This window comes from Ranitomeya variabilis, chromosome 6 (assembly GCF_051348905.1).
Source record: "Ranitomeya variabilis isolate aRanVar5 chromosome 6, aRanVar5.hap1, whole genome shotgun sequence".
In the NCBI taxonomy this organism is placed as follows: domain Eukaryota; kingdom Metazoa; phylum Chordata; class Amphibia; order Anura; family Dendrobatidae; genus Ranitomeya; species Ranitomeya variabilis.
Window position 1 is genome coordinate 320,964,578 of NC_135237.1, and position 128,984 is coordinate 321,093,561.

The 128,984-nt window shown below is 43.2% G+C and overlaps 1 protein-coding gene across 1 annotated transcript; it reads left to right on the top strand.

The window, feature by feature from the left end:
• The first annotated feature begins 40,291 nt into the window (after nt 1-40,291).
• LOC143782379 (ovalbumin-related protein Y-like) lies at nt 40,292-105,961 on the top strand. The gene is made up of 6 exons (XM_077269764.1): nt 40,292-40,461; nt 76,198-76,332; nt 83,765-83,882; nt 97,706-97,845; nt 98,303-98,461; nt 104,389-105,961. The coding sequence occupies exons 1-6, from the start codon at nt 40,294-40,296 to the stop codon at nt 104,791-104,793; spliced, it is 1,125 nt and encodes a 374-aa protein (XP_077125879.1). The 5' UTR covers nt 40,292-40,293; the 3' UTR covers nt 104,794-105,961.
• Nucleotides 105,962-128,984: the final 23,023 nt, after the last annotated feature.

Consider the following 128,984-nt stretch of genomic DNA (forward strand, 5'->3'; position numbering starts at 1 on the left):
AGTTTTGAGGAACTTGAGATCGGCAGTGTTGCATGCGGCTGTGGTGTCGGAAAAGTTGAACAAGGAAGTGGCGATGGGTAGGAGGTCCGGTCCTTTCCCTATTCCACCCCTTGATGATTTGGTTATTTCCCCATTGGGTGTGGTTCCGTAGAAGGAGCCTAATAAGTTTAGGCTAATCCAACATTTGTCTTACCCTAGGGGGCGGTCGGTGAATGACGGAATAGATCCGGAGCGGCAGGGGCGCATTGTTGGCTAAGACCGACATCGAGTCGGCTTTTCGGTTACTTCCCGTTCTCCCGGATAGCGTTAGACTGTTGGGTTGTTATTGGGACCAGGGGTTTTATGTTGACAGATGTTTGCAGATGGGCTGTTCGTTGTCTTGCGCTTACTTTGAGGCTTTCAGTTCTTTTCTGGAGTGGGTCGTTCGGGATGTGTCTGGTTTGGACTCAATCATCTATTATTTGGATGATTTTTTGTGCATCGGGCCTGCTCAGTCCAGTTGTTGTGAAATAGCCTTACAGACAGTAATTTGGGTGGCTGAGCGGTTTGGCGTTCTGTTGGCGCCTGGAAAAACCGAAGGGCCCAGTACGTGTATTTCATTTCTGGGCATTGTCATTGATTCTGTTGCATGGGAATTTCGGTTACCTGAGGAGAAGGTGGTTGGTTTGAGAATCGAGGTGGCTCGAGCGCGTCGCTTGAAGAAGTTGCCCTTGCGGGACGTTCAGTCAGTTCTTGGCAAATTGAACTTTGCATGCAGAATTATCCCAATAGGGAAGGGTGTTTTCTCGGAGGCTGGCGGGTGCTGCAGCAGGGGTCAAGGCCCCCCATCATTTCGTGCACTTGTCTGGCGAGCACAAAGCTGATCTGGAAGTGTGGGATAGTTTCTTGGCACAGTACAATGGCCGATCGCTGCTGATTGAGGAGGTGGTGGGCAACTCTGACTTGGATTTATTCACGGATGCGTCGGGTGGGGTTGGTTTAGGTGCCTTTTTTGTCGGGCGGTGGTGTGCCTCCAGGTGGCCAGATGACTGGTTCGGTGCCGGCTTGGTTAAAAACGTGACTTTATTGGAAATTTTTCCTATTTAGGTTGCCGTTTATTTGTGGAAGGAAGATTTGCGCAATCGCAGGGTGCGGTTTAATTGTGATAACATGGCGGTCGTCTGTGTTATTAAAAGTTTGACGGCATCTTCCCCCCCAGTTGTTCGGGTTTTGCGGCAGTTGGTGTTGTTCTGCATGTCTATTGATGCGTATATTTCGGCGACTCATGTGCCCGGTGTTGAGAACTCTATTGCTGACTCTTTGTCTCGGTTCCAGTGGGAGCGTTTCCGTGCTTTGGCTCCGGAGGCGGAGGAGAAGGGTCGGGACTGCCCGCAGGAACTCTGGAGCGTGGTATCCGGGCTGCAGGACCTTTGATTCATGCGTCTTTGGCATCCAGCACATGGGCAGCGTACCAGTCGGTATGGAGTGATTGGGAGTCTTGGTTGATGTCTTGTGGGGCTGGTAATGTAGGTGACGATCATGTGGGGGCCCTGTTGTTGTGGTTGAGACGGGGTGCTGACGACGGGTGGTCGGCGTCAAAGGTGGAAAGAGTTCGGTCGGCTTTGGCTTTCAGTTTTCAGCTGAGAGGATTGCGGGATTTGACGAAGTTTTTTTTAGTAAGGCAGGCGGTGAAGGGTTTTAGAAGGAAGGCGGGAAGGGGGGATCAGAGGCGCCTGATTTCCTTTAGCTTGCTTGAAAGAGTTGGTATGAAGCTCAGTGAGATTTGTACATCGGGCTTTGAGGGGGCACTTTTCCGTTTAGCATTTTCCCTGGCATTCTTTGGTGCATTGCGGGTCGGTGAGATCGTGTCTCCTAACACGTACAGGAAAGGGGGGCTCTTGGCTAGGGACGTGGTACTTACTGAAAGTGGTTTGCAATTTTGGCTGCGTAGGTCAAAGACGGACCAGGATTTTAGAGGTAAACGTGTGGTTTTGGGCGCTGTTGTGGGATCGCTCATGTGTCCCGTCAGTTGCTGGCAGGTTTTTAATGGTTTTCAGACGCCTAGGGATGGACCTTTATTGTGTCACGACGATGGGTCCTTTTTGTCTAAGTTTCAGTTTGTGGTGGTACTTGGGAAGGCGCTGGGGGAGATGGGTCTGGATGCTTCTCGTTTTGCATCTCACTCCTTCTGTATTGGGGCTGTGACTGAGGCGGCTTTGGGAGGTTTAGCACCGGAGGTTGTGCGACGGATTGGGAGATGGGAGTCGGGGCGTTACAGGAGCTATGTTAGACCCTAAAGCTTGGGTGGGGTTTTTTACGTTGTTTTGTTTTGTGGTACAGTTGTGGAATTTAAGTTGTTTGTATTTTCAGGTTCCAATCCCCTGTTGGTCTGGATCGTTGGCCACTCGTACGTGTATTGGGGCGCGAGACGTGCGGACGTTCGGCGTGACGGTCGTCAGCTTGGGTTTTCCAAAGAGGTGGCCGTGGTCAGGTGGTTGGGTTTTCGGGGATTGGGCTGGAACGGGGTTATGCGGGAAGTGCATAACGGTGCTCGTTTGGAGAGACCTCCAGATATTTTGGTCCTACATGTTGGAGGAAATGATTTAGGGGTCCGCCCTTGTCGGGAGCTGATCCGGGATATCAAGCACGATCTTCTTAGGTTATGGGTGTCCTTTAGGGACTTGCTGGTAGTATGGTCGGATATTGTCCCGAGGAGGTGTTGGAGGCACGCCAGATCGGTGTATAAGGTTAATAAAGTTAGGATTAAGGTTAATCGGGTGGTTTCTAAGTTTGTGGTCAGGAATGGAGGTTTGTTTGTCCGTCACCTTGAACTTGAACAGGGTGGGGATGATTTTCTCTTGGGTGATGGTGTTCACCTGAACGCTGTGGGCATCAATTTGTGGGCCCTGGGTTTGCAAAACGGTATTGAAAGGGCCATATTGGTGAAGTGTGGGGGGGTCTCGGGTATTTGAGGTGTGCAAATACCCTCATTGTGGCGGTGGGAGGGATCCTTGGAGTTGGTGATAAATTGGCCTGGGGGATCCGTCGGGGTACGGATCCTTCAGTTGGTGTAAACTTTGGTTTCAGGTCTGGTGGTTCGGGGGGGGGATCTTGGCAACGGTGGGCCGGATCCCCAAGTTTGAAGTGGACACGGTTAACCCTTCGGGGTATTTGGTGCTCCCGAGCCTGGGTGGTTACGGCTGGGAGTAAATTTATGGAGTAATTTTATGGTATGTTTCTGTCAACTCTCTTTATGGTTGACCACCAGTTTGGAGCTTCAAGGACTCCTCCCTACGGTATTTTATTGTTGTTGTACGTTTATAATAAAGGCCACTGTGGCCATTTATAATCCAAGTTCTGAGTCTGTCGTTATTTGGTGAGGGGTCATCCGGCAACAAATGCCGGAATTCAAAGTATAAAGGCGGCGTAATTCCTTCTAGGGATCGACCAATAGCAATGTCAAGAGCAGGCTGGAGCGAGCCGTCCCCTCCCCCCCCACAGACGGCGTACGTGCAGGCCGTCATGACAGGGGTTTGGGATGGGAGAAATGGAAGGGGTGGGGGGTTTATGGTGGGAGGGGGGTGTTATGCATGAGGCAGGGGTTTATAAGGAAAGGGGGGGTGGGGCTTTCCAGTTCCCGCTCTGAAGCCTCAGAAAGATACCGCCCTCCCACCCTGTTTTTTGTGTTTTTGTACTGTGGCATTTTTGGGTGATTGTTTTTTGGGTCATGGTGGCTCGAGGCGGAGGGAGGGGTCCTTGGAGTTGGTGATAAATTGGCCTGGGGGATCCGTCAGGGTACGGATCCTTCAGTTGGTTTAAACTTTGGTTTCAGGTCTGGTGGTTTGGGGGGGGGATCTTGGCAACGGTGGGCCGGATCCCCAGGTTTGAAGACACGGTTAACCCTTCGGGGTATTTGGTGCTCCCGAGCCTGGGTGGTTACGGCTGGGAGTAAATTTATGGAGTAATTTTATGGTATGTTTCTGTCCACTCTCTTTATGGTTGACCACCAGTTTGGAGCTTCAAGGACTCCCTACGGTATTTTATTGTTGTTGTACGTTTATAATAAAGGCCACTGTGGCCATTTATAATCCAAGTTCTGAGTCTGTCGTTATTTGGTGAGGGGTCGTCCGGCAACAAATGCCGGAATTCAAAGTATAAAGGCGGCGTAATTCCTTCTAGGGATCGACCAATAGCAATGTCATACAGCAATGTAGCAGTTGCATAGAGTAATCTTTGACCACATGACCTATGTTGTTACCAAAATCACGGTGTAGCTTCAGCCAAAAAGTTATCCCAAATGTGTCATACACACATTAGACAACACAAGCTTACAAAAATCAGCACTCTACCATCCTAACTGGTTTATTAGAAAAGTATTAACTAACTAGATGGTGACCCGATTCTAACGCATCGGGTATTCTAGAATATGCATGTCTATGTAGTATATTTCACAGCCCACGTAGTATATTGCCCAGCCACATAGTATATTGCCCAGCAACATAGTATATTGCCCAGCCACGTAGTATATTGCCCAGCCACATAGTATATTGCCCAGTCAGGTAGTATATTGCCCAGCCACGTAGTATATTGCCCAGCCACGTAGTATATTGCCCAGTCACGTAGTATATTGCCCAGCCACTAGTGTTGAGCGATACCGTCCGATACTTGAAAGTATCGGTATCGGAAAGTATCGGCCGATACCGTCACAGTATCGGAATCCAATCCGATACCGATACCCGATACCAATACAAGTCAATGGGACTCATGTATCGGACGGTATCCCTGATGGTTCCCAGGGTCTGAAGGAGAGGAAACTCTCCTTCAGGCCCTGGGAACCATATAAATGTGTAAAAGAAAGAATTAAAATAAAAAATATCGCTATACTCACCTGTCCGACGCAGCCGGGACTTCAGCGAGGGAACCGGCAGCGTTGTTTGTTTAAAAATCGCGCTATTACTTGGTTACGTGAATTCCCGGCTTGTGATTGGTCAGGTCGGCCATGTTGCCGGGACGCGGACCAATCACAGCAAGCCGTGACGAAATTACGTCACGGCTTGCTGTGATTGGTCCGCGTCCCGGCAATATGGCCGCCCTGACCAATCACAAGCCGGGACGTCACGGGAGGCTGGACACGCGCTCATTTTAAAATGGGCGCGTGTCCAGCCTCCCGTGACGTCACGGCTTGTGATTGGTTGCGCCGCGATCAACCAATCACAAGCCGGGAGGCTGGACGCGCTCATTTTGAAATGGGCGCGTGTCCAGCCTCCCGTGACGTCACGGCTTGTGATTGGTTGCGCCGCGATCAACCAATCACAAGCCGGGAGGCTGGACGCGCTCATTTTGAAATGGGCGCGTGTCCAGCCTCCCGGCTTGTGATTGGTTGACCGCGACGCAACCAATCACAAGCCGTGACGTCACGGGAGGCTGGACACGCGCCCTTTTTAAAATGAGCGCGTTTCCAGCCTCCCGTGACGTCACGGCTTGTGATTGGTTAATGGCGGCCATGTTGCCGGGACGCGGACCAATCACAGCAAGCCGTGACGTATTTTCGTCACGGCTTGCTGTGATTGGTCCGCGGCCCGGCAACATGGCCGCCCTGACCAATCACAAGCCGGGACTTCGCGTAACCATGTAAAAGCGGGAATTTTAAACAAACAACGCTGCCGGTTCCTGCGCTGAGGTCCCGGCTGCGTCGGACAGGTGAGTATAGCGATATTTTTTATTTTAATTCTCTATTTTACACATTTTAACATTAATGTTGTTCCGATACCCGATACCCGATACCACAAGAGTATCGGAATCCCGGTATCGGAATTCCGATACAGCAAGTATCGGCCGATACCCGATACTTGCAGCATCGGAATGCTCAACACTACCAGCCACGTAATATATTCAGTAAAAAGAAATTATTGCGGCTAATAAATTAGACTGCAGCCAGCTCACCGATACAAACATATCCTTGCATAATTGCGAATGCTGCAGTGAGAGTGACGCGTTTCGATCTTATCAGATCTTAATCCAAGCATGGATATGTTTGTATCAAGATTTTAATGGAAAAATAAAGTATCGACATTTTAAGGAGCTGGAACACCCTTTTTTTTTCTTTCTTCACGTAGTATATTGCCCAGCCACGTAGTATATTGCCCAGCCACGTAGTATATTGCCCAGTGACATAGTATATTGCCCAGCCATGTAGTATATTGCCCAGCCACGTAGTATATTGCCCAGCCACGTAGTATATTGCCCAGTCACGTAGTATATTTCCCAGCCACGTAGTATATTGCCCAGCTACGTAGTATATTGCCCAGTGACATAGTATATTGCCCAGCCATGTAGTATATTGCCCAGCCACGTAGTATATTGCCCAGTCACGTAGTATATTGCACAGCTCACATAGTATATTGCCCAGTCACATAGTATATTGCACAGCCCACGTAGTATATTGCGTATATTGCCCAGTGACGTATTATATTGCCCAGCCATGTAGTATATTGCTCAGTGACGTAGTATATTGCCCAGCCACGTAGTATATTGCCCAGCGACATATTATATTGCCCAGTGACATAGTATATTGCTTAGCCACGTAGTATATTGCCCAGTGACGTAGTATATTGCCCAGCCACGTAGTATATTGCCCAGCCACGTAGTATATTGCCCAGCCACGTAGTATGTAGTATATTGGTCAGCCACGTAGTATATTGCCCAGTAACATAGTATATTGCCCAGTGACGTAAAATAAAAAATAAACATATACTCACCTTCCGAAGTGCCGTTGAAGTCCTGGCGCCTGTGTACGGTGCACGCGGCAGCTTCCGGTCCCAGGGTTGGTATGAGCGCAGGACCTGTGATGAGGTCGCGGTCACATGTCCGTGACGTCATGGCAGGTCCTTCTCGAGCAGGCGCGCAGGACCTGTGATGACGTCGCGGTCACATGATTGTGACATCATGGCAGGTCCTACTCGCATAGTATCCTTGGCACTGGAACCTGCGGCTTGCACTGCCTAGGACACCGCGCCACGTCGGAGGGTGAGAATAACCTTTTTCTTGTATTATTACTATTTGTAACAGATCTTTTTACTATTGATGCTGCATAGAGTGGACGGTCTGACAACTGTGAGTCATACTGACCGGGGTCAGTGAGAGATGTCTGTGGGATACTTCTAAGGATAAGAGACATCCGGGAACCTGTGTGGTCGACACCAACAGGTAACGGACAGGGATCCATGTTATACTGACCTGGGTCAGAGAGAGGGAGACTGTGTTTACTCTATGCTTATGGGATACCTCTGAGGATAAGAGGCATCCGGGAACCTGTGTGACGGATGCCAACAGGTAACGGACTGTAATCATTGTTATGCTGACTGGGGTCAGTGAGGGACTGTGGTTCCACTATAGAGCTGAATGTGTACGGACAGTGTTCAGGCTGTTGCATACTACCAAGTTCCTGAGGTTGCAGTTTATGTTGGTGTGTAAATAAACCAAATAGACTGTTTTTGTAAGAAAATTGTGCCTGCGTGCATTTATCCCATTGCTATGCGAGTGTCCCCCAAGACACGCAGTAAGCGCTATGTTACTATATATATATATATATATATATATATATATATACACAGTGCCTTGCGAAAGTATTCGGCTCCTTGGAACTTTTGAACCTTTTCCCGCATATCATTCTTCAAACATAAAGATACCAAATGTAAATTTTTGGTGAAGAGTCAACAACAAGTGGAACACAATTGTGAAGTTGAACGAAATGTATTGGTTATTTTACATTTTTATGGAAAATCAAAAACTGAAAAGTGGGGCCTGCAATATTATTCGGCCCCTTTACTTTCAGTGCAGCAAACGCACTCCAGAAGTTCATTGTGGATCTCTGAATGATCCAATGTTGTCCTAAATGCCTAATGAAGATAAATATAATCCACCTGTGTGTAATCAAGTCTTCGTATAAATGCACCTGCTCTGTGATAGTCTCAGGGTTCTGTTTGAAGCACAGAGAGCATCAAGAAGACCAAAGAACACAAAAAATGATTTCCAAAACTTAAAACATCCCAAGGAGCACTGTGCTAACAATCATATTGAAATGGAAGGGGTATCATACCACTGCAAATCTACCAAGATGCGGCTGTCCCTCTAAACTTTCATCTCAAACAAGGAGAAGACTGATCAGAGATGCAGCCAAGAGGCCCATGATCACTCTGGATGAACTGTAGAGATCTACAGTTGAGGTGGGACAGTCTGTTTATAGGACACAAATCAGTCGTACACTGCACAAATCTGGCCTTTATGGAAGAGTGGCAAGAAGAAAGCCATTTCTCAAAGATATCCATAAAAAGTGTTGTTTAAAGTTTGCAACAAGCCACCTGGGAGCAGGGGTGGATTAAGGGTAGCCAGGGCCCCGGGCTGTTCAGACACTGTGGGCCCCCTGGTCATGTGATGGGGACATGTGATGGAGTCATGTGACGGGGTCATGTGTTGGGGTCATGTGATGGGGTCATGACGGGGTCATGCGACGGGGTCATCATATACCTAAACCAGATTATTCCAGAAAAATAGTTGCTGTGTGAAACTATAACCTGTCAAACATCCATTGATCTAGTCATTTTACCCTTCAGTTCAGTATATAGTATACAGTGTATAGTGTCACTGTATAGGTAACACTGACTCACCAGTGACGTCTCTAGGTGAAGTCCTTCATCTTTCATCCAGCACAGACTGCCATCACTTCATCCAGCGAGGACACGTCTCTGCAGGAAATAACACAGTTATCTCGAGCTCCGCTTGTAGAACACATCACTTAATTTTTCCCAACTTCTACATTACACCACATGAAGAAAAAGAGGCGACATAGTGTCACTCTACACAGTAACAGGACGTTCCCCCATTTTAAACAGTGTCCTCAAAAAATAAAATAAATACATCACTGCAGTAATAATATCCCTTAATTAGCCCCTATGGTAATAATAATATCCCCCATCCTGGCCCCTTGTATCTCATTCCTGGCTCCAGCCATATGTTCTCCCATCCTGCCCTCATGAGTATCCATCCAGCCCCATATGATCTCCCCATCCTGCCCCATCAGTCTCCATCGTATCCATCCTGCCCCTTGATCCTGCACAGTCTGTCTCCAATCCTGCCCCATGTCTTTCATTCTGCCCCATATCTCCAATCATGCCCCGTATCTACATTCTGCCCATGTCTCCAGTCCTGCCCCAAGTGTGTCCAGCATCTGTGCCCGGAGTGTGTCCAGCATCTCTGCCCCCAGTGTCCAGCATCTCTGCACCCAGTGTGTCCAGCATCCTGCCCCCAGTGTGTCCAGCATCCTGCCCCCAGTGTGTCCAGCAATCTGCCCCAGTGTGTCCAGCATGTTGCCCCCAGTGTCTCAAGCTTATTGCCCCCAGTGTGTCCAGCATATTGCCCCCAGTGTGTCCAGCAATCTGCCCCAGTGGGTCCAGCATATTGCCCCCAGTGTGTCCAGCATTCTGCCCCAGTGTCTCCAATATTGCCCCCAGTGTGTCCAGCAATCTGCCTCAGTGTGTCCAGCATATTACCCCCAGTGTGTCCAGCAATCTGCCCCAGTATGTCCAGCATATTGCCCCTGTGTGTCCAGCAAACTGCCCCAGTGTCTGACTCCAGCATATTGCCCCCAGTGTGTCCAGCAATCTGCCCCAGTGTCTGACTCCAGCATATTGCCCCCAGTATGTCCAGCAATCTGCCCCAGTGTCTCCAGCATTGCCCCCAGTGTGTCCAGCAATCTGCCCCAGTGTCTCCAATATTGCCCCCAGTGTGTCCAGCAATCTGCCCCAGTGTGTCCAGCATATTGCCCCCAGTGTGTCCAGCAATCTGCCCCAGTGTCTCCAGCATTGCCCCCAGTGTGTCCAGCAATCAGCCCCAGTGTGTCCAGCATTACCCCCAGTGTGTCCAGCAATCTGCCCCAGTGTCTCCAGCATATTGCCCCCTGACAATGTCCAGCATTCTGGCCCGGGCCCCCCGGACTGCCGTTCGCAAAAAAAACAAAAAAAAAACGAGTTCTCCTCACCTGACCTGCGCTCCGGCGGCGAAGCTCCCTCCAGCAGCACGCACTCGCAGGCGACTGACAATGACGTCAGATGCCGGCGACGTGTGCACTGCACCTGCGGCCGACTTCAGCTGCCAGCCTCCAATTTGCTGGCGGCTGTTGTTAACTATTGACGTGCGGACGCGCGCCCGCACGTCAATAGGTGAAACTACCGCAGAGCCGGTAGGGGCCCAGTGAGCAGATGAGACGGGGCCCGATGCGGGCCCCCTCTCTGTCCACCGGGCCCATACGCCGGTCAGGGCAGTAATGCCCTGATGGCGGCAGGCAATCTGAGCGGTAGCCCAGGGCCCCCCACACCACTGGGCCCTGGGCTACCGCCCAGATTGACCCTATTATAATCCGCCCCTGCCTGGGAGACACACCAAACATGTGGAAGAAGGTGCTCTGGTCAGATGAAAGCAAAATCGAACTTTTTGGCAACAATGCCAAACGATATGTTTGGCGTAAAGGCAACACAGCTCATCACCCTGAACACACCATCCCCACTGTCAAACATGGTGGTGGCAACATCATGGTTTGGACCTGCTTTTCTTCAGCAGGGACAAGGAAGATGGTTAAAATTGATGGGAAGATGGATGGAGCCAAATACAGGACCATTCTTGAAGAAAACCTGTTGGAGTCTGCAAAAGACCTGAGACTGGGACGGAGATTTGTCTTCCAACAAGACAATGATCCCAAACATAAAGCAAAATCTACAAAGGAATGGTTCACAAATAAACGTATTGAGGTGTTAGAATGGCCAAGTCAAAGTCCAGACGTCAATCCAATCGATAATCTGTGGAAAGAGCTGAAAACTGCTGTTCACAAACGATCTTCATCAAACCTCACTGAGCTTGAGCTGTTTGCCAAGGAAGAATGGGCAAGAATTTCAGTCTCTCGATGTACAAAACTGATAGAGACATACCCCAAGCGACTTGCAGCTGTAATCGCAGCAAAAGGTGGCGCAACAAAGTATTAAGTAAAAGGGGCCAAATAATATTGCACGCCCCACTTTTCAGTTTTTGATTTTCCACAAAAAATTAAAATTAAAATAACCAATAAATTTCGTTCAACTTCACAATTGTGTGCCACTTGTTGTTGATTCTTAACATTTGGTATCTTTGAAGCATGATATGTGGGAAAAGGTTGAAAAGTTCCAGGGAACCGCATACTTTCACAAGGCACTGTATATGTATATACAGTATATATATGTATATACACAGTGGGTATGGAGAGTATTCAGACACCTTTAAATTTTTCACTCTTTGCTTCAGTGCAGCCATTTGGTAAATTCAAAAAAGTTCATTTCTTTGAGAATCATAAGGTCAAAGGAACTTGCCACGGAGCTCAGAGACAGAATTGTGGCAAGGCACAGATCTGGCCGAAGTTACAACAGAATTTCTGCAGTACTCTAGGTTCCTAAGAGCACAGTGGCCTCCATAATTCTTAAATGGAAGAAGTTTGGGACCATCAGAAGTCTTTCTAGACCTGGCCGTCCAGCCAAACTGAGCAATCGTAGAAGATCCTTGGCGAGAGAGGTAAAGAAGAACCCCAAGATCACTGTGGCTGAGCTCCAGAGATGCAGTAGGAAGATGGGAGAAAGTTCCACAAAGTCAACTATCACTGCAGCCCTCCACCATTCGGGCTTTTATGGCAGGGAAGCCTCTCCTCAGTGCAAGACATATGAAAACCCGCATAGAGTTTTCTAACAAACACATGAAGGACTCCCAGACTATGAGAAATAAGATTCCCTCGTCTGATGAGGCGAAGATGTACCATTTTGGTGATAATTCTAAGCGGTATGTGTGGAGAAAATCAGGCACTGCTCATCACCTGCCCAATACAATCCCAACAGTGAAACATGGTGATGGCAACATCATGCTATGGGGTGTTTTTCAGCTGCAGGGTCAGGATGTCTGGTTGTCATTGAAGGAAACATGAATGCGACCAAGTACAGAGATATCCTGAATGAAAACCTCTTCCAGAGTGCTCTGGACCTCAGACTGGGCCGAAGGTTGACATTCCAACAAGACAATGACCCTAAGCACACAGCTAAAATAACAAAGGAGTGGTTTCAGAACAACTATGTGACCATTCTTGACTGGCCCAGCCAGAGCCCTGACCTAAATCCATTTGAGTGTAACAAGGTGGCATGGGGGTAGTCATGGGTGAGTTCTCTAGGTGACAAGAATACACTATGTAAGAGACAGCACTGTACATAACAGTAGAGGAAGCTATATAATATATGCTATACATAATAAGTGATTGCCCTATATACTATGAGACTGTGCTATACATAATAAAAGCTACATTCCTATATCTGTGTGCAGTGTCGGTGTGCTGCTTTCTTTTACAGATGTATTGAGCATTTCCTATTCTGATCCTCAAAATCAGATCAGAATATTATCTGACCCTCACAAATTTCATTCTCAGATCCATGATTTTCATGTATGTGTGAATGGACCCAGTGGCGTAACTGCAAAGTTAAGGGCCTCGGTGCGAACTTTCAAATGGGCCCCCCATGCCAAAATATTTTCCACCCAAATTCACATTTTCCCTATTCATTTCGCACACTATAGCTTTGTTGCAATGTTGCATAGTCTGTAGTGATGGGCGAGCACTAAAATGCTTGGGTGCTCGTTGCTCGGGTCGAGCAAATTGGAATACTCAGGTACTCGACTCGAGCAACGAGCCAATGTAAGTCTATGGGAAACCAGAGTATTTTTACTGCGATCCCCACAGGGGTCCTTTTAAGGTCTAAAAACATCTGAAAATGGTGGAAACATTGCTCAAATTACACAGGAAAATCATGGGGATCGCCCCTGGAAGCATTTCTGACTCCTAGGTCACAGCTGTAAGCAATGTTGTCAGAGTTTCACGCTAATTTTACAGGCGCACCAAAAAACATACAAAAACGAAACCAAAATGGATTTTACTGCGAAATATGTTAAGGTACATTCTTTCCAGGGTAATGACTTGTATATAAGGCCAAATTAACCCCAGACAAAATGTTCCTCCACCACTTGGGCTATGTTCACACGCAGCATTTTTGATGTGTTTTTCAACTTTAAAATTGCTTTCAACCAATACAAATGCATTCACTGGGAAATGACATTGTAAGATTTAACAACCCTAGCTGGCCATGTGGTGTTTGACATGCAGCGCCCCAGAGTCCTGGTTGCTGCAGTAATGTCATTCTTCCACCAGGAGGAGTGGTATTACGTCTGATGGCACTAAAGGAGTTCATCTTTCCAGGTATCACGGCATCACAACACATTTCACACTCCAAACCACCAGGGGGAGCCATGCTCCTATCTAGTAGGGCACTCCTCACAGAAGGGTAAAACTGGTGGGTTGGATAGAAAGTTAGAGAGAAGCTGACTGGGCTTTGCCCAGGCAACACCTGTCAGGCAGACAGGGGGAAAAGGAGGAACATCTGAGCTGCAGACAGAAGGTCTCTGTCAGGGTGGGATCCTGACAGAGGCCTAGCACGAGACAGAAAGACACGGACCTGTGAACGGTACTCTGGACTGTGGACACTGAAGTCTTCAGTAAAAGGTAAAGAGACTGCAACCTTTGTGTCCTCGTTATTTATTGCACCTTACATCGTCCACCATCACCACCTACACATCTGGGAAGCCCTGGGGACATACTTCACCTGTGGGAAGGTATACCATCTAGCTGCCATTCCATCACCCCAGCGGACCCCTAAGCAGCGTCGGTCATCCTGACCGAACACCACAGGTGGCATCATGAACACCGTACAAACTACACCTTTAATTGGAAGTCCCTCAAAGAGCCACGGACCGGGTCGGGCCACTGTGACATCCCCAGAATCGAGAGGGACCCGGTACGAAGTACTCCATTGCCCTTAATGTGGGGGCGCTCCAACTTTGGTGTCACGAACAGGATCTACTTAAGCCTGAAAATCGGCCTAAGAACTGTGTCGGAACTGTATTGGAACTGTGATTTATTGCAAAGAATGTGTGTTGCCATTTGCTGGCAAAATTCCCACCAAAACTGCCGCCATCATAGCGCCACGAGGAGCCCAGGAGAAGAAGAAGGACGTGGAGTTGTGGGAGTGAACAGACTGAGAAGCGCGAAAAATAATGGCGGCCCAGTCTAAATATTTCTGTACCTTGAGGACGTGTCCGTCAGCAGCCGAAATCCGCCTCCTGATCCTCAATGGCAGGCAGAGACAACGAAAACGAAACCGCCCACGAAGGAGAGAGCGGGAAAAGGACAAAGAAGAAGTCAGCCACGTGGAGGACGCCATGGCCAGCCACCCGGAGCTGGAGCGTGGGGTCGGAGCAGAGGACTCCCCCAGCTACTCGAAAGGACACCGCAGCCAAGCCTTCACAACTGACACCGACTAACTACAGATTGGGATGGAGGAATTGATCGATCAACTCCTGAAGCTGCAGGTGAAGACCAAGGCCCCGTACCAGGTGGCGCCTGCAGAAGACCTACTGTCGCTGACACCACTCCCGACACCATCGCGGACGCCGCCGCCAGCAGAGCCAGTCGGTATCCAGGACACTGTGGTGGCAGGTAAGCCCGCTGACCCTGCCCCAGTGACTGAGGAACTATTGATAGGCCCCGTCGCAGCAGCACCTCCCCGCGGTACCCGCCACTTGCAGCTTTTAGCACCATGGGATCAGGCCACAGGCATGGAGCAATTCCTGAAGGCCCCGATTTCGCCCACCATCCTGCCGGGTGAGGTCTACGCGGAGTGGACTGTGTACCGCTGGGTGAACCCCGGGCCGGACTTCATTGGGTTCTCCAGGGCAGGACCGCATAAAGGGGAGATGGTGGAAGCTGTAAGTTGGGAAGACTATCAGGCCCAGCTTGCTCGACAGTGGGAGGAGAAAGAGGAAAAATACCAGGCCCAATGTGAGGCCCATGACCAACGTGACCTAGCGGTAAAAGCCAAGGCCCATAAGGACCACACCACCCACCAGGCCCCACGTAAGCAGGGCACGGTTGTATCCTTCAAGCTCTGGGGAGGATGGGGCTTCATCAAAGAGCAAGGACTGTACGCTGAGGATCTTTGTAAACCAGAGGGACGTGGAATCCCACCTTCGGGAAGGCCACCCAGACCGAGACCTTTACCCGGGAGACATAGTCACCTATACCAGGCACTTCGGGGAAAAGGGTTGGTTTGCCCTAAATGTGCATAAAAGGAAAGACACTGTAGCACATCCCACGAAAAGCCCGGTTAAATTGTCTCCTGTGGCCACAGCGCCACATTGCTTTCAGGCTACAGCTATTACCAAGACTACGACTGTTACCCCGATGTGTACCATTATCCGGACTACGATGTGTACTGTTGCCACTACTACTATGGTGGTGGCCAGAGAGCTGACTCCAGTGAAGGCTGGTGCTTCACATGCCCCTGAAAGGAAAACAGTGGGTACTCAGACCCCCAAATGGGATGAGAGACCTCCCTATGTTGTACCAGGCGGTAGCCAATACCCAAAAGGACTACCCCTGCCGGTACTACCTCCAGAGTGGTTTAAATAAACCTCGGAAACCTGAAATTGTAAATAGTTAACTGCTCATTTCTTCTTTGCTGCTTTAATACCCGTCCAGGGTTAACTCTTAAAGGGATCCCTTTGTTTACCCGGGATCCCTATTGTTTCAAGTTTGTACAAGTTTATCATTGTTTTACCAAAAGAACATTGGAATCATGGAAGGTGAATGATTCACAAACTGCTTCTGTAAATAGTTTGCACCTTCTTAAAGGTGCTCTCTACTGGTTTTACATAGGAGGCTTTTACAGAGACTGCCTCTTAACAGAAACTGCTGTTAAATTATGCTGTAAAATAACTGCTTTGCCTCACAGACCTGAAGAAAAACCCGTTGGTGCGGCAGAATTCCGGGTCAGGATTACACGTCTTGTAGCTCACCCAAGACCAACGTTTGGGGGTTCGTAACGGGTCCCTTACATCACGTCATACTGCCTTAAACAAACTTGAAAATTAGTGATGTGATTATTTGCACTACCTCTGAAAAAGACTTGGAGTTTCCTCTTAAAAGGAATGTTTAAAAGTGATAAAGTTTCTTTAAGAAGATGGATAGCAATAATGTTTTACATACTGATAGTATGTAGTTAGAAAGCTAGTGATAAGAAATGTTTGATAATGTTGAGAGTAAAATGTTTAATGATGTACTTTAAATAAAATTGAGGATAAAAGAAGTTGGAAGAAAGATACAGTCTAGCCTGTAGTGGGGGTGAAACCTGTTCTGCATTTCAATAAAGTGAACCCGTAGGGGTTAGTGAGTCCTCTAGAGAGCCATAGATAGATGGTTAATAGACTTTGCACTTAGAGAAAGAAAATGTTAATTTATTGTTGTGTAAATGTACTTAGTAGATAGGATACCTGTACGGGTAATTGTATTTCATAGATAGATAATAACTGTTTTCCCATTTGCCCTATATACCATGTAAATATGTTCTTGTTTAGCATAAGGGAAGCATTGTTATATTAATTTGTTTCATAGCATTTAAAAAATTTAGTATGTCTTTTGCTAACGTGTATTGTTGTTCTTCTTTTCCCAGTCCGGGAGTACTGGATTTAATGTGGGGGAGTGCAGCGCCCCAGAGTCCTGGTTGCTGCAGTAATGCAGTAATGTCATTCTTCCACCAGGAGGAGTGGTATTAAGTCTGATGGCACTAAAAGAGTTCATCTTTCCAGGTATCACGGCATCACAACACATTTCACACTCCAAACTACCAGGGGGAGCCATGCTCCTATCTAGTAGGGCACTCCTCACAGAAGGGTAAAACTGGTGGGTTGGATAGAAAGTTAGAGAGAAGCTGACTGGGCTTTGCCCAGGCAACACCTGTCAGGCAGACAGGGGGAAAAGGAGGAACATCTGAGCTGCAAACAGAGGGTCCCTGTCAGGGGTGGGATCCTGACAGAGGCCTAGCAATAGACAGAAAGACACGGAGCTGTGCCTGCCCCACGTGTGGCAGCATCCTAAGAAAGGACACGAAGAGAAGTGTATTGTAGAGAGTGAGAAACGAAGTCACAGCACAAGGAGATAACACCGGGAGGCGTTCTGCCCCGAGAACGGCAGCCTCCTTCTGAGGCGCGTAGCCGGTGGCCGGAACACCGAGGGAGTAATTGACACTACGCATTACTTCAGAGACCGGCAGGACAGTCAATTCCATGTTGGCTGTCCGACCTAAATACCTAAGAAGACACGGTGGCAAATTGTGGGGGTCAGGGCGTCTCTAGGGTCCCTATAAACAAGCCTCAGGCCATCCCAGTTATACGGGTTTGTCCTATCCATACCATCTGGGGGACAGAGAGAGAGAACATCAGAAACATCCACAAAAGTTGTGAGGACTATCCCGTGGTGCTCAGCAGGGAAGTACTACAACACACAGGCGCTAGTAGGAAGGCTACTGATTTCCACCTGGATAAGAGAACTCTGGATTTGCCTTTGGACCGGCCGGACTCTGCCTGGCCTGTGAACGGTACTCTGGACTGTGGAAACTGAAGTCTTCAGTAAAAGGTAAAGAGACTGCAACCTTTGTGTCCTCGTTATTTATTGCGCCTTACATCATCCACCATCACCACCTACACATCTGGGAAGCCCTGGGGACATACTTCACCTGTGGGAAGGTAAACCATCTAGCTGCCATTCCATCACCCCAGCGGACCCCTAAGCAGCGTCGGTCATCCTGACCGAACACCACAGGTGGCGTCACGAACACCGTACAAACTACACCTTTAATTGGATGTTCCTCAAAGGGCCACGGACCGGGTCGGGCCACCGTGACGTGGGGGCGCTCCAGACACATAAAGAGAAACATCTTGTTTCATTAATGAAGGAGGGACTCTTAAAGTCACAAAGCCTATTTTTAGAGGAGCATCAGGCGGCATTGATATTCTTAAAGGGCCATTATTAAACAGTGGGTCTCCTATGCTGTTATTGCCTATGCTGTGAGTGGCTGCCAAGAATTACAACGAACCCCAATACCCCTTTCATGAGAGGTACAGGAGGGCTTCCTGAAAAAAATGTTGCATTGAATGCAAGGCCTGCCCTGCTGTCAAGTCATATGCACCCCAAGAATCCTTTGAACCCAGGTACTGGATGGCCAGAAGAAAATACACTTCACATTAGTCATTTTGTAATCCCATACTGTTTTCTTATGTATTAACAGCAAGGCCTGCCTTGCTACCAAGTTATTTGCACCCCAATAAGCCTTTGAACCCAGGTACTGGAAAACTACAGGAAAATACACTTCACATTATTCATTTTGTAATCCCATACTGTTTTCTTATGTATTAACTGCAAGGCCTGCCCTGCTACCAAGTCATATGCACCCCAATAAGCCTTTGAACCCAGGTACTGGATGGCCAAAGGAAAACCCACTTTACATTCTTCAGTTGCTCCTACCATACTGTTTCCTTATGCATTGAATGCAAGGGCCGCCTTGACCCAAATTTGCACACAACACAATCCCCCCTTGGAAGAAACATGGAGGAGGGCCTCATAAAAAACCTGTCTTATTACAAAGGAATGGGTCTCCTAGACTTGGAATGCCCATACACTAAGTGCATGGGCTGACAAACATTTCCCCATGGGGGGGGGGTACATTTAAAAAAAATATTTTATGGGGATCATAGACACCCTTGCCCAAAAATTGACTGGCTGTAGCAGAAAGGAACACGTTAACCCTGGTGATCTAGTGGTGGTGGATGATGAGACAATGAGTAAGGCCTCATTAAAAACTAGGCCTAATTTAAAGGAGCGGGTCTCTTACACTTGTGATACCCATACACCAAGTGCATGGGCTGACAAACATTTCCCCATGGGGGGGTATATTTAAAAAAAATATTTTATGGGGATCATAGACAGCCTTGCCCAAAAATTGACTGGCTGTAGCAGAAAGGAACACTTTAACCCTGGTGACCCAGTGGCGGAGAATGATGAGATGTTGATGAAGACCTCATTAATAACTATGCCCAATGTAAAGGAGGTTGTCTTCTAGACTTGTAATGCCCATACACTAAGTGCATGAGCTGACAAACATTTCCCCATGCGGGGTACATTTTTAAAAAATATTTTATGAGGATCATATACACCCTTGCCAAAAATTGGACTGGCTGTAGCAGCACGGAACACGTTAACCCTGGTGATCTAGTGGCGGTGGATGATGAGACTTTGAGGATGGCCTCATTATAAACTAGGCCCAATTTAAAGGAGCAGGTCTCCTATACTTGTAATGCCCATACACTAAGTGCATGGGCTGACAAACGTTTCCCCATGGGGGTACATTTTTAAAAAATATTTTATGGGCATCATAGACACCCTTTCCAAAAATTCACTGGCTGTAGCAGCACAGAACACGTTAATACTGGTGATCTAGCGGCGGTAAATGATGAGACATTGAGGAAGGCCTCAATAAAAACTAGGCCCAATGTAAAGGAGCTTTCTCCTACACTTGTAATGCCCATACACTAGGTCCATGGGCTGACAAACATTTCCCCATGGGGGGTACAATTTTAAAAAATACTTTATGGGGATCATAGACACCCTTGTCAAAAAAATGACTGGCTGTAGCAGAAAGGAACACGTTAACCCTGGCGATCTAGTGGTGGAGAATGATGAGACGTTGATGAAAGCCTCATTAAAAACTAGGCCCAATGTAAAGGAGCAGGTTTCCTAGACTTGTAATGCCCATACACTAAGTGCATGAGCTGACAAACATTTCCCCATGGGGGGTACATTTTAAAAAATATTTTATAGGCATTATAGACACCCTTGCCAAAAATTGGACTGGCTGTAGCAACACAGAACAGGTTAACCCTGGTGATCTAGTGGTGGTGGATGATGAGACGCTGAGGAAGGCCTCATTAAAAAGTAGGCCCAATTTAAGGGAGCAGATCTCCTACACTTGTAATGCCCATACACTAAGTGCATGGGCTGACAAACATTTCCCCCTAGGGGAGTAAAAAATTTTTTGGTTTAAAATTATTAAAGGGCATCATAAAAAGACCCTTGCACAAAAAAATGAGTGACTTTTGCATCATGGAATACGTTCACCTTGGTGTTCGTATGGCTGTGGATGATGAGGATGAGATGAAGGAGGAGGATAACACCAAAAAGACCAAATCAGGAAGGGTATACTCATGTGTGGTTGTGACGAGATGCATGTGAATACACCTCCACAAAAAAGACAATGTATTTGAGGTAGTGTTTAGCTGTTTGCATTCGGTGGTGTACAGAAGTCTTGCTCAATACAGCCCTTGTTAATTTTTATAAGAGTCAGCTTGTCAGCATTTTCAGTTGATAGGCGGATGCGCTTATCTGTTATAATTCCACCAGCGGCACTAAAAACCCGCTCTGACAGAATGTTAGCAGCAGGGCAGGCCAGGAACTCCAAGGTGTAGAGAGTCAGTTCATGCCATGTGTCCAGCTTGGATACCCAATAATTAAAAGGCACAGAGGAATTACGGAGGACGTTTGTACGATCAGCAAAGTACGCCCTCAGCATCTTCTCAAACTTTTCAATTCTTGTGACAGCACCCCTTGCCTCTTTGGCGGCACGATGGGAGGGTCTGAGAAAACTGTCCCAGAACTTTACCATTGTTCCCCCACCTGAGCTGGATTGTACTTCTGTCTCTCTCGCTTGGACTCCCTGGTTGTACAACAAACTCGATGTCTGCTGCCAGCATTCTGAGATGGGATTTTTTTTTATTAATTACGCTACAAGGGCCCTCTGGTACTGCAACATTTTAGTACACCTGTCTGCCTTTGGAAGAAGAGATTGAAAGTTCTCCTTGTAGCATGGGTCTAGAAGTGTCACCAACCAGTAATAAGTGTTACCAAAAATTTTGATAATCCGAGGGTCACGTGAAATGCAGAGCAAAATAAAGTCAACCATGCGTGCCAGACTGCTAACAGGCAAGACTTCCGTGTCCTCACCAACAGGATGACTGACCATGCTGTCCTCCTCCTCCTTATCCTCCTCCTCCTTGTCCTCAGGCCATCCCCGCTGAACAGAAGCTAATAAAGATGTGTTTGTAGTACCGTCTATAGCGCATGAAAGTAGCTCCTGTTCTTCCTCCTCCTTCTCATTGCCTATCAATCCACATTGAGAAGACATGAGGCTGGGCTGGGTGTAATCCCCCTGCATGTTTCCTTGCTCCATGTCCTCTTGCTCTGCCTGCAATGCATCCTCTTTGATTGTGAGCAGAGAGTTTTTCAGAATGCTGAGAAGCGGGATGGTGATGCTAATTATGGCATCATCACCACTCACCATCTTGGTGCAGTCCTCAAAGTTTTGGAGGATGTTACATATGTCAGACATCCATGTAAACTCCTGAGGTCTTATGTGTGGAGTCTGACCTGAAATTCGACGGCCTTCTTGATGTTGGTAGTCAACAGCGGCCCTCTTCTGCTCACAAATCCTTTCCAACATATGGAGCGTAGAGTTCCAGCTCATGGGGACATCTCATAACAGTCGGTGAGCTTGAAGACTGAAAATGCTGCTGAAGCATGGCAAGGTCGGCTGAAGCTGTAGCTGACTTTCTAAAATGGGCAGACAGACGGCGTACTTTCACTAGCAGATCCGGCAGCTCCAGGTAGCTTTTCAGAAAACGTTGAACCACGAGGTTAAGCACATGGGCCAAGCAAGGTATGTGTGTGAGCTCACCTTGCCTCAGAGCCGCCACCAGGTTACGGCCATTGTCACACACGACCATGCCTGGCTGTAGGTTCAGCGGTGTCATCCAAACATCTGACTGCTCTTTCAGTGCTATCCACAACTCTTCTGCATTGTGCAGTTTGTCACCTATGCAGATTAGCTTCAGCACAGCTTGTTGCCACTTGGCTGAGGCAGTGCTGCAGTGCTTCCAGCTTCTGACTGATGTGTTGATTTCAGAGATGGAGGATGAAGAGGAGGAGGTGCAGGAGCTGTAGACTTGGGGGGGCAACCCTGATTGACGTAGGGCCAGCAATGCTCGGCATGGGGAGGATGTGTTGCATCCCAATGTCCGATTGGGTCCCACCTTCCACTATGTTAACCCAGTGTGCAGTCAGTGAGATGTACCGTCCCTGCCCACAAGCATGTGTCCACGTGTCCGTGGTTAGGTGGACTTTCCCAGTAACAGCATTGTTGAGGGCATGGGTAATGTTGCGGGACACATGCTGGTACGGCACACCGGGAGAAATAGTGGCAACTGGGGACCGAATAACTTGAGACAGCTGCCGCCATCAGGTTGCAGAAAGCTTCCATCTCAACAAGCCTAAAAGTGAGCATTTCTAGCGCAAGCAGAAGAGAAATATTAGAATTGAGGACTGTGGCCTGTGGGGCGTTGGCTGGGTATTTCCGCTTGCATTCCAAAGACTGGGTTATAGACAACTGATTGCTGTGCTGGGACAAGGACGTGGATGCGCTTGCTGATGGTGCTGCTTGACTGTGGGCCACAACAGGTGCAGGGCTAGAGGCATCTCCACATGCCTGGTATACTGGGGATTGGCTTCTACGCAAAACAGTGGAAGAAGCAGTGGTGTGACTAGCAGGCAGTGGTCCTGGAGCCTGGGTTTTGGCCCACAAAGTCGGGTGCTTTGCTTGCATGTGCCTGATCATGCTGGTGGTGGTCAGGCTGGTTGTTTTGCTACCCCTGCTGATGTGGGCATGGCAGGTGCTGCAAATGGCCTGTTGGGGGTTATCGGCAGAGTCTTTAAAAAATAGCCAGACTCGGGAAGATCTCACAGGTGGAATGGCAACTTTACTCATGTTGGTGTTACGGAGAACGGATGCACGCCTTCTGTCTGTGGCCACCACACTGCTTCTTCCTGCCTGTTGGGGGGGATATTTCTCCTTCCCCATTTGTGCTGCTGTCCTCTCTTTGCATGTCTTCCTGCTCCTCCTCCTGACTTTCTGGCAATTGTGTCTCATCATCGTTCACCTCTTGTGACACTTTCCCACCATCGCCTTCGTGTGACCGGGGCTGGTCAAAGCTTTGGGCATCTTTACATGCGATCTTATCTTTCCCCACTTCAAGTTGACCGGCAAAGATTTCTGAATCTTGAAATGGAAAACTGAACAGCTCTTCAGAGTGTCCAAGTGTGGGATCAGTTGTCTCAGGGTATGGTGGGAGGAAGGAGGATCAGGGTGAGGAATATCCTGGCCACACTCACGGCTCCTAAGACTTGACCATGTGGAAGACAAGGTGGTGGTGGTGGCTAAGTGACTGGAAGCATTATCCTCTATCCAACCAAAAACCGTTTCACACTGCTCTGGCTTCAATAGTGGTGTGCTCCGGTAGAAACTGGGACAGGAAGGTCGAGCGAGAAGATGTGAGTCTTTGTTGTTGCCCACTTTCACCTTGCCCACAGCCTTGTCCTCTGGATGCACCATCAGCATCACGTCCACTTCCCCATCCCTTGCTCCTTACCTTAACCATTTTAAATAGACTACTGCACTATTTCCAATGCTCAACACAAATTAGTAGCAAAATAATATGTGATCAGTATGCCTGCAAATCTATGATTTTTCAAACCCAAACAGCAGGTAGGCCTCAGCCTGACCTAACAGACTGTATTCAAATTTTATTTTTTTTAAGTTAATTTATGCTAAATAGTGCTGTATAGAATTTGAGTATGACACAGCCTAAAAATACGTACACCGGCCTCCAATGCCCAAACTTGGAGCACAGAGATATATGATGGCTGTAATGGAAATACCACAGTGGCAAATCTGTGGCCTTTCAATTTTTTTGGATGTGAAATAGTGCTGTATAGAATTTGAGTATCAGACAGCCAAAAAATAAGTACACCAGCCTCCAATGGCCAAACTTGGAGCACGCAGATATATGAGGCCTTTTTCAGGGAATTTAACCCCCCCCTCCAAAGAAGGGGGCACTAGGGTAGCACACACAACAGGCCTCAGTCTGACAGAACAGACTGTATATTTTTTTTGGGGGGGGGAATTTTTTGGAAAAAAAATAGGTATAAAGACATTAAATACGCTTCAGCAGCAGCAGGCAGTTATGGAGCTTTGGGAAGGATGCAGTAGGAGCAATGGACGCACATACAGAGCCTGCAGGCCTTGCACTGATGTGGATATGCTGTGCCCTGCCTAACTAGCGCTGCAATATTGGGACCCACGAATTAGCCCTAAAAAGGACTTTTGGTTTCTGAGGAGTTGTGGATGTAGGAGTTGCAGACCTACACTAACTCTAAAAACCACGATTCTGACCCTATCTTGGCAGCAGCTCTCCCTTCTCTCGCTGAAACAGGAACAGAATGTGGCGAGCAGGGCGGCGCCAGGTCTCTTATACTCAGGATGATGCTGTACGGCCCAGCCAATCACTGCACGACCACAACAAAGATGGCTGCGGCGTTTCATGGCCTGGAAGACAATCCCTGCACCTTGATTCGGTCTCTAAAGTCTGCCAAAATTGCTGGATGGAGACTGTAGTTACTTCCGAATAATCGCCGAGTACACCGAGCATAGTGATACTCGGGCGAGTAACGAGTAGTGGCGAGCACGTTCGCTCATTACTATTTAAAATACATCTTTATTTAGGTGTCACAAACGCTTTAAAAACCGCATCAAAAACTGTCTAAAAAAAATAATCAAAAAAGCACTAGCAAGGCGACCAAAAATGCGTCAAAACTTATCAAAAACAAAGCTGCATTTTCTGTCAGCAGATGCAGATTTTGTGCAACCAAATCTGAAACGTGTGTACACAGACTAAGACTCTTTTTGTATTTATATATTTTTGTCTATTTTTGGTGCTATTTCTTCCATAGTTACTTGCTTGCCAACATTGGTTCATAAACTGTAACTGTTATACCTATAAAGATCGGCTAATTGTCAGTAATTGTCATATATACACAGTTGTATATATGGTCCTCGAGATAAGCACTGATTCACTTTCTCCATATCCATTGATTTTTTTGCAGTACCTTTTAGGTATGTGCACACATTGCAGATTTGCCTCTGGAAATTTCTCTGCGACTTCTGCATCTCTTGGCAGAAAACGCAGGTGCGGATTTGTTGCGTTTATCTTGAGCATTATGTGTGGATTTACTGCAGATTTACTGCTAATTATGTGCTTATTTCTTGCGTTTTTACACCAAATGGAATCGTTACAAAAACGCTGCAGATCCGGTGAAATAAATGACACGATCCTTCTTTTAATCCTAGCGTTTTAAGTGCGGAATTTACCGCACCATTAGCACACATTTTTTTTTTCCATTCATTCAAATGTACTGTAAATCACTTGCAGATCTGCAGCGTTTCTGCGCGTACAAAAACACTGGGGATCCACTGTTACTCCGCAACGTGTGCACATAGCCTAAGCGCGGTGAAGTTTATTAATTTTTTTTTTAAAAGGGAACCTGTGATCCCCAAAATCGAACATGAGCTAAGCCCACCGGCATGAGGGGCTTATCTACAGCATTCTATAATGCTGTAGATAAGCCCCCGATGTAACCTGAAAGATGAGAAAAAGAGTTTAGATTACACTCACCCAGGGGCGTCACGGTCCGGTCCGGGGCCTCCCATCTTCTTACGAAGACGTCTTCTTCTTGTCCTCACGATGCGGCTTCGGTGCAGGTGTACTTTGTCTGCCCTGTTGAGGGCAGAGCAAAGTACTGCAGTGCGCAGGTGCTGGGCCTCTCTGACCTTTCCCGTCACCTGTGCACTGCAGCACTCCGCTCTGCCCTCAACAGGGCAGACAAAGTACGCCTGCGCCGAAGCTGCAGCATGAAGACAAGAAGAGGACATCATCCTATGAAGATGGGAGGTGCCGGACCAGACCGCGACACCCATCTGACCAGAACAGAACTGGGACCGCCCCTGGGTGAGTATAATCTAACCTATTTTTCTCATCTTTCAGGATACATCGGGGGCTTATCTACAGCATTACAGAATGCTGTAGATAAGCCCCTGATGCTGGTGGGCTTAGCTTACCTTCGATTTTGGGGGTGACAGGTTCCCTTTAACATAAAAACGTAAAAAAAATGGCGTGGGCTCCCGCGCAATTTTCTGCGCCAGAGGGGGAAAGTCGACAGCTAATATTTGTAGCATGGTAAGGGGTTAATACCCATGGCCCCTCCGAGGCTATGATTTTCAGCCTTCAGCTGTCTGCTTAGCCTTTTCTGGCCATTAAAATAGGGGAACCCCCCCAAAAAAAAATGACGTGGGGTCCCCCCTATATTTTATAGCCAGAAAGACTACGCAGACAGCTGCAGGCTGATATTCATAATCCAAACACAACATTGAAGCATAAATTCACAAAAAAGTAGAAGTAAAAAATACCTTTTATTTTACCTTAGTAAAAAGTACACATAAGAACAGTGCCAGGTTAATAATATGACAATCAATATTATAATTAACACAACCAGAGCAGATTTAAATAAGGAGCGTGTGTTTGCACATGGATAGAAGCATGGGTAAGATGACTTGATGGGAACACTGTTTTTTGTGGGACATTGAGAGGCTCTCTTGCTGATTGAGTCCAATGGACCGTGACTATTGATACTTATATGCATTAGAGAAGCGAGTAGTTTGCAACCATTATGGTATTCTATGCACTAGCATTTTAGTACTTTATTTATTGGTTGTTACTAATCCTGTACCCTCCATCTATATGCCCATGCTGCTTCCGTGGTGCTGCACATTTTAGTGGGTGCACCCTTGCTCCTTATTTAAATCTGCTCTGGTTGTGTTAATTATAATATTGATTGTCATATTATTAACCTGGCACTGTTCTTATGTGTACTTTTTACTAAGGTAAAATAAAAGGTATTTTTTACTTCTACTTTTTTGTGAATTTATGCTTCAATGTTGTGTTTGGATTATCAGATGGAGGCATCACATTTCACCATTTAGAGTAGCTTTATGGGTTTTCCTCAAAGACTGCTATGTTATCGGTTCCTGAGATTTTGTATTTTATTAGGCTGATATTCATAGCCTAGTGAGGGGCCATGGATATTTGCCCCCCGGCTACAAATACCAGCCCGCAGCTGCCCCAGAAATGGCGCATCTGTAAGATGCACCTATTCTGGCACTTAGCCCCTCTCTTCCCACTCCCCTGTAGCGATGGGATATGGGGTAATAAAGGGTTAATGTCACCTTGCTAATGTAAGGTGACATTAAGCCCGGTTAATAATGGAGAGGCGTCAATAAGACACCTATCCATTACTAATCCTATAGTAGTGAAAATGTAAAAAATAAATAAATAAAGACACAGCCAGAAAAAAAGTATTTTATTATTCTTAATTTCACCATACTTACCATACTCAAGCACCTGCAGAAAAAAATAATAAAGAAACCGTATACTTACTTTCCGCCATAGTACAATTAATAAGGAGTGTCCCACGACGATCTCCCCTATAGAACAGTGACATCGGGTGATGTCACTGCTCTATAGACCTCCAGTGACACACTGACAGGAGACAATGGCTCCTGCTGTGTATCAGTGAGGTTACCTTAGTTCAGAGTCTCACTTTATGGCAAAGCTGCCTGGGATTTTTCCCACACAGCAGTGCCAAAAGTGAAACTAGGGACTATTTTCTCACAAGGGCTTAGGAATACATTGTGGAGATTACATTGTGGAAGGATACCTTCCATCATTGTATTCCTGGAGCCCCTGGAGAGCGGTCACATCAGCTGATGCTGCTCTCCACGGGAGATCATCGAGGGACACTCGTTTTAATTGGATTTCTGCGAATCAGGGAGTATATTGTTTGTTTATTATTTTATCATTTGTTACAGGTGACAAATTTTATTATTTGTTACAGGTGACAATGGCTTCGGCGATCAAGGTGACAAGGTGATGGTGAGTATGTACTCTATGTTTAATGTACTGTATGTCTGTATGTATGTACTGTATGTATGTTATGTATGTTGCATGTTCTGTATGTATGTGCAGTATGCTGCATGTTATATGTAGCATGTTGCATGTGGTATGTTGCATGTTGCATGTGGTATGTTGCATGTCGCATGTTACATGTGGTATGTTGCATGTCACATGGCGCATGTGGTTTGTTGCATGTCACATGTAGTATGTCGCATGTTGCATGTCGCATGTGGTATGTTGCATGTCGCATGTGGTATGTTGCATGTCGCATGTGGTATGTTGCATGTCGTGTGTTGCATGTCGCATGTAGTATGTCGCATAGCACATGTAGCATGTTGCATGTCGCATGTGATATGTTGCATGTCGCATGCGCATGTGGTATGTTGCATGCCACATGTGGTATGTTGCATGTCGCATGGCGCATGTGGTATGTTGCATGGCTCATGTGGTATGTCGCATGGCGCATGTGGTATGTTGCATGTCGCATGTGGTATGTTGCATGTCGCATGCAGCATGTCGTAGGTTGCATGGCGCATGTGGTATGTTGCATGTCGCATGTGGTATGTTGCATGTCGCATGTAGTATGTCGCATGGTGCATGTAGTATGGCGCATGTAGTATCTGTAGTATGTTGCATGGCACATGTGGTATGTTGCATGTCGCATGGTGCATGTGGTATGTTGCATGTCGCATGTGGTATGTTGCATGTCGCATGTGATATGTTGCATGTCGCATGCGCATGTGGTATGTTGCATGCCGCATGTGGTATGTTGCATGCCGCATGTGGTATGTTGCATGTCGCATGGCGCATGTGGTATGTTGCATGGCTCATGTGGTATGTCGCATGGCGCATGTGGTATGTTGCATGTCGCATGTGGTATGTTGCATGTCGCATGCAGCATGTCGTAGGTTGCATGCCGCATGTGGTATGTTGCATGTCGCATGTGGTATGTTGCATGTTGCATGTAGTATGGCGCATGTAGTATCTGTAGTATGTTGCATGGCACATGTGGTATGTTGCATGTCGCATGGCGCATGTGGTATGTTGCATGTCGCATGTGGTATGTTGCATGTCGCATGCAGCATGTCGTAGGTTGCATGGCGCATGTGGTATGTTGCATGTCGCATGTGGTATGTTGCATGTTGCATGTAGTATGTCGCATGGTGCATGTAGTATGGCGCATGTAGTATTTGTAGTATGTTGCATGGCACATGTGGTATGTTGCATGTCGCATGGTGCATGTGGTATGTTGCATGTCGCATGTGGTATGTTGCATGTCGCATGTGATATGTTGCATGTCGCATGTGCATGTGCATGTGGTATGTTGCATGTCGCATGGCGCATGTGGTATGTTGCATGGCTCATGTGGTATGTCGCATGGTGCATGTGGTATGTTGCATGTCGCATGTGGTATGTTGCATGTCGCATGCAGCATGTCGTAGGTTGCATGGCGCATGTGGCATGTTGCATGTCGCATGTGGTATGTTGCATGTCACATGCAGCATGTTGTATGTTGCACGTCGCATGTTGCATGTCACATGAGGTATGTTGCATGTCACATGTAGTATGTCGCATGGTGCATGTAGTATGGCGCATGTAGTATCTGTAGTATGTTGCATGGCACATGTGGTATGTTGCATGTCGCATGGTGCATGTGGTATGTTGCATGTGGTATGTTGCATGTCACATGTGGTATGTTTCATGTCACATGCAGCATGTCGTATGTTGCACATCGCATGTTGCATGTCACATGCGGTATGTTGCATGTCGCATGTAGTATGTCGCATGGTGCATGTAGTATGGCGCATGTAGTATCTGTAGTATGTCGCATGGCGCATGTGGTATGTTGCATGTCGCATTGTGCATGTGGAATGTTGCATGTCGCATGTGGTATGTTGCATGTCGCATGTCATATGTACTTTATAGCCGGCACATGCGCAATAATGTGTTGTACACTTTGCCCACAGTTGGGCAAAGCATACTGCACAGGCGCAAGATGACACTTTAATGCGCAGGCGCTAAATACAATGCCAACGCCGGGAAGAATATTTGTAGTGAAAAGCCGGAGGTGGGGAGAATCGTCGATTAGGCCCCGCCCATCGGACCGGATCGGGGTGATTGACAGAAGAAAACGGCGAGATTACGAAGATATTTTCTCTGCAAAGGTGGGGAATCAGGGGATAATAAAGGTACTAATGTAAAGCAGAGCTCGGGCCCTATTGAACGGTATTTTTATCTCATATCGAAAAAAACAGGGTGACAGGTTCATTTAAGAAGGCTCATTTCACACTACGGAGAATGCTGATATATGACGCTACAATTACATATGCCACAATTATAAAAGCAGACATTAACCCCATGAGGGGGTTAATAATTAAGCACCAATCTCTTCCATCAAACCAATAGGTCTCCTCCTGCAGTGAACAGTAAATGCACTGATACATATAACTCTCCCTGCAGGATATTCATCATAAAACCGCATGTACTTTACCTCTGTAGAAACAGTTACAGCAGGTTGTTTACTGTCTACTTCATGTCTTTACAGACACCTGAAGGAGCATCACGGGAGATGTAGTTTTTCACTCAATTACACACATTCGTCTGATGTCATCTTAAACTACAGCTTCCAGAAACCAGCGCAGCTGCAAAGACATCAGGTAAATTTAGTTTGAAGTCTATGCAGACTCTAGCAGATACAAGCTACAGGAAACTACACTTCCCATAAGGCTATGTGGTGAAGGACAGTATAGAGTAGATGGGCTAACTTGCTAGAACTGGCAGGCTGATGGCATTTATTAGCGCTTGTTGTTCATCTGGGCATCAATGGCGTTCAACTCAGAGCGCGCAAAGACGTTACCAGGGTCAGAATCTGACTAAGATTGTGCATGTCGTTGCTTGAGCCTGAGCTTGCACTTATCCTCATACACTAAAACCTGAGCGGAGCTGACGCCCCTTGTCTTCAGAGACTGAATGCCGCCTGAAGCGAAGTGCTCAACTTGCCACATTATAGGGGCACCCCTGATTACACCAAATGGCGCACTCACTAGATATTTACCGGAAGAAACATAGCCAGAAATAGACGACTGCATCCAAATGACACAAGATAAAGTACAGCAACAGTAAAAAGCATAGTATGCTAATAAAAACACACCTAACTGGCTAGCTAATTGGCTAGCAGAGTTGTGGGCTAATTATGGAGCTCCTTCACACCTTATGTCATTTCTAGAGATGAGTGGAACTTTTGAAATTTGAATTAGCTGACTTTGTGACTTTGCTGAATTTTCCCCAAAATGTCGTTCTATACAGTATTTTGGGGAAAAAAATACAAAAATAGAGGCCACAGATTGAACAGTGTGGTACCTCTGTCAGATCTATCTGTGGGCTACAAGTTTGGGCATTTCATTCTATGTTCACGTTTTTTTTTGCGGTGTGTTACCCTAGTTCTATACAGTATTTTTCTGTTTAAATTAAAAATATACAGGCCATATATTGACCAGTGTGGTATCTCTGTCAAACGCCTCCTCTATCTGTGGGCTAACAATTGTGGCATTTGAGGGCTCCTTTGAACTGGTTTTGCTGTGTCTTACCCAAGTTATTAACAACAGTTTTAAAACATTTTTTACCTACATTCCAGATAATTTAAACTGTGGTTTTTACGCGCACTGATCACATATAAGTTTGCTTCAAATTCAGCCATTAGTAGTGAAGGTGGAAAATATTTTAGTAGTTCATTTAAAATGGGCAAGGTGCGTGGCAAGGGATGGGGAAGTGGACGTGATGATGATGGTGCATGCAGAGGCCGAGGTCGTGGGCAAGCTGAAAGTGGGCCACAACCAACACATCTTCTCGCTCGACCTTCCTGTCCCAATTACCAGGGGACCGCAGCCCACCACTATTGAACCCAGAGCAGTGTCAAAACGTTGTTGGTTGGATAGCAGATAATGCTTCCAGTCACTTTGCCACCACCACCACCACACGGTCAAGTCTGAGTAGCCATGAATCTGGACTGCATATTACTCACCCTGATCGTCCTTCCTCCCACCATGCCGAGTGTCCGGAGACAACTGATCCCACACTTGGACACTCTGAATAGCTGTTCACTTTTCCATTGATAGATTCGGGACTCTCGGCCCATCCACTTGAAGCAAGGCAAGATGAGATCGCATGTAGCGATGCCCAAATATTTGAGCAGCCATGGTCACATGAAGGCGTCGGTGGGAAAGTGTCGCAAGAGGTGGACGATGATGAGACACAATTGCCAGAAAGTCAGGAGGAGGACCAGTGTGCGGATATGGAAGACGAGGTGGTTGATGATATAGTAACTGACCCAACCTGGCAGGAGGACATGCAGAGCGAGGACAGCAGCACAGATGGGGAAGGAGGCATAGCACCCCAACAGGTAGGAAGAAACAGTGTGGTGGCCACAGACAGAAGGCGTGCATCTGTTCCCTGTAACACCAACATGACGGAAGTTGCCATTCCAACTTTTAGGTCTTCCCGAGTCTGGTTGTTTTTAAAAGACTCTGCCGATAACACCAAACAGGCCATTTGCACCACCTGCCATGCCCTCATCAGCAGGGGTAGCAAAACTACCAGCCTGGCCACCACCAGCATGATCAGGCACATAGCAGCAAAGCATCTGACTTTGTGGGCCAAAGCTCAGGCTCCAGGAACAGTGTCTGTGGGTGACATCACTGCATCTTCCACTGTTTTGTGTACAAGTCAATCCCCTGTCAACGGTGCATGCGAAGACGCCTCTAGCCCTGCACCTGTCATTGCCCACAGTCAACTAGCACCATCATCACAGCACATCCCTGCAAGCCTTCAGTTGTCCATACCCCAGTTATTGGAATGTAAGCGGAAATACTCAGGCAATGCCCCACAGGCCACAGTACTAAATTCACACATTTCTCGTCTGCTTCCGCTCAAAATGTTGCATTTTAGGCTTGTTAAGACACCTTCCACAACCTGATGGTGGCGGCCGTCCCAAGGTACTCGGTCCCCAGCTGTCACTATTTCTCCAGGTGTGCCGTACCAGCATTGCACCAGCACGTGTCGCACAACATTACCCATGCCCTCAACAATGCTGTTACAGGGAAAGTCCACCTAACCACGGACACGTGGACAAGTGCTTGTGGGCAGGGATGGTACATCTCACTGACCGCACACTGGGTTAACATAGTGGAAGCCGGGACCCAGTCGGACCTTGGGATGGAACACGTCCTCCTGATGCCGAGGATTGTGGGCCCTATGTCAATCAGGGTTGCCCCCACAGTCTACAGCTCATGCACCTCCTCCTCTTCAGCCTCCATCTCTGAAATGAGCACATCGATCAAAAGCTGGAAGCACTGCTGCACTGCCTCAGCCAAGCAGCAACAGGCTGTGCTGAAGCTAATCTGCTTAGGTGACAAACCGCACAATGCTGAAGAGTTGTGGACAGCTCTGAAAGAGCAGTCAGATTTGTGGCTGACACCACTGAACCTACAGCCATGCATGGTCATGTGTGACAATGGCCAGAACCTGGTGGTGGCTCTGAGGAGAGGTGAGCTCACACACGTACCATGCCTGGCCCATGTGCTTAACCTCATCATTCAACAGTTTCTCAAAAGCTACTCCGAGCTGCCAGATCTGCTTGTGTGCCCAGTTTAGAAAGTCAGCTACAGCTTCAGTCGCCCTTGCATTGCTTCAGCAGTGTTTGCAGCTTCCAGCTCACCGACTGGTGTGTGATGTCCCCACGTGTTGAAACTGCATATGTTGGAAAGGATTTGTGAGCAGAAGAGGGCAGTTGTTGACTACCAGCATCAACAAGGCTGTCGTTATTCAGTTCACACTCCACACATAAGACCTCAGGAGTGGATGGACATGGATGTCAGACATATGTACCATCCTCCAAAACTTTGAGGACTCCACCAAGATGGTGAGCGGTGATGATGCCATAATTAGCATCACCATCCCACTTCTCTGCATTCTGAAAAGCTCTCTGCTGAAAGTGGATACATTGCAGGCGGAGCACAAGGACATGCAGCAAGGAACTATACAGTGTGATTACACACAGCCCAGCCTCGTGTCATCCCAACGTAGATTGGTAGGCAATGAGGAAGAGGAGGAAGAACAGGATCTACTTTCATGTGCTATAGACGGCACTACAAGCACAACTGTCATATCGTCTGATCAAAGTGGATGGCCTGAGGACAGGGAGGAGGAGGACAGCATGATCAGTCATCCTGGTGATGAGGGCAGGGAAGTCTTGCCTGATAGTAGTCTGGCAGCAATGGCTGACTTTATGTTGTGCTGCCTTTCCCGTGACCCTCATATTATCAAACTTTTTGGTGACATTCAATACCGGTTGGTGACACTTCCAGACCCATGCTACAAGGAGAACTTACAATCTCTTCGTCCTGAGGCAGACAGGTGTACTAAAATGGTGCAGTACCAGAGGGCCCTTGTTGCAGAATTACTAAAAAAAATCCCATGTGAGAATGCTGGCGGCAGATGTCATAGTTCATTGGACAACCAACAAGTACAGGCGAGAGAGACACAACTCCAATCTAGCAGAGGCAGGGGAACTGGCAAAGTTCTGCGATAGTTTTCTTAGACCCTCCCATCACCCTGGTCCAGAGGCAAGGGGTACTGTCACAAGAAGTGCAATGTTTGGGAAGATGCTGAGGGAGTACCTTGCTGACCATACCACTGTTCTCCGTGATTCCTCTGTGCCTTTTAATTATTGCGTATCCAAGCTGGACATGTGGCATGAACTGGCTCCCTATGCCTTGGAGGTCCTGGCCTGCACTGCCACTAGCATTTTGTCAGAGTGGGCTTTTAGCACCGCTGGTGGAATTATGACTGATAAGTGCATTCGCCTGTCAACTGAAAATGCTGACAGGCTGACTCTTATAAAAATGAATAACCGCTGGATTGGGCCAGACTTCTGTACACCATCGAATGATAGCAGCGAAACATAACCTCCAATACAGTGTATTTTTCTAGGAGGTGTATTCCCATGCACCTCTTCACACCCACACATGGGCACACGCTTCCTGATTTTGGCTATTTGTTGTTATCCTCCTCCATCTCCTCATCCTCATCATCCACCACCTCTAGAACACCTGGGTGAACATGTTCCATGATGCTACATCCAAATTTGTTTGCAAGGGTGTTTATGATGCCTGTAAATGATTTTAAAAAAAAAGTGTACCCCCAGGGGAAAATGTTTGTCAGCCCATACACTTAGTGTATGGGCATTCCAAATATAGGAGACCCGCTCCTTTAAATTGGGAATAGATTCATCGGAGGACATCCTCCACGTCTCTTCAGACACCACCACTAGAATACCAGGGTGAACGTATTCCGTGATGCAACAGTCACTCTATTTTTTGGCAAGGGTGTTTATGATGCCCAGAAATAATAAAACAAAATGTGTGCCCCCAGGGGGAAATGTACACTTAGTGTATGGCCATTCCAAATTTAGGAGACCCGCTCCTTTAAATTGGGAATAGATACAGATTGGCAAGGGTGTTTATGATGCTCGTGAAAAAATTCTGAAAAAACAAAAAGGGGAGCCCCCAGGGGGAAATGTTTGTCAGCCCATACACTTAGTGTTTGGGCATTACAGGTATAGGAGACCCGTTCCTTTATAATAGGAACATTTTTTTAAACACTATGGGGAACCCACTTCCCAATAATGGGAACATTGTTTTCAGGAGGCCCACCTCTACGTCTCTTCCAAGGCTTATTGGGGTGCATATAACTTTGGTGCAGGGCAGACCTTGCCTTCAGTGCATAGGCTAACAGTATGGCAGTACCAAATGAATAATGTGAACTAGGTTTTCCTGTGGCCATCCAGTAGTGGCCTCAAAGGTTTATAGGGGTGCGTGTAACTTTGGGACAGGGCAGGCCTTGCATTCAATGCCTAAGCAAACAGTATGGCAGTACCAAATGCATAATGTGAACTTGGTTTTCCTGTGGCCATCCATGACATGGTTTCAAAGGCTTATTGGGGTGAGTGTCAATTTTGGACAGGGCAGGCCTTGCATTCAATTCATAGGCAAACACTATGGGAGACCAACTTTCTTATAGTGGGAACATTTTTTCAGAAGGCCCTCCTGTACGTTTTGTGAAAGAGGTATTGGGGTGCGTCCTAATTCTTGGCAGCTCAGCCACTCACTGCCTAGGCAATAACAGTATAGGAGACCCACTGTATAATAATGGCCCTGTAATACTATTGGAGGAACTCAAGGATTCTGGTAGCGTGGGGCAATGAACAGACAGAGACGGGTTTCTTTAGTGCAAATAGTGTATTTGTACAACAGCAATAACACCCAAAACAATATACTGATAACCCGTAGTGACCTGCAATGAAGCAAGTCCTTGAAACCTATATAGCAAATCGGCAGAGTTCTTAAGACAGAGTCCTCAACAAATGTGGTCAAAAGGAGAGTGTGACACACTGGTGACGTGGCGCAGTTCAAACACTGGTGGTGCAGTAAGAGTCAAATCCAGTATGTAGTAAACACAGGGAAGTCCAGAAACAGGTTCACAGGTTAATCCCCAGGTGTGGCGTGAACACAGGTAAGTCCAAAAACTAGTTCACAAGTTGATCCCAGATGCGGCGTGAACACGGGTAAGTCCAGAAACAGGTTCACAAAGTATTATTCTGATGATGGTTCCAACAGCTCTCACCAGGAAGAGTGAATGCAGGATAAAGTAACAACACACAGTTCAGAAGCACAGTTCTTACCAGGAGGAGTGAACCAAGGGTTAACTTCCAAAGTCTAAAGACTAATGATAACACAGAGAGTGTAGCTTACATACGCAGAGAATGTCCAGAGCCACGGGTAGAAGCACATTAGGAACAAAGCAGCTGAACTGAAAGGAACCGAAAGCAGAATGCTCCAGCAAGGAAGCCGACACCTGAGCCGGGTTTTAAGCAAACGAACAGGAAGTAGGGCACACAAAAACAGCTAACTCCATCTTAACAAAGGGCAAGATCATTCACAAGGTGACTTGAAAAACCCAGAATACTGACAGGCCCTTTAAGAATATTAATGCCTCCTGATGCCACTATAAAAATAAGCTTTGTGACTTTAAGAGTCCCTCCATAAATGAAACAAGATGTGTCTGATGATGTGTCACACACCATATGGCCAGCTAAGGTTGTTAATAGTGATGAGTGAGTATACTCGTTACTCTTGTTTTCCCGAGCATGCTCGGGTGTCCTCTGTGTATTGTGGCATGCTCGGAGATTTCGTTTTCGGTGCCTCAGCTGCATGATTTGCGACTGCTAGTCAGCCTGAATACATGTGGGGGTTGCCTGTTTGTTAGGGAATTTCCACATGTATTCAACCAGTCGCAAATCATGCAGCTGAGGCGAGGAAAACTAAATCTCCAAGCACGCCAAAATACTCGGAGGACACCTGAGCATGCTCGGGAAAACCAGAGCAATGAGCATACTCGCTCATCACTAGTTGTTAAATGTTATAATGTATATAATAATAACATAGCCAAAGTGGTGAAGGTACATTTTTTGGGGGGATCTTTATTTTGCCTTAAATCAAATTATTACCCTGGAAAGGATGTTCCTTAACATATTTCCCAGGAAAATCCATTTTGGTTTTGCTGTTGTATGTTTTAGTGTGCCTCTGTAAAAGTGGCGTCACACTCTGACAACATTGGTCACAGGTGTGACCTAGAGTCAGAAATGCTTCCAGGGGTCTTCCCCTTGATGTGCCCTTGTCGTTTGAGCACTGTTCCCATCGATTTCTGATGTTTTTAGACCCTAAAAGTTTCCATCATTTTCAGACGTTTTTAGACCTTATAAGGACCCCCGGGGGGATCCCGTCAAAACTGCTCGGGTTTCCCATAGACTTACATTGGGCTCATTGTTTGGGTCAAGTACCTGAGTATTCCAATTTGCTCGACCCGAGCAATGAGCACCCGAGCATTTTAGTGCTTGCCCATCACTAATTATTACCATACAAGGAATGAGAATCCAGGCTGTAGTGCATTATAGGGAGGACCGGACAGAAATGCAAAATGATATGAGTCCACTCTATGATGTTTCAGCAGTGTGAGAAATGGTGACGGCCCAATTTTTCTCTTTTGAAAATTGAATCAAATCTCAAAATGTTTGATTTCGCATGAAAACATGACTTCTGGAAATTTGACTAAAACTCAGTACTCTGCATATTGATCGTCTTGTCTCTAGTTACTTCCATTGTATTACACATTTGTGAGTTAAAAGACAAAATGTGCAAGTTGGGTGAACCTAAAGCTACTGTACGCATTCTTAAAGTAGCAGACATCACGCAGAAATTATCCTCAAAGTGTAACTGTCACCATTAGGAGTTTCTTTAGCCAATGTAAAATATGTTACATAATTGAGGACAAGATGTACTAAATGAATGAGACATTTGATGTTTTACAATCTCTTGTGTAAATCTATCCATATATTGCCTAACCCTCTGGAGCACCATGGTGAGTAGGAGTGGCTGAAGCTTCAAATGTCACCTACTGCTCCGAATCCGAGACTCCTGCATTGAGAATCTAAGACACAAGATGTAAGTATGAGCTAAATTTATCATACTTCTATTCTTTGATTTTTATTTCTATTGTACAACAGAGATTGATTTCTTGTGGTCATGTGCAATTTTAGTTAAACGATTTACTTGGTTCTAAATTTGACCCCTATTTGGCATTTATCCTCAATTACATTTATAAGAGCTCCTCTAATTGCTATTTTGAATCTGAAATTTACATAATTTAAATAACTTCAAAATCCAATCAGAAATTAATTTAATCTAAATTCTGAAAATGTTTGCAACTTTAACGTCATATAACTATACCAAGCCTCACATTAGTATGATGTCTAAGATTCACTAAAATTATAACAGAAATATTTTTGTTTAGTGCTTATATGTAATTATTTCATTTTATGTCATAGATATAGTATATCCACATCCATTTTAGCCTGTTGTAAGATGCAATTGTATTAAATTCCATAAATAACAGTTTATAGGTTTATACTATAAAATTAATTTAAAATAAATACCATAAAGTCTAAAACATTATAGTTACCAATGTGTAATATCCATTGCAATATGCATTCACAAATAAGTACTATAGTTATTCTCTACGTCTTCCTATTTTTATCACAATAACTGCAATCTAAAGTATTAATAAGTTATACCAGATAAAGATAGATAAAATGGAAACACAAATATGTATATTTTGTTTATTAGCATACGTATAAACTAATTACTGCCATAAATGCTTGTCAAATGTTCTCATCAAATACAGGCTGCTGAATTTATATTCTTTATTTAAAGAGCTACAAGTTTTGACAGGGCGGTATGTAATTTGTTGAAATTATTTATTTAGGTACTGGCATAATTGCATTAAAATTACGCTATAACTGATAATATATTTTCAAAGTCTAGTGCAAGTTTCAAATAGAAGTGATGGCAATTATTGCATTTTTCCACATTAGATAATCCTATTTAGTAGAGAACCTAATTGACAATTAACTGATTACAATGTATGCTTCTGCTGGAACTCTCCTGTTAGGCTACGTTCACATTTGCGTTGTTGGGCGCAGCGTCGGCGACGTGACGCAACCAACAACGCATGTACACAACGCAGCGTTTTGCAACGCATGCGTTGTCATAAGATCCTACAGGTCGGGACTTTCGGCGCAGGGAAAACGCTACAAGTAGCGTCCCCTGCGCCCTGTCTTGTGCGTCTATATGACGCATGCGTCGTAAAACGCAGTACAACGCATACCAGCGCATGTCCATGCGCCCCCCCATGTTAAAGATAGGGGCGCATGATGCATGCGACAACGACGCTGCGCCCAACAACGCAAATGTGAACGTAGCCTTATTTGTGGGGAAACAAGGAAACCAATTTTTTAATTTGGAAATTAAAGTGGTTGTCCAGACTTGGGGTACAAGCGGGCGATTGTGTGACCACAAGTATGCAATTTGCATAGCACTGGCCACATTCTGACTAGATATGAACGGCCGCACATGTCTAGCCAGCACATGACCGCATGTATACAAATCGAAAACTTGCGGTAACACATCCGTCTGCTCTGGAGAATACTGACATCTCATGCAGTGCGCAATGTGAGGTTTCACAAGTCTGCAGTCATATATAGTGACTGCAGACTTGTTCCCCTTTAAGGATTTATAGGAGGGCATTGGACATCTTGGTGTGCTGCTCTACAGCTCACTCAGCACACGACTTACACACTAGACATTTTGAAAGTATGTTTTCATTCTTTCATTTCTTCATTCATATTTTTTTTTAGATTAAATCTTCTTCAGACGTTTATTTCAATGTTTTCATTTCACTGAAATCATCCTTACCATTTATTAACAAACCTTTTTCTAAACCCGATGTTTCATTTATTTTTTAGATAACATCATGTCTACTTTAGAGGATGTTGTTGCTGCAAATAACTATTTCACTGTGGAGCTAGCAGAAAGAATGAGCAGTGATGAGAATATTGTGATGTCCCCCCTTAGCATGCTAACTGCTCTAGCACTGGTTTGTCTTGCAGCCAAGGGTAAAACTGAAACTCAAATGAAGAAGGTAAACATTTTCCAAAAATGCTGCACATGTTTTAGAATCTACCAATTTCCTATTTCAGGCTTGGGTAATGATTATATTTTTTAATACAGTGTTTATCGAAAAGTTTCCGATTTCACTACTTTGGTTTTAAAGCTATGCACAATTATCTAATATAATAAATATATCTACTACATGTTATATGAATTAAAAAGCATGTGTGCAATCACATTTTTTTGAATATGCATAACTAGTGACAAGCTTTGTGCATTTTATAAACCATTTAATTACCTTATTGTGTTTAGCCTGCTAAATGAAAAGATGACACACTTTTATGAAGCAGTATATGTGAAGACAATCATTGATGCTGCTATTCGGTGCACATTCAAAGGGGCTTTGTTCAGATTGACCTTATTTTCTTAACCCATAGATGATTAATTCATCTGAGCAGAGCAGACTTTCCTACATGTGTCTTAAATTGTAAACTAAACCGGAGAGAACCAGCCTAAACATTATGCCACCTCTTCACCTACTAGAAAATGGGAAGGGTGAGCCTGACAAGTTCCAACCTAGGTGGGTCTGATGGTGTAAATGATGATGCTATGAATTTAAAAAAGATCAGGGCTGAATTACGGTACCTTTCTTTTTGTGATTTGTGATACAAATAAATTATCCTGCTCTTATTAACTACTTAGATTAATAATAAATACTAGATTAATAATACTTAGATTAATAATACTTAGATTAATAATAAAAACATTAATAATGATAATAATATTTTTTTATATGTAGTGTCAATATATTCCACAGTACTATACAATTAAGAGGGGACATGTACAGAGAATAAAGATTTTACAGAGTAACAATTCAACAGATAAAATCAACAATTAAAGTCACAGCTGCACAGTTCTTCAATCTTCATTGATCATACAATTTTAAAAGAAATCTGTCAGAGATGTGCATGCCCCTTGATGTTCTGGTCCAGCGGGTTAAAAAAAAGTTTGGGTACCAGAAGAGTACCCGGACCTGAACCCAAACTCGACACCGTCCACTCGAATGGGGGCCGGAACATCCAATGTACATGACAGCGTGGCAAACACTGCCTCTGATTGGCGGTAAAATGATTACCGCCTGTCAGACAGGCGCTGTTCCCACTCTGTCAAATGACAGGGTGAGCCCGCAGCTGTCTCACAAATTTCGGGGGGAAAAAGTGCGTCTTATAATACGAAAAATGCGGTAGTTATTAAACAAGACATATTTAGCATTAATATCATTGTTAAACATGCAAAATAAAGCTATTATATTATTTTTGGCACATTAATGCATATTGTTAAAAAAAGAGAAAACAGGATTTGTCAATGTGAAATAAAAACGTTATGGCTCTATGGGTGCCAATATAATATTTGGAGGGCTATGTGTGGGTCATTATACTATATATATAGGGTTATGAGACCCTTTATACTTTATGGACGGCTATGTGGGGATCATTATATTGTATGCAAGCAATTATACTTTGTGGAGGTATGTGTGGGGTCTATCATACTGTGTGGAGGGTTGTGGAGGGTTTATTATGCTGATTTGGAGGGTTGTGTAAGGTCCATTATACTGATTGAAGGGCTAGTGGGGGCCATAATACAGTGTGGAGAGTTGTGTTGGGGCTATAATACTGTGTGGAGAGGTGTGGGAGCCATTATACTTTATGTAGGCCCATTACTATACTGTATGGAGGGCTGTATGGGGGTCACAGTTGAGGGATCGTACTGTGTTGGGATCACCATACTTTGCCAAGGGAGTTCAGGGGGTACAGTAGGGTCATCATACTGTGTGTGTGGAGGGCAGTATGGAGGAATTCACTGTGGGGGTATCATACTGTGTTTGGGGGACATTTTTGTTGGCATCATACTTTATCGGTGCAATGAATGGAGAATCTAGGCACTTCAATAGGAGGAAAATTACTTTGCTATATGAATCGGGAAAAAAGTAAATTCCACACTAACAAGATTAAGACCCATAGAAGCTTAGAAGAATGAAAATGTTTACTATGGTGCCCATGATTTCTATGTGTACCTATTGCCTATGATTAACTCACAATATTTGCATGAAAATGTATTGTGGAACGCTAAAGTTACTTCTACTGATAGAGTCCAGGCACTCCAGTTTAATCCTGAATAAGGCAGTTTAATGCTACACTTCCATATAGGAATGATTGGTAGTTTGTGTTACTCACAATTTTGGATGCTGAAGGACCACACCAGGTTACTACTTCCAGCAGAAGATTCCATTACATTACAGCATCTTTTCATCACTAAGGACTACTTTTCAACCAGGGCTTGTTTTTGCTGGCTGGCGCTTAAAATGCAATGATGCACACTATGTAAGAGATTCATTAAAAGTCATGAAGACTTAATAAAGCTCCTACTGGAGTTCACTGACCTGATTCATTAAGTAGCATGTGCCGCTTAATGAATCAGGTGCATCTTATTGATGATTACATGAACGCCAGAAATTTCACTTATCATGAATTTGACAGGTAGGCATGACCATATCCTGTCCCCAGGGCCGGCGTCAGCACCCGGCGCACCCGGGCAAGTGCCGGGGCCCTAGCGAGATGGGGGGCCCATTTTGATAAGTGTGACCAAATTTTTACTATTGATGCTGCCTATGCAGCATCAATAGTAAAAAGATATAATGTTAAAAGTAATAAAAAATAAAAAATCGTGCTATTCTCACCTTCCGGCATCCCCTGCAGCATTCCCACTCCTCTCGATGCTCTTGGCAGCTCCCACTCCCAGTAATGCCTTTCGAAATGACCCCAGATGACGTACACGAGACCGCTACGTTATCACGGGTCATTGCCGCGAGGCATTACTGGGAACCGGAGCTGCCGGGAGCATCGCTAAGGCCAGGTCTGGATCCGGGGGCTGCCAGAAGGTGAGTATATAACTATTCTTTATTTTAATTACAGGGATGTGGTGCCCAGTCCCTGGAGGAGAGTCTCCTCTCCTCCACACCCGGGTGCTATACTATGTGGCTGTGCTATATGCTATGTGGCTGTGCTATATACTACATGGGCTGTGTTATATACTATGTGGCTGTGCTATATGCTACGTGGCTGTGCTGTATGCTACGTGGCTGTGCAATATACTACGTGACTGCTATATACTACGTGGGCTGTGCTATATACTATGTGGCTGTGCAATATACTACGTGGGCTGTGCTATATGCTATCTGGCTGTGCTATGTACTACATGGGCTGAGTTATATACTACGTGGGCTGTGCTATATACTTCGTGGGCTGTGTTATATACTACGTGGCTGTGCTATATACTACATGGCTGTGCTATATGCAACGTGGCTGTGCTATATACTACGTGGCTGTGCTATATGCTACCCATTTTGCACAAATGTTCTACGTTAATACTTTCTAATGTTTACTTTAAAAAGTTTTCCATTAAAAAATTGTATGTATTCCTATGTATGTATTCCACTTCCTTTTAGAGAGAGAGAATGTTTTTAAAACTTTCATAGTGCCAAAAGTAGTAAGTAATAAGACAAACAGTGGATATGAAAAGTCTACATGCCCATGTTAAAATGCCAGGTTTCTGACATGTAAACAAAATCATTGCAAGCTTTAAGGTCATCCACAATCTGTACAAATCCATTGAGAGCCAAACTGAAATAATTCAGAAGGTAAAGATAAATATAAGAAAACTAAAATAATGTGGTTTCTTAAGTGTGAAACCCCTGTTATAATAAGGGATGAGGTTGTATTCAGAATTAGCATTACATTTAAACTCATGTTAAAGGGAACCTGTCAGCAGGATTGTGCTCTGTGTCAGGTCGGCGCTGTTATACTGATTAAAATAATACCTTGGTTGGTAAAATCAGTCTTGTGGTTGTTGTTTAATCTTTATTTTCAGTTTTGAGTTAATGATATGCTCATGCTTCAGGGCAGCCTGTGGGGGGTCTTCATGTGGTGCTCTGCTTAGCTATTCATAATGAAGATTGCTGGTGCAGGGACCGCCAGGGCCATGGGGTACCCGGAATCAGACCGGACATTTCTATGGGGGAGGTCACGGGGCCGTGATCCATTTCTGTGGCCCTGACCTTGTCATAAAATGGAGGATAATTATGTGGTGTTTGGTCATAACGCCACCCATGGTGTTTGGCAATGGGTGGGCGACGCTGCGGTTTAGGTCCACTGGGGCTGATGGTGACACAGCACACCTGGGCCCATGGCAAATATATTTGATTATTAAGATTGTGGTGAACATTGGGGTGCAGAGAATAAGTGAAGGACACAGAGAGATGCAGTTTTCTTTACCTTCTACTTGAAAGTACAGTAGATGCAATCTGGGGTACCAATTACAGATGACGGATTGAAGTCTGGCTTGCCTGGAGGCTTCCAGGGGATCCACCCTGCCAGGTGGGGTTGGGGACTTTCTTTCTGCACTCTCTTTTAGGGTCCCTGCTGCTTGTAGCTAAGCTGCGGCCCTCTCCTGCGTGATGATTTCTAACCTGTTTGGCAGACAGCGTGGGCCTATTTCACGGGCATGGTCCTTTTCACTGTCAGCCCTGGGCTCTTGGTCTGCTGCCGTGCCTTCAGGTGTTCGGTGTGGCCAGGGAACTTGCAGTCCCCTGCCCTCCAGATTCGGCTGTCAAGGCGTACAGCACCCGCCTAGCCAAGGACTCTGGCATCCCTTTTTATCAGTGCTTTGCTCAGGGGTCAGCTACATGCAGTTTATATTCCCCTGAGCTCTTGTCTCTGCCCCTGTCCCTTCCCTCTCCACAGACCAGCTGCCAACTCTCCTCTCTCACTGTCCTGTCATGAGCTCCAGCTGGCTCCCATTTCCATGACAACTGCCCTGTTTACTCTCTCAGCTTACTTCTTTCTGACTCACTAACCTCACCTGCTGGCCAGAATTTATAAGGAAGCTCCCCTTTCTGGCCTGGAGCAGAAATTGACATGTACACTGTGTTACCTGGCATGGTGTTGGACCCCTTTTGCCTGCCCAAAGTCTAGAGGATGTTTGCTGAAGACCCATTCAAATTCTCAAGCCACCCGGTAAGCCCCATAGTTTTGGTGCGAAGGGGTGGAGTCAGTACCTACGTGTAGCTGCTGACATCAATCCTCCAGCTGCCCTTCAGAGCCATTGTCTTCCACCTGATTGGATGGAAGCAAGGGTTCTGCTGCCTCTATTGCATTGTTTCTGACAGTCAACAATTTAGCAAGGGTGGCATACCGGGGTAAATGGACCTCTCTCTCCCCACAATTCAAGATGTGTATTGGTACTCCCCCCTTGCGAACATCAACTACTCCTCTGGCTGTCAGGATAGTGGGCCTACTATCAAAGTACATGGGTTCTACCAGGGCTTGGTAGTCTTGACCCCTGAGGCCTATTGCTGCCCAACACATTTCACTCCTAGGGGGAATTGCAATGGGGAAAGGATCACTTACTCTGACACTGCTAACTTCTCCACCATACAGCTCTACCTGTTGTCTCTGCATCAGGGCTCTGATCTCCTTTTGCAGGACCTGCTGCTGACTGGAGCTGGCAGTCTCAGCTACCTGTTGTAACAAAACGATAATTTCTCCAAGACAATATTCAATTACATTAGTACCTAAAGTGATCATAGGATGTCATTCTCATTTGTCAATATCGACTATAATCAAACTTTGCAACTGCAATTCTACTCGGCCAATCTTGATGGTCACCTCTTAACCCCTTAAGCCCCGAGGGTGGTTTGCACGTAATTTTTATAATTCTGACCACTGTCTTTTATGAGGTTATAACTCTAGAACACTTCAATGGATCTTAGCAATTATGACATTGTTTTCTCATGACATATTGTACTTCATGATAGTGGTAAAATGTCTTCAATTTAACTTGCGTTTATTTGTGAAAAAAATGGAAATTTGGCGAAAATTTTGAAAATTTTGCAATTTTCCAACTTTGAATTTTTATGCCCTTAAATCACAGAGATATGTCACACAAAATACTTAATAAGTAACATTTCCCACATGTCTACTTTACATCAGCACAATTTTGGAACAACATTTTTTTTTTGTTAGGGAGTTATAAGGGTTAAAAGTTGACCAGAAATTTCTCATTTTTACAACACTATTTTTTTTAAGGACCACATCTCATTTGAAGTCATTTTGAGGGGTCTATATGATAGAAAATACCCAAGTGTGACACCATTCTAAAAACTGCACCCCTCAAGGTGCTCAAAACCACATTCAAGAAGTTTATTAACCCTTCATGTGTTTCACAGGAATTTTTGGAATGTTTAAATAAAAATTAACATTTAACTTTTTTTCACACAAAATTTATTTCAGCTCCAATTTGTTTTATTTTACCAAGGGTAACAGGAGAAAATGGACCCCAAAAGTTGTTGTACAATTTGTCCTGAGTACGATGATACCCAATATGTGTGGGTAAACCACTGTTTGGGCGCATGGCAGAGCTCGGAAGGAAAGGAGCGCCATTTGACTTTTCAATGGAAAATTATCTGGAATTGAGATGGGACACCATGTTGCATTTGGAGAGCCCCTGATGTGCCTAAACATTGAAACCCCCCACAAGTGACACCATTTTGGAAAGTAGGCCCCTTAAGGAACTTATCTAGATGTGTGGTGAGCACTTTGACATAAAAAGTGCTTCACAGAAGTTTATAATGCAGAGCCGTAAAAATAAAAAATCATATTTTTTCACAAAAATGATCTTTTTGCCCCCAATTTTTTATTTTCCCAAGGGTAAGAGAAGAAATTAGACCACAAAAGTTGTTGTGCAATTTGTCCTGAGTACGACGATACCCCATATGTGGGGGTAAACTACTGTTTGGGCGCATGGCAGAGCTCGGAAGGAAAGGAGCGCCATTTGACTTTTCAATGGAAAATTGACTGGAATTGAGATGGGACGCCATGTTGCATTTGGAGAGCCCCTGATGTGCCTAAACATTGAAACCCCCCACAAGTGACACCATTTTGGAAAGTAGACCCCTTAAGGAACTTATCTAGATGTGTGGTGAGCACTTTGACCTAACAAGTGCTTCACAGAAGTTTATAATGCAGAGCCGTAAAAAAAAAAAATCATATTTTTTCACAAAAATGATCTTTTTGCCCCCAATTTTTTATTTTCCCAAGGGTAAGAGAAGAAATTAGACCACAAAAGTTGTTGTGCAATTTGTCCTGAGTACGACGATACTCCATATGTGGGGGTAATCCACTGTTTGGGCGCATAGCAGACCTCGGAAGGTAAGGAGCGCCATTTGACTTTTCAATGCAAAATTCATTGGAATTAAGATGGGACGCCATGTTGCGTTTGGAGAGCCCCTGATGTGCCTAAACATTGAAACCCCCCATAAGTGACACCATTTTGGAAAATAGACCCCTTAAGAAATTAATCTAGATGTGTGGTGAGCACTTTGACCCAACAAGTGCTTCACAGAAGTTTATAATGCAGAGCCGTAAAAATAAAAAATCATATTTTTTCACAAAAATGATCTTTTCGCCCCAATTTTTTATTTTCCCAAGGGTAAAAGAAGAAATTGGACCACAAAAGTTGTTGTGCAATTTGTCTTGAGTACGCTGATACCCGATATGTGGGGGTAAACGACTGTTTGGGCGCATGGCAGAGCTCGGAAGGGAAGGAGCGCTGTTTGAATTTTCAATGCAAAATTCACTGGAATTGAGATGGGACACCATGTCGCGTTTGGAGAGCCACTGATGTGCCTAAACATTAACACCCCCCACAAGTGACACCGTTTTGGAAAGAAGACCCCCTAAGGAACTTATCTAGATGTGATTTGAGAGCTTTGAACCCCCAAGTGTTTCACTACAGTTTATAACGCAGAGCCGTGAAAATATATATATTTTTTTATACAAAAATGATTTTTTAGCTCCCAGTTTTGTATTTTGACAAGAGTAACAGGAGAAATTGGACCCCAATAGTTGTTGTCCAATTTGTCCTGAGTACGCTGATACCCCATATGTGGGGGGAACCACTGTTTGGGCGCATGGCAGAGCTCAGAAGGGAAGGAGCACCATTTGGAATGCAGACTTAAATGGATTGGTCTGCAGGCGTCCCGTTGCATTTGCAGAGCCCCTGATGTACCCAAACAGTACAAACCCCCCACAAGTGACCCCATATTGGAAACTAGACCTCCCATGGAACTTATCTAGATGTGTTGTGAGAACTTTGAACCCCCAAGTGTTTCACTACAGTTTACAACGCAGAGCAGTGAAAATAAAAAATCTTTTTTTTTTCCACAAAAATGATTTTTAGCCCCCCCAATTTTTTTTTCCCAAGGATAACAAGAGAACTTGGACCCCATTGTCCAATTTGTCCCGAGTACGCTGATACCCCATATGTTGGGGTAAACCCCTGTTTGGGCGCATGGGAGAGCTCAGAAAGGAAGGAGCACTGTTTTACTTTTTCAACGCAGAATTGTCTGGAATTGAGATCGGACTCCATGTCACGTTTGGAGAGCCCCTGATGTGCCTGAACAGTGGAAACTCCCCAATTCTACCTGAAACCCTAATCCAAACACACCCCTAACCCTAATCCCAAAGGTAACCCTAACCACACCCCTAACCCTGACACACCCCTAACTCTAATCCCAACCCTAATCCCAACCGTAAATGTAATCCAAACCCTAACCCTAACTTTAGCCCCAACCCTAACCCTAACTTTAGCCCTAACCCTAACCCTAACTTTAGCCCCAACCCTAACCCTAACTTTAGCCCCAACCCTAACCCTAACTTTAGCTCCAACCCTAGCCCCAACCCTAACCCTAGCCCTAACTCTAGCCCTAACCCTAGATCTAGCCCTAACCCTAACCCTAACCCTAGCCCTAACCCTAACCCTAGCCCTAACCCTAACCCTAATGGGAAAATGGAAATAAATACATGATGAAGGGTGATGAAGGGGGGTTTGATTTACTTTTATAGCGTTTTTTATAGCGGATTTTTATGATTGGCAGCTGTCACACACTAAAAGACGCTTTTTATAGCAAAAAAGTTTTTGCGTCTCCACATTTTGAGACCTATAATTTTTCCATATTTTGGTCCACAGAGTCATGTGAGGTCTTGTTTTTTGCGGGACGAGTTGACGTCTTTATTGGTAACATTTTCAGGCATGTGACATTTTTTGATTGCTTTTTATTCCGATTTTTGTGAGGTAGAATGACCAAAAACCAGCTATAAGATATTGGGGGGGGGGGCCTTTATACCGTTCCAAGTTTGGTAAAATTGATAAAGCAGTTTTATTCTTTGGGTCAGTACGATTACAGCGATATCTCTTTTTTTATGTTTTGGCGCTTTTATACAATAAAAGCTATTTTATAGAAAAAATTATTATTTTGGCATCGCTTTATTCTGAGGACTATAACTTTTTCATTTTTTTGCTGATGACGCTCTCTGGCAGCTCGTTTTTTGCAGGACAGGATAATGTTTTCAGCGCTACCATGGTTATTTATATCCGTCTTTTTGATCGCGTGTTATTCCACTTTGTGTTCGGCGGTATGATAATAAAGCGTTGTTTTTTGCCTCGTTTTTTTTTTCTTACGGTGTTCACTGAAGGGGTTAACTAGTGGAACAGTTTTATAGGTTGGGTCGTTACGGACGTGTCGATACTAAATATGTGTACGTTTATTGTTTTTTTTTTTTTTATTTAGATAAAGAAATGTATTTATTTGAATAATATATATATATTTTTTTCTTTATTTACGAATTTTTTTTTTTTTTTTTTACACATGTGGATTTTTTTTTTTTTTACTTTTTTACTTTGTCCCAGGGGGGGACATCACAGATCGCTGATCTGACAGTTTGCACAGCACTCTGTCAGATCAGCGATCTGACATGCAGGGCTGCAGGCTTACCAGCGCCTGCTCTGGACCCGGATGTAGTCCCTGCAGGACCCGGATGCAGCCCCGCGGCCATTTTGGATACGGGGCCTGCAGGGATAGGAGGTAAGAGATGCTCAGAGCAACGCGATCACATCGCGTTGCTCCGGGGGTCTCAGGGAAGCACGCAGTGAGCCCCCTCCCTGCGCGATGCTTCCCTATACCGCCGAAACACTGCGATCTTGTTTGATCGCAGTGTGCCGGGGGTTAATGTGCCGGGGGCGGTCCGTGACCGCTCCTGGCACATAGTGATGGATGTCAGCTGCGATAGTCAGCTGACACCCAGCTGCGATCGGCCGCGCTCCCCCCATGAGCACGGCCGATCGCATGGTGCACTATCCCGTCGGTGGGAATTAAGGCCCACCCCACCTCGACGGGATAGTACGTCATATGGGAATAAGGGGTTAATATCCCATCTGAGGCAACGGCTGACCATTGCTGGCTAGGATGGCAAGGTCTTTATCTGGGCTGTCTGAATCAGCCCAGTACTGCTTAAAGAGGATATATGGCATCGTTGTCCCCTGGCAGCCGGTGTCCAGTAAGACGTTCATCGTCAAGTCATCAATCACGACAGGCAGGATCGGCCATCCTCCCACGTACTTGTCTCGCCAACTTATTGGGTCTGGTCGTCTTACTCCTGAGGGTTGGCCCTTTGCCCCAGGGGTTGCTTGTTTTTTAAATAACAGAATCTTGCCATGTGTCCCGCCTTGCTGCAACGGTGACAGACGGGCTGTCCGTCTTCATCGTAATGATCGCTATCTCTCCCTCTGGTCGGTGGGATTCTCTTCTGCTGTCACCACGGGATGTCATCTGGACTGGAGGCCAGCTGGATCTTCTTCTTTGGAGCCACTTGTATGGACTGCACAGTTTTTGTGAGTGCAGCCACACTTTTGGTCAGTTCATTGACCTGGAGAAGTAGGTCTGCAGCAGAGTCATCATCTTGGGCCGACGTGTATGTCTCAATAGGGGTCTGGGGAAAGGATGCTGCCTCCTGCTGGTATGTAATTTCTGGTCGCCTAGAGGGCTGTGTGCCACCAGGATTTGGTTCATGCCGCACCCGGATGGCCCTATCCTTAAAGTGTGCAAAGTCCAATTCAGGATTGTGTAGGGCCATTATGCGCAGCTGTGTCCTTTGATTGTAGACTGGAGTCCCTCTATAAACGGCTCCATTAGTAATCTATCTTCATCTTCAACGCTGTCAGAGTCAACCTGCTTTATGGCCCATAGCGCCTACTGAAGCTTAAGAGCATAGTCCCGTATACTGTCCTGCACCCTTTGTTTGCAGCCAAAGAATCTCATTTTTATCTCTGCTACAGTGTGGGTGTCAAAAGTGTCCTTCAGTCTGGCCAAGATTTGTTTGACAGTTTCTTTATTAGTGTCTGGCCAGGACTTTACTTCCCTCTGGGCCGCACCAGTTAACTGGCCAATGAGGATACTGACTTTTTGACTTTCAGACATGGGGTACACTTTGAACAAACTACATAGTCTTTCCTTGATCCTGGTATATATGGCATTGATAGCGGTATTATGGGGACCTTGGCTGCGGCCGCCGCTGGATCTTGCTGCACTATAGGAGCTGCGGCTGCGACCGCCACTGAATCTCCACTCAAGTTGGGCATTTTCCTACCCTCAGTGAACCTCAGCCAAGCTCCGTTTACCTTTAGCGTTGTCAGCAGCTGCTGTCCGACAGGCTGGATTGAGCTCTTCCTGGTCTCCAAGTAGGGACTTCCTGCTTTTCACTTGCTCACAATCGAGCGCAGCTCCAGCTTCACTTCGCCTGCTGATGTCAGAGTGCGGGCAGGGCTTTGCTTTGTGTTCTTCTTCTGGCTCCACCCACGATGGCATGCCCCTCTCTGCTCGCGCACACTGTGTGATGCAGTTATGGCGGTGATTTGAAAGCTCACTAAAGTCTCTGGCATACAATTTAATAAAGTCTCTGGCACACAGTACCCGGCTATGCAGGGCACCGAAAATCCTGTTTGTAATGCGTAAAAGACGTGCCCGCAAGGGTTGTGGGGTACACAGAATCGGACTGATAGTTCAATGGGGGAGGTCACCGGGCCGTGATCCGTTTCCATGGCCCTGGCTGTGTCATAAAATGGAGGATAATTATGTGATGTTTGGTCGTGATGCCACCAGTGGTGTCCAGTTTAGGTCTACTGGGGCTGATGGTGATGCAGCAAAGATGGTCCAGCTCCCCACGGGTAGAGCGGGGCCCCAGGGCAAATATATTTGATTGTTCAGATGGTGGTGAATGTTGGGGTGCAGAGAATAAGTGAAGGACACAGAGAGGTGCAGTTTTCTTTACCTTTTACTTGAAAGAAGATGCAATCTGGGGTACCAGTTACAGATGACGGATTGAGTCCGGCTTGCCTGGAGGCTTTCAGGAGATCCATCCTGCCTGATGGGGTTGGGGACTTTCCCTGTGCGCTCTCTTTTAGGGTCCCTGGTGCTTGTAGCTAAGCTGTGGCCCTCTCCTGTGTGATGTCAGGGCATACAGCACCCGCCCAGCCAAGGGCTCTGGCGTCCCTTTTTATCAGCGCTCTGCTCTGGGGTCAGCTATTTTCAGTTTTTATTCCCCTGAGCTCTTGTCTCTGCTCCTGGCCCTTCCCTCTCCACAGACCAACTGCCAACTCTCCTCTCTCACATTCCTGTCACGAGCTTCAGCTGGCTCCTGTTTCTATGACAACTCCCCTGTTTACTCTCTGACTCAGATGACTTCTTTCTGACTCACTAACCTCACCTGCTGGCCAGAATTTATAAGGAAGTTCCCCTTTTTGGCCTGGAGCAGGAATTGACATGTACACTGTGTTACCTGGCATGGGGACCTTCCTTCTTTCCTCCCGGAATGACATCACCCCTTAGAGGGAGGCAATGTCACCATGGCAACCGGACTCTGGGGTGCCATATTGATAGGTCACTGATCCCTCACTGACCTGCCCCCTAAAGAAATAAAAAACCTTCTGCAGGCAGGTGCCAGCATATTTACTGCCCTAATAACTGTCCTTGATGTTATTCTGATAATACAAAGAAAGCCTATTTTAAAATGGTGCTCGCTGCGCCTGCTCATTAGCAGCTATCGGTGTCTATAGAGGTGATGCGATAGTTGCTATTGCACAGGTACCGGCGGCGCCATCTTGCTGGAGAAGAAAAAAAATGTCCTACTCCAAGATGGCGCTGCCCGTGCCTGCACAGTAGCAGCTCTCGGATATATGTCTGATAGCGCAATAACAGCTATCGGATAACCTCTATACACACCGATAGCTGCTACTGTGCAGGCGCAGTGGCACCATTTTAAAATTGTTTTTTTTTTTACTATCTGAATAACATCAAGCACAGTTATTATTTGGACAGTAAACATGCGATTATGCTGCAGAGCAGGTGCCACGGCTGGCACCTGCCTGCAGAAGAGTTTTTTTTTTCTTCAGTATGCACAGATATTCATTATGCAAATTAGGGGGCAGGTCACTGAGGGATCAGTGATCTGCCAGCAGTCTACATTGTGAATGCCTAAGAAGAGCATACATTTGTAATATGTGGAGCGCCCCCAGTGCCGCAGGGCCGAGGGGTACCCGGTACCGGGCCTCTGTGTCTCAGTCCTGGGGTTGTCACGGTGGCTAGGCCCGGTCCGTGACCCTGCTGAGGGGCGTCCAGTGAAAGTTGAGAATGTGATGATGTTATGGTGCGGTGCAGGTCGCGGTGAATAACGAGGACACCAGGTTGCAGTCTCTTTACCTCTTTACTGAAGGCTTCAGGATCCTCAGTCCGGAATACGGTCAACCGAGCTACCTGAGTCCGGCCGGTCCGATGGCACCTCCAGAGTTCCCTTTGCAGGTGGAAATCTGTGCCTACCTTCTAGCGCTTGTGTGTTGTGGTCCTTCCCTGCTGTGCTTACAGGATAGTCCCCACAACTGTTGTGTCTATTTCTGAAGTTCCCTCACAACTCGATTATGATGTTCTTCTTCGTCCTCCCAGATGATATGGCTAGGACGCACCCGTATGACGGGTAGGCTCGGAGGTCTTCCGGGACCCTAGAGTCGCCCCTCTCTAAATGTTGCCCCCTGTGTCTGCTTAGGTGATTTTGGGTGAGAGAGCCCGCCTATAACTGACTGTCCTGCCGTAGGTTTGAAGTAAGGCCTGGAGCTCAATACTTCCTCGGCGTTTCCGGCCACCGGCTGCGCGCCTCAGTAGGATGTTGCCTCGTCTTACAGCACGACTCCTACTGGTGTTTCTCCTTGTTGCGTGATCTCGTTTCTCACTCAGCACAATAAACCTCGCTTCTTGTCCTTTCTTGGGGTACCGCCGCGATGAAGTGCAGGCGCGGTCCCGTGACGTTCTTTCTGTTCGCTAGGCCTCTGTCAGGATCCCACCCCTGACAGGGACCCCCCTGAATCTTGCCCTGCAACACCCTCTGCCACAGGATGTTGCCTGGTTCCAACCCAGTCAGCTTCTGTCTAACTTCCTATCTAACCCCCAGTTTTACCAGATTGTGAGGAGTGGCCTAATACATAGCACCCTTAGCTCCCCCTGGAGGCCAGACTGTGAAGTGTATTGGAGTCTGTGATACCTGGTCAGGTGAACTCCTTCAGTGCCATCAGATGTACCATAGCCCCCCTTAGCGGTGGAGCATCAGTACTGCAACGACCAGGACTCTGGGGCGTTGCATATGCATCTAGATCCAGCAGTAGAGGGTGCACACATGAAGGAAACATTTCACCATAGATATTCAGCTGCTTCAATTGATCCTGGATCAATAACAAAGCAAAATATAATAGTTACCTCAATGTAGCTATTAGTGCTGTGCTAATGCTGTAGCTAATTAATTTCAAGTCTAGTTTGGAATTCTTATTTCACAGTTTAGGCTACTTTCACACTAGCGTTAACTGCAATCCGCCACAATGCGTCGTTTTGCCGAAAAAACGCATCCTGCAAAAGTGCTTGCAGGATGCGTTTTTTCCCCCTAGACTTACATTAAGCGACGTATTGCGACGGATTGATACACGTCGCAACCGTCGTGCGACGGTTGCGCCGTGTTGTGGCGGACCGTCGGGACCAAAAAACGCTACATGTAACGTTTTTTGCTCACGACGGTCCGCTTTTTCCAACCGCGCATGCGCGGCCGGAACTCCGCCCCACTTCCCCGCACTTCCCTGCACCTCACAATGGGGCAGCGGATGCGCTGGAAAAATGCATCCGCTGCCCCCGTTGTGCGGCGGAGACAACGCTAGCGTCGGGAACCTCGGCCCGACGCTAGTGTGAAAGTAGCCCAATCCACACCTATAAGGGGAAATGGATTGAAGATATGGGTGTTTACATGCCAAAGTACGAAGTTAGGAAAGTTAGACATGCATATGTGACTCAAGGCTTATATTTAATTCATCTTTTCAAATACATACAAGATAACAAATGACATATAACAAGAAACAAAGCAAAATGCCTTAAAGTGATTAGTAAAAAGCAGACCACTTCCACTGCTTTTGGGAATTTCCTGCAGAAAAATCAGAAACTTGATTTAAATAGTAACTGGATGAAACCATTGCAATAATCAGTGATCGTGTCCTGTGCTGAACTGTATTAAAATCGTGTACTGTGCTGAACTGTATTAATAAGACATGGACTGCACATCCAAAAATCTTACGTTGAACTATTGCCGCTAGGGAAAAGTTTACAAATCTGAACTTGAGGTTCTTAGTTTAAAGTGAATCTGTCACCACATTTGACCTATCTAAAGTATTAATATGGGCATACAGGTTATAGAATGCAGAAAAAGTCAACCTCGTATGTCTCATATCAGATGCCTTGTTCCTAAAAAATCATCGTTAATCACTTTATATTAATGATGACCTCTTCCAGGGAGAACGGCGCCTGGAAGATCACTCTGCTTCCAGAGCTTATTTTACACCAAGGGGAAGTTACCAGTGAGACAAGTAACTAACACAGATAATGAGAAATTACATTTGTCTTCTTGCAAACACATTTTTTGCTTCTCTCTCAGCTCTTCTGTGTTGCAACAATATTACAACCCTGTCTGTCTATGAGATTGAAGCTGAAGATGAGAGACACCTGTTGATGAGTCAGTTATCAGGAGAACAGAGAGCAGCCACTACACATCGCACTCGTAACAGTGGTAACCATGTCACCTCACACTGGCAAATCCCCCTTCCATTCAAAATAAGCTCTGGAGGCAGAGTTATCAACAGGCACCATCCTCCCTGGAACATGGAATAGGTCATTTATATAAAGTGATAAAAGATGATTTTTCAGCAATAATACATCTGGTATGAATCCACATGGAAAGAAATAGAACCGGAGGATAGAAGCCGCGCAGACCACAATAAAGGTAACAGAGTTACACACACACTCTGTTTATTAGCCTACGCGTTTCGTGGCAAACAGGCCACTTCATCAGGGCATCAAGATTCATCAGTAAAACCAGGTATATATACCCACGAATACAATCAAAAAAACACAAAACATGTATAAACCCCACCCTCTTACGACATCACTTCTGGTGGGAACACCCACTTTAGATAAAAAATTTGTAAATACACCCATAATATTGGATACAAAACATTAAAATACATTGAAACACAATGATCGATCTTTAAAACCATATATATTCATCAATAAATAATAATAAAAAAATGTAAACATTTCTGGTATCCAGATAAACCAGGATTAGAACTCATGCTGGAAGAAAACTAAAAACTATCCTCCAGAGATTAAACCTCCGTCTTATACCACTAAACCACCAAGTGGTCTAAGGTGAGGGCAACTATTTATCTTGATTCACCAGTTTAACCCATTCAAAACACTTAAAATATCATATATTGACCCATAGCAAAAGAAACCAAGGGCCAATATGAGATAACTGACACTACATAGCGTGTCTGTAGTGTACTTCAATATCAATAGGATTAATTGGAACAAGAATCACATGAAATGAAAGAAGTAGGGGGGAGAGTAAATTCCCATATACTCTATTTCAACGGTTCATTTAGGAATTGAACCCATTTGATCTAGAGGTCTACAAACACTGCAAAGAAATGAGCAGCACCCTAGACCAGTCAGCCACCTGGATTCATGGAAAATGGGGGCCACTATAGTCAATAGTCTCTCGCCACATCGTCACACGGAGGAACTTCAACCATCAAAAAAATCCATCACAGAGGAATGTCAATGTGATGAAAATTCATGATATTAGATATTGGTTTCTAGAAGAGGTCACTTACCTCATTCAATCCACCAGGGATTAAAGTGCCCAACTTAAATATCCAATATGTTTCTTTTTTAGCCAGGATCTCCAATCTCCTAGGTGTATTCACAGGCACATGGTCAATGGGGGTAACAGATAATTTAACGTTACCATGATGAACTATGGTACAATGTCGCGATAATCCATGTTTAGAAAAACCTCTAAGGATATTAAACCTATGAGAGTTGACACGTTTGTGAAGAGGTTGAGAAGTCCTTCCTACGTACTGTTTACCACAGTTGCACTGAATTAAATAGATTACATAATCTGTCTGGCACGTCATTCTAGAATTGATATTAAAAGCCTTCCCTTTCTTTACAAACGACATGAAACTGTCAACGTTGTTATTAATAGATCTACAACATTTACACCCACGTCTATTACACCGGTAAGACCCATTACGGCCAATCCATTCATTACCTACTAAAGTGCATCCAGAGGTGGAAATCTTTACTACACTGGGTGCCAAGACGTTTTTGATGGTGGGGGCCCTTTTAAATGTTACTGTTGGTTTCCTAGGAACCACCTTGTTGAGGATAGGATCATTTAAGATCACACTCCAATGTTTTTCTAATATATTCCGTATTTGTACATTTTGTGACGAAAAAGTAGTGATAAAATTTGTTTCAAAAAGGTTTTTCTTAGCGCCCTTATTTTTGTCAGGATGTATAAGCTCATTTTGGGAACAACCCTTAACAGAGTTATAAGCCTTTTTGACAAGCTTCACAGGATATTCTTTTTCTTGAAATCTCTCCCTCAAAATTTTACTTTGTTCCCTGAATACTGCATCAGAAGTACAGTTTTTTCTAATCCTATAATACTGGTTCCTTGGGATGTTTCTAAGCCATGGTCTGTGATGGTTACTATCATAATGAACATACCCATTGGCATCCACATTTTTAAAATGGTTTTTGGTCATAATCTCTCCAGCGTCATCAATATAGATATTCAAGTCTAAAAAGGTAACATTTTTACTTTCCACACAGGGAGTGAGCTCTATACCCCAATGATTATCCCTTATAGCATCAAGGAAATCAAAAACCGTATTATCTGCATTATCGTAGATGATAAATATATCATCTATAAAACGTTTGTATAGGACCAGATTCTGTTTGTGTTTGCAATGGAGGACATACCAGGACTCAAAGGCAGCCATGAATAAGTTAGCATACGTAGGCGCTGCCTTCGAGCCCATGGCAGTCCCCCGTATCTGGTGATAAATGGTCTCCCCGAATGTGAAAAAGTTGTTCTCTAGAATAAAAGTCATACTTTTCATCAAAAACTCTCTTTGGGCCATGGTCACATTAGATAGTCTATCAATATAAAGTTTGAAACATTGAAGGCCAATAGTGTGGTCAATATTAGAATATAAACCAGTCACGTCAATAGATATAAACAAAAAATCACCACCCCATGTGATTTTCTGCAATTCCTGTATTAAGTGGGTGGAGTCCCTGAGATAAGAACCCAAATTTCTGACAGACTCATTCATAAAGGAGTCCACAAATGCTGCTAGATTTGATGTTAAAGAATTGATCCCCGCTATAATGGGTCGTCCAGGTGGGTTAAACTCATCCTTGTGAACCTTAGGAAGATGGTAATATACTGCCATCTTTGGGTTTTTTACCCCAAGGAATTCTTTCTCGCTCTTATTCAGAATTCCCATCTCATCGGCTGTTTTAACTAACTCTTTATATTTTGTTACCGCATTCTCATATTCAGCCCTATTAGAGATATTATAAGTCCCCTCATCTGACAAAATCCTATTGGCCTCTAAGATATAAGCATCTAAATCTTGTAATACCACTCCTCCACCCTTATCAGCAGATTTTATTACCAAATTTGCATCATTTTTGAGAGTCTTAATGCCCTCAATTTCAATTGTCGTCAGATTATTAATCGACCCTCGCTTAAAATTCAAGGACTCAAAGTCATTCAAAACCAAATCTATATAGGTTTTTAGATGGTGGCCCTGATTATGGATGGGGTAGAATTTAGATTTGTCCTTAAGTTGACAATGTTTGATGTTATCACCATCCATCTCGACAGTCTCTTTTCTATCGTCTTTTATGCAAAAATGTCTTTTTAAAGTTAATTTCCGGATGAAATGTTGAAGGTCCATGAAAAGCTCCACATCTTTAGATTTATTATTTGGGCAAAAAGACAGGCCCCTGTTTAAAACCTTTATTTCACCTATGGTCAGTTTGTGTTTAGAAAGATTAAAAATATTACCTCTTCTTTCCAGTTTACATCCATTCTTATTCACAAAAACCTGCACTTGTTGCTCCATATTATTTAGATTGGTCTCGGTGTTATGTGCTTTTTTGTTCTTTTTCTTTCCCCGGGTTCCTCTTCTAAGTTTTTTCTTTTTTGTGATATCGGAAGAAAGTATTTCGTTATACTGTTGTTGTTTTCTACAACCCTTGGTAAAAAACAAACAGAGGAAGATCCAGACCTGGAATTATCCACAAATAATCTCTTCTTTGTTTTATTAACTTGTATCTCGTTCTCCTGAATATCTATTAAGTTAGAATTATTCTCTACTCTAGGTGTTAATATTGGGGGAGGTACCCCATGGTAGATTTCCTCATGTAGCAGGCAGTCAAGTATGTTGGCCTCACCTCCACTGGCCTCATTGGCAAGCGAGACCAACACACCCAATGGACTTAATTGGCCCGTGGAGTTCAAATCCAATAAATTATCTTTCCTTATCCTTTCCATTTGGAGCTTGATCTGCTCCAGATTGACGGAGATATCTTTATCATTTCCATCAACTGTACTCCTTATTATGTTTTCACTCACCTGATCCTCCCTGGGATCGTGTGGGTGTGACATTTTATTCTTTCTTTTGATTTTGTTCTTTTTAGTCTTTTTTTCTCTATTTAGTGTGCCACCCTCAAAAACCCCTCCATGTGGTTCCACAACCGGATCGGTCATAGAACTCACACCATCCGGAGTGACAGCCTGTGTAAAACTGGAAGCATCAACGAAATCCATGGTGCCACCATTGGAATTCACTCCATGGCTAGGCTCTTTTTCAAAGACTCTTACATTACCCTCTACAATCAAACTCGCCTCCGATGCGGCAGTGGGGGCTATTCCCACATCATGCGGTGGTTGATTCTGTGGAACGGAGGAATATTTGGTTGGCTTTTTCAATTTTTTATAATCCTCTCTGTCTCGTTGTAATTTCTTAGATTTTCTGCCTATGATATCTTGTTCTAATCTCAATATTCTAGTTGTAATATCAGAATTTATCCTACTAAATTCAGGGTGAGTACTGAACTCTAGTAGCTCCTTAGAGGTAGCATTGATCCTTTCAACAAATTTCTCAACCAGAGTAATCCTTTTGTGAAACAAACATCCTAATAAATTAAACATGCATTCTTTAAGAATAGTGTCCCACTCGTCAGTGAACGCTATATCATGAGGAAAGGGGGAACTTCTTTCCACCCTCAGGCCCCTCGGACATATTTTCTCATCCATATAAATAGATAAAAAGCGAGCATCCAATTGATAATGTAATTCATCTTTCAACAGATTCTCAAGCTTATTAAAGTTCTTTTTCATCCCCGCAGTCTCTTCTTTAGAAAACACTGATTCAACCTCAATGTCTCTGTCCTCATATAGACCTCCCAGTCGCACAGACTGGATAATGAGTCTCTCCCTTGAGGCAAGTCTATGTAGAAAATAGTCCATTTCAAATTACTCAGTGCTGCTCCCAGAACGAAGGGCTTGGAAAACCTTCAGAGAGATCTCTAAAAACAAGAAAAAGAAGCGCACATAGAGTAATACCTTCAGGTATCGCAATCACCTGGACCCCCACAAAACAGACTCACCTGGTCTGGTTGTGATAAGTCACAACTCCCTTGGATAAGCACGTATGGTCGCAGCAGGCTCCCGGCAAACAGTATGGATCCACATGGAAAGAAATAGAACCGGAGGATAGAAGCCGCGCAGACCACAATAAAGGTAACAGAGTTACACACACACTCTGTTTATTAGCCTACGCGTTTCGTGGCAAACAGGCCACTTCATCAGGGCATCAAGATTCATCAGTAAAACCAGGTATATATACCCACGAATACAATCAAAAAAACACAAAACATGTATAAACCCCACCCTCTTACGACATCACTTCTGGTGGGAACACCCACTTTAGATAAAAAATTTGTAAATACACCCATAATATTGGATACAAAACATTAAAATACATTGAAACACAATGATCGATCTTTTAAACCATATATATTCATCAATAAATAATAAAAAAAAAAAATGTAAACATTTCTGGTATCCAGATAAACCAGGATTAGAACTCATGCTGGAAGAAAACTAAAAACTATCCTCCAGAGATTAAACCTCCGTCTTATACCACTAAACCACCAAGTGGTCTAAGGTGAGGGCAACTATTTATCTTGATTCACCAGTTTAACCCATTCAAAACACTTAAAATATCATATATTGACCCATAGCAAAAGAAACCAAGGGCCAATATGAGATAACTGACACTACATAGCGTGTCTGTAGTGTACTTCAATATCAATAGGATTAATTGGAACAAGAATCACATGAAATGAAAGAAGTAGGGGGGAGAGTAAATTCCCATATACTCTATTTCAACGGTTCATTCAGGAATTGAACCCATTTGATCTAGAGGTCTACAAACACTGCAAAGAAATGAGCAGCACCCTAGACCAGTCAGCCACCTGGATTCATGGAAAATGGGGGCCACTATAGTCAATAGTCTCTCGCCACATCGTCACACGGAGGAACTTCAACCATCAAAAAAATCCATCACAGAGGAATGTCAATGTGATGAAAATTCATGATATTAGATATTGGTTTCTAGAAGAGGTCACTTACCTCATTCAATCCACCAGGGATTAAAGTGCCCAACTTAAATATCCAATATGTTTCTTTTTTAGCCAGGATCTCCAATCTCCTAGGTGTATTCACAGGCACATGGTCAATGGGGGTAACAGATAATTTAACGTTACCATGATGAACTATGGTACAATGTCGCGATAATCCATGTTTAGAAAAACCTCTAAGGATATTAAACCTATGAGAGTTGACACGTTTGTGAAGAGGTTGAGAAGTCCTTCCTACGTACTGTTTACCACAGTTGCACTGAATTAAATAGATTACATAATCTGTCTGGCACGTCATTCTAGAATTGATATTAAAAGCCTTCCCTTTCTTTACAAACGACATGAAACTGTCAACGTTGTTATTAATAGATCTACAACATTTACACCCACGTCTATTACACCGGTAAGACCCATTACGGCCAATCCATTCATTACCTACTAAAGTGCATCCAGAGGTGGAAATCTTTACTACACTGGGTGCCAAGACGTTTTTGATGGTGGGGGCCCTTTTAAATGTTACTGTTGGTTTCCTAGGAACCACCTTGTTGAGGATAGGATCATTTAAGATCACACTCCAATGTTTTTCTAATATATTCCGTATTTGTACATTTTGTGACGAAAAAGTAGTGATAAAATTTGTTTCAAAAAGGTTTTTCTTAGCGCCCTTATTTTTGTCAGGATGTATAAGCTCATTTTGGGAACAACCCTTAACAGAGTTATAAGCCTTTTTGACAAGCTTCACAGGATATTCTTTTTCTTGAAATCTCTCCCTCAAAATTTTACTTTGTTCCCTGAATACTGCATCAGAAGTACAGTTTTTTCTAATCCTATAATACTGGTTCCTTGGGATGTTTCTAAGCCATGGTCTGTGATGGTTACTATCATAATGAACATACCCATTGGCATCCACATTTTTAAAATGGTTTTTGGTCATAATCTCTCCAGCGTCATCAATATAGATATTCAAGTCTAAAAAGGTAACATTTTTACTTTCCACACAGGGAGTGAGCTCTATACCCCAATGATTATCCCTTATAGCATCAAGGAAATCAAAAACCGTATTATCTGCATTATCATAGATGATAAATATATAATCTATAAAACGTTTGTATAGGACCAGATTCTGTTTGTGTTTGCAATGGAGGACATACCAGGACTCAAAGGCAGCCATGAATAAGTTAGCATACGTAGGCGCTGCCTTCGAGCCCATGGCAGTCCCCCGTATCTGGTGATAAATGGTCTCCCCGAATGTGAAAAAGTTGTTCTCTAGAATAAAAGTCATACTTTTCATCAAAAACTCTCTTTGGGCCATGGTCACATTAGATAGTCTATCAATATAAAGTTTGAAACATTGAAGGCCAATAGTGTGGTCAATATTAGAATATAAACCAGTCACGTCAATAGATATAAACAAAAAATCACCACCCCATGTGATTTTCTGCAATTCCTGTATTAAGTGGGTGGAGTCCCTGAGATAAGAACCCAAATTTCTGACAGACTCATTCATAAAGGAGTCCACAAATGCTGCTAGATTTGATGTTAAAGAATTGATCCCCGCTATAATGGGTCGTCCAGGTGGGTTAAACTCATCCTTGTGAACCTTAGGAAGATGGTAATATACTGCCATCTTTGGGTTTTTTACCCCAAGGAATTCTTTCTCGCTCTTATTCAGAATTCCCATCTCATCGGCTGTTTTAACTAACTCTTTATATTTTGTTACCGCATTCTCATATTCAGCCCTATTAGAGATATTATAAGTCCCCTCATCTGACAAAATCCTATTGGCCTCTAAGATATAAGCATCTAAATCTTGTAATACCACTCCTCCACCCTTATCAGCAGATTTTATTACCAAATTTGCATCATTTTTGAGAGTCTTAATGCCCTCAATTTCAATTGTCGTCAGATTATTAATCGACCCTCGCTTAAAATTCAAGGACTCAAAGTCATTCAAAACCAAATCTATATAGGTTTTTAGATGGTGGCCCTGATTATGGATGGGGTAGAATTTAGATTTGTCCTTAAGTTGACAATGTTTGATGTTATCACCATCCATCTCGACAGTCTCTTTTCTATCGTCTTTTATGCAAAAATGTCTTTTTAAAGTTAATTTCCGGATGAAATGTTGAAGGTCCATGAAAAGCTCCACATCTTTAGATTTATTATTTGGGCAAAAAGACAGGCCCCTGTTTAAAACCTTTATTTCACCTATGGTCAGTTTGTGTTTAGAAAGATTAAAAATATTACCTCTTCTTTCCAGTTTACATCCATTCTTATTCACAAAAACCTGCACTTGTTGCTCCATATTATTTAGATTGGTCTCGGTGTTATGTGCTTTTTTGTTCTTTTTCTTTCCCCGGGTTCCTCTTCTAAGTTTTTTCTTTTTTGTGATATCGGAAGAAAGTATTTCGTTATACTGTTGTTGTTTTCTACAACCCTTGGTAAAAAACAAACAGAGGAAGATCCAGACCTGGAATTATCCACAAATAATCTCTTCTTTGTTTTATTAACTTGTATCTCGTTCTCCTGAATATCTATTAAGTTAGAATTATTCTCTACTCTAGGTGTTAATATTGGGGGAGGTACCCCATGGTAGATTTCCTCATGTAGCAGGCAGTCAAGTATGTTGGCCTCACCTCCACTGGCCTCATTGGCAAGCGAGACCAACACACCCAATGGACTTAATTGGCCCGTGGAGTTCAAATCCAATAAATTATCTTTCCTTATCCTTTCCATTTGGAGCTTGATCTGCTCCAGATTGACGGAGATATCTTTATCATTTCCATCAACTGTACTCCTTATTATGTTTTCACTCACCTGATCCTCCCTGGGATCGTGTGGGTGTGACATTTTATTCTTTCTTTTGATTTTGTTCTTTTTAGTCTTTTTTTCTCTATTTAGTGTGCCACCCTCAAAAACCCCTCCATGTGGTTCCACAACCGGATCGGTCATAGAACTCACACCATCCGGAGTGACAGCCTGTGTAAAACTGGAAGCATCAACGAAATCCATGGTGCCACCATTGGAATTCACTCCATGGCTAGGCTCTTTTTCAAAGACTCTTACATTACCCTCTACAATCAAACTCGCCTCCGATGCGGCAGTGGGGGCTATTCCCACATCATGCGGTGGTTGATTCTGTGGAACGGAGGAATATTTGGTTGGCTTTTTCAATTTTTTATAATCCTCTCTGTCTCGTTGTAATTTCTTAGATTTTCTGCCTATGATATCTTGTTCTAATCTCAATATTCTAGTTGTAATATCAGAATTTATCCTACTAAATTCAGGGTGAGTACTGAACTCTAGTAGCTCCTTAGAGGTAGCATTGATCCTTTCAACAAATTTCTCAACCAGAGTAATCCTTTTGTGAAACAAACATCCTAATAAATTAAACATGCATTCTTTAAGAATAGTGTCCCACTCGTCAGTGAACGCTATATCATGAGGAAAGGGGGAACTTCTTTCCACCCTCAGGCCCCTCGGACATATTTTCTCATCCATATAAATAGATAAAAAGCGAGCATCCAATTGATAATGTAATTCATCTTTCAACAGATTCTCAAGCTTATTAAAGTTCTTTTTCATCCCCGCAGTCTCTTCTTTAGAAAACACTGATTCAACCTCAATGTCTCTGTCCTCATATAGACCTCCCAGTCGCACAGACTGGATAATGAGTCTCTCCCTTGAGGCAAGTCTATGTAGAAAATAGTCCATTTCAAATTACTCAGTGCTGCTCCCAGAACGAAGGGCTTGGAAAACCTTCAGAGAGATCTCTAAAAACAAGAAAAAGAAGCGCACATAGAGTAATACCTTCAGGTATCGCAATCACCTGGACCCCCACAAAACAGACTCACCTGGTCTGGTTGTGATAAGTCACAACTCCCTTGGATAAGCACGTATGGTCGCAGCAGGCTCCCGGCAAACAGTATGGATCCACATGGAAAGAAATAGAACCGGAGGATAGAAGCCGCGCAGACCACAATAAAGGTAACAGAGTTACACACACACTCTGTTTATTAGCCTACGCGTTTCGTGGCAAACAGGCCACTTCATCAGGGCATCAAGATTCATCAGTAAAACCAGGTATATATACCCACGAATACAATCAAAAAAACACAAAACATGTATAAACCCCACCCTCTTACGACATCACTTCTGGTGGGAACACCCACTTTAGATAAAAAATTTGTAAATACACCCATAATATTGGATACAAAACATTAAAATACATTGAAACACAATGATCGATCTTTAAAACCATATATATTCATCAATAAATAATAAAAAAAAAAAATGTAAACATTTCTGGTATCCAGATAAACCAGGATTAGAACTCATGCTGGAAGAAAACTAAAAACTATCCTCCAGAGATTAAACCTCCGTCTTATACCACTAAACCACCAAGTGGTCTAAGGTGAGGGCAACTATTTATCTTGATTCACCAGTTTAACCCATTCAAAACACTTAAAATATCATATATTGACCCATAGCAAAAGAAACCAAGGGCCAATATGAGATAACTGACACTACATAGCGTGTCTGTAGTGTACTTCAATATCAATAGGATTAATTGGAACAAGAATCACATGAAATGAAAGAAGTAGGGGGGAGAGTAAATTCCCATATACTCTATTTCAACGGTTCATTCAGGAATTGAACCCATTTGATCTAGAGGTCTACAAACACTGCAAAGAAATGAGCAGCACCCTAGACCAGTCAGCCACCTGGATTCATGGAAAATGGGGGCCACTATAGTCAATAGTCTCTCGCCACATCGTCACACGGAGGAACTTCAACCATCAAAAAAATCCATCACAGAGGAATGTCAATGATATTAAAATGATATTTTTAATCTTTCTAAACACAAACTGACCATAGGTGAAATAAAGGTTTTAAACAGGGGCCTGTCTTTTTGCCCAAATAATAAATCTAAAGATGTGGAGCTTTTCATGGACCTTCAACATTTCATCCGGAAATTAACTTTAAAAAGACATTTTTGCATAAAAGACGATAGAAAAGAGACTGTCGAGATGGATGGTGATAACATCAAACATTGTCAACTTAAGGACAAATCTAAATTCTACCCCATCCATAATCAGGGCCACCATCTAAAAACCTATATAGATTTGGTTTTGAATGACTTTGAGTCCTTGAATTTTAAGCGAGGGTCGATTAATAATCTGACGACAATTGAAATTGAGGGCATTAAGACTCTCAAAAATGATGCAAATTTGGTAATAAAATCTGCTGATAAGGGTGGAGGAGTGGTATTACAGGATTTAGATGCTTATATCTTAGAGGCCAATAGGATTTTGTCAGATGAGGGGACTTATAATATCTCTAATAGGGCTGAATATGAGAATGCGGTAACAAAATATAAAGAGTTAGTTAAAACAGCCGATGAGATGGGAATTCTGAATAAGAGCGAGAAAGAATTCCTTGGGGTAAAAAACCCAAAGATGGCAGTATATTACCATCTTCCTAAGGTTCACAAGGATGAGTTTAACCCACCTGGACGACCCATTATAGCGGGGATCAATTCTTTAACATCAAATCTAGCAGCATTTGTGGACTCCTTTATGAATGAGTCTGTCAGAAATTTGGGTTCTTATCTCAGGGACTCCACCCACTTAATACAGGAATTGCAGAAAATCACATGGGGTGGTGATTTTTTGTTTATATCTATTGACGTGACTGGTTTATATTCTAATATTGACCACACTATTGGCCTTCAATGTTTCAAACTTTATATTGATAGACTATCTAATGTGACCATGGCCCAAAGAGAGTTTTTGATGAAAAGTATGACTTTTATTCTAGAGAACAACTTTTTCACATTCGGGGAGACCATTTATCACCAGATACGGGGGACTGCCATGGGCTCGAAGGCAGCGCCTACGTATGCTAACTTATTCATGGCTGCCTTTGAGTCCTGGTATGTCCTCCATTGCAAACACAAACAGAATCTGGTCCTATACAAACGTTTTATAGATGATATATTTATCATCTACGATAATGCAGATAATACGGTTTTTGATTTCCTTGATGCTATAAGGGATAATCATTGGGGTATAGAGCTCACTCCCTGTGTGGAAAGTAAAAATGTTACCTTTTTAGACTTGAATATCTATATTGATGACGCTGGAGAGATTATGACCAAAAACCATTTTAAAAATGTGGATGCCAATGGGTATGTTCATTATGATAGTAACCATCACAGACCATGGCTTAGAAACATCCCAAGGAACCAGTATTATAGGATTAGAAAAAACTGTACTTCTGATGCAGTATTCAGGGAACAAAGTAAAATTTTGAGGGAGAGATTTCAAGAAAAAGAATATCCTGTGAAGCTTGTCAAAAAGGCTTATAACTCTGTTAAGGGTTGTTCCCAAAATGAGCTTATACATCCTGACAAAAATAAGGGCGCTAAGAAAAACCTTTTTGAAACAAATTTTATCACTACTTTTTCGTCACAAAATGTACAAATACGGAATATATTAGAAAAACATTGGAGTGTGATCTTAAATGATCCTATCCTCAACAAGGTGGTTCCTAGGAAACCAACAGTAACATTTAAAAGGGCCCCCACCATCAAAAACGTCTTGGCACCCAGTGTAGTAAAGATTTCCACCTCTGGATGCACTTTAGTAGGTAATGAATGGATTGGCCGTAATGGGTCTTACCGGTGTAATAGACGTGGGTGTAAATGTTGTAGATCTATTAATAACAACGTTGACAGTTTCATGTCGTTTGTAAAGAAAGGGAAGGCTTTTAATATCAATTCTAGAATGACGTGCCAGACAGATTATGTAATCTATTTAATTCAGTGCAACTGTGGTAAACAGTACGTAGGAAGGACTTCTCAACCTCTTCACAAACGTGTCAACTCTCATAGGTTTAATATCCTTAGAGGTTTTTCTAAACATGGATTATCGCGACATTGTACCATAGTTCATCATGGTAACGTTAAATTATCTGTTACCCCCATTGACCATGTGCCTGTGAATACACCTAGGAGATTGGAGATCCTGGCTAAAAAAGAAACATATTGGATAATTAAGTTGGGCACTTTAATCCCTGGTGGATTGAATGAGGTAAGTGACCTCTTCTAGAAACCAATATCTAATATCATGAATTTTCATCACATTGACATTCCTCTGTGATGGATTTTTTTGATGGTTGAAGTTCCTCCGTGTGACGATGTGGCGAGAGACTATTGACTATAGTGGCCCCCATTTTCCATGAATCCAGGTGGCTGACTGGTCTAGGGTGCTGCTCATTTCTTTGCAGTGTTTGTAGACCTCTAGATCAAATGGGTTCAATTCCTGAATGAACCGTTGAAATAGAGTATATGGGAATTTACTCTCCCCCCTACTTCTTTCATTTCATGTGATTCTTGTTCCAATTAATCCTATTGATATTGAAGTACACTACAGACACGCTATGTAGTGTCAGTTATCTCATATTGGCCCTTGGTTTCTTTTGCTATGGGTCAATATATGATATTTTAAGTGTTTTGAATGGGTTAAACTGGTGAATCAAGATAAATAGTTGCCCTCACCTTAGACCACTTGGTGGTTTAGTGGTATAAGACGGAGGTTTAATCTCTGGAGGATAGTTTTTAGTTTTCTTCCAGCATGAGTTCTAATCCTGGTTTATCTGGATACCAGAAATGTTTACATTTTTTTTTTTTATTATTTATTGATGAATATATATGGTTTTAAAGATCGATCATTGTGTTTCAATGTATTTTAATGTTTTGTATCCAATATTATGGGTGTATTTACAAATTTTTTATCTAAAGTGGGTGTTCCCACCAGAAGTGATGTCGTAAGAGGGTGGGGTTTATACATGTTTTGTGTTTTTTTGATTGTATTCGTGGGTATATATACCTGGTTTTACTGATGAATCTTGATGCCCTGATGAAGTGGCCTGTTTGCCACGAAACGCGTAGGCTAATAAACAGAGTGTGTGTGTAACTCTGTTACCTTTATTGTGGTCTGCGCGGCTTCTATCCTCCGGTTCTATTTCTTTCCATGTGGATCCATACTGTTTGCCGGGAGCCTGCTGCGACCATACGTGCTTATCCAAGGGAGTTGTGACTTATCACAACCAGACCAGGTGAGTCTGTTTTGTGGGGGTCCAGGTGATTGCGATACCTGAAGGTATTACTCTATGTGCGCTTCTTTTTCTTGTTTTTAGAGATCTCTCTGAAGGTTTTCCAAGCCCTTCGTTCTGGGAGCAGCACTGAGTAATTTGAAATGGACTATTTTCTACATAGACTTGCCTCAAGGGAGAGACTCATTATCCAGTCTGTGCGACTGGGAGGTCTATATGAGGACAGAGACATTGAGGTTGAATCAGTGTTTTCTAAAGAAGAGACTGCGGGGATGAAAAAGAACTTTAATAAGCTTGAGAATCTGTTGAAAGATGAATTACATTATCAATTGGATGCTCGCTTTTTATCTATTTATATGGATGAGAAAATATGTCCGAGGGGCCTGAGGGTGGAAAGAAGTTCCCCCTTTCCTCATGATATAGCGTTCACTGACGAGTGGGACACTATTCTTAAAGAATGCATGTTTAATTTATTAGGATGTTTGTTTCACAAAAGGATTACTCTGGTTGAGAAATTTGTTGAAAGGATCAATGCTACCTCTAAGGAGCTACTAGAGTTCAGTACTCACCCTGAATTTAGTAGGATAAATTCTGATATTACAACTAGAATATTGAGATTAGAACAAGATATCATAGGCAGAAAATCTAAGAAATTACAACGAGACAGAGAGGATTATAAAAAATTGAAAAAGCCAACCAAATATTCCTCCGTTCCACAGAATCAACCACCGCATGATGTGGGAATAGCCCCCACTGCCGCATCGGAGGCGAGTTTGATTGTAGAGGGTAATGTAAGAGTCTTTGAAAAAGAGCCTAGCCATGGAGTGAATTCCAATGGTGGCACCATGGATTTCGTTGATGCTTCCAGTTTTACACAGGCTGTCACTCCGGATGGTGTGAGTTCTATGACCGATCCGGTTGTGGAACCACATGGAGGGGTTTTTGAGGGTGGCACACTAAATAGAGAAAAAAAGACTAAAAAGAACAAAATCAAAAGAAAGAATAAAATGTCACACCCACACGATCCCAGGGAGGATCAGGTGAGTGAAAACATAATAAGGAGTACAGTTGATGGAAATGATAAAGATATCTCCGTCAATCTGGAGCAGATCAAGCTCCAAATGGAAAGGATAAGGAAAGATAATTTATTGGATTTGAACTCCACGGGCCAATTAAGTCCATTGGGTGTGTTGGTCTCGCTTGCCAATGAGGCCAGTGGAGGTGAGGCCAACATACTTGACTGCCTGCTACATGAGGAAATCTACCATGGGGTACCTCCCCCAATATTAACACCTAGAGTAGAGAATAATTCTAACTTAATAGATATTCAGGAGAACGAGATACAAGTTAATAAAACAAAGAAGAGATTATTTGTGGATAATTCCAGGTCTGGATCTTCCTCTGTTTGTTTTTTACCAAGGGTTGTAGAAAACAACAACAGTATAACGAAATACTTTCTTCCGATATCACAAAAAAGAAAAAACTTAGAAGAGGAACCCGGGGAAAGAAAAAGAACAAAAAAGCACATAACACCGAGACCAATCTAAATAATATGGAGCAACAAGTGCAGGTTTTTGTGAATAAGAATGGATGTAAACTGGAAAGAAGAGGTAATATTTTTAATCTTTCTAAACACAAACTGACCATAGGTGAAATAAAGGTTTTAAACAGGGGCCTGTCTTTTTGCCCAAATAATAAATCTAAAGATGTGGAGCTTTTCATGGACCTTCAACATTTCATCCGGAAATTAACTTTAAAAAGACATTTTTGCATAAAAGACGATAGAAAAGAGACTGTCGAGATGGATGGTGATAACATCAAACATTGTCAACTTAAGGACAAATCTAAATTCTACCCCATCCATAATCAGGGCCACCATCTAAAAACCTATATAGATTTGGTTTTGAATGACTTTGAGTCCTTGAATTTTAAGCGAGGGTCGATTAATAATCTGACGACAATTGAAATTGAGGGCATTAAGACTCTCAAAAATGATGCAAATTTGGTAATAAAATCTGCTGATAAGGGTGGAGGAGTGGTATTACAAGATTTAGATGCTTATATCTTAGAGGCCAATAGGATTTTGTCAGATGAGGGGACTTATAATATCTCTAATAGGGCTGAATATGAGAATGCGGTAACAAAATATAAAGAGTTAGTTAAAACAGCCGATGAGATGGGAATTCTGAATAAGAGCGAGAAAGAATTCCTTGGGGTAAAAAACCCAAAGATGGCAGTATATTACCATCTTCCTAAGGTTCACAAGGATGAGTTTAACCCACCTGGACGACCCATTATAGCGGGGATCAATTCTTTAACATCAAATCTAGCAGCATTTGTGGACTCCTTTATGAATGAGTCTGTCAGAAATTTGGGTTCTTATCTCAGGGACTCCACCCACTTAATACAGGAATTGCAGAAAATCACATGGGGTGGTGATTTTTTGTTTATATCTATTGACGTGACTGGTTTATATTCTAATATTGACCACACTATTGGCCTTCAATGTTTCAAACTTTATATTGATAGACTATCTAATGTGACCATGGCCCAAAGAGAGTTTTTGATGAAAAGTATGACTTTTATTCTAGAGAACAACTTTTTCACATTCGGGGAGACCATTTATCACCAGATACGGGGGACTGCCATGGGCTCGAAGGCAGCGCCTACGTATGCTAACTTATTCATGGCTGCCTTTGAGTCCTGGTATGTCCTCCATTGCAAACACAAACAGAATCTGGTCCTATACAAACGTTTTATAGATGATATATTTATCATCTACGATAATGCAGATAATACGGTTTTTGATTTCCTTGATGCTATAAGGGATAATCATTGGGGTATAGAGCTCACTCCCTGTGTGGAAAGTAAAAATGTTACCTTTTTAGACTTGAATATCTATATTGATGACGCTGGAGAGATTATGACCAAAAACCATTTTAAAAATGTGGATGCCAATGGGTATGTTCATTATGATAGTAACCATCACAGACCATGGCTTAGAAACATCCCAAGGAACCAGTATTATAGGATTAGAAAAAACTGTACTTCTGATGCAGTATTCAGGGAACAAAGTAAAATTTTGAGGGAGAGATTTCAAGAAAAAGAATATCCTGTGAAGCTTGTCAAAAAGGCTTATAACTCTGTTAAGGGTTGTTCCCAAAATGAGCTTATACATCCTGACAAAAATAAGGGCGCTAAGAAAAACCTTTTTGAAACAAATTTTATCACTACTTTTTCGTCACAAAATGTACAAATACGGAATATATTAGAAAAACATTGGAGTGTGATCTTAAATGATCCTATCCTCAACAAGGTGGTTCCTAGGAAACCAACAGTAACATTTAAAAGGGCCCCCACCATCAAAAACGTCTTGGCACCCAGTGTAGTAAAGATTTCCACCTCTGGATGCACTTTAGTAGGTAATGAATGGATTGGCCGTAATGGGTCTTACCGGTGTAATAGACGTGGGTGTAAATGTTGTAGATCTATTAATAACAACGTTGACAGTTTCATGTCGTTTGTAAAGAAAGGGAAGGCTTTTAATATCAATTCTAGAATGACGTGCCAGACAGATTATGTAATCTATTTAATTCAGTGCAACTGTGGTAAACAGTACGTAGGAAGGACTTCTCAACCTCTTCACAAACGTGTCAACTCTCATAGGTTTAATATCCTTAGAGGTTTTTCTAAACATGGATTATCGCGACATTGCACCATAGTTCATCATGGTAACGTTAAATTATCTGTTACCCCCATTGACCATGTGCCTGTGAATACACCTAGGAGATTGGAGATCCTGGCTAAAAAAGAAACATATTGGATATTTAAGTTGGGCACTTTAATCCCTGGTGGATTGAATGAGGTAAGTGACCTCTTCTAGAAACCAATATCTAATATCATGAATTTTCATCACATTGACATTCCTCTGTGATGGATTTTTTTGATGGTTGAAGTTCCTCCGTGTGACGATGTGGCGAGAGACTATTGACTATAGTGGCCCCCATTTTCCATGAATCCAGGTGGCTGACTGGTCTAGGGTGCTGCTCATTTCTTTGCAGTGTTTGTAGACCTCTAGATCAAATGGGTTCAATTCCTGAATGAACCGTTGAAATAGAGTATATGGGAATTTACTCTCCCCCCTACTTCTTTCATTTCATGTGATTCTTGTTCCAATTAATCCTATTGATATTGAAGTACACTACAGACACGCTATGTAGTGTCAGTTATCTCATATTGGCCCTTGGTTTCTTTTGCTATGGGTCAATATATGATATTTTAAGTGTTTTGAATGGGTTAAACTGGTGAATCAAGATAAATAGTTGCCCTCACCTTAGACCACTTGGTGGTTTAGTGGTATAAGACGGAGGTTTAATCTCTGGAGGATAGTTTTTAGTTTTCTTCCAGCATGAGTTCTAATCCTGGTTTATCTGGATACCAGAAATGTTTACATTTTTTTTTTATTATTTATTGATGAATATATATGGTTTTAAAGATCGATCATTGTGTTTCAATGTATTTTAATGTTTTGTATCCAATATTATGGGTGTATTTACAAATTTTTTATCTAAAGTGGGTGTTCCCACCAGAAGTGATGTCGTAAGAGGGTGGGGTTTATACATGTTTTGTGTTTTTTTGATTGTATTCGTGGGTATATATACCTGGTTTTACTGATGAATCTTGATGCCCTGATGAAGTGGCCTGTTTGCCACGAAACGCGTAGGCTAATAAACAGAGTGTGTGTGTAACTCTGTTACCTTTATTGTGGTCTGCGCGGCTTCTATCCTCCGGTTCTATTTCTTTCCATGTGGATCCATACTGTTTGCCGGGAGCCTGCTGCGACCATACGTGCTTATCCAAGGGAGTTGTGACTTATCACAACCAGACCAGGTGAGTCTGTTTTGTGGGGGTCCAGGTGATTGCGATACCTGAAGGTATTACTCTATGTGCGCTTCTTTTTCTTGTTTTTAGACATCTGGTATGAGACACACAGGTACGACTGTTTCCAGCAGTCTATAACCTGTAGGCCCATATTAATAGTTTAGATGTCCAATGTGCTGACAGTTTCCCTTTAACATTCTGATAAGACTGTATGAAACCCTCTGCCATGTTATGGCAAACCTCTCATTTGATCACTAACTTATTATACTCTTAAAGGTCTGATCAGAATGTGAAACTAAGGACCTCATGTTTAGTTTTATAAATTTTTGCCCAGTAGTATTAGATCAAAGTATGAGTCAGTCATGTGCACTTAGAGGTTGGTTTTAGCTTTAGGGACAGTCTAAGATATTTAGCAAGATTAGCAATGGTATTAGTAAAAGTTATACTCCAGTAAACTCCCATCTAAGATCTTCCTGTATTGTGCGATAATTTTGCAGTCAAACAAAATATGGCTTAATGTACCGTCATCTCTTTGATTTGAGATGCCCATATCTGTATTTCATACAGATATACTTGCTGAATATATTATTTTTTAAAATTGTCTAAATTGTGCACATGTAATAAATATTGACATTTACCGAAAAATTCTTCTTTCTATAAAACACATACATAAAGTCATGAATATTCATTTGCTGAAATAGAAATTAAAAACTGCTTATTTTCCAGGTTCTTCGCTTTGAAAGCTGTTCTGATATACATTCTGGATTTAAACAGCTGCTATCTACAATAACTGAGTCTGAGGAATATATACTTAATATTGACAGTACGCTTTTTGTTGAAGAAACATTTCAAGTATCTGAAGTAAGGTAGCTCTTAACTAAAAAGTAGATATAATATGTATACGCAAGTGTGAATAGAGTCAAGGGTAAGTTCACAATAGGCTTTTTTTCAGCGTTTTTTTCTGCAGCAAAACCTTAACTCTTGGCAGGAAAGAAGCTGCAGAAAAAAAGCAAGTTTCCTTGTTTTTTCTTGCGTGCATTGGCTGTGCTTTTGCTGCATTTTTGTCTGCATTTTTTGTTGCGGTTTTGGCATGCTAGATTTGTCTCTTGTGAATGCTGATTAAGTTTAGTGTTAAAAAAAGTTCTATTCTATTCTATAAAATCAGGTTTCAGCACAATAAACGCAGCAAAACCTGTGTTTTTTGTGCGTTTTTTTCTGTGTTTTTTTCACCACACATTCATTTCAATGGGTGAAAAATGCTGGAAAAACACTGAAATAAGTGACGTGCTCCATTGTGCAAAAAAACATGCTAAGCACAAAATACTGATGACAAAAAAAAGCTGTGTGCATGAGATTTCTTAAATGGACTTTTAGAATTGTTAGTGTAAAAAACAGCTGAAAATTTTAAAAAAGCATCAAAAACGCTGCAAAAATGCCTAGTGTGAACTTAGCCTTATACTGTTAATTATAATAACTAAATTATATAAAGTAGATATACTGGATATTTAGTTATTTATTTAGCACTGTTAAGTTACTTGCTCAAATAATTAACTTAAATAGCTTGTAAAAATTCCTGAGCTCCCCTGATTCTGTCACTCTTTTCTGTTTTGCTCTGCATCACTCCCTTCCATTTGTTGTTTTAGGAGCTCAGTATGTAAAATCTCTGCTTAGAGGAAAAATGTGAAGTTCTTCAGTCTTCTCTTGGGACGTGTGCTTTTAACCCTCTCAGGGGCTGCCAATCACAGCTTAGCAGCGCATGAGATTGATAGATCAGCTGCTGAGCTGTGATTGGCAGCATCTAGGAGGAAGGGGTGAAAGCACACACCCAAGAGAAGACTGAAGAAATGCTCAGTTGGACTGCAAGTAGAGATTTCACATACTGTGCTCAAAATGCAATAAATGTGAATATCCTTATGGAGTTACGTAGTTCCTTTTCAAGCAAAACACATTTCAATTATAAAAGAGTAAAGCTAATTTAATGAAGATTGTTTCTGATCTGTTAAATGCATCCACCATTCACAATACCACAGTATTCTCTAAACTGAACAAATAGAGAAGATATTAGAATTTGGTCCAGTAGGGCAATGGCTAAATGGCAACTCTCATCCAACAGCAATTCTCAGACATTTTTGAGTTGTGATTTTCCAATTTAGATTCATATGTGAGCTGCTAAGTTTGCTGCTAATGTTGAAATCCATAGGGATAAAAATTACAATTTATGCAATCGGCTTGTTTGTTTTTTTTGCAGTGGTTACGGTAATTGATTAGTCTCAGTGTAACCCCATTACAAGTCATTGCACAACACATGCCACTGTTTAGTCCTACACACTTGAAAATAGCGCCTATATTCAGTTGACTGCTAGACATATTTTCTATTTACAGCTGGTTTCCTTTTATTATCAACATTTTAACGGTTTCCAATTGCATTGTCATCCATATGCCATCTGTATGCATTCCGTATGGCATTCACTTTTATACATCTGCAGTGAATAAAATTTACATGACCAAATACAGTTTCCTATGGTAATGGCAATGTATTCATGAAAAAATACATGTTACATAGTTGCATGGGATCCAATTTTTTTTGTGCACCCATAGACTTAAATAGGCTAGTCTCATCAAAAATATGGAAGGAACCGGAGCATGTTGCAATTTTTTTAAGCAAACATTCAGTCCAAGTAAAAAAAGTGGTCATCTGAACAGCCCAATTGAATAATAATAATTGGTATAAATGCTGTTCAGTTTTCCAACTATCAGTATTTGGATGGAAAATCTGGTCTTTGGAACGTATCCTGAGCCAGAGCCAATCTACAGACTAAGGCCAGAGTCACATTCAACGCATAAAAAATCGGTCCAATTTTGACGGGCGAGAATAGCCCGAGAGTTCTCCGTATGATCATCCACGTGTAATCCGTTTGCAATGCAATGATGTGATTTCCTCACATCTAGTATCCGTATGACATCCGTATGCAATCCGTATGCAATGCTATTTTAACATGAGCTTTTACATACAGCAGTTCTGTCATTGACACGTCGTTTTAAAATGAAATATTCTTCAAAACATACAGTATATATAAATATTAGATAGACAGGCAGATTAAAAGCCGTCAATAGTGTTGAGCGATACCGTCCGATACTTGAAAGTATCGGTATCGGAAAGTATCGGCCGATACCGGCAAAGTATCGGATCCAATCCGATACCGATACCCGATACCAATACAAGTCAATGGGACTCAAGTATCGGACGGTATTCCTGATGGTTCCCAGGGTCTGAAGGAGAGGAAACTCTCCTTCAGGCCCTGGGATCCATATAAATGTGTAAAAGAAAGAATTAAAATAAAAAATATCGCTATACTCACCTGTCCGACGCAGCCTGGACCTCAGCGAGGGAACCGGCAGCGTTGTTTGTTTAAAATTCGCGCTTTTACTTGGTTACGTGAAGTCCCGGCTTGTGATTGGTCAGGGCGGCCATGTTGCCGGGACGCGGACCAATCACAGCAAGCCGTGACGAAATTACGTCACGGCTTGCTGTGATTGGTCCGCGTCCCGGCAACATGGCCGCCATTATCCAATCACAAGCCGGGACGTCACGGGAGGCTGGACACGTGCCCATTTTAAAAAGCGCGCGTGTCCAGCCTCCAGTGACGTCCCGGCTTATGATTGGTCACGGCGCCATGTTGCCGGGACGCGGACCAATCACAGCAAGCCGTGACGAAATTACGTCACGGCTTGCTGTGATTGGTCCGCGTCCCGGCAACATGGCCACCATTAACCAATCACAAGCCGTGACGTCACGGGAGGCTGGACACGCGCGCTTTTTAAAATGGGCGCGTGTCCAGCCTCCCGTGACGTCCCGGCTTGTGATTGGTTGCGCCGCGGTCAACCAATCACAAGCCGGGAGGCTGGACACGCGCGCATTTTAAAATTTTAAAATGGGCGCGTGTCCAGCCTCCCGGCTTGTGATTGGTTGATCGCGGCGCAACCAATCACAAGCCGGGACGTCACGGGAGGCTGGACACGCGCCCATTTTAAAATGCGCGCGTGTCCAGCCTCCCGTGATGTCACGGCTTGTGATTGGTTGCGTCTCCCATGTGACTGCGACGCAACCAATCACAAAGCCGGGACGTAATTTTAAAATCCTTAAGGACCTGAAATTACGTCACGGCTTGCTGTGATTGGTTGCGTCGCCCATGTGACTGCGACGCAACCAATCACAACGCCGGAACGTAATTTTAAAATCCTGAAGGACCTGAAATTACGTCACGGCTTGCTGTGATTGGTTGCGTCCCGGTGACATGGGCGGCACGCAACCAATCACAAGCCGGGACTCACGTAAAGGAAAGAAAAGCGCGAATTTTAAACAAAGAACGCTGCCGCTTCCCTCGGTAAGGTGCAGGCTGCGTCGGAGAGGTGAGTATAGCAATATTTTTAATTTTAATTCTCTTTTACACATTTTTACATTAATGTTGTTTCGATACCGATACCCGATATCACAAAAATATCGGATCTCGATATCGGAATTCCGATACAGCAAGTATCGGCCGATACCCGATACTTGCAGTATCGGAATGCTCAACACTAGCCGTCAAGTGATCTGCCGCATACAGTATACAATAGAATAGGCTAGAATAGAATAGATAGAACAGATATATACACATAGAATAGATGTGTATATATATATATATATATATATATATGCCAGTGACACACATATATATATGTCTTTATATTTCATAGAGAGATTGATAGAAGATTAGCAGGTAATTCATTTGTCGGCTTCTGTGAAATCACTGCAGGAGCCAACAGGATAGAAGACATGGTTTACATACAGTAAACAGATGCAGAATAGGTAGATAAATAGATGTCAGTGACCAATACAATTAGTAGTGTGTGTTTGCAAATTAGGGGACATGTATTTAATTAATAAATTATTCTTGTTGGGGAAAAAATGGTGTGGGAGCAATTTTCTAAACCAGAGAGGGAAAGGCAGTGACTGGGGGCAGAAGTTTATGGCCTGAAAAGGGGTAACACCCATGGAGCTTCCCAGGCTATTAATATCAGCTCACAGCTGAATATTTAGCCTTTACTGGCTATTAAAATAGGCAGAACCCCCCAAAAAATGACGTGGGGCTCCACTATAATTAATAACCAGAAAAGGCTATGCAGACAGCTGCGGACTGATATTCATAGCCTAGGAAGGGGCCATGGATATTGGTTCCCCTGGCTACAAACACTAGCTCTCAGCCACCCCAGAAATGGAGCATCTCTAAGATGCACCAATTCTGGCACTTAGCCTTTCTCTTCCCACTTGCTCCAGAGTTCAGCACAGGTCAGGCTGTAAGACAGCGCAGCATCAGTGATGGCACCGCTAATCACTGAAGCTGCCGCTCGCAGCTGTGCTGAACTGGGATGACCTCTGGAGTGTGGGAAAATTAACTGGCATTTTACCACGCTACAGAGGTCAGTGCAGGTCAGGCTGTGAGGAAGCACAGCATCAGTGACGTCACCGCAAGTCACTGATGCTGCGTTGGAAGCATCTCATTCATTCACCAGAGGTTTACAGCCGGGGCGGTCGCATCTTAGCACCGTCCTGGTTGTAAACTGTATATACCCCAGATATGGATTATGGCATGGGGCACAACAACGGACAGGTATAGTATATTGTTGGTTTTTTATTTTATTTGATGTCACCAAACAAAACAAAGGTGACATGAACCCCACAACTATTACCCCATTTGTCACTGCTACAGGGCAAGTGGGAAGAGAGAGGCTAAGTTGTTGTTGTTTTTCGGTTCCCCCTATTTTAATAGCCCGTAAAGGCTAAATATACAGCTGTGAGTTGATATTAATAGCCTGGCAAGCACCATGGGTATAACCCCCTTCCCAGGCTATAAACATCTGCCCCCAGTTGCTGACTTTCCCTCTCTAGTTTGGAAAATTGCACGGGAGCCCACTCCATTTTTTTCCCTAAAAAGAATCATTTATTAATTAGGTACATGTCCCCTAATTAGACATGTATATATATAATGCCAAGAGTGTGCAAAGCATTCATCAAAGCAAAAGGTGGCTACTTTGAAGAACCTAGAATATAAGACATAATTTCAGTTGTTTCACACGTTTTTGTTAAGTATATAATTCCACATGTGTTAATTCATAGTGTTGATGCCTTCAGTGTGAATGTACAATTTTCATAGTCATGAAAATACAGAAAAATCTTTAAATGAGAAGGTGTGTCCAAACTTTTGGTCTGTACTGTACATGTACATATACATGTATATATATACATCTATTCTGTGTGTATATATCTATTCTATCTATTGTATTCTAACCTGTCAGTGTGATTTTACTGTACACCACACCTGACTTACCGGCTTTCTTCTATCTTCTATCTATCTATCTATCTATCTATCTATCTATCTATCTATCTATCTATCTCATATCTATCTATCTATCTATCTCATATCTATCTATCTATCTATCTATCTATCTATCTATCTATCTATCTATCTATCTATCTATCTATCTATCTATCTATCTATCTATCTAGAAAATCTGAAAAAAACAGGCAGCACTCCAAAAATCAAAATAAAAAACTGTGGCTTTACTGATGTGATGTATTAGCAGCAACGTTTCAGCAGATCTCCGCAGATCTCTCTGCCTTTCTCAAGCCTGAGAAAGGCAGAGAAATCTGCTGAAACGTTGCTGCTAATGGATAAGTAAAGCCAGGGTTTTTCATTTTTATTTTTGGAGTGCTGCCTGTTTTTTTTCCGATTTTCTACTTTGGATGTTTGCACATCATCACCTTTACAGGTTTTATTGCACACGTTTTTTTGGTAGTGCTGCCAAATTTTCATTATCTGTCTGTCTATCTATGCAATGTAAATACATATATGTGTGTGTGTGTCAGACACTGACATGTATATATATGTATTCTATGTGTATATTTCTATTCTATCTATTCTATTCTAATCTGTAAGTGTGATTTTACAGTAGCCGCATATGAATTGCTGGCTTTTAAAGGACACCGGTGCATAAAAAAAAATTTTCTCGCATCCATTGACTTGCATTGGCGAGTCTCAGCCAATATATGCAGCAAATCGCAGCATGCTGCGATTTCACTCACGCGTATAAGGGTATGTGCACACGTAGAATGGAGCTCTGCGGATTTTTCCGCAGCGGATTTTAGAAATCCGCAGGTAAAGGGCACTGCGTTTTACCTGCGGATTTACCATAGATTTACCGCGGATTTTATGCGGACTTTGTGCTGATTCCACCTGCAGTTTTACACCTGCGGATTCCTATTGTGGAGCAGGTGTAAACCGCAGCGGAATCCGCACAAAGAATTGACATGCTGCGGAATGTAACCCGCAGTGTTTCCACACATTTTTTTCCACAGTATGGGCACTGCGGATTGCGGTTTCCATAGGTTTACATTGTACTGTAAACACATGGAAAGATGCTGTGGACCGCAGCAAAATCCGCAACGTGTGCACATAGCCTAATACTGCCGAGAAGAAAAATGATGTGAGCTGCCCCATAGATTAACAGCGGTCCGAGTGCTATGCGATTTTTTCTCGCATAGCACTCGTCCGTATTCCTTGCTAGTGTGACTCTGGCCTAAGGAACCCTACCTTCCTAATAAATTAAGCACTAGAGTGACATTGTCAAGTTGCTGGCCAAAGGTGGGTTGACCTTGAGCTACAGCTGAAATAAGTTCATCTGTTGATACTCTGGTTGTGATGACCTGAGCGGATTCCATAATGCTCATTCAATATAGTAGTGCAAACTATAGGAAAACAAGGAGCATAAATAGGGTCTTATCCACGTATTACAATGTGCGTTTTCGACAAAAAACTGCTCACCTGGTGGTGTAAAGACAATGTATTTCAATTTTTCAATGTAGTGACTGTGTATTGTGCATTCTATTGTTGAATGCCATGTTTTGTTCAAATTCTTAAAGACTGTTTGCAGGAGAATAAACAGCCAGGCTTATGTCTACTTTTCTGGGAATGGTAAAACTGGTATTTATTTACAAAAAGAAAGAGACAATCCAAAATATTCTTGTAAAACATCCCTATTGCCCTAACTGCTTGGTTACACATTGTTACTAGTACTTGCACTAGCAGTGATTGCGCTTGAAATGGTGAGTGTGTAGGTGTACATGTAATGCAAGACTAAAATAGCAACCAAGTTAATTAACTTTAAACTATACAGTAAGAGGAAAAAATGTAAAACAAGTTATTTCTGTTCATATATGAAGAAGCTATTACATGATATTATATTATTTTGATAGGCGTTCATCAATATTTCAAAAATATACTACAACTCAAACCCAGAAATAATTGACTTTAAAAGTAATCCCAGAGGTGCATGGAAAACTATAGTTAATTACCTGAAAGGAAAGACAGAAGGTAAGACATAAAACACTGTCTAAATAAATATACAGTACTTTGAATTGCTTTACTTTTTTATAGCATTTTAAAGTTTAAAGGGAGCATGACAGCATGATAGACAATAATACTCTAATTTCATGGCTGCATTTGTCTTTTTCAGCTGAATCAAGACAAGTTAGACAACCCCATTGTATGGCATATGTGCACAATATATAAATTCATGGCCAAATGTTTTGGCACCTTTGAAATTGTTCCAGAAAATTATGTATTTCTACCACAAAATTACAATTAAATTTGTTTTGTTATACACATGTTTATTTCCTCTGTGTGTATAGGACAACACAAAAACTAACAGAGAAAAAAAGACAAATTCGACATAATTTCACACAAAACCCCAAAAATGGTCTGGAGAAAATTGTTGGCACCTTTCCAAAATTGTGGGTAAAAAAACTTTGTTTAAAGCATGTGATGCTTATTCTAATTCACCTATGACAAATAACAGGTATGGGAATTATGAAAATCACACCTGAAACCAGATAAAAAAGGGGAGACGTTATCTCAATCATTTCATTGTGTGTCTGTGTGTGCTACATTAACCCCTTTACCCCCAAAGGTGGTTTGCATGTTAATGACCAGGCCAATTTTTACAATTCTGACCACTGTCCCTTTATGAGGTTATAACTCTAGAACGCTTCAACGGATTCCGGTGATTCTAACAATGTTTTCTCATGACATATTATACTTCATCTTCATTAATTGAGTTTATTTGTGAAAAAAACAGAAATTTAGCAAAAATTTTTAAAATTTCGCAATTTTCCAACTTTGAATTTTCATGCCTTTAAATTACAGAGATATGTCACACAAAATACTTAATAGGTAACATTTCTCACATGTCTACTTTACATCAGCACAATTTTGGAACCAAAATTTGTTTTTGTTAGGGAGTTATAAGGGTTACAATTTGACCAGCAATTTCTCATTTTTACAACACCATTTTTTTTTTACGGACCACATCACATTTGAAGTCACTTTGAGGGGTCTATATGATAGAAAATACCCAAGTGTGACACCATTCTAAATACTGCACCCCTCAAGGTGCTCAAAACCACATTCAAGAAGGTTATTAACACTTCAGGTGTTTCACAGAAATTTTTGGAATGTTTTAAAAAAAAAAGAATATTTAACTTTTTTTCACAAAAAATTTATTGTGATGCAATTTGTTTTATTTTACCAAGGGTAAAAGGAGAAATTGGACCACATAAGTTGTTGTACAATTTGTCCTGAGTTCACTGATACCCCATATGTGGGGTAAACCACTGTTTGGGCGCATGGCAGAGCTCGGAAGGGAAGGAGCGCCATTTGACTTTTCAATGCAAAATTAGCTGGAATTGAGATAGGACACCATGTCGCGTTTGTAGAGCCCCTGATGCGCCTAAACAGTGGAAACCCCCCAAAAGTGACACCATTTTGGAAAGTAGACCCCATAAGGTACTTATCTAGATGTGTGGTGAGCACTTTTAACCCCCAAGTGCTTCACAGAAGTTTATAATGTAGAGCCGTAAAAATAAAAAATCTTCTTTTTTTTCACAAAAATGATTTTTCGCCCCCAGTTTTGTATTTTCCCAAGGGTAACCGGAGAAATTGGACCCCAAAAGTTGTTGTACAATTTGTTATGAGTACGCTGATACTCCATATGTGGGTGTAAACCACTATTTGGGCATATTGGAAGAGCTCAGAAGGGAAGGAGCGCCATTTGACTTTTCAATGCAAAATTGGCTGGAATTGAGATGGGACGCCATGTCTCATTTGGAGAGCCCCTGATGTGCCTAAACAGTGGAAACCCCCCAAAAGTGACCCAGTTTTGGAAAGTCGACCCCCTAAGGAACTTATCTAGATGTGTGGTGAGCACTTTGAACCCCCAGGTGCTTCACAGAAGTTTATAATGTAGAGCTGTGAAAATTTAAAAATCTTTTTTTTCCCCAAAAATTATCTTTTAGCCCCCAATTTTGTATTTTCCCATTGGTATCTAGAGAAATTGGACCCCAAAAGTTGTTGTGCAATTTTTCTTGAGTACACTGATACCCCATATGTGGGAGAAAACTACTGTTTGGGCACATGGCAGAGCTCGGAAGGGAAGAAGTGGCGTTTTGGAATGCAGACTTTGATGGAATGGTCTGAGGGCGTCACGTTGTGTTTGCAGAGCCCCTGATGTACCTAAACAGTAGAAACCGCCCCAAGTGACCCCATATTGGAAACTAGACACCACAAGCAACTTATCTAGATTGTGGTGATCACTTTGAATCCCCAAGTGTTTCACTAAAGTTTATAATGCAGAGCCGTGAAAATAAAAAAATCCTTTTTTTTCCACAAAAATTATTTTTAGCCCCCAGTTTTGTATTTTCCCATGGCTAGCAGGAGAAATTGGACCCCAAAAGTTGTTGTCCAATTTGTCCTGAGTATGCTGATACCCCATATATGGGGGTAAACCACTGTTTGGGCGCACAGCAGAGCTCGTAAGGGAAGGAGCACCGTTTTACTTTTTCAACGCAGAATTGTATGGATTGAGATTGGACGTCATGTTGCGTTTGCAGAGCCCCTGGTGTGCCTAAACAGTGGAAACCTCCCAATTCTAACTCCAAACCTAACCCTAGCACACCCCTAAGCCTAATCCCACACCTAACCACACCCCTAACCCCAACACACTCCTAACCCTAATCCCAACCCCATGTCATGGGGAGACTAGGTGGGCTAGAGCTAATAACCCGGGCCCTTGCAATTTCCCTCAGACTAGGGAAATCCTGACTGACCCTCTACCTAGAGTTTACACTGATGGTGTGCATGTCTAGGCCTCAACCCTTGCCCTGTCTCCTGTTTCAACCCTAGGCTGAAACCACGGCGCACCACCCAGTGAAAGGTCATACACCAATACCCACAGTTAGAACAGACAAGGATAACGGAAAATATACAATACGCCGCAGTCACTCAGGAATACACTATAAATGCGCAGGGCAAAATAAATACAAATAGGAAGGAGTAAATAAGACAAAGGGAAATACACCACCAGCAACGATACTCCAACTACTAGCTCACCACTCCAGACCGAGATAACAACGCACAAGACAGAAGCTATAATCGGCGACGCCCAATGTTCAGGAGAACTATTTAAAGGCAATGGGCATGGCCCAGGTTCCAATCCGAGCATCAGGTAAATTAACCCCGGACCAGCTAGATAAAATCTAGCTGACGCCAATGAGCACATAGTGGTCAAAAGCGGAATTACCGCTGTCTGTCGAATGACCTGGTCTGAACAGCGTCCGACATGACAGTAAATCTAGCCGACGCCAATGAGCACATAGTGGTCAAAAGCGGAATTACCGCTGTCTGTCGAATGACCTGTTCTGAACAGCGTCCGACATGACAGTAAATCTAGCCGACGCCAATGAGCACATAGTGGTCAAAAGCGGAATTACCGCTGTCTGTCAAACGACCTGGTCTGAACAGCGTCCGACATGACACCCCAACACACCCCATACCCCAACACACCCCTAACCCTAATCCCAACTCTAACCATAACCCTAACCCTGACACACCCCTAACCCAACCGTAAACATAATCAAAACCCTAACCCCAACTCTAGCCCCAACTCTAACTTTAGCCCCAACCCTAACTTTAGCCCAAACCCTAACCCTAACTTTAGCCCCAACCATAACTTTAGCCTCAACCCTAACTTTAGCCCCAACCCTAACTTTAGCCCCAACCATAACCCTAACTTTAGCCCCAACCCTAACTTTAGCCTCAATTCTAACCCTAACTTTAGCTCCAACGCGAACTTTAACCCTAACCCTAATGGGAAAATGGAAATAAATACATTTTTTTAATTTTATTATTTTTCCCTAACTAAGGCAGTAATGATGGGGGATTTGATTTACTATTTATGGCGGGTTTTTATGTTTGGCAGCTGTCACACACTAAAAGACGCTTTTATTGCAAAATATATTTTTTGCGTTACCACATTCTGAGAGCTATAATTTTTCCATATTTTGGTCCACGGAGTCATGTGAGGTCTTGTTTTTTGCGGGACGATTTGAGATTTTTATTGGTATCATTTTTGGGCACATGACATTTTTTGATTGCTTTTTATTCCGATTTTTGTTAGGCAGAATGATCAAAAACCAGCAATTCGTGAATTTCTTTTGGGGGGGGCGTTTATACCGTTCCACGTTTGGTAAAATTGATAAAGCAGTTTTGTTCTTCGGGTCAGTATGATTACGGCAATACCTCAATTATATCTTTTTTTATAGTTTGGCGTTTTTATACAATAAAAACTATTTTATTGAAAAAATAATTATTTTTGCATCGCTTTATTCTGATGGCTATAACTTTTTTATTTTTTTGCTGATGATGCTGTATGGCAGTTCGTTTATTGCGGGACAACATGATGTTTTCGGTGGTACGATGTTTATTTATATCCATTTTTTTGATCGGGTATTATTCCACTTTTTGTTCGGCAGTATGATGATAAAGCATTGTTTTTTGCCTAGTTTTTTTTTACGGTGTTCACTGAAGGGTTAACTAGTGGGACAGTTTTATAGGTCGGTTCGTTATGTACACGGCGAAACTAAATATGTGTACTTTTATTGTTTTTGTTTTTTTATTTACATAAAGAAATGTATTTATTAGAACAATATTTTTTTTTTATTTATTTATTTAAGAATTGTTTGTTTTTTTAACATTTTTTAAAACTTTTTTACTTTGTTCCAGTGTGGGACATCATGGTAAATGCAATGCACTGTGTCAGATCAGCAATCTGACAGGCACTGCAGGAAGCTTGCCGGCGCCTGCTCTGAGCAGGCGCTTGCAAGCCACCTCCCTGCAGGACCCAGAAGGAGCCCCGTGGCCATCTTGGATCCAGGGCCTGCAGGGAGAAGGACGGAGGAGATGCTCGGAGCAACACGATTGCATCTCGTTGCTCCGAAGGTCTCAGGGAAGCACGCCGGGAGCCCCCTCCCTGTGCGATGCTTCCCTATGCCGTCGGAACGTTGTGATCATGTTTGATCGCAGTGTTCTGGGGGTTAATGTGCCGGATGTCAGCTGTGATAGTCAGCTGACACCCGGCCACGATGAGCCCCTCGTGAGCACGGCTGATTGCGTTAGACGTACTATTCCGTCAGTGGTCATACGGGCCCATACCACCTCGATGGGATAGTACGTCTAATGTCAGAAATGGGTTAAGCATGGAGAACAAAAAGAGGAGTGGAAAATTGTCTGAGGACTTGAGAGCAAAAATTTATGACAAATATCAACAATCTGAAGGTTACAAGTCCATCTCCAGAGATTTTGATATTCCTTGGTCCATGGTGCACAACATAATCAAGAAGTTTATAATCCATGTCACTATAGCTAATCTCCCTGAATGTGGACAGCAGAGAAAATTGATTGCACTAGTGTTAGCGTGAACTATCCATCAACATTTGAATCAAATTAAATGCTATGGCAGGAGACCCAGTAGGACCTCACTGCTGACACAGACATAACATAGCAAGACTATAATTTGCCAAAATGTATGTGAGTAATCCAAAATCCTTCTGGGAAAGCGTCTTTTGTGTAGATGAGACCAAGATAGAAGCTTATTCATAAAGTATATCATTCTACTGTTTACTGAAAATGGAATGAGGCCTACAAAGAAACGACCACAGTATCTACAGTCAAATATGATGGAGGTTCAAAGATATTTTGGGGTTGTTTTGCGGCCTCTGGCACTGGGTGCCTTGACTGTGCGCAAGACAACATGATATCTGAAGATTACAAAGGATTTTGGGTCACAATGTAGTGCCCAGTGTCAGAAAGCTGGATTTGCGTCCTAGGTCATGAGTCTTCCAGAAGGACAATGAACCCCAAACAGAAATGGATGGAAACAAAGAGCTGAAGAGTTCTGAAGTGGCCAGCAAAAAGTCTAGATCTAAATCCCTTTGAACACCTGTGGAGAGAAGGAACCATTCAAATATGAGCGACCTCAAGCAGTTTGTAAAGAGTGGTCCAAAATTCCAGTTGAGAGGTGTAAGAAGCTTGTTATTGATTATAGGAAGTAATTGATTGCAGTTATTCATTGCAAAGGGTGTGAAACCAAATATTAAGTTGAGGGTGCCAACAGTTTTGTCCGGCCTATTTTTGTTTTTTGTGTGAAATAATGTCCAAATTGCCTTTTTTTTGCTCTGTTTTTTTGTGTTGTTCCAATATACACAAAGGAAATAAACATGTAATTGAAATGATTTTCTGGAAGAAATACTTCATTTTCGGGAACAATTTCAAGGGTGCCAACAATTTTGACCATGACTGTATGGATACTCCACTTACCAAACTTCTTTCACCTTATTTTCAAATACCTTGGATTATTCAGAAAGGTTTGCACTAATCAGGGACCAGTCCTGCCCTGTCGGCTGATAGCACGTCTAACACTGTGTGAGTGTGGACATTAAACACGTTTGCTGTGAACTTTTCCTGTAGTCAGATTGCCTTGTGCAGGCATGTACTACGGAGGACAGAGAATGAACTTCAATCCAATATTGCAGCCAGCATGCAGCCAGCGGGTAAGGAAAGGGTGAATGAAACACCCGAAAACCCCGCCCATATGACTGAAAATTGTTCCCTCCAAATTCAGGTGACAGAGTCCCTTTAAAGAGGTTTTCTAGGATTTATAACATTTGCCCAGGTGTAGGAATGTTCATAATAAGAAAATAAGCAATTGTTGTGATGTATTGAGGAAATACAGGGAGAACATACAAACTCCTTTCAGATGCTGTTTTTGATGGGATTTGAACCCAGGATCCCAGCGCTGCAAAGTCACGTGCCGCCCCACATGTTACAGTGAATTCTATTTGATTAGTATTGCACAGCTATTTAATGTTTATATCCTGCATCTGCTAATTAAAGAAACACTCTCATCAAAGTTTTTATCCTCTTAAAATATTGCAGTCGTCATATTATATAGCGCTGAGTACTTCCAATTGCTCATTTTGCCCTTTGACCTAGTTATTTTTTCTCCTATCCTTCAGATCTATGACATCACATGATTTTACATCATTGCAAAGTTCCTGACAGACCACCTCCACCTTCTCTTCGACTCCTGACCTAGCTACTCTGTTGCTCCTACTTCCAGGGACTTTGCAGTGATGTAGAATTGTAGTTCTAATGATGTTTCATGTAGGGAAAAAGACTTTCTCTTTTTACCCAGAGCTGAAAATGATTCAACTAGTTTGTTTGTAATCACGTGATGCAATAGACGTAATGGAAAAAAGAAGACGTTACTGGGTAGAAAGGCAAAATGAGCAATTGTAAGTGCACCAAGATATTGTTGTGAACTGTGTTTCTGGGCTCCCTCTTGTGGTCACTAATGGTATGGTATGAGTCTTGTCTTTCTGCAGGCCTGGACTTCAGCTGTTTCATTAAGCTGTGGGTGTTCCCTATTTAGTCCTCCTTAGGACTCAGTCTCTTGCCTGGTATCGATGTATTCAGTCCAATTTGGTCTTCTCCTGATTCCTTGCCATCTGTCTCATGCAAGAAAAGCTAAGTCCTGTTTGCATACTTTGGATCATTTGCATTATCAGTGTTTTTTGTCCAGCTTGCTCAAAATGTGATTTTCTAGCTCGCTGGAAGCTCTAGGGTGCTGATATTCTCCCCTCACACTGTCAGTCGGTGCCGGGGTTCTTGAATATTCAGCGTGGATGTTTTTGCAGGGTTTTCTGCTGACCGCATAGTTCACTTTCTATTTTCTGCCTATCTAGATTAGTGGGCCTCACTTTGCTGAATCTAGTTCATCTCTACGTTTGTGTTTTCCTCTTGCCTCACCGTTATTATTTGTTGGGGGCTTTCTACATCTTTGGGGTTAATTTCTCTGGAGGCAAGTGAGGTCTTATTTTCCCTCTAGGGGTAGTCAGTTCTCCGCCTGGCTCGAGACATCTAGAACCAACGTAGGTACGTTCACCGGCTACTTCTAGTTGTGTGTTAGGATCAGATATGCGGTTAGCCCAGTTTCCACCTCCCTAGAGCTGTTCCTATGTTTTCTGCAGACTTAGCCGGAATCCAGAGATCCTCTACCACTAGGATCTCAACAGTATACCAGGCCTAATGGAAATGTTTAATGCATCGCAGAAGCGGGATTAAGAAGAAGTTCTGAGTTGTTTTTTTTTTTTTTTTTTTGTGTTGTTTTTCCTTCTGCAGTCTGTCTAACTTCTTTCTTCCCCGTATACTCTGAGTGGTTTTGAGCTCTGCTGCAGACATGGATTTTCAGACTCTGACTTCTGGTGTGGAGCAGCTTGCTGCAAGGGTGCAAAGCATTCAGGATTTTGTCACTCATAGTCCTATGTCTGAACCAAAAATACCTATCCCTGAGCTGTTTTTTGGAGATAGATCTAAGTTCCTGAATTTTAGGAATAATTGTAAATTGTTTCTGTCTCTTAGACCTCGTTCCTCTGGTGATTCCACTCAGCAAGTTAAAATTGTTATCTCCTTCTTGCGTGGCGACCCTCAAGATTGGGCTTTCTCTCTGACGCCAGGAGATCCTGCATTGGTGAATGTCGATGTGTTTTTTCTGGCGCTTGGTTTGCTTTATGAGGAGCCTAATCTTGAAAATCAAGCTGAAAAGGCATTGCTAGCTATCTCTCAAGGTCAGGACGAAGCCGAGGTGTATTGTCAAAAATTTCGGAAATGGTCCGTGCTTACCCAGTGGAATGAGTGTGCCCTGGCCGCAAATTTCAGAAATGGTCTTTCTGAAGCCATTAAGAATGTGATGGTGGGGTTTCCTATCCCTACAAGTCTGAATGATTCAATGGCTCTGGCCATTCAAATTGATCGGCGTTTGCGGGAGCGCAAATCTGCTAATCCTTTGGCGGTGCTGTCTGAACGGCCACCTGACCCTATGCAATGTGACAGAATTCAGACCAGAGCCAAACGGCAAAATCATAGACGTCAAAATGGGTTGTGTTTTTACTGTGGTGATTCAACGCATGTTATCTCAGCATGCTCTAAGCGCTTAAAAAGAGTTGTTAATCCTGTCGCCATTAGTACTTTACAGCCTAAATTTATTTTGTCTGTGACTTTAATTTGTTCATTATCTTCCTACTCAGTCATGGCTTTTGTGGATTCTGGTGCTGCTCTGAGTCTTATGGATTTGTCATTTGCCAGGCGCTGTGGTTTTGTCCTGGAGCCTTTGGAATTTCCTATTCCTCTTAGAGGAATTGATGCTACGCCATTGGCAGAGAATAAACCTCAGTATTGGACGCAGGTGACCATGTGCATGACTCCTGTACATCAGGAGGTGATTCGCTTCCTTGTTCTGCATAGTTTGCATGATGTTGTCGTTTTGGGTCTGCCATGGCTACAGACCCATAATCCAGTTTTGGATTGGAAAGCTATGACTGTGTCAAGTTGGGGTTGTCGGGGGATTCATGGCGATACTCCGGTGGTGTCTATTGCTTCTTCCACTCCTTCTGAGACCCCTGAGTTTTTGTCAGATTACCAGGATGTATTTAGTGAGCCCAGGTCCAGTGCCCTTCCTCCTCATAGGGACTGTGATTGTGCTATAAATTTGATTCCTGGTAGTAAATTTCCTAAGGGTCGGCTCTTTAATTTATCTGTACCAGAGCATGCCGCGATGTGGAGTTATATTAAGGAGTCGTTGGAGAAGGGACATATTCGCCCATCCTCTTCCCCTCTTGGTGCAGGATTCTTTTTTGTGGCCAAGAAGGACGGGTCTTTGAGACCTTGTATAGATTATCGTCTTCTGAATAAGATCACGGTCAAATTTCAGTATCCTTTGCCATTGTTGTCTGATTTGTTTGCTCGGATTAAGGGTGCCAGTTGGTTCACCAAGATAGATCTTCGTGGTGCGTATAACCTTGTGCGCATTAAGCAGGGAGATGAATGGAAAACAGCATTCAATACGCCCGAGGGTCATTTTGAGTACTTGGTGATGCCTTTTGGACTCTCTAATGCTCCTTCTGTGTTTCAGTCCTTCATGCATGATATCTTCTGGAAATATCTGGATAAATTTATGATTGTTTATCTGGATGATATTTTGGTTTTTTCTGATGATTGGGAGTCCCATGTGAACCAGGTCAGGATGGTGTTTCAGGTTCTGCGTGATAATGCTTTGTTTGTGAAGGGCTCAAAATGTCTCTTTGGAGTACAGAAGGTTTCTTTTTTGGGTTTTATTTTTTCCCCTTCTACTGTGGAGATGGACCCTGTCAAGGTCCGTGCCATTCATGACTGGACTCAGCCCATGTCTGTTAAGAGCCTTCAGAAGTTCTTGGGCTTTGCTAATTTTTACCGTCGTTTTATCGCTAATTTTTCTAGCGTAGTTAAACCTTTGACGGATATGACCAAGAAAGGTTCTGATGTTGCTAATTGGTCTCCTGCGGCCGTGGAGGCCTTTCGGGAGCTGAAGCGCCGGTTTACTTCAGCACCAGTCTTGTGCCAGGCGGATATCTCTCTTCCCTTCCAGGTTGAAGTTGATGCTTCTGAGATTGGTGCGGGGGCCGTTTTGTCGCAGAGAAGCTCTGATGGCTCTGTGATGAAGCCATGTGCTTTCTTTTCCAGAAAATTTTCGCCTGCTGAGCGGAACTATGACGTTGGTAATCGGGAGTTGTTGGCTATGAAGTGGGCATTTGAGGAGTGGCGACATTGGCTCGAGGAAGCTAAGCATCGTGTAGTGGTCTTGACTGATCATAAAAATCTGATTTATCTCGAGTCTGCCAAGTGTCTGAATCCTAGACAGGCTCGTTGGTCGTTGTTTTTCTCCCGTTTTGACTTTGTGGTCTCATACCTGCTTGGTTCGAAGAACGTGAAGGCTGATGCGCTTTCTAGGAGTTTTGTGCCTGACTCTCCGGGAGTCTCAGAACCGGCTGGTATTCTCAGAGAGGGAGTGATTTTGTCTGCCATTTCCCCAGATTTGCGACAAGTGCTGCAGAAATTTCAGGCTGATAGACCTGATCGTTGCCCGCCAGAGAGACCGTTTGTCCCTGATAGATGGACCAGCAGAGTTATTTCCGAGGTTCATTCTTCGGTGTTGGCGGGGCATCCTGGAATTTTTGGTACCAGAGATTTGGTGGCCAGGTACTTTTGGTGGCCTTCCTTGTCGCGGGATGTGCGTTCCTTTGTGCAGTCCTGTGGGATTTGTGCTCGGGCTAAGCCTTGCTGTTCTCGTGCCAGCGGGTTGCTTTTGCCCTTGCCTATCCCGAAGAGGCCTTGGACGCACATTTCCATGGATTTCATTTCGGATCTTCCAGTATCTCAGAAGATGTCTGTCATCTGGGTGGTGTGTGATCGTTTTTCTAAAATGGTCCATTTGGTGCCCTTACCTAAGTTGCCTTCCTCCTCCGATTTGGTTCCTTTGTTCTTTCAGAATGTGGTTCGTTTGCACGGCATCCCTGAGAATATTGTGTCTGACAGAGGATCCCAGTTTGTGTCCAGATTCTGGCGATCCTTTTGTGCTAAGATGGGTATTGACTTGTCGTTCTTATCGGCTTTTCATCCTCAGACGAATGGCCAAACCGAGCGAACTAATCAGACGTTGGAAACTTATTTAAGATGTTTTGTTTCTGCTGATTAGGATGATTGGGTGACCTTTTTGCCACTGGCCGAGTTTGCCCTTAATAATAGGGCTAGTTCTGCCACTTTGGTTTCGCCCTTTTTCTGCAATTCTGGTTTTCATCCTCGTTTTTCCTCGGGCCAGGTTGAGCCTTCTGACTGTCCTGGGGTTGATTCTGTGGTGGATAGGTTGCAGCGGATTTGGGACCATGTGGTGGACAATTTGAAATTGTCACAGGAGACGGCTCAGCGTTTTGCCAACCGCTGCCGCGGTGTGGGCCCCCGACTTCGTGTTGGGGATTTGGTTTGGTTGTCTTCTCGGCATGTTCCTTTGAAGGTCTCCTCTCCTAAGTTCAAGCCTCGCTTTATCGGTCCTTATAAGATTTTGGAAATCCTTAACCCGGTGTCTTTTCGTTTGGACCTTCCAGCGTCCAGCAAGTGGAAGGGCTATGGTCAGGAGGATAATTCCTGGGTTGTCGCCTCTGATGTTCATGCGGCTGATTTGGTTCATGCCTTTCACGCTGCTCATCCTGATCGCCCTGGGGGTCTTGGTGAGGGTTCGGTGACCCCTCCTCAAGGGGGGGTACTGTTGTGAACTGTGTTTCTGGGCTCCCTCTTGTGGTCACTAATGGTATGGTATGAGTCTTGTCTTTCTGCAGGCCTGGACTTCAGCTGTTTCATTAAGCTGTGGGTGTTCCCTATTTAGTCCTCCTTAGGACTCAGTCTCTTGCCTGGTATCGATGTATTCAGTCCAATTTGGTCTTCTCCTGATTCCTTGCCATCTGTCTCATGCAAGAAAAGCTAAGTCCTGTTTGCATACTTTGGATCATTTGCATTATCAGTGTTTTTTGTCCAGCTTGCTCAAAATGTGATTTTCTAGCTCGCTGGAAGCTCTAGGGTGCTGATATTCTCCCCTCACACCGTCAGTCGGTGCGGGGGTTCTTGAATATTCAGCGTGGATGTTTTTGCAGGGTTTTCTGCTGACCGCATAGTTCACTTTCTATTTTCTGCCTATCTAGATTAGTGGGCCTCACTTTGCTGAATCTAGTTCATCTCTACGTTTGTGTTTTCCTCTTGCCTCACCGTTATTATTTGTTGGGGGCTTTCTACATCTTTGGGGTTAATTTCTCTAGAGGCAAGTGAGGTCTTATTTTCCCTCTAGGGGTAGTCAGTTCTCCGGCTGGCTCGAGACGTCTAGAACCAACGTAGGCACGTTCACCGGCTACTTCTAGTTGTGTGTTAGGATCAGATATGCGGTTAGCCCAGTTTCCACCTCCCTAGAGCTGTTCCTATGTTTTCTGCAGACTTAGCCGGAATCCAGAGATCCTCTACCACTAGGATCATAACAGATATATAATATGATGACTGCAATATATTAAGAGGACAAAAATTTTGATGGGAGTGCTTCTTTAAGGTGAGATGGTATTGCCAACCCTGTGTTTATGAATTGCTGGCATTACTATAGTTATTGAGGATTGCAATACCATCCCAAATCCAATGTAAAAAAAGTATAGTGATGAGGGCGTGAAGAATCGCTTTCAAAGTGAATGGCAACCATCTAATAGCTACAAGAACTCATGGGAGCACATGTTGCCTCCTGAAAAGTAACAAATGCATCTTCTCTTGGTTTGTTAGGAGGGTATGCTTTGTCGTATAGTGTAGCTACTAGTGATGAGCAAATATACTCGTTACTCGAAATTTTCCGAGCACGCTCGGATGTCCTCCGAGTATTTGTAAGCCCCGGAGATTTAGTTTTCCTCACCTCAGCTGAATGATTTACATCTGTCAGCCAGCTTGATTACATGTGGGGATTCCCTAGCAACCAGGCAACTCCCACATGTACTTATGCTGGCTAACAGATGTAAATCATTCAGCTGCGGCGATGAAAACTAAATCTCCGAGCACTAAAAAATACTCGGAGGACACCCGAGCGTGCTCGGGAAATCTCGAGTAACGAGTATATTCGCTCATCACTAGTAGCTACTCTTCAATACAGTTACTGCTGCACATTTGTGTTATCTTGAAGTTATCTCTGAGCTTCTGTTGCATCTTGACTTGTACACATGATACTGTGGGTGATTTCCTTTATATAAAGGCCTTGTAGTTTTAAAAATATTTTACTAATTTGCAAAAAACAAAGCACTGTGTAAAATACCAAACCATTTTTACATATTCAGTGATGTATACGTGTATAGGGGACCACACCGGCATTTATGTCCGGTAGGAGACATAAACTATATGCATATGCTCTTTTTTAGGTACTTTTCAAAACATGCCTGACAGTTCCATTAATAATGATACAAAGCTCATAGTTGTTAACACAGCATATTTATCGGCCAACTGGACACAGAGCTTTCCGCGAGTCAAAACCGAAAATGAATCATTTACTCTGAGCACTGTAAGCATTATCTGATGATATCTGTTGCTGCATCACTGGGGAGATTATAATTCCCGTGAGAGGAAACTACATAAGGGGAAATTGAAGTCAACACACCTCATGATGAGACCAAAAAATCACAGTAACTATGTTATATACATTAGGAAATACACATACTGTGAAATTGTGTCAACTCAACCAATGGTTTTGTATTTTCTGTATTTTTTTAAACCCTCAGATTACAGACTTTTCTATAGTCTTTATAACAGGTGACCCTGTTAGTGCAGAAGTAATGTCTTCTAAGTTACCATTATGCAGATCGCACAGGCATGACCAAAAAAAGTAGCATCTATTGCTTGTTAAAATTTTCTACTATTTTTACTAGAAGGGAAATTCCTTTTTTATACTTTATACTTATGTCAGAACCTATCATTGTAAATGTAATCTATATTCAGCTGTTCATGTGTATCCCTTTTAGAATGAAACAGTGTATACAGAGTTGATGTGTGTAGAAGGCAGTTTTAATATCCGTGAAATAAAGGATGAAAAGCTAAGAATTATCGAGCTGCCATATGGAAAAAGTAAAAATCTGCGTATGTATGTCATACTACCAGATATTTACAACGGTATAGAAAAGGTAAGTGTATATAGGATATAGCAATATGAAGACACTGACAGATTTAGGGAATAACATTGATTATTTTATAGTGAGATCTATTAGGCAGCAAGTAAACAGTCAGTAAGCGTAAATATGTGTAAGGATCTCAGCGACTTTTGACACGGGGAAAATTGAAGTGGCTATAAATGCGGGTGAGAAATTGCCCACAACTATAGGTCTTGTGTTATGTTCCTTGCATGCTGTGGTTAGCACCAAAAAAGGGTTCTAAGGTAAGAGAACTGGGGAACTACTGACAGGGTCATGGCATGCAAGGTGATGCGTGGGAAGATCAAAGACTAGCCTTTCTGATTAGTGTTGAGCATTCCGATACTGCAAGTATCGGGTATCGGCCGATATTTGCTGTATCGGAATTTCCGATACCGAGATCCGATACTTTTGTGGTATCGGGTATCGGGTATCGCAACAACATTAATGTAATAATGTGTAAAAGAGAGAATTAAAATAAAAAATATTGCTATACTCACCTCTCCGACGCAGCCTGGACCTCAGCGAGGGAACCGGCAGCGTTGTTTGTTTAAATTTTGCGCTTTTACTTGGTTACGTGAAGTCCCGGCTTGTGATTGGTCAGGGCGGCCATGTTGCCGGGACGCGGACCAATCACAGCAAGCCGTGACGAAATTACGTCACGGCTTGCTGTGATTGGTCCGCGTCCCGGCAACATGGCCGCCATTAACCAATCACAAGCCGTGACGTCACGGGAGGCTGGACATGCGCGTATTTTAAAAAGCGCGCGTGTCCAGCCTCCCGTGACATCACGGCTTGTGATTGGTTAATGGCGGCCATGTTGCCGGGACGCGGACCAATCACAGCAAGCCGTGACGTAATTTCGTCACGGCTTGCTGTGATTGGTCCGCGTCCCGGCAACATGGCCGCCCTGACCAATCACAAGCCGGGACTTCACGTAACCAAGTAAAAGCGCGAATTTTAAACAAACAACGCTGCCGGTTCCCTCGCTGAGGTCCAGGCTGCGTCGGACAGGTGAGTATAGCAATATTTTTTATTTTAACCCCTTCCCGACATGTGACGGTATAGTACGTCACATGTCGGGACCCCCGCTTTGATGTGCGCTCCGGCGGTGAGCGCACATCAAAGTCGCGACATGTCAGCTGTTTTTTACAGCTGACATGTGCGCGCAATAGCGGCGGGTGAAATCGCGATCACCCGCCGCTATTAACTAGTTAAATGCCGCTGTCAAACTCAGACAGCGGCATTTAACTACCGCATCCGGCCGTGCGGCCGGATATGAGCGCATCGCCGACCCCCGTCACATGATCGGGGGTCGGCGATGTGTCAGGAAGGTAACCATAGAGGTCCTTGAGACCTCTATGGTTACTGATTGCCGGTGGCTGTGAGCGCCCCCCTGTGGTCGGCGCTCACAGCACACCTGCATTTTAGCTACATAACAGCGATCTGATGATCGCTGTTATGTAGCAGAGCCGATCGGGCTGTGCCTGCTTCTAGCCTCCCATGGAGGCTATAGAAGCATGGCAAAAGTAAAAAAAAAAAGTTTTTAAAAATGTGAAAAAAATAAAAAAAATATAAAAGTTTAAATCACCCCCCTTTCGCCCCAATCAAAATAAATCAATAAAAAAAAAACCCAACCTACACATATTTGGTATCGCCGCGTTCAGAATCGCCCGATCTATCAATAAAAAAAAAGCATTAACCTGATCGCTAAATGGCGTAATGAGAAAAAAATTCGAAACGCCAGATTTACGTTTTTTTGGTCGCCACGACATTGCATTAAAATGCAATAACGGGCGATCAAAAGAACGTATCTACACCAAAATGCTATCATTAAAAACGCCAGCTCGGCACGCAAAAAATAAGCCCTCACCTGACCCCAGATCACGAAAAATGGAGACGCTACGAGTATCGGAAAATGGCGCAATTTTGTTTTGTTTTGTTTTTTTGCAAAGTTTGGAATTTTTTTTCACCACTTAGGTGAAAAACAACCTAGTCATGTTAGGTGTCTATAAACTCGTAGTGACCTGGAGAATCATAATGGCAGGTCAGTTTTAGCATTTAGTGAACCTAGCAAAATAGGCAAGCAAAAAACAAGTGTGGGATTGCACTTTTTTTGCAATTTCACTGCACTTGGAATTTTTTTCCCGTTTTCTAGTACACGACATGCTAAAACCAATGATGTCGTTCAAAAGTACAACTCGTCCCGCAAAAAATAAGCCCTCACATGGCCAAATTGACGGAAAAATAAAAAAGTTATGGCTCTGGGAAGGAGGGTAGCGAAAAACGAAAATGGAAAAACGGAAAAAGCTCCGGGGGTGAAGGGGTTAATTCTTTATTTTACACATTTATATGGATCCCAGGGTCTGAAGGAGAGTTTCCTCTCCTTCAGACCCTGGGAACCATCAGGATACCGTCCGATACTTGAGTCCCATTGACTTGTATTGGTATCGGGTATCGGTATCGGATTGGATCCGATACTTTGCCGGTATCGGCCGATACTTTCCGATACCGATACTTTCAAGTATCGGACGGTATCGCTCAACACTATTTCTGATATAAACCCAAAGAAATTCTGCTGTAGCACAAATTATTGAAAAATATAATGCTGGTTATGGTAGAGAGGTGTTCAACACAAGTGCATTGCAGCCTGCTACGTATGGGACAGCATAGATGCAGTCAGTTCAGAGTGCCTATGTTGTGTTGTCCCTGCCCAGGGGCGGAAATATCGCCCGTGCAGTTACTCTGGAGCCCAGAGGTGGAGGGCCTCGATGCACAGGTGGTTCATAATGAGGGAAATCTGGCATGTGACGCAGAGCCCAAGGCATCGGGCGGACCCATGGTCAGGCTGCCCTCATCACTAGTAGCGCTCCAGGCATGGAGTATCCCTGCAGCTCGACTGCCTACACCTAGTATACTAGTATATGGCCTAATACCTCAATGTCAGGCGTGAATACCTCAGTACAGATGTTCCAAACTGTACAGAAACATCAATAATATCTTTGAATCAAGAATGATCAAAAGATAATCATTATGGATAATTACTGTTATTTTGCACAAAAGAAAAACATGTATTATGGTAGCTTACAGTCACCAAATGGCAGAAAATAAACAGGTGGCAAAGGTGACATGAGTTTTGCATCTTTATAGAACTTCAAAGCTCTCTTTACATAAAGGTCCAATACGAAATTGGTCTAAACCCTTTAATTATATGTTATAATATTTATTTACAGTGTATAGATTCTTGACATTTTATTCAATTTTTCTGAATTATGTCATACACCAGCAAGAGAAAGGGTTACTTCTTGCCACCAAAACAACTCTGACGCATCCAGGCATGGATGACACATGACCTCTGAAGGAGTTCTGTGGTATTTGTCACAAAAATATTAGCAGCACATCCTTTAAAGGCAACCTGTCACCAGGTTTTTGCTACATCATCTGAGAGCAGCATAATGTAGGAAAAGAGACCCCGATTCCAGCAATGTATCACTTAGTTTACTGAGTTGTGATATAACCAGATTTCTTAGATGCAGCATGAAGCAGAGCAGAGAAACTAACCCCACCCACACCAGGCTCTGTATGAACATAGCCTATTGACAGTGGGCTGCTTGTCACAGGAGGGGGCGCAATCTGACCAGGGCTCACATGCAATGATAATGTCCTGGTGATAGCACACAGCTTGATAAGTGATCACTGAATTCTGTGTTTTAACCCCTACTTCAGGTTATCTTTAGATTAGCTCTTATATTTTCAAAAATTGTCAGGTTCAGTTATGAAATTAGTCATTTCTTAAAGATTTTGAGACCTCCTGAATTCAAATCTGGCAATGAAAAATTTTAGTTGGCTCTTGTTTCTATGTTATCAAACAGTTTTCCTTTTACTTCTACATACAGGGTGGTCCAAAAGTAGGTGGACAGAGAATAATAACATTTATTTTGATTTATATATAAACTTATATTTACTAACACAAGCATAAAATTGACAATTAAATTTTTTTCTGAACAATAATACAAAAGCCCTTAAATTTTATCAGCGCAGGTGCTCAAACTGTTTTCCATCACAATTTGTGCAGCTTTGAAGTCTGCCTCTTCCGCTTCGACAAACATTTTTGCACAAGTCTCTTTGGGTATTAATTTCTTGAAATGCATCTCTTATGTAATTTTTCAAATCACTGACACTTTTTGGTTTTCAACTATAAACTTTGTCCTTGAGTACTCCCCAAAAGAAAAAATCCATTGGGGTCAAGTCTGGTGAACGTGCCGGCCAATCAAGTGGGCCTCATGGGCCAATCCATTGATTAGGAAATGTTTCATCAAGATACTGGCGGACTACTCTTGAATAAAGTGGAGGGGCCCCATCTTGTTGGAAATAAAGGTCATTTGAATTAGGCTGTATAGGCTATAACTGGTGAACGACTTGATTCATTAGAATTTCGAGATACTTATCTCCTGTGACTGTTCCATAAAAAAAAAAAACTTGAAATACCCCCTTCATAACCCTATTACACATACTGTCCACCTTCTTTTGGACCACCCTGTATAACTAATTCAGAAAAGTTTCAGTACTTTGAAACATTATTATTTTTTCAAATATAAAGATGCAGAATATTTTGTTATGCCAATTTTCTGATATTTATTTAGAGGAAACTTAGCCACAATTCAAATACCTAAAACATGTCTAAACACTATTGCGAATTATAAAAAGTTACTCCTTTCCTAAAGTGGGGCATAATGCAGAAGTAGCAATTGGTAATGTGATCCGTTGTCTCTCTCCAGATCACTGGGACTGACAAAGGTATAGATTTATTCTCCCCATGCAACCACTGGATATGATATGATGCACATCTATTATAGCATATGTGTGGAACCCAACTCTTGTCCTGATTTCCTATTCTGCAGCCATAGTACAGGTTGTAGGCTTTCCTTATCATGGTAATCAAGCTTCGCCTTTGTGATGCAAAAGTGACTTCTCCGCATATGTAGCAAAAACCTATCCACTTTGTTAATGTAAAAACGGCATATCTGAAAAAACATAGAAACATAGCAATATGAAAGAAACTAGGCTAAGAAATCCAAATACTAAAGACAGAGAGAGCATTTTTAGTCCTGAGTAGCTGAGGTCGAGTACTTCAGCATTCCAATTTGCTCAACCCAAGCAACCCAAGCAACAATCACCCGAGCATTTTAGTGCTCGCCCATCATTAACAATGATCTTAGTTTGGCATTTTATTTTATTAACACAAGACACGACCACATTCCTCCCCTTCAGTGACTCACAACTGGGCTGGTCATGGGATGTGGCTATGTCTTTTAGAAAATTATGGTATCCCCAACTTTATTGACATTTCTGCCCCTGGAGGTCCCAGTCGGAAGATATTACTGTCATGTTTCCTATCACAATTATATCTTTCCATAGATAGGAAACATTGCATGTATAGCATTATCCACTTGTGCAATATTAGTTTGTAGGTGCTGCGGCAATCGGCCAGTGGTGCAAACAATTTATAACACTCATAACTTTGTCACAACGTCAAAAATATGTCTCTCATAACTGTAGGACCCTTGCTGTTCATAAACATAAAAAAAAGCAATATTCATAACTGTAATAAAACAAAGGTGCCCATAGTAATCTGCTTTGCCTTTCTGTTCAAGCTCAGGCTAGAGGTGATAGATTATCTCTACCAGTCATAAATCTTCATATCCCAAAATTCCATTGTCAGCTTTGCCTGGTCTGTGATCCATCAGATAATGCTCTTTAATTACCTAGTCACATAAAGGTTGTCCCCTTGCATCAGGGTCATCTGGAGTATCATAGCCTTGCTTCAATATTCACCATCAACAAAGAAATGGCTTATAGATTTAGATTTGAAAAGTACATCTCTGATATTACTCACTATTGTCAATTCATTTATATTACAGATAAAATATAACATATCATATGAGCAACTGGATGACTGGACCAACCCTGACAAGATGAACAAAACATTCACTGAGGTTTATCTCCCCTACTTTAAAATAGACAGTAGCTATTCAATGAAAAATGTCCTGCAACAGATGGGGATGACTGATGTTTTTAGTGGCAGAAAATCAAATCTGTCTGAAATATCCCAAGATAATCTACATGTGTCAGACATCATTAATCTGGTAGCTATGGAGGCAGATGAAGATGGTACAAAAGAGTCAACTAATGCTGAAGATCATCTTGGATTTCTGGCTTTAAGGCTTCCACAAGTTAGCTTTAAAGCTAATCATCCATTCACTTTTATTGTACAGGATATGCTAAGCAAGTGTATTCTCTTTTATGGATTGTTTCAAAAGCCATGATATAAAAATAGGAGTTATAACATTTAGAAAGTTAACATATTAGAAGAAGACAAAATGTACAGAAACTTTCAGTACTATGCTTTCACCTTAAATTTAAAAATTTCGAATGATAGAGGTTGCCCATCCATATAAATTCAGGTAAAAAATGGAACTGCAGAGGAAATGTAGTATTGCATGTTCTGTATTTAGGGCATTAGTTGAATATGTAACTATGGTTACATTTGTCCCAAATGACAAGATATACTCTAGCAAAACTTTATTCTAGCTTAAAATGTTTGTCCGAGATATTTAGATTGATGGCATATTTTTAGGAGAGGTCAACAATATTTGCTCAGTAGAGGTGCGACTCACCACACACCTGCTGATCAGCTGTTCCCAGGCTTGTGAACATAAGTTATCAGTTGCAGACCTTTATAGCCTGTCAATGAAATAGTGGCCGAGACTGGGTACTGAACATCCATCTTCTATTCAAATTAATAGGAGGCAGATTTGCTTTGCAATTTCCACAACTGAGCATTTTCGGCTGCTGCCGGCAACAACTGATCAGCAGGGAGTATCATGTGTTAGATCCCCACTGATCAGATGTTCATAACCTGTACTAAGTGTGAGGCAGTGACTGGTGTTATATGCGATGATCGCTATGTGTCCCCCAGGATGTGCAAAGAAGCATATGGAGGCCTGGTGAGTGTATTGCAGTCACAGGCATAGCTGTGATTGCAAGGCAGAATAGAAGTAAGTGTCAGTCTTGGGCTAGCTATTTGTCCAAGGCAGAGTTAAGAAAACCCACCATGGGCTTTTATTTTTTAAATGGACTACAAGATGGTAGTGGAGCTGTCCATTTCCTTCCCCGGCCCCAGGTTTTCCATGTGGCCTACGGCTACAGGTTTGTTTGTAAAAACCCCTGCAGCAGAGGGTTGGGTGTGTCAGTTTTGGTCTTGCAAGCAGGCAGATCATATGGCCTTGCAGAGCTCAACCTGTGTGGGGCAAAGTGGAGCCAAAAGTCCAGGCACCCTCAGTGCACATGGCAATGCAGTCGCCCACAGCAACTGATCACGGACTGTCTTTATTTTTTTCCCAGCTGCGATCCGGAGGATCCGATTTACTTTCCTGTTTTTTGAGTATGCTGTTTATTAAAAGAGACTTTACTTTGAACTTTTGCTTGGTCACAGCCTCAAATTAATGAAAGAGAATGCAGAGGTGAACTCTGGTGAAAATGAAAAATATAAGAACTATAATGATCAGAAATAGTGTTATTCCTCATGTACACACAGGACAGTTTATAGCTTATTCGGAATTCCTACTTGAATGTACAATTACGTTTTAACTCCTTCACTTCCCAAGCCAGTTTTCACTTTCATGACCAGACCAAACTTTACAATTCTGACCAATTTCACTTTATGTGGTCATAACTCTGGAACACTTCAATGGATCCCAGTGATTCTGAGATTGTTTTTTGTGACATATTATACTTTATGGTAGTGTTAAAATTTGTTCAATATGACTTGCATCTATTTGTGAAAATATCAGAAATTTGCTGTAAATTTTGAATTTATTTCACATGGGCACAATTTTTTGAAACATATATTTTTTTTAGGAAGGTAAACGGTTTAAAAGTTGATCAATTTCTAATTTTTTCAAAAAATTGTCAAAAACCAATTTTTTAGGGACCACATCACATTTGAAGTGACTTTGAGGGACCCATATGATAGAAAATACTCAAAAGTGACACCATTCAAAAAATTGTTCAAAACCACAAAAAGAAGTTTCTTAACCCTTTAGGTGCTTCACAGGAGCAAAAGCAATGAGGAAGGAAAAAAAATGAAAATTTGACTTTTTCTTACAAAAATGGTATTTTAGCCCCACATTTTAAATTTTCACTAGGATAACTGTAAAAATGCACCACACAATCTGTTGTGAAATTTCTCCTGAGTATACCAATACCCAATATGTGGTGGAAAACTACTGATTAGGCGCACAGCAGGGCTCGGAAGGGAAGGAGCGCTATTTGAATTTTGAAATGCAAAATTGCTGAAATAGATTGCAGGCACTACGTCGTATTTGCAGAGCCCCTGATGTGGCAAAGCAATGGAAACCTCCCACAAGTGACCCAATTTTGGAATCTAGACTCCTCAAGGAATTTATCTTGATGTATGATGAGTACCTTGAACCCTCAGGTGCTTCACATAATTCTATAACGTTGAGCCGTGAAAATAAAAAAAATCACATTGTTCCCACAAAAAAGTAGTTTTAGCCCCACATTTTTATTTTTAGAAGAATAACAGGAAAAATTGCACCTTACAATTTGTTGGGAAATTTCTCTTGAGCTCAACAATAAACTGTATGTGTTGGAAAACTACTGTTTGGGCACACAGCAGGACATGGAAGGGAAGGAGCACCATTTAACTTTTTGACTGCAAAATTGGCTGGAATCATTAGCAGACACCATGTCACGTTTGGAGAGCCCCTGATGTGCCTAAACAGTTGAAACCATTTTGGAAACTAGATCCCTCATGGAATTTATCAAGACATGTGGCAAGCACCTTGAACCCACAGGTGCTTCATAGAATTTAACAATGTTGAACTGTGAAAATGAGAAAATAAATTTTTCCTGTAAAAATGTTGTTTTTTCCCCAAGCTTTTCATTTTCACAAGAGTAACAGATGCAAAATGAACCATACAATTTGTTGTGCAATTTCTCCTGAGTACACAAATAACCTATATGTGATCAACAATTACTTTTGTGGCACAGCTCAAGAGGGGTAGAAGCACCATAATGGAGTTCAGATTTTGTTGGAATGGTTTGAGGGTGCCATGTCACATTGGCAGAGCCCCTGAGGTGCCAGAACAGCAGAAACCCCAATACGTGATGTAATTTTATAAACTACACCTCTCAATGAATTCATCTAGTGGTGCAGTGAACATGTTGACACCACATGTGCCTCATAGAATTTACACCATTGGGTAGTGAAGAAAGAATAATTACACTTTTACAGCTAAAATGTATTATCCCTAATGTTTTTATTTTTATAAGGGCTCATAGGAAAAAATGGAAAGTTTGTTGTGTAGTTTCTCCTGAGTGTGCAAATACCCTAAATGTAATCGGAAATTACTTTTGAGTAGAGATGAGCAAATATTTCAATGTTCGGTTCGGATTACAATCGCCGAATTTGCAATATTCGCCGATTACTTTGTTGAATATTCGCCGAACATAACCAAACGCCATTCATCTCAATGGGAGGCATAAACAAACACATTCACAACACTTTATAATGGCCCCAAATGCTGCCAAAACACATCAACTGAGGGACAGACACAAGGAAAGTGGCCTGAATTCACTCACAACACAAATTGTAGCATGGCAGTGCAGCAATCAGCCAGACATGAGGTATCGGGGTATGGGACAGCTTTTACAGCTTTCAATTGAATGTCACAGTAAGACAAGGTGGGTGAGGGATCAGTGTAGGCCTCTTTTGCTGGGAGCCCTGATACCACATGCAACACCTCTACCTGCTGTCATGCTGAGCCACACTCAGGTGGCACAAATATCAGTTTTGTAGACTACCATTGTCAGAAAAAATTAAGGATAGTAAAACAGGTAGTTAAGTCCAAGGGCATGGAGGCCTGATGTCTCGGAGGCATACTGTTACAGTCAATACGCATGAAGGAGACCCAAATAAGAGTTTACACATTTTCAAAAATTAGTGCCAGACACTAGCAAAGTGGCACCAATTTCACCACAGTGTTCACATTTCCAAAAATTATTGGCAGACACCACAAAAGTGGCATAAATTTCACTACAGTAGAAATGGTATAATAGGGACCGACAGGTCTTCCACTACACCCAATACAGCATATGGACACCCATCCAGGAGTGTTCACATTTCCAAAAATTACTGGCAAACACCACAAAAGTGGCAACAATTTCACCATAGTAGAAATAGTATAATATGGACCGACAGGTCTTCCACTACACCCAATCCAGCAGACGGACACTCAACCAGGAGTGTTCACATTTAAACAAATGATGGCCTTACACCACAAAAGTGACATCAATTTTACCACAGTAGAAGTAGTATAATAGGGACTGACAGGTCTTCCACTACACCCAATTCAGCAGATGGACACCCAACCAGGTGTGTTCACATTTCCAAAAATTATTGGCAGACAATACCAAAGTGGCATCAATTTCACCACAATATAGATAGTATAATAGGGACCGACAGGTCTTCCACTACACCCAATCCAGCAGATGGACACCCAACCAGGAGTGTTCTAATTTAAAAAAATGAGGGCCTGACACCACCGAAGTGGAATAACTGTCACAAGAATAGAAATAGTATAATTGGGACAGACACGTCTTCCACTACAGTCTACTCAGTAGATGTAGACCAACCATGACTGGATTTCCTCAAATTTGTGATAACATCAGCAGCAGCCACAGCAGACACAGAAGCCACACTAAAGATATCACAGAGTGCAGTTACATGACATTAGTGCATTGCACTAAAAATGCAATATCACCTATTCTGTACAGTCTGCGATTGGGGTGCAAAAGTCCTTGGATATCCATGACTTATTCATCTTGATGAAAGTTAGGTGGTCTACACTTTCAGGGGACAGCTGACTGTGCTTATCCGTCAGGACACCACCAGCAGTGCTGAAGACACCTTCTGAGAGAACGCTGGCTGCCGGGCACGATAAAACCTCCAAGGTGTGTGAGGCGAACTCAGGCCACTCATCCATTTTGGAAGACCAAAATGTGAAAGGTTCCAAACCCTCTCTGATGGTATTTATATTCAGTTCTAGATACTCCTGCACCATCCTCTATATTCGTTCACCACGTGTAAGATTTGAACTCTGTTGTGCTGGTGTACGAGCTGGTCTAAAAAAAAGTGTCAAAGGACTCACAGAAATTTCTTCTTCCACTTACACAACTGCTGCTGCTAATGTTTTGGCATTGACGAATTGACGTGCCGGAGGTAGGAAGTCTAGAGCTGCGATGCGAACTGTGTGCTTCACTGCTGTCAAAATGGTGCTAAAACAAGATGTCCGCTATTTAATTGGAGAGTAACATGTGATTTCAGCATCCAATGACACAAGCCATTGTGTCAGGACATTGTGGGTGTTTCCTGCACCCTGACTGGCTAGCCGCAATGTGCACACATAAAGTTAGGAAAAAAAATTACTGTTTACAAGAACGCAGTGCCTCTGAGCTCTGAAAACCCCCTCCCCTCATCAAACACATGCCAAACGCTCATGACACAACACCATTCTCATTGGTAAAATGCTGAAAATACTTTTATGGCAACGCAAATATTTTCCCGCACTTTTGTCGAATGTTATCGATTTTTTCCGATTTTATGTTTGGCGATCGTTTTTCGAACAATTTCGCTCATCACTACTTTTGAGACACAGTGCAAAGCTAACAAGGGAAGGAGTGCCATATTGTTGTGAAGATTTTACTGTTATAGTTTGCGGGTGCCATGACTCACTAGAAGAGCTCTTGAGGTACCAGAGAAGCAGAACCCATTCATAAGTGACCATAAGTGACCCCATTTTACAAACTACACCTCCCAATGAATTATCCTATTTTGTAGCATTTGGGCAGTGAACAAAAAAATAAATTTTTATCCTAGATTTTACATTTTACCATGGGTAAAAATGGCACCAAAATTTGCCACACAATTTCTGCTGAACGTGGAAATACCCATATGTGACTCTAAAGTACTACTTATCCACACAGCGAGACTCAGAAGGGACAAAGTGCTATTTTCCTTGAATAGTTTACAGCCTCCAAATACATAAATCTAAGTGCTATAAAAGCAGAATACAATCCTAATTTGATCCTATTTTGGAAATTATACCTCTTTGGGAAATTATTTACAGGTGTAGTGATGATTTGACTCCAAAGGTTTTGGCCAGAAGCAAGCAGCAGTGGATGTTGCTGATTGAAAATTGCAAATCTGGCTCGGACCAGAGCGTTCAGCTGCATAGAAATACATGCAGCCACATACTCCGGTCCTGAGTGCCCGCGACAGTGCCGGGTATTTAGGCGTGAGTTTCTCGCATTGCAGTTGCCTAAATGTATAAATAACTAGAGATTTCAATGTTCGGTTCAGCTCACGATCGCTGAATCTGCAATATTCGCTTATTTAATCATCGAATATAGCCGAACATACACAGCACAAAAGTTGGTGTTTCCCAAGCTGTGTGACAACGTGTGAAACACCGGCGTAGCACTGAATTCATCCCCGCAGGTCAGAGAACTGTAGTTCACACGCTGTCAGAAGACAGCGTGAGCTCTCAGCTGTGATCGGAGGTTTAAAGTTTACTTCCGGTCACTGGTGTCAGCCGATGGGACTACAGCTCCTATCAGCTGACACCTGCTGCCGCTGATAACAATTAGAGCAGGAGTGGCGGATGGCAGGATTTATCAGCCGCTCCTGTGCTGTAAATAAACAATTTAAAAAAAACCTGAGTGGGTTTTAATTTTTAGTGACAAATAGTTTGACAAAATAATTCCAGGGCTGTTCTGGTTCCTTACACATTTTTCACATGTGTGTTTTAAGATTTGTTCAAAGGCATCCTCTCAGTGGCTCGCAAGTGTGGATCTTGCACTTGTTCACTCTAGAGACCATATACTGTATATACCCATTCGAATCCCTCTGTTTTCCAGACACACATAAGTCCAAGCATATGTTTATTTATTGAGGACGACAAGGCACAATTTTATTTTGTTTCTTAGTAATTTCAGCTCATTGTGTTTTATCTTCTAATGCATTTCTATTATTAAAATAAGTGAGATGATTTAATATTCATTTTAAACTTTTTATAAAGTGCTTGTTTTGTTTCTAAAGGACCACATATAAATAAGATCATCTACTACAAGGATCCGCTAGATTTTTGTCCTGATGAAGACGTACTGCGCTGACCTCGAAATGTGTTGACTTTGTAAAAATAATAAAATAAAATTTTCAAGGAAAATATTTGTTGGATATAACTACAAGCAGTGCATCCAGCAGGGCTGCCACTAGGAATTTTGGGGCCCCATACTGGCAAAATTTTCGGGGGCCCCTTGAGACTCCGCCCAGGCACTACCCCTCGAACTGTCAACAGCTCCATCGCTCTCTTGGAAAAACTCCACTTCTCACCAATCACACATTAGCAGTTCCCATCACCAGATCACACATACAGTATAGCCAGCAGCTTTTGTTTTGGCTAAAAGATTTTTTAAGCCACCACCCCGACAAGGTAGACTCTTTTGGTCGAGCACTACTCTACTCTATCCTATTAACCATTTGTTACAATATCCAACACAATTTTGGTATATTTTAATTTATTTTTCAATTTTTAAAATGACCAATAATATCACATACAAGGTACAAATACCACCGCACCATGGCCAGACACCATATTACCACCACATAGTGACATATTATACCAAATACAAGGAACAAATACTGCCACACCATATCCAGACCACATATTACCACCCTAGTGACCAAATAATATCACATACAAGGAAAAAATGCCAGCACACCATGTCCAGACTACATATTACCACCACATTGTGACCAAATAATAGAACATACAAGGAACAAATACCATCACACCATACCACCAGACCATGAACAGACCACATATTACCACCACATAGTAACCAAATAATAGCACATACAAAGAACAAATGCCGCCACACCATGGCCGGACAACATATTACCACCACATAGTGACTGAATACTACAATACTGATCATTAATAAAAAAAAAGCAATTCTAATATCACCATAAGTGCCATTATACACAGGAGATCTGTACTGAGTATGCAGTGTCTGTGCACAGGTAATAAAGTGATCACCAGTGACATTATACACAGGAGCTCTGTATATAGTGTCAGTGTAAAGGTGATACAGTGATCACTGGTGACATTGTACACAGGACCGCTGTATATAGTATACAGTGTATAGTGTCAGTGTACAGTAGTGTTGAGCATTCCGATACTGCAAGTATCGGGTATCAGCCGATACTTGCTGTATCGGAATTCCGATACCGAGATCCGATATTTTTGTGGTATCGGGTATCGGTATCGAAACAACATTAATGTAAAAATGTGTAAAAGAAAGAATTAAAATAAAAAATATTGCTATACTCACCTCTCCGACGCAGCCTGCACCTTACCGAGGGAAGCGGCAGCGTTCTTTGTTTAAAATTCGCGCTTTTCTTTCCTTTACTGAAGTCCCGGCTTGTGATTGGTCGCGTGCCGACCATGTGGCCGGGACGCAACCAATCACAGCAAGCCGTGACGAAATTTCAGGTCCTTCAGGATTTTAAAATTACGTTCCGGCGTTGTGATTGGTTGCGTCGCAGTCACATGGGCAACGCAACCAATCACAGCAAGCCGTGACGTAATTTCAGGTCCTTAAGGATTTTAAAATTACGTCCCGGCTTTGTGATTGGTTGCGTCGCAGTCACATGGGAGACGCAACCAATCACAAGCCGTGACGTCACGGGAGGCTGGACACGCGCGCATTTTAAAATGGGCGCGTGTCCAGCCTCCCGTGACGTCCCGGCTTGTGATTGGTTGCGTCGCGGTCAACCAATCACAAGCCGGGAGGCTGGACACGCGCGCATTTTAAAATTTTAAAATGCGCGCGTGTCCAGCCTCCCGGCTTGTGATTGGTTGATCGCGACGCAAACAATCACAAGCCGGGACGTCACGGGAGGCTGGACACGCGCCCATTTTAAAATGCGCGCGTGTCCAGCCTCCCGTGACGTCACGGCTTGTGATTGGTTGCGTCTCCCATGTGACTGCGACGCAACCAATCACAAAGCCGGGACGTAATTTTAAAATCCTTAAGGACCTGAAATTACGTCACGGCTTGCTGTGATTGGTTGCGTTGCCCATGTGACTGCAACGCAACCAATCACAACGCCGGAACGTAATTTTAAAATCCTGAAGGACCTGAAATTACGTCACGGCTTGCTGTGATTGGTTGCGTCCCGGCCACATGGTCGGCACGCGACCAATCACAAGCCGGGACTTCAGTAAAGGAAAGAAAAGCGCGAATTTTAAACAAAGAACGCTTGCCGCTTCCCTCGGTAAGGTGCAGGCTGCGTCGGAGAGGTGAGTATAGCAATATTTTTTATTTTAATTCTTTCTTTTACACATTAATATGGTTCCCAGGGCCTGAAGGAGAGTTTCCTCTCCTTCAGACCCTGGGAACCATCAGGAATACCGTCCGATACATGAGTCCCATTGACTTGTATTGGTATCGGGTATCGGTATCGGATTGGATCCGATACTTTGCCGGTATCGGCCGATACTTTCCGATACCGATACTTTCAAGTATCGGACGGTATCGCTCAACACTAGTGTACAGGTAACACACTGAGTCACCACTGATGTCTCTAGATGAAGTCCTTCATCTTTGTTTTTCATCTTCATCCAACACAGACCGCCACCATTTCTTCCAGCCAGGGCTCGTCTCTGCAGGAAATAACACAGTTATCTAGAGCACCACTTGCAGAAGACATTACTTAATTTTTTCCCAAATTGTACACTACACCAGATGAAGAAAAAAAGGTGACATAGTGAGACTCTGCACAGTAACAGGACCGCACCCCCATTAAAAACAGCATCCTCAAAAAATAAAATAAATACATGACAGCAGTAATAATATCCCTTAATTAGCCTCTATGGTAATAATATCCTCCATCCTGGCCCCGTGTGTCTCTTTCCTGGCTCCAGCCATATGTTCTCCCATCCTGGCCCCATATGTTCTCCCATCCTGCCCTCATCAGTATCCATTCTGCCCCCATGTGATGTCCCGTGATCCTACCCCATCTGCCCTGTGATCCTGCTCCATCTGTCCCATGATCCTGCCCCATCTGTTTCCATTGCATTCATCTTGCACCATGTGTCTAGAACGCCCGCCAGGGCAGTGGGGTACTCGGTACTGGGTTCGATACTTAAAGGGATGTGTCACGGTGGCGGCAACCTGGTCTGTGGCCCTGGGCACCCATGTAAAAGGGAAGGTCTTTAAAGTTTGTTCGTGACACCACCTGTGGTATTCGCTCAGGGATGACCGACGCTGCTTAAAGGGGTCCACTGGGGTGATGTTGAGGCAGCAGGGATGGTATGGCTTCCCACAGGTGAAGCTGGGTCCCCAGCGCTTCCAGTGTAGTAGGGATAGGTGGTAGGTGGTGCAGAAAGAAACGGAGGAAACAGGGTTGCAGTCTCTTTACCTGGTTTACTGATGAATTCAGGCAGCCACAGTCCAGGATACCGAATCACAGGTACAGATATGGTCTGGCCAGCTTGGAAGCGAATCTGGAATCCCTTTTACCTGGTGAGGTTTTTAAGCCTTCCCTCTAGCACTGTGGTGTAGTCCCTTGCTGCCTTAGGCCTCATACAAGGTCCTAACGTTTTCTCTTTGTCCCCCTTTTGGTAGGACACTACCCATACGACAGGTAGCTCGACCCTTTTTACAGGATCTCTATCAAGACCCGGGCTCTATTTGCTACTGTATCTTCAGGTGTCAATGGTGGACAGGTAACTTGCAATCTGCTGCCCCGCTAGTTTCTGCCGTGGGGTATAGAGTTATCCCCACAACCTCGGTCTTCCGGCTACCGGTATCTGCGCTCAGCATGGAGGAAGCCCAGTCGCAGCTTCTCTCTCCAGCTCTTCACTTCGCCTGTGCTTCTTTCCTCCTTCTCGCTCTCTACAAACTGTTCCTTTCCTTTCTTTTCCTTTTTCAGGAGCTGCAGAACTCAGTCTGCACAGCCCCACACTTTCTTCACAGGAGCTGCAGATCTTCTCATCTGTACGGCCCCTTTCCTCTGTCTCTCTCCTCAATTCTCTGTGACAGACTAACTACCTTCCCTCCAGCCAGAATATATATAGGGATCCATCCACATAACGAATCCGAGCTCCCCCTTCTGGCCTGGAGTAATAACATGTTGCATGTTTGTGATGACCTGATAAAGGGACCCTTCCTCAATTCCAAGCATGACATCACTCTCCCCGTGAGGAAAGCAATGCCAATGTAACAACCAGGAACCTGGGGTGTTACATGTCTCCATCCTGCCCCATGTCTCCATCGTGCCCCATGATCCTGCCCCACTGTCTCCTTCCTGCCCCATGATCCTGTCCCCTGTGTCTCCATCCTGCCCTCTGTGTCTCTGTTGTGATTTTGCTTTTTGCTCCCTCTAGTGGTCATTAGTGATTTGACTCTGGAGCTTCTGTCTTTTCCTATATCCTCACCTGGGCCGTTAGTTCAGGGGCGTTGCTATATAAGCTCCCTGGACCTTCAGTTCAATGCCTGGCATCGTTGAAATCAGAGCTAATCTGTTGTGCTCTTGTCCTATGATCCTGGTTCCTGTATTTCAAGCTAAGTCTGCTTCCTTGCTTTTTGCTTTTGTTTTGTTTGGTATTTTTGTCCAGCTTGTTCCAATCTGTATCCTGACCTTTGCTGGAAGCTCTAGGGGGCTGGTGTTCTCCCCCCGGACCGTTAGACGGTTCGGGGGTTCTTGAATCTCCAACGTGGATTTTTATAGGGTTTTTGTTGACCAGATAAGTTATCTTGCTATATTCTGCTATTAGTAAGCTGGCCTCTCTTTGCTGAACCTGGTTCATTTCTGTGTTTGTCATTTCCTCTTACCTCACCGTTATTATTTGTGGGGGGCTTGTATCTTGCTTTGGGGTCCCTTTCTCTGGAGGCAAGAGAGGTCTTTGTTTTCTTCTCCTAGGGGTAGTTAGATTCTCCGGCTGGCGCGAGTCATCTAGCGATCACCGTAGGCATGATCCCCGGCTACTTCTAGTGTTGGCGTTAGGAGTAGCTATTTGGTCAACCCAGTTACCACAGCCCTATGAGCTGGATTTTTGAATCTCGCAGACTTACACGTTCCTCTGAGACCCTGTCCACTGGGGTCATAACAGTATGCCAGGCCAGTATTAAATGTTTAATGCATTGCAGAAGTGGGATTATAAGAAAGAAAATTTTGAGTTTTTTTTTTCCCTCTCTCATTTTTTTTTTTTTTTTTTTTTCTTTTCCCCTTTACCTCAGAGTGGCTTAAGCTTGCTGCAGACATGAATGTCCAGACCTTGATTACAAGTGTGGACCAGCTTGCCGCTCGTGTGCAGGGTATACAAGATTATGTTACCAGAAATCCTAGGTCTGAACCCAAGATTCCGATTCCTGAACTGTTTTCAGGAGACCGATTTAAGTTTAGGAATTTCAGGAATAATTGTAAATTGTTTTTGTCCCTGAAACCTTGTTCGTCTGGAGACTCTGCTCAACAAGTAAAAATTGTTATTTCATTCTTACGGGGTGACCCTCAAGATTGGGCTTTTTCGTTGGCGCCAGGAGATCCGGCATTGGCTGATATTGATGCGTTTTTTCTGGCGCTCGGTTTACTTTATGAGGAACCCAATCTTGAGATTCAGGCAGAGAAAGCCTTGCTGGCTATGTCTCAGGGCCAGGACGAGGCTGAGGTGTATTGCCAAAAATTTCGGAAATGGTCCGTGCTGACACATTGGAACGAGTGTGCACTGGCCGCTAATTTTAGAAATGGCCTTTCTGAGGCCATTAAGAATGTTATGGTGGGTTTTCCCATTCCCACAGGTCTGAATGATACCATGTCCCTGGCTATTCAAATTGACCGGCGGTTGCGGGAGCGCAAAACCGCAAATTCCCTCATGTTGTTGTCTGAACAGACACCTGATGTGATGCAATGTGATAGAAAAACCGCAAATTCCCTCATGGTGTTGTCTGAACGGACACCTGATTTGATGCAATGTGATAGAATCCTGACTAGAAATGAGAGGAAAATTCATAGACGCCGGAATGGCTTGTGCTACTACTGTGGTGATTCTACACATGTTATCTCAGCATGCTCTAAACGTATATCTAAGGTTGTTAGTCCTGTCACCGTTGGTAATTTGCATCCTAAGTTTATTCTGTCTGTAACTTTGATTTGCTCACTGTCATCTTATCCTGTCATGGCGTTTGTAGATTCAGGTGCTGCCCTGAGTCTTATGGATCTCTCATTTGCTAAGCGCTGTGGTTTTATTCTTGAACCATTAGAAAATCCTATCCCTCTTAGGGGTATTGATGCTACGCCATTAGCAGAAAATAAACCGCAGTATTGGACACAGGTTACCATGTGCATGACTCCTGAACACCGCGAGGTGATACGTTTTCTCGTTCTACATAAAATGCATGATTTGGTTGTTTTGGGGCTGCCATGGTTACAGACCCATAATCCAGTCCTTGACTGGAAGGCTATGTCAGTGTCTAGTTGGGGCTGTCGTGGTATTCATGAGGATTCCCTGCCTGTGTCTATTGCTTCTTCTACGCCTTCGGAAGTTCCGGCGTATTTGTCTGATTATCAGGATGTCTTTAGCGAGTCCAGGTCCAGTGCATTGCCTCCTCATAGGGAATGTGACTGTGCAATAGATTTGATTCCAGGCAGTAAATTTCCTAAGGGAAGACTGATTAATCTGTCGATACCTGAACATACCGCTATGCGTTCATATATCAAGGAGTCTCTGGAGAAAGGACACATCCGTCCGTCTTCTTCCCCTCTTGGTGCGGGATTCTTTTTTGTGGCTAAAAAGGACGGATCTTTGAGGCCTTGTATTGACTATCGGCTTTTAAATAAGATCACTGTCAAATTTCAGTATCCTTTGCCGCTGTTGTCTGACTTGTTTGCCCGGATTAAAGGTGCCAAGTGGTTTACCAAGATAGACCTTCGTGGTGCGTACAACCTTGTGCGCATTAAGCAAGGGGATGAATGGAAAACCGCATTCAATACGCCCGAAGGTCATTTTGAGTACTTGGTGATGCCTTTTGGGCTCTCTAATGCCCCTTCAGTTTTTCAGTCCTTTATGCATGACATTTTCCGGAACTATCTGGATAAATTTTTGATCGTTTATCTGGATGATATTCTGGTTTTTTCTGATAATTGGGACTCGCATGTGGAGCAGGTCAGGATGGTCTTTAAAATTTTGCGTGAAAATTCTTTGTTTGTCAAGGGCTCAAAGTGTCTTTTTGGTGTACAGAAGGTTCCCTTTTTGGGGTTCATTTTTTCCCCTTCTGCTGTGGAGATGGACCCAGTCAAGGTCCGAGCTATTCTTGATTGGACTCAGCCCTCGTCAGTTAAGAGTCTTCAGAAGTTCTTGGGTTTCGCTAACTTCTACCGTCGTTTTATCGCTAACTTTTCTAGCATTGTGAAACCTTTGACGGATATGACCAAGAAGGGCTCCGATGTGGTTAATTGGGCTCCTGCTGCCGTGGAGGCTTTCCAGGAGTTGAAACGTCGGTTTACTTCGGCGCCTGTTTTGTGCCAGCCTGATGTCTCGCTTCCCTTTCAGGTTGAGGTGGATGCTTCAGAGATTGGAGCAGGGGCCGTTTTGTCGCAGAGAGGCCCTGGTTGCTCTGTTATGAGACCTTGCGCCTTTTTCTCTAGGAAGTTTTCGCCTGCGGAGCGAAATTATGATGTGGGCAATCGGGAGTTGTTGGCCATGAAATGGGCATTTGAGGAGTGGCGTCATTGGCTCGAGAGTGCTAAGCATCGTGTGGTGGTCTTGACTGATCACAAAAATCTGATGTATCTCGAGTCTGCTAAACGCCTGAATCCTAGACAGGCCCGCTGGTCATTGTTTTTCTCCCGTTTTGACTTTGTTGTCTCGTATTTACCAGGTTCAAAAAATGTGAAGGCCGATGCTCTTTCCAGGAGCTTTGTGCCTGATGCTCCTGGAGTCGCTGAACCTGTTGGTATTCTTAAGGATGGTATTATCTTGTCAGCTATTTCTCCAGATCTGCGACGTGTGTTGCAGAGATTTCAGGCTGATAGGCCTGATTCTTGTCCACCTGACAGACTGTTTGTGCCTGATAAGTGGACCAGCAGAGTCATTTCCGAGGTTCATTCCTCGGTGTTGGCAGGTCACCCAGGAATTTTTGGCACCAGAGATCTGGTGGCCAGATCCTTTTGGTGGCCTTCCTTGTCTAGGGATGTGCGGTCATTTGTACAGTCCTGTGGGACTTGTGCTCGAGCTAAGCCTTGCTGTTCTCGTGCCCTCGGGTTGCTCTTGCCCTTGCCTGTCCCCAAGAGACCTTGGACACATATCTCCATGGATTTCATTTCTGATCTTCCGGTGTCTCAAGGCATGTCTGTTATCTGGGTGATATGTGATCGCTTCTCCAAGATGGTCCATTTGGTTCCTTTGCCTAAGCTGCCTTCCTCTTCCGATCTGGTTCCTGTGTTTTTCCAGAACGTGGTTCGTTTGCACGGCATCCCTGAGAATATTGTGTCAGACAGAGGATCCCAGTTCGTTTCCAGATTCTGGCGATCCTTTTGTAGTAGGATGGGCATTGACTTGTCGTTTTCGTCTGCTTTCCATCCTCAGACTAATGGACAGACGGAGCGAACTAATCAGACTTTGGAGGCTTATTTGAGGTGTTTTGTCTCTGCTGATCAGGACGATTGGGTGACCTTCTTGCCGTTGGCTGAGTTTGCCCTTAATAATCGGGCTAGTTCCGCCACCTTGGTTTCGCCGTTTTTCTGCAACTCTGGTTTCCACCCTCGTTTTTCTTCGGGTCATGTGGAACCTTCTGACTGCCCTGGGGTGGATTCTGTGGTGGATAGGTTGCAGCGGATCTGGAATCTTGTGGTGGACAACTTGAAGTTGTCACAGGAGAGGGCTCAGCGCTTTGCCAACCGCCGCCGCGGTGTGGGTCCCCGACTACGTGTTGGGGATTTGGTGTGGCTTTCTTCCCGCTTTGTTCCTATGAAGGTTTCCTCTCCCAAATTTAAACCTCGTTTTATTGGTCCTTACAAGATATTGGAAATCCTTAATCCTGTATCCTTTCGCCTGGATCTTCCTGTGTCGTTTGCTATCCACAACGTGTTTCATAGGTCCTTATTGCGGCGGTACGTTGTGCCTGTGGTTCCTTCTGCTGAGCCTCCTGCTCCGGTGTTGGTTGAGGGCGAGTTGGAGTACGTGGTGGAGAAGATCTTGGATTCTCGTCTCTCCAGGCGGAGGCTTCAGTACCTGGTCAAGTGGAAGGGCTATGGTCAGGAAGATAATTCCTGGGTGGTCGCCTCTGATGTTCATGCGGCCGATTTAGTTCGTGCCTTTCACGCCGCTCGTCCTGATCGCCCTGGTGGTCGTGGTGAGGGTTCGGTGACCCCTCACTAAGGGGGGGGTACTGTTGTGATTTTGCTTTTTGCTCCCTCTAGTGGTCATTAGTGATTTGACTCTGGAGCTTCTGTCTTTTCCTATATCCTCACCTGGGCCGTTAGTTCAGGGGCGTTGCTATATAAGCTCCCTGGACCTTCAGTTCAATGGCTGGCATCGTTGAAATCAGAGCTAATCTGTTGTGCTCTTGTCCTATGATCCTGGTTCCTGTATTTCAAGCTAAGTCTGCTTCCTTGCTTTTTGCTTTTGTTTTGTTTGGTATTTTTGTCCAGCTTGTTCCAATCTGTATCCTGACCTTTGCTGGAAGCTCTAGGGGGCTGGTGTTCTCCCCCCGGACCGTTAGACGGTTCGGGGGTTCTTGAATCTCCAGCGTGGATTTTTATAGGGTTTTTGTTGACCAGATAAGTTATCTTGCTATATTCTGCTATTAGTAAGCTGGCCTCTCTTTGCTGAACCTGGTTCATTTCTGTGTTTGTCATTTCCTCTTACCTCACCGTTATTATTTGTGGGGGGCTTGTATCTTGCTTTGGGGTCCCTTTCTCTGGAGGCAAGAGAGGTCTTTGTTTTCTTCTCCTAGGGGTAGTTAGACCTCCGGCTGGCGCGAGTCATCTAGCGATCACCGTAGGCATGATCCCCGGCTACTTCTAGTGTTGGCGTTAGGAGTAGCTATTTGGTCAACCCAGTTACCACAGCCCTATGAGCTGGATTTTTGAATCTCGCAGACTTACACGTTCCTCTGAGACCCTGTCCACTGGGGTCATAACATGTCTCTATCCTGCCCCCTGTGTCTTCATACTGCCCCGTGTCTTCATATTGCCCCGTGTCTCCACTCTTGCACCCTGTGTCTCCATTCTTCCCCCTGTGTCTCCATTCTTGCCCCCGTGTCTCCATTCTTGCTTCCTGTCTCCATTCTTGTCCCCATTGCCTCCATTCTTGCACCCTGTGTCTCCATTCTTCCCTCCGTGTCTCCATTCTTCCCCCGTGTCTCCCATCCTGCCACCCTGCTGCTTTCAAATAAAAAAAAACTCTCCTTACCTTGATGCGCTCCAGCGGGGAAGTTCCCTCCATGTAGTTCAAGAGCGCACTCACCGGCGAATGACAATTAAGTTATACGCCGGCGACGTGCACGCTGACGTGAGCTGCCAGCCTCCGATTGGGCCACTGCAGCCCGATGAGCAGAAGAGACGGGGCCCGATGCAGGCCCCCTCTGATCATCGGGCCCCATACGCCAGTCAGGGAAGTAATGCCCTGATGGCGGCCCTGGCATACAGTGACACTTCACCTGGATATGTTCATTCTATTTGACCAGGACAAAGGTGGTGAGCTGAGCTGCTATCTTACTTGCAGACTGTCCACTGGAGAAATATCATGCAGTAGTGCGTGGTCCCCTCCTGATGCTACAGTCTGGGGAGAACTGCTGACCTCTTCCACTGACTGGAGTGGTGGCGCCCGTGGTAACTGTGAAGGAAAAAGGAGCGGGGGCTTGATATCAAGACCCTCCTAATCACCAGACCAGGACTCCCCACTCGGCAACAGGCGATGAGTGACGTGATGGGTATGGGCAGAAGAGACCGGGGATTCTCCCCCATTGCCTCTGGTGAAAATTACAGGAGACACCTTTTGCTGATCATTGGCACCTACCCACTGTTTTAAAAGACTTCAACAAGCTCATATTATCTGCTATATATTTAACTGCTACTACTTTGCAGCAAAACAATCAACAATACAGACTTTCCGTTACCATATCAAGAGCATTTTGGAAGCTATATGCTAAAAGTTTCCTTTATTTTTAATAACAACTAGTTTTTTGTTCCAATTTTCTCTCAACTGCTGATTCTTTACAGTAGAAATCTTCTTATTTCAAAATGTCTATACATTGGCTGCCATCTAGTGGGCATTTTGGAAGACAACATCTATTTGTTTACCTCATACCACAAAATATGATTGAGAAAAATGGTAGCCAATATTACTTGTATATCAAAAAGAATATGTCCGACTAATATGAGCACTGGGTAACAGCAAGTAGGGCCTAAAATGTAACTTTTAATTAAGAAACTTAAAAGGGCTCATCAAAGACCAAACAAGGAAAAATTTGATGCTTTTACAGAATAAATGCACTCATTAATCATTCAAAATCCAATTATCTCAATACCAGTCACATTTCCTCTATATGCAATCTCAATGAAACTGGTGCTATGTCATATGTCAGTCTCAGTCTATGTTTAGTGTATTGGGTATACGATATCAGCAATATAAATCAAAATCACATCACACTATAAAATCAATCCACTTTATGTATATAGTATAGAACAATGATTGATCTCACCCAAATCGATGGCCGATAACTGCGACAATTTCATCCGAGTATCGGAACATAATCCATGAGGAGTTATGACATAGGCACTGAGTATTCACCCGACGCATTTCTACCCATTAGGGTTCATCAGGGGATCGGGAATACTTCATTAAGAAAATAGCCAGTTACGTGAAAAAGATCCTGCCGCTATCTGTGGTTAATAGGACATAATGGATCGAGCCATTTATATTGTTGATATCATATACCCAATACACTAAACATAGATTGAGACTGACATATGGAAAGTACAGCACCATATGCAAATCAAGATCGGGTGAAAAAATTACAATATCATCAAGGTATACCACAATAAACCTTCCAATACAATCAGAAAAGATATTGTTCATAAAATTTTGAAATACCACTAGAGCATTAATTAACCCAAAAGGCAGAACAAGATTATCAGATGGTCCTTAAGATGTTAATAACGCCATCTTAAACTCATCACCCTGTTAGATGCGCACCAAATTATAAGCCCCTCTAAAATCCAATTTGGAAAACCGTTTAGCCCCCACAAGCTGATTATATAGGTCAGGGATGAGTGGAACTGGGTAGGTATTTTTAACCATAATTTTGTGTAATCCACAAAAATCAAGGCAAAGACGGAGACCCCATCTTTCTTTTTAAGAAAGAAAATCCAGCAGCTACTGGCGAGGAGGAAGGACGGATATGACCATTCCGTAAATTTTCATTTACATATTCTTTCATGGCACCAAAAGTGTAATGCATTTAGTGTTACTATATTATTATATTATATGGAATAATTATTCCCTATTCATGTATCCTGATCTCTATACTTCCAGACGTGTGCCCCTTTCGTATTATATGTTTATCCACTTGTTACCTCTTTTAATCTTTAATAAAATTTTTTTTTTTTTTTTTTTACCCCTGACTATGTGGACTTATTTGATCCATTGTTTCCTCTTGCTTTTCCCCCTTTATTTATCCTGATTGTCCAGTTTTTCCCACCACAGTGTTTGCAATTACAGAGGTCAGATGTTTCCTGTAGTTCTTGACCAAGTTTGCACACACTGGAAAACATCTCCCTCCAAAGATTTTCTACAGGGTTCATCTATGGAGACTGACTAAGTCGCTCCAGAACCTATAAATGCTACTTAATGAGCCAATATTTAGTTGCCCTGGCTGTGTGTTTTGGGTCTTTGTCATGCTGGAAGACACAGCCACCACCCATCTTCGATGCTCTTACTAAGGGAAGGAGGATGTTGGCCAAAATCTTGCAATACATGACTGCATCTATCCTACGTTCTGTATGGTGCAGTCGTCCTGCTCCTTTTGTCATGCTTCACGGTTGGGATGGTGTTCTGAGAGTTGTACTCATCCTTCTTCTTCCTCCAAACATGGCGAGTGGAGATGATACCAAAAAGTTCTATTTTGGCCTCATCTGACTACGTAACTTTCCTCTCATGCCTCTTATAGATCATCCAGATGGTCTCTGTCGAACCTCACATGGGCCTGGACATGTGCTGGCGTGAGCAGGGGGACCTTGCGTACCCTGCAGGACTTTAATCCATGACGGCGTAGTGTGCTACTAATGGTAATGTTTGAAGACCAAGTGCAATAAATATTGAAAAAAGATACAGCACTCACCATTGCTTCTTAAAAAATGCTAATGTCCTTTATCCCATATGGCGGGACAATCCTTTAACATGCAGGGAGAGCAGGGAAGTGAAGGAGGACAACAGCCGTTTTGCGAATATCCTAGTGCTTCTGCGGGTGGTATCCTTTATTCTAAGGACTGATTCAGACTGCAGTCAGCAGATTGGTGCCGTTTTTTTCTGCTTTTTCATTTATTGCAATGGTAATATTTGAGACTGTGGTCCCAGCTTTCTTTAGGTCATTGGCCAAGTCTTCCAATGTAGTTCTAGGCTGATTCCTGACCTTTAAAATAAAAAATAGCATGACTTGCTGGTTGGTAGGTTATCAAATACGCATTCCATGTAATAAAATGCAATTTAATTATTTAACCCCTTTCTACCATTGGACGTACTATTCCGTCCATGTGGGGTGGGCCCTACTTCCCAAGGACGGAATAGTACGTCCAGAGCGTACTGACTATCGCAGCTGACATCTGGCACTATGTGCCAGGAGCGGACACGGACCGCCCCCGGCACATTAACCCCCGGCACACTGCGATCAAACATGATTGCAGTGTTCCAGTAGTATAGGGAAGCATCGCGCAGGGAGGGGGCTCACTGCGTGCTTCCCTGAGACCCTCGGAGCAACGCGTGATCACGTTGCTCCGAGGGTCTCTTACCTCCTCCTCCCTGCAGGCTCGGATCCAAAGTGGCCGCGGGGCTGCATCCGGGTCCTGCAGGGAGGTGGCTTCACAGTGCCTGCTCAGAGAAAGCGCCAGGAAGCCTCCCTGCTGGGCATGTCAGATCGCTGATCTGACACAGTGCACAGCAAAGTGTCAGCTCAGTGATCTGTCACTTTACTGTGATTTTCCCCCCGTGGGGCAAAGTAAAAAAGTAAAAAAAAAAAAAATTACCTGTGTAAAAAAAAAAAATAATCCTAAATAAATAATAATAAAAAATATTGTTCCAATAAACACATTCCTTTATCTAAATTAAAAAAAAACAATAAAAGTACACATGTTTAGTATCGCTGCGTCCATAACGACCCGACCTATGAAAACGTCCCACTAGTTAACCCCTTCAGTGAACACCGTAAAAAAAAAAAAACGAGGCAAAAAACAATGCTTTGTTATCATACTGCCGAACAAAAAGTGAAATAACATGCAATCAAAAAGATGGATATAAATAACCATGGTACCGCTGAAAACGAGCCACCACACAGCATCATCAGTGAAAAAATAAAAAAGTTATAGTCCTCAGAATAAAGCGATGCAAAAATAATTATTTTTTCTATAAAATAGTTTTTATCGTATAAAAGCGCCAAAACATAAAAAAAAATATAAATGAGTGATCGCTGTAATCGTACTGACCCGAAGAATAAAACTGCTTTATCCATTTTACCAAATGCGGAACGGTATAAACGCCCCCCCCCCCCCCCGAAAGAAATAGCTGTTTTTTGGTCATTCTGCCTCACCAAAATCGGAATAAAAAGCGATCAAAAAATATCATGCACTCGAAAATGGTGCCAATAAAAACGTCAACTCGTCTCGCAAAAAACAAGACCTCACATGACTCTGTGGACCAAAATATGGAAAAATTATAGCTCTTAAAATGTGGCAACACAAAAAATATACTTTGCAATAAAAAGCGTCTTTTAGTGTGTGACGGCTGCCAATCATAAAAATCCGCTAAAAAACACACTATAAATAGTAAATCAAACCCCCTTCATCACCCCATTAGTTAGGGAAGAATTAAAAAATTAAAAAAGTGTATTTATTTCCATTTTTCCATTAGGGTTAGGGCTAGGGTTAGGGTTAGGGCTAGGATTAGGGCTAGGATTAGGGTTAGGGTTAGGGCTAGGGTTAGGGCTAGGGTTGGGGTTAGGGCTAGGGTTAGGGTTAGGGCTAGGGTTAGAGCTAGGGTTAAGGCTAGGGTTAGGGTTGGGGCTAGGGTTAGGTCTACAGTTAGGGTTGGGGCTAAAGTTAGGGTTAGGGTTTGGATTACATTTACGGTTGGGAATAGGGTTGGGATTACGGTTAGGGGTGTGTCAGGGTTAGGGGTGTGGTTAGGGTTACCATTGAGATTAGGGTTAGGGGTGTGTTTGGATTAGGGTTTCAGTTATAATTGGGGGTTTCCACTGTTTAGGCACATCAGTGGGTCTCCAAACGTGACATGGTGTCCGATCTCAATTCCAGCCAATTCTGCGTTGAAAAAGTAAAACAGTGCTCCTTCCCTTCCGAGCTCTCCGGTGCGCCCAAACAGGGGTTTACTCCAACAAATGGGGTATCAGTGTACTCAGGACACATTGGACAACAACTTTTGGGGTCCAATTTCTCCTGTTACCCTTGAGAAAATACAAAACTGGGGGCTAAAAAATATTTTTTGTGGAAAAAAAAGATTTTTTATTTTCACCGCTCTGCTTTATAAGCTGTAGTGAAACACGTGGGGTTCAAAGTTCTCACAACACATCTAGATAAGTTCCTTGGGGGGTCTAGTTTCCAATATGGGGTCACTTGTGGGGGGTTTCTACTGTTTAGTTACATCAGGGGCTCTGCAAATGCAACGTGACGCCTGCAGACCAATCCATCTAAGTCTGCATTCCAAATGGCGCTCCTTCCCTTTTGAGCTCTGCCATGCGCCCAAACGGTAGTTCCCCCCACATATGGGGTACTAGCGTACTCAGGACAAATTGGACAACAACTTTTGGGGTCCAATTTCTTCTGTTACTCTTGGGAAAATACAAAACTGGGGGCTAAAAAATAATTTTTGTGGGAGAAAAAAATGTTTATTTTCATGGCTCTGCGTTATAAACTGTAGTGAAATACTTGGGGGTTCAAAGCTCTCACAACACATCTAGATGTGTTCCTTAGGGGGTCTACTTTCCAAAATGGTGTCACTTGTGGGGGGTTTCAATGTTTAGGCACATCAGTGGCTCTCCAAATGCAACATGGCGTCCCATCTCAATTCCAGTCAATTTTGCATTGAAAAGTCAAATGGCGCTCCTTCCCTTCCGAGCTCTGCCATGCGCCCAAACAGTGGTTTACTCCCACATATGGGGTATCAGCGTACTCAGAACAAATTGTACATCAACTTTTGTTGTCCAATTTCTTCTCTTACCCTTGGGAAAATAAAACATTGGGGGCGAAAAGATCATTTTTGTGAAAAAATATGATTTTTTATTTTTACGGCTCTGCATTATAAACTTCTGTGAAGCACTTGTTGGGTCAAAGTGCTCACCACACATCTAGATAAGTTCCTTAAGGGGTCTACTTTCCAAAATGGTGTCACTTGTGGGAGGTTTCAATGTTTAGGCACATCAGTTGCTCTCCAAACGCAACATGGCGTTCCATCTCAATTCCTGTCAATTTTGCATTGAAAAGTCAAACGGCGCTCCTTCGCGTCCGAGCTCTCCCTTGCGCCCAAACAGTGGTTTACCCCCACATATGGGGTATCTGCGTACTCAGGACAAATTGTACAACAACTTTTGGGGTCCATTTTCTCCTGATACCCTTGGTAAAATAAAACAAATTGGAGCTGAAGTAAATTGTTTGTTAAAAAAAGTTAAATGTTCACTTTTATTTAAACATTCCAAAAATTCCTGTGAAACACCTGAAGGGTTAATAAACTTCTTGAATGTGGTTTTGAGCACCTTGAGGGGCGCAGTTTTTAGAATGGTGTCACACTTGGGTATTTTCTATCATATAGAAAAAAAAATGGTTTTGTAAAAATGAGAAATTGCTGGTCAACTTTTAACCCTTATAACTCCCTAACAAAAAAAATGTAAAGTAGACATGTGGGAAATGTTACTCATTAAGTATTTTGTGTGACATATCTCTTTGATTTAAGGGCATAAAAATTCAAAGTTGGAAAATTGAAAAATTTTCAAAATTTTTGCTAAATTTTCATTTTTTTACAAATAAACGCGGGTAATATTAAAGAAATTTTACCACTATCATGAAGTACAATATGTCACTAGAAAACAGTGTTAGAATCATCAGGATCCGTTGAAGCGTTCCAGAGTTATAATCTCTTAAAGGGAC

Bases quoted from the DNA above. Each gene is read 5' to 3' on its own strand.
- LOC143782379 (XM_077269764.1), top strand. From the start codon at position 40,294: ATGTCTACTTTAGAGGATGTTGTTGCTGCAAATAACTATTTCACTGTG. The intron at 40,462-76,197 runs GTAAACATTTTC...CTTATTTTCCAG, and splicing joins CTGAAACTCAAATGAAGAAG to GTTCTTCGCTTTGAAAGCTG. The intron at 76,333-83,764 runs GTAAGGTAGCTC...TTATTTTGATAG, and splicing joins AAACATTTCAAGTATCTGAA to GCGTTCATCAATATTTCAAA.